This window comes from Lagenorhynchus albirostris, chromosome 4 (assembly GCF_949774975.1).
Source record: "Lagenorhynchus albirostris chromosome 4, mLagAlb1.1, whole genome shotgun sequence".
Taxonomy (NCBI): Eukaryota; Metazoa; Chordata; class Mammalia; order Artiodactyla; family Delphinidae; genus Lagenorhynchus; species Lagenorhynchus albirostris.
The window spans coordinates 147946533-148068880 of record NC_083098.1 but is presented as its reverse complement, the minus strand read 5'-3'; the positions used below and the strand labels follow the sequence as shown (position 1 = coordinate 148068880).

Here is a 122348-nt window from a genome sequence, read left to right as displayed (position 1 = left end):
GGGCTACTCTTTGTTGTGGTGCGCGGGCTTCTCATCGCAGTGGCTTCTCTTGTTGCGGAGCACGGGCTCCAGGCGTGTGGGCTCAGTAGTTGCGGCACGCGGGCTCGGTAGTTGTGGCACACGGGCCCAGATGCTCCGCAGCATGTGGAATCCTGCCGGACCAGGGTTCGAACCCGTGTCCCCTGCATCAGCAGGCAGATTCTTAACGACTGCGCCACCAGGGAAGTCCCACTGTTACTTAAAAGAGTGAGTATTCTTTGAAAAGAGGCCTCAGCCTGGGAAGAGCCGGGTTTAACCCTCCTGCCCACCTGCAGCAGCAGTCGCAACCCAGGTGGGTGGCTCACCTCAGTGAGGGGACAGTGATAGGTCCAGGCGGCCCTCGGCCTCCTCTCCTGCTCTGGGCTGGGGCGGGGCTGGAGAGCAGCCCTAGGGGCAGAGGCCGTAGGGTCCTGGGGCCTCAGGACACAACGCCAGAGCCCCTTCCTCCTCTGAACTGTCAGGAGGTGCAGGCTCACCCTCTGCAGACCAAAGACGTCACTGGAGGTGGAAGGCGGGGCTCCGAGCTTCAAGTCAGAGTGTTCAGCTAACCGCTGCGCTGCCTCCCAGGTGAGGCCTTGCTGTGAGGATGCGCGCCTAGGAGCCCGGCACAGGGAGGGTCCTGACCCTGGTGACCCAACTCGCACGCCCACCTGAGGGGCAGGTGGCGCACTCCTGAATCCCTGACTTGGCAGCACATCTGACTCAGTAACTCATTCTGGCTAAAGAAGAGATCGCACAGAGTTCTCAGAGGCCAGCCCGGTGCTGACTGGGCCGAGGGGCAGCTCTGGCCGGGCCTGGCCAAGCCTGCTGTCACCACGGGGACGAGGGTCGAGGGCCGCCCGTCTCCAGGGCCCGGCCAGCAGCGCCAGGCAGCCAGGAGTAGGACGAGCCCTGGGGATGGTGGACTGACCCACAGGAGGCTGGGAACGTCACTTCCGACCAAAACCTCGAGTCATGTAACTGCTGTCGTTTGTCCTGACGTGTTGTCCCCCAGAGCCTGGGGCGGCTGGGGCTTCTCTAACAGGCTGTGACTCAAGGCCATTGCTTTTGCTTTGAATTCCCGGAACGAGAGAATCCAAAGCCCCCCACACCCTCCCGCTGTGAGGAGGAGGGACCCGGGGGGCCCAGGGGGAGGGCCAGCCTCTGTGCACCTGCAGCAAGACCACCTGCCTCCGCCACACTGCAGGGGCCATAGGGCGTGCCCGGCACCCGACGCGGGCCAGCCCCCAGACCAAAGCCGCAGCTCATCTGACCCCTCCCCACACCTCCCGGCTTGCCTGCCCTCCTGCCACTCCTGACCACCCAGCTTGGGCTGCTGGCCGAGGCCAGGCTGGGGGCCCGCGGGGGCTCAGACCAGCAGTGGAGAGGAGCCAACTTCGCCGGGCGGGGGTCCCTGCGACTCATCTTCACGGTCAGAGCCAAGGTCAACCAGGTGACAGCAGAAGTGCAGGGAGGTGGTGTGCAGCCCCGGAGGAGGGGCGTCAGAAAATAGTTTAATTATGTACAGGCGTCACCAGGCTGATTACGAGGGGAGACGTGAACGTTCAGGACCGGACTCTGGAGGACAGCTGAGCAGCGCCATCTCCCCAGTGGGCGCACCACGGATAAAACAAATCACAGACTGTGACACGCGTGGGAGGAGTGCAAATCGTCACCTTTCCTTCAGGACCAGAAGAGAGAAAGAAAGAACTCGGAGGCTTTGGAATGCTTTCTCCTCCTGTGAAGGGAGTGGCGCTGGCTCTGGATCCGCTGAGCATGGCGGGCGTGACGTGATGCCAGCCGCGGCCGCGCCAGCCCGTGCCGCCCTGGCCCACGTGCAACCCTCCAGGCCAGCCGGCAGCTTCCAGCTCCACGAGCTGCGCGCAGCTGCGACCGTGGGCTCAGAAGAGCGGCCGGGAGCCCTGGCTCTCGAACTCGGCCCAGGCGTCGCTGAGCTCCATGAAGACCATGCGGGCGTGCTGCTCGTAGGGCTGCCCCCGGGCCTGCGGGCAGGCAGGACGGCGGCGGTGAGGGCCCGGCCTGCTCCCAGAGCCCGCACCGCCCCCGGCCCGGAGCCCACACCCCGTGCCCACCTTGTCCGGGTGGACCACCAGCACAGCGCGGCGGTACTGCTTCTTCACCTGCGCAGGCGTCACCAGGTCGGCCATGCCCACGGGCGTCCAGCGGCTCTCGTCGTCCCACAGCACCGTGTGCAGCGTGGACAGCAGGGCGCGGATGTTCCTCTCCTTGCCCTCCGTCCAGTCCAGGAGCTGAAGGAGACGCCGTACTGCTGAGGGCGTGCCAGGCCCCGGCCTCTACCCACCGAGCAGCCGGCGGTCGCCCCACGGAGCAGGGATCTGACTGTGAGATGTGTGGCCCCGACGTGGACCCCCACCCCAGTTTCTGCACTGACCCCACCCAGGCATGGCTAATTCCATTCCCTAGGTCTGGCCGGACAGGACACGGACTAGACGGTGCGTGGAATCCAGGGACCCTTTCCTCAGTGGGGCATTCACAGATGACCCGCCGTCACAGCCTTGCCCTGTCCACCCCGGGGTCCAGGCACACAGACGTCCTTGTCACCCCGGGGTCTCTGCGGCCCACGCCCCCGACCGGGGTCCCGCCTGCTGGTGTGCAGAAGAGCGAGGAGCTTTACGAGCCTGAGGCCACACGTCCCAGCCACGTGGGGACAGTTGATCTTTCACCCCAAAACTTTCAGGAGAGCAAATAAGCGTAGATGGAAGCCACTGCCCCCGCAAGCATGTCGGACAGAGGTCCTCGTGCGTGAGGGTCGGGGCCGCGCGGCTGCGTGCCTCTCCCCACGCTCCTGCCCAGGGCGCCCCTCCCCTGCCCCGGCCCGAGCGCCCCGCACCTTCAGCTTGAGCGGGTCTGAGTCCCGCGCCTGGTCCTGCCTCCTCATCTCGGCGATCGTCCTCGGCCCCTTCCTGTCGGCCCGGGAGGAGAAGCCCTGGTTGGACAACAGGTCTTCGAAATCGTTCTCCGACACCCTTGGCTTTGGACCTGGAGGAGAGCAGAGGCTTCAGGGGCCGCGCTAAGTGCCCGCCCAACAGCCTGCCTGCTGCCTCTGTGCTGCGTGGCCAGCTCGAGAACCCTCGGGGACGGCAGGACGGCCGAGAAGATGGGAAATGTCCAAAAGAGCTGCCCCGAGGCATGAGCGCATGAGTGTGGGCGGGGTCACGGCAGGCGTCGGGACCACCACCCCCATGACAAGCGAGGCAGCCAGGCCTGGGCTGACCACCCAGCTGCCCGGCCAGCAGAGGCCGAGAAGGTTCCCGGACAGTGTGGCCTGGCCCACTGGGGGCAGAGGCTCACCCACAGACATGCATCTGAAATCATTAACTTCCATCCAAAGGGGCTCCCGCTGGGTGGAAACAGACTCTGGGTCTCCTTAAACACCCTTTCCCGGGACTGGGCTCTGAGCTGGACAAGGCAAAACGGGATTTCACTGTAACCACTTTACAGCAAGCTCAGAAACCCACACACGCGGCGAGAGAGGAAGGACTCACCAAAGCTGGGGGCGCGGACGCCCCTCTCCTCCCGGCTGCCAATCACACTGAAGCTGGAGTTGTAGTTTGGCCGTGGCTGTGCACTGGCCGTGGGGGCTGGCTTGGCCTGGGGGGGCCACGGGGCGCCCTGGGCTGGGGGCCGGCTCGTCTGCCAGGAGCCGCTGGCCTTGGGAGGGGGCGCTGCTTTGGGACCGAAGCCCCCAGGAGTAGATGCAGCGGGCGAGCCTGGGGAGACAGTTCACGTGGGGAGTGTCACTGACGGCCTAAGGACCGGGCGCTGCCCCGGCGGGTACTCGGCCCTTGCAGGCAGAGGACACACCCCCGCGAAATGAACGTTTCAGGTCGGCCGCCAGGACGGGCGGCCTCTAGGTAGCCGCACAGCTGGCCCGTCTGCAGGGGCTGGGCCGGGTGGGCTCCCCTCCCCACTCGCTCAAATGCAGGGCTGAGTCCAGGAAGCTCCAAACCAGCACCCAGCGCCCACAGGGCCCCCGAGCAGCACCACGCAGGCTACTGCTCCGTGCACGCAGGCACGTGCCGCGTCACGCGTGCGTGGTTCTGTGCCACTTCACACGCGTACAGTCACGCAAGCACTGGGCTAAGATGCCCCCGTTCTCTGTCCTGTGACCTTTCACCTCGAGAACATTCTAGACGCAGAATCACAGGGCAGGCGGCCCTTGCGATGGGCTCTTCTCACCCAGGACCCACCCACCTACCCACTCGTCGCCAGCAGCCTGGCAGGGGGACGCACCACAGAAGGACTCCGGCGGGTTCCAGTCTGTGGAGATTACCAACAGGGTCGCCCTGAGCACTGCTGCGGAGACTCCCTGCTCAGCCCACGTGCGCCTCTGGGATAGACGGCGGTCGTGGGTTCGGCTCTGTGAGAACCGACGCCCGCCTCGAGTAGCCGTCCTGCACGCCCGCCAGCTCTGCGCCCGGCGCTGCACCCCATCGAGACCCCCCGCGCCTCCAGGGCCGCCAGTGACACTAGACCTCTCCCCAGGCTGCCGTTCTCTTCACCACCCACCCGTTTTCAAGTTGGATGTGTTTTGCTCTGTTTTTACTGTTCTTACATATCCTAGATAGCTGTCAGATACGTGGTTCAAAGCTATTTCTCCCACCCTGTAGCTCTTCAACCTGCTGAGAGCCTTTAGCAGGGCACAAGAGGTCTTTTTGATCAAGTCCAATTTATCCATTGTTTGCTGACAGATCGTGGTCCAGGAGACACTAAAGGCGACGTCCCCACAATTTTCTCTTTTCTTCTGAAAGCTTTACAGATCTATGGCCAATTCTGAGTAAAATGGTCATCTACCTGCTGTTTAAGGTGTGCAGTTCAGGTGACGCCACTTTCTTGCCGCCCCAGCACCGTCATGAATGGTTTTGCACCTCTGGCAAAAGTCCGTTGGTCTTACTGGTGTGGGGCTACTTCCAGGTCGGTGATCTACGTGTCTGTCCTGCCCACAGCACGCAGGCATGGAGGAGGCAGGAGGCCTGGTGGTTTGAGTCTTAACCACCCCATTTCCTGACTCTCCAAATAGTCTACAACAAGCTCGTCTGTGTCTGCAGGAACCCTCACTGGCATTTCTGGTGAGGACTGTACTGACCCCACTGACCACTGCAAGAGAACCTTCCTGATGTGGGTCACCGGGCTGCGAGCTCATCTGTTTACTGAGGTCTTCCCCGTTTGGTTTTGTAGCTTCGCGAGTCCTGTATGTGCTTCGTAAGAGTAATATGTTATATGTTTCTTTGTTTCTTCTTTTGCACGGATTGTAAACGGTGCTGTTCTAAATTTTGGGTTCCTTGTGCATGTTGTTAGTAAACAGAAATACCCTTGTGGTGTCTGTTTGTTGATCCTGTGTCCTGTGACCCTCCTGAACTCACTCTGGGACCTGAAATGCTTTCACAGACCCCCTGAGATTTCCCACACAGACAGCACGTCGTCCGCACATGACAACACTGCCTGTGTCCCTTCTGTCCCTTTCTTGCCTGCCTGCACCACCTGGGCTGACCCTGGGGAGTGTGTGGTCTTCTGAAATCCAGCGCAAGCCTGGCGGCAGGACGCTGCAGGTGCTCCCTATCAAGCCCACGGGCTTCGCATTACTGGTCTGTTGAGTGTTTATCACAAGTAGATGTTGAACTCCGGGGAATGCCTCTTCTGCACCACCGATGTGATCACACGACTTCCCTTCCTAGGCCAGTTAACGCTATGTATACATATACATATGTATATGTACATATATAATTTTTAAAAAAATTATTTATTTTGACTGCGTCGGGTCTTAGTTGCAGCACGAGGAATCTTCTCTAGCTGTGGCGCGTGGGCTCCAGGGCACGTGCGGGCTCAGCAGTTGTGGTGAGTGGGCTTAGTTGCCCCGCGGCACGTGGGATCTTAGCTCCGCGATCAGGGATCGCACCCGCGCCCCCTCTGTCGGAAGGCAAAGTCTTGGCCACTGGGCCGCCAGGGAGGCCCCTGTGCGATGCTTTCATACACTGATGAGCTCTCTGTGCAGCTCTCTGTGCTGATGACTGGCTTTGATCTTTGTGTCTGTGTTCATGAGGGACGCTGCCCTGTGGTCTGTAGTTTCCTTCTGTATCGCCTCCATCTGGTTTTGGTATCAAAGTAATACCAGATTCATAAAATCAACTGGAAAATATTCCCTCCTCTTCCTATTTCTTGGAAAAGACTGTGTGGAATTGGTATGAATTCTTTAAACATTTGGTAAAATTCTCCAGTGAACCCAGATGGGACTGGAGATTTCCTTTATGGGAGGTTTCTAACTATGAATTCATTTTCTTTATGATTACAGACCCACTCAAACGCTCTACCTCACACGGGGCACACCTGAAGAACTTGTCCACCTCACCTCAGTCCCAGAACTGGTGCTGAAGCCGTAAGTCCATTTCCCTGCAGAGCCTCTGGGGTCTGTGGACATCTTGGGTTAACCCCTCTTTCTTAATCCATCTTAGCAGAGATCTGTCAACTTTACCGATCTTCTCAGAGAACTAGCTTTTTGATCAACCCATTTTCTCTACTTTTCATTTTCTATTTCATTGATTTGGGCTCTTTATCATTTCCTTCCATTTGCTTTGAGCTTATTTTGCTTTTCTTTTCAAATGTCTTCAGGTGATAACTCACAATACTGATGAGACGTTTCCTCTTTTCCAAACTACACGCTTAATGCTATGTGTTTCCCTCTTGGCACTGCTTTAGCTGCATAACCCAAGTTTAGATGTGTCGTGTTTTCATTTTCATTCTCTTCGACACGCTGTTTTATTTTCCTTGAGACTTCCTAAATAACCCGTGTTATTTAAAACTGTGTCATTCAGGACTTCCCTGGTGGCGCAGTAGTTAAGAATCTGCCTGCCAATGCAGGGGACATGGGTTCAAGCCCTGGTCCAGGAAGATCCCACATGCCGCGGAGCAACTAAGCCCATGCGCCACAACTACTAAGCCTGAGCTCTACAGCCCGCGAGCCACAACTACTAAGCCCGCATGCCACAACTACTGAAGCCTGTGCACCTAGAGCCCGTGCTCTGCAACAAGAAGCCATCTCAGTGAGAAGCCCACACACCACAACGAAGAGTAGCCCCCGCTCGCCGCAACCAGAGAAAAGCCCATGTGCAGCCATGAAGACCTAATGCAGCCAAAAATAAATTTTTTTAAAAATTAAAAAAAATAAAAAATAAAAGTGTATTAATTTCCAAGAGTTTGAAGATTTTTCAGTTATCTCGCTGTTACCAATTTCTAGTTTGATTCCATTTGGTCACGGTATGATACGGTCTATATGATTTCAGTTCTTTTAAGTTTGTTGATGACTTTTTATGGCCCAATACATGGCCTTTCTTGGTGGTTGCTTGGGTGCAGGAGGAGGTGTGTCCTGCTGCTGTCAGGCACAGTGTCCTGTGAATGTCCCACAGCTTTGCTGACTTTCTGTCTGGTGGCTCTATCTTTGTTGACAGAGGGATGCTGAGGTCTCCAACTAGAATGTGAGTTTGTCTGTTTCTCCTTTCGGCTCCATCAGCTTCATGCAGGACTCTGTTTTCTGAGGGGGTGTGACGGAGGTCTGGGGTCAGTGCAGAGCTGAGGGCTGGGCTCCATCCTGAGAACAGGCGTCCCAGATCCCGAGAATTCCTTTTCACCACAGGCAGCCCCCGAGAGGCTCCAAGTGACCCCGCCCTGTGCTCAGACAGCCCAAGATAGAGGCAGAAAGCCCAGGGCGAACCCAAACTTCCAGGAATGCTCTCAGGGAGACACCAAAACCTGAAATACCAGGAAGCGTCTGGGGAGATGTTATTTTCACCTAAAATTCCACATGCCTCCCGACTGCCAAGGGACGAGAGACACCCCTGGCCTCCAAACAATTAACGTCCCTAAAAGTTTTCTCAGAAAAATTACTGGCAGTGCATTCTGCTCCCTGGGGAGCGGGGCAGGCACTCTCCACGCTCCTGTGCTGAGACCGCTCCTAGATGACCCCCAAGCACCGCTATGCCAGCGGAGGGCCAGACTCCAGCACCAGTTTTGGCAATTCCTGGTGTTATCTTGGTAACAAGCTCCTGGGATGAAGCAGATTGGGCCTTTCCTGGTGTCGCTGTGCCCTGGGCCTTGGTGGACAGGGTGAGGCCCCACCTCAGGTAGGCGGACACAACACCCCAGAGAGAGGCCTGGTGCTTTCCACATGCCCGACACGGCCCTCAGGTTACCTTGGAGGCCGGAACTGAGGTCGCCGAGGTCTGCAAATGGGTCCTGGCTCTGAGACTTGGTCTGGCTGGCTGGGGGGCCAGGAGGTGCCGGCTGGCCTCCAGGAGAGACGAAGGGGCCTGGAGGAGGGCAGGGGCATTAGATCCAGCACACTGGAGTAGATGTGGCTTCTGCCCTCCCATCTCACGCTCCTAAAGGCCTCGCTCGGCGTTGTCACTGCACCTGGGACGTGGCCACACTCGCAGCCCGAGCTGCCCACATGGCTCCGTGTGGGAGGTCACCTGACAGCTCGTATAAACTGTCCTGGGTTTGTCCTACCACCTCCTGAATCCATCTAAAGTGTGAGTGCACTCTACGACATTCGTTCATTCTAAGTACAAGGTACTGAAACGTCTAAGTAAATCACTGTCCTGCTCGTAATTCCCGTGTCAGTCAAGAGTCAACTGTGAGGTCATTACAAATGATGGCAGCTCATACATAAAGAGCTCTTACAAGTTAATACAAAAAAGGTGAATTTCCCGTGCAAAAAAATGATTAGAAAATGTGAAACAGTTCTCAAAAGAAACATAACCAAAAACACACAAAATAATAACCTCACGCATAATGAAGAAAAGCAAATTGAAAGAACTGGTAGCCTATCAAACCGGCAGAGTAGCATGTTTACAATCACAGCCCATAAGTTAATAAACAGGACTTAAGAGAGAAGCATGTCACAGGCGCCACAAACACCACTGCCTTTGAAAACAACTCACTACCGGAAACTTCCCCACGGGACAGAATCCTGACGTACGGAAAGAAGGACAGACATGATGAAAGTGAGACACGAGAAGCACTCTTGCCCCCACAGACAGGGGACAGACCAGGATAGCCTGCAGCCTCTCAAGGGCCCTGCAGGGCACAGGAAGCGCTAAGGAACATTCTGGGTGAAACTTCAGAACAAGCCGAATGAGCGCCCACAGAGCCGCACGGGGGGACTCGGACAGTGGCAGGAGGCCCGGCCAGAGTGCCCCTGGGGCGCTGCTCCCGTCTCCTCCTCTTCTGGGGGCCGGGGTCACAGTTACGCCACGTGCCGTACCTTCTGCAGCTGGTGTGGGGGCCGGGGCCTCAGCCCAGGCGTCCCATCCTCCCAGCAGGTCCGGGTGGCTGGTAGAGGTTGTCATCTTGCTGGGCTCCGCTGGCAGGTCACCTGGGAAGACAGCGGCGCTATCAGGTGTGTCCCCGGTGGGGGCGGGCACATGGCCTTCACATGGCCTCCTGGGGGCCCTAGGGGACAGGCTGGCCACAAGCCCCATCTGCGGCAGTCTCGGGGGCCGCCCTCCGTACCCCCCTCCACGTGTGGGCAGGAGGCAGGAGGCACACCTGACGGCCGCCCGTGCGGGAGGTGGGGGGCCGAGGTGCTGGGCAGCAGCCCCTGCAGCGCTCCTGGCCTAGCGAAGCCCTAGGCAGGGCTGCGCTAACGCACCTCTGGGGCCTCCAACCGGTCTCCCTCCACACGGGCGGAGGACACATCACATGGTCACTGCACTGACCAAGTGGATGCAGGGAGGAAGCAAGAGGAGAAGCCCACAGGGCGATGCTGAGACTAGCGTCCGCGGTCCCTCATCTGAAAGGGTCTTCAGAGAGGCCTCCTCCCGCCATGGCTGGCCACATGCCAGTGCCCCAGAGCCTGCCTTCCCACCTCCCCGGGAACCCAGCAGGGCATACAGAGTGGACACTGGCTGCGCCGCCTTTCTGGGGGAGGGAGGAGGGCACTGCCCATCTCCCCCGGCCCTGTGGCCCCGCCCCCAGTGTGGAGACCGCACTTACCCAGATGCAGGAAGTTGGTGCCGTGGGCCAGGGGTGGGGCGCTGTGGGTGGCAGGGAAGGATGCAGGCAGGGTGGCTGGAGAGTCCGAATTAAGAAATTCGCCAAAGAGGTCGGGCTGGGAGTGGGGCTGGGCGTCCGGGTCAGATGGCAGCAGGAGAGGGTCAAACGGGTCCGCTGTGGCAGGACACCAGGAAGCAGGTGCACGTGAGCGCCGGCACCACAGTGCACACCCTCGGCCCAGAGGATCGGCTCCGGGATGGCCCTCCCACGACCCCGTGGCCCCGAGAGGGAGGGGCAAGGCGCTGACCCCGCTGACCCCCGCCTGTCTCAGGAGATCCTCTGGGGGCTCACGGTCTCCCTGAACGGCAGACTGCCGTGACCTCCGGGCCCACTCCTGTCGGCGGCACCTACCGGCCGGGACCGTGGTCCGTGTGCTCGGGGCAGAGGCCGGGCTGGTGAAGAGCAGCGCCGCGTCCCCGCCGAACAGACCGCCTGCGGCACCCTCTGGAGCAGCTGCCGGGGCCCCCAGGAGGCGGCTGAGCAGGTCCGCGTTGCTGGGGGGGCCCCCGCGGGCCTGCGTGGGGGGCACCGGCCCTGCCTCGGAGTGCAGCCCCAGGAGGTCCACACCGTCCTCCTGCGGCAGGTCTGGGCCTGGCGTGTCCTCGTCGGCCACGTCCCCGCTCTCAGCTGACAGCGTTGGGGCTTCCTCGTCAGACGGCTCGCTCACACGTCCGTCCTCGGCCGCAGCAGACGGACCCTCCTCGGCAAGGTGACCCTCTGGGGCTGTCGTGCAATCCCCGTCCTCTGAAAAGAAGACAACGGTGGGGCGGCTGCGGCTCAGTGCGAAGAGTCAGCACGGGGAGGCCCACAGGGGCAGCGCCAGGCCCGCCTACCCACCCCGCCAGTCCAGCGTGTGCAGAAAGCGGTCGGTGTCCCCGCTGCTGTGCAGTGAGTCCAACTCCGGGGGCTCGGCGTCCGCAGGCCCGGCCTCGGCATCATACTGCGCAGAGGAGCCTGGCTGCCTGGGGAGCTCTGGTTTTCCTGCAGGAAGGGGGATGTCAGGCCACCCGGCCCAGGGCAGCAGCCCGTGTGAGGCTCCGGGGCCCAGGCCCAGAGCCAGGAAGGGCTCACCACCACCAGAAACCCACACAACAACCAACCATCAGTGAATGGATCCCAGCGTTGCCCAGACGCTGCCCCGGGACACGTGTGCACACGCGTACACCGGAAACCATACGTGCATGCACACATGTGCACACACGCTATTCAGGGACACTTAGCTGTCCTCACATAACAGAAAAAAATGCAAACCAAGAACACGAAGAAAATCGTTATGTGGCAAACGAAGTCCCAAGTCCCACCCACCAGCGTGCTTCTGATGCTACTTTCTGTAAATGCTATGAAATAAGCCGACACAGCCCTGCTGAGTTGCGGGGTGTGGAGGGGGTGGGGGCTGGCCAGGAACAAACTCTGCTGCGGGGGCAGCCCCGCCAGCTGGTCCCAATCAAAGCCTCGACTTCTTCCAGGTCATGTTCAAAGTTGACACATGTCCAGAAAACGCACCCCCCCAAAACAGCAAGTGACTCAAACCTGACCCTCCTGGGGGTCCCAGCCCCACCCCATGACCCCGGCAGGGCCTGCAGGCCACGTGGTTTGCGATCCAAAAACAGACACTGGGCCACCTGCAGGCGTGCCCAGAAAACAAGGATCTCACCAAATTTCGCCAGGATGTCTTGCTGCTCCTCGCGGCTGGAAAACAGGATCTTGGGGTTCAGCCCCCGCATGCTCGCAGTCTCCCAGGGTGGGGCCTCGTGACCGGGCCTATCTCTGGGCTCCACCTCCACCTCCAGGTTCACTTGGAATAAATCGGGATATTTCTCCTGAATGTCACAAGCGTCCAGGTCATACCTGCATTGGGGAGGCGAGAAGCAGGTTAGGCACGACCACGGGCACTGCGGGTACCACCCCAATGTTCACTGGGAAACGAGCGCGGGGCAGGGCCGCGGGCTCCACAGGCACCCCAGCCCCTGCACTGCATGCTCGGGACGTTCACGCCGCCACTGAGCCAAGGGTCAGAGGGACCGGCAGGGGTGTGTGTGCAGTGGGGCCCGTCCACACCCGCAGAGCAGGACCCCCGCTCCTCCGTCAGGGGAGCACTCAGCCCTCACTCCTCAGGCTCTGGAGTTCAAATCAGGTCCTCAGAGCTTAAATGCACGTTCCCATAGAACAATGCCATCCACGCTGGTGAAATCCCCAACTATTAACAGATGCCCAGAAACCAACACCTCTGCAATCTGGCGGCAGGGGTGGAGAGGCACCAACCTGTTCCCACTGGGTGGGACGCGGAGCCGGGGGGCCCGGGCACGGGCGGGAGACTGGTAACAGGGCAGCCTGGCAGTGGGGACTGTGGCTGCCACGTCACTGAACTGCCCTCGTTCTGTGGCTCCGCATCTTTCGAGGGAATTCCTAAGCTCACCTCTGGGGACGATATGGATAAACCCTAGTTCCTCAGCTAGACAACAGGCTCCCAGCTGCTCTTATTTTATGCTAACGTGTTTGCATCACTTACTGCTTTGTGCCTATAAGAAGAGTAAAGCAACAAAGAGAGAAACACAAAAAAGAACGCTGGGGCCCTGAAGGGTAAGGAGTCGAGGGAGGGGCCCTGCCGTCCTCTGCAATGTCCAAGAACGGCCTCCGGGCAGAGGACGGGCCGCAGGAGTGGTCAGGGGTGGTGGTGAGGCCACAGCAAATTTTAGGTCTTACTTCCCTGGATTCAGCAAAATGGGACGAGCGAGCACGCGTGACCCCAAATCCTTCCCACTCCTCACAGACGCAGCCGCCCCTGTGCAAGGAGGGGAATGAGGGGTCTCTGCAGGGGCGAGGCCGGGCCCACGTGGGCACAGGGACAGTGGCCGCACTGCCGTGTGGCCCTCTCAGGCTCCCAGCCTAGAGGCCGCCATGGGCTTCCTTCCTGTCCAGGCCAGGTGCCCACAAGACGACGACTGCAAGGGCGACGGCTCAGCCGGGCGGGAACAGCTGGTGCGGGGACGCAGGTGGAAAGCCCGGACAGCGATGTTGGCCAAGGGGATCCGGAGGCCAGGGAGGGCCCCGGGAGGGGCCCATCCACAAGGAGCAGAGGCCAAGAAGCCAAGCAGGGAGAAGGCGCGCGGCCACTACGAGCTCAGCTCCAGGGCAGCAGGGCCTCGGGGGCCACTCCGGGCACCATGCTGGTGGCCACCCATCCCCGCCTCCCTGCCCAGCCCCGCCCCGGGGACAGCCCCACCCAGGCCGGGGTCTGCCCACCCGTCCAGCAGGCCAGTGAGGAAACAATGAGGTCTGTGAGCAGAGGCGCAGCCCTGCTGCCCCAAGGGTCCGGGGTCTCAGAGGGCAGAGGGCCAGGCCCCGCTGGACAGGCCCTGAGGGGGAGCCTGCCACGCTCAGCGGGAAACAAACGCATCGGCTTTCGTCCCGGACTGCTCGGCACCCCTCCACACTCACAGGAGGCCCCCGAGGGATTTCAGATTGCTTCTGTGAAGTGTCCTCTTCCAGCCGCCCGCGGGGCACCCCTTGCCTTTCTGCTATTAAACCGACGAGTCCACTGCTGGAGGCACGACGTGCACAGCGAAGCACAAGCCTACGCACGCGCCTCATAAAGGTTATCCTCGTGGAACAGTCCATTCAGAATAAAACACTGTCTCCTTCCAGACCCCAAGAAGGGCCACGCCCCCAGAGGCAGCCGCTCCTCGGGCCTCCGGATGGGGCCCCACGGGAGGCCTGAGCGGGCGGTAACAGGGTCACGGACGTGACATCACAGCTCACTCTCCAACCGACTGCCGACGCCACGGGGGCCTCTTCTCAGTCTGGAGCCATCGAGCCTGAGGCCCTGGGTACGTGGCTAATGACGCCACGTGCACGTGGGAAGTGCTGAGGCAGGAGATCTTCCTAGTTCTCGTCACAAGAAAACATCTAACTCCGCGTGGCTCCCACGGGGGCTCCCCCCCATTTCCTTGCCCTCGCGGCTCTGACCTGCTTCCCTGGCGATGAGGGGCGTGCAGACTGGCTCAGGTGCTCGCTGGCCGTGTGCATCCGCCAGCCGAGTCCCCTGCCTGCTTTTAATGGGCATCTTTCTCTTTTCATTCTGTGCTTCTCTACGTGTCCACGTCTGACACACACACTGCAAACATCTCGTCTGCCTGAAAACATCTTCGATTGGCTTTCGCTTCTGAAGGATGACTTCACAGGAGGCAGAATTTCAAGCTGGCCAACGTTCTCCTCAGGCACTTGCCGAAGATGCCCCCGGCTCCGGCTCCCACCCCTTGGTTAACAGGCAGCTGCGGTCTCCTTACTTTGAAGGTCCCTCCCCTGGGGGCTCCGAAATGGTCGTCTTTGGTTTTCAGCAATTTGCAACATGCTGAGGAAGGCGTTTCCTTCCTTCTTTTATATAAACTCCTGTTTGCTGTTTTCAGAGTTTTTGATTCTATGGTTTGACGTTTTTCATCAGTGTAAGGAAATTTTTGGCCGGTGATTTTTCCAACATTGTTTCTGGTGTGTCCTCTTCTCCTTGGACTCCGAACAAAGGCACGTCTGACCATTTCCCAGCCCCCAACACCCCTGCGACCCCTCTGTATCCATCTCTCTCTCACCATTGTTCGTTCCTGTGTCTACTCTGCTACCGGGCACACGGCTCAATCCTCAGTCCCAGCTGTGACGTTTCTCAGTCCGAGAGTCACACCTGCCTCCTTTTCGCACGTTCCAGCTCTGCGGTGAAATCCCCCTTGTACTTCCCTGAACACACGAGACAGTCAATGCCGTCTCCCGGCTCCAGCATCAGATTCACCTACGGGCCTCTCGCCCAGCTCTTCTGCTTGGTCTTCAGTCATCGGGTCTCTGAAGAGAAATGTCTGAGGACACAAGGACACCTAAAGCTCTGGGACTACCTTCCTCCAAAGGAGAAAAAACCTGAAACCTTAAAGCGTGGCATTCCTCGTCTTTGTCACGTTGGCACGTTAAAAAAACAATACACGAGGTGCCAATGTGGAAAACATACTAAAAGACAAGAACACGGAAACTCTTAAAGGAGCAACAACAGGCAGAAACACAGACATGCCCACGGCCCACGACGCTGGCGCTGTGAGGGCAGCTGGGCGGCTCTCCCTGAGCCCTTACCACAGGCAGCCCTGGCACGGCACTGCCCTGTGTGAGCCCTCCCGGGACCCGGGGCGTCAGAGCTCATGGCCCTCCCGGGACCCCGGGCGTCAGAGCTCACGGCCCTCCCGGGACCCCGGGCGTCAGAGCTCACGGCCCTCCCGGGACCCCGGGCGTCAGAGCTCACGGCCCTCCCGGGACCCGGGGCGTCAGAGCTCACGGCCCTCCCGGGACCCGGGGCGTCAGAGCTCACGGCCCTCCCGGGACCCGGGGCGTCAGAGCTCACGGCCCTCCCGGGACCCCGGGCGTCAGAGCTCACGGCCCTCCCGGGACCCGGGGCGTCAGAGCTCACGGCCCTCCCGGGACCCGGGGCGTCAGAGCTCAGCACTTCCGGGACCCCTGCCAGTATCAATCGCGCTGCACTTGTCTCCACACCAGCCACGGCTGGGGTCCTCTCGTCCGCCCCCCTCAGTGTGACACCAACATACTTTGCAAATTTCACAGTAGCTGCATTCCGAGGCACAAACCCTGTGTGGAACTGGATCTGGAACATCTTCATGGACGCCATCTGCAGGGAGAAAGCGAACAGAAGGTCCTCAGGCCGGGAGGCAACGCCAGGCCCTTCACGGGTGACCAGCTGAGGTCCCACACGGGGCTCCAGGGCCAGGGACACACAGAGGCTGGGGCAGCGCCCTAGCCAACAGGCGGCTCCTTGGGCCCGTGGGGAGGCCCCAGGGCCACAGCTGGGCAGGCTCAGGCTACAGTCCCTTCTGCCTCTGCCACACAGGTGGGGACACAGAGCTCTCACTGCGCTTAGAGCACCAAGCTCGCCCACGAGCCAGGGGCCGCCCGGCGCCCGCTCACCTTAGCCTGCAGCCTTCCTCCCAGGGTGGACCTCGCGTGATAGATGATGATGAGCACGTCTCCCTGGACCGTTATGCCCAGGGGAATGACCGCTTTGCCGTCCTCGATTTTAAAATCCCTGGAGAACAGAACCAAGAAAAGCAGTGCACTTAGGTATAAGGTGCACCGTTCTGATGAACTGCGACCCACAGCGCCAGTTTCTTCTTGCCTCGCGGGTTTTTCTGCCAAATTACGTCAGGCGTGGGGGGAGGATGGTCCAGGAGAGGACTTCCAAGGAGCCACCCAGCACGAAGACCCCGAGAACTCCCCCACAGGCCCTGCCGGCCCCGCCTCCACGCCCACCGCCCAGCCGCAGCCCCAGAGCACAATTCCCTCCTCGACAGCCCCCAGAAGATGAGGCCGCGGGGCGAGGAAGGGCCTGAGCCCCGAGCCCACCTCATCTTGTCGTACTCCTGGGACGTGGTGGTCACACGCTCATCCCCCACATAGACCTCGCAGAAGGGCCGGCAGCCGTTCCGCTGCTTGCTGAATAGGGGCACAGGCGTCATGACCACGGCCTTCACCAGGATGGGCTTGCTGTGGGGCGTGATGGGCTCCTCTGCCACCATGTCGCACATGTACTCGATGTACCTGGAGGGCAGGAGGCACACCATGTCACATGCGTGTTCTGTGCAGGAAAACGGGCCACGTCACATGCGTGCTCCGTGCTCAGCCCACGCACCGCGTCACACACATGCTGTGTGCAGCCCACACACCACACGTGTGCTCCGTATGTGCCCACATGCCACGGCGCACCCGTGCTCCGTGTCTCTGGAGCCCATCAGGTCGTCAGTCTTTTCTCAATCACACGTAAGCATCTCATGCTATAAATTTCACTGAAAGCAACGTTCCGGTGTCATCTCATGAATCTTATGTTTTAATTTTCATTCAGCTCAAAATATCTTTAAATTTCCCTTGAGATTGCCTCTTTGACTCACCAGCTACTCATAGGTAGATTGTTTCACTTTGAAATATTTAAGGCTTTCCAAAGCCACCTGCTGTCACTGATTTCCAGGTTAATTCCACGATGGCCTGGGAACATATCTGGCATGATTTCTATTCTTCCCAATCTGTCGCGGTTAAAGAGCCCGGAACATGACCCTTCTTCCCAAGGGCTCTGCACGCACGTTGCTGTCGTGGGTACACTCCGTGGCTCTGAACTGGCCTGCCGACCTGTTCCACTGCTCACTGAGAGGGACGCTGCAACCGCCCCCGTCCTGCTCTATGGACCTGGAATCCGCTCCGCCGGCTCCCTTGGTGGTTCCGCAGCTCCTCTTTGTGGCACCGCCGCAGGGCGTCCATCTCCCGCGCTGGTCTAACCCGTCTCCCAGGGAGGGGAAGGAGCCGTGGCTGGCTCCAAACTGACAGCAGGCGACACTCCGTCTCGCCACTGCACTCTGGCCGCTCCCGAGGTCCGCAGTGGAGACGGCCACGTGACAGGAGACCCGGGCGCCTCTCACCGACAGCAAGAAGCCAGGACCACGACCCAGGTCCACAGCCTACAACCTGAGTGACCTTGGGAGCACATTCAAAACTGCAGGAGGAGGAGACTGCCCGAGTCAAGGCTGAACTGGACGCCTGACCCGCAGGAACGGGTGTTTCAGCAGCGGGGCCTGTCGCACGTGCCCTGCACACAACCCTCCTCCGCCCCCGCCGTCACTGCTACGGGGCAGGCCCGCAGGCAGCGTGCGCTCGGCGAGGGGCCCGGCACACAGGTGACGCTGAACCGGCTTCCCAGCCAGCCGGCCGCCCGCCTGCCTCTGCAGCCTCGGCTTCTCCTTCCTGATCTCCTGGGTCACCCGAGCACGTCCCAGGCCGCCACTCGCATCCTCTGCTGACGTAATGACGGCCCTTGAGAAGAACCTTCCCTGCTTGCACCTCCACTCCTGCCGCCCACCTTCCGGAGCGCCTGTGCGTGGCTCTCGGCAGTGTGAACGCCGGAAGCCAAAGTAGGTTTTCCGTGTGTGTGTTTTGTTCTGAATCCCACTTGGTGTCCTCTGAGCTTCTTGGGTTCAACGTCTGCCGTTAATTTGGGGAAATTCTCAGCAACGCCTCCTCCGTGCTCCCCCTTCCTGCTCCGTCTCCCCCGGGGGCCCCAGTGGTGCGTCTGTCCGACCACCTGAGATGGCCTGACGCGTGTTCCGGTGAAGGACATCTACAGACCCCTCCGAGGTCGCGGCCCTCTCCGTTTGGGTCTTCCTTGCTCCCTCCCACCCCCACCCGTCATCAGAGTCTTGGACGCACAGACCAGCGACCAGCAACTCCAGACGTCCCATCACGGTTCCGAGTCTCATGCGAAGGCTGCTTCATCCGTATGTCCCCAGGAGATGACCTCGTGCCCCCTGAGCAGCGGCCTCCCCCTCTGACCTGTCCTGCAGGGCACAGACCACCCCCCGCCGAGCGCCCTGTGGGTGGGCGCCTGTCCCTCCTTGGACTGGGAGTGAGCCGATGGCTCTTCTCCAACAGGTTTGAAAAGTCACGCATCTGAAGTGGGCACCGCTCTTCCATAAGCTGTTGGGCCGGGCGGGGGATGACGCTCTCTACGTCTGCACGTCTCCAAGGAAGCAGCCTGGGGTCCGCTGGGGGCCCTGGGGCCAGGCACAGACCGGCAACACGACACTCTGCTGGCTCTGACCCCCGACCCTGAGCGCTCCCGAGCGGCACCCCAAGCTGCAGGCACAGTTTGGGAACCCCGGTGTGCCCAGATTACGGAAGGTGACATGCTGAAAGGCTCGGCAGCCTGTCACCCATGCTCGGCGGCGCAGCCCTTGCGCTGCCACGCCTTCTGCACGATGGACGGGCCCGCCCCGCCCCGCCCCGCCCCGAGCCACACAGGAGACACGACAGCGTACCAGCTGTCTCGGGGTACACCCTGCCCCTGGGCAGCGAGCCGGTGGGGTGGGCCTCACAAGCAGGAGGGGGTCAGCCACCCCACACCGCCATCGAGGCAGTGCAGCCATCCCGAGCGGGAGGAGTGACCACAACGGCCCCTCACTGGCCTGGACGCCTTCTCCATCTCCCTGCCAGGGCGGGGGGGGAGGCAGCGGGGCCCAGGCGGCCCCGGCTCTCCCCACCCTCGGGCCCTGTGTTGTTCACGCCAAGGCCCTCCCCACAGAGGAAGGAGATACTCCCCCAGTACCCGACGGGAGTGAGCAACTCCTCAGGCCTGAGCGTGAGGCTCCCCCCTCGCTGCAAGGTGGATGGAAGTGGGGAAGGCGGTCTGGGAGCAGGCAGTGGCCCCAGGGGGCAGGGGGTGGGCGGTGGCCAGCTGCAGCCCTGGGAAACCATCCCCTGTAAGTCGTCAGCAGAGACAGCCTAGAAGCTGTGTCTCACGGACCCTGACATGGAGGACACACGGCGGAGGCGGTGCTGCCACACAGCTCCCAGATGCCACCTTCCCTGCCGAATGGAGCCACTGGGCCACGTGTGCAGAGGTGGCACCCAGGGGCTGCCCCATCGCCAGCGAGCAAGTGGCCTCACGCGCTAGGAAGGTTGGCGCCCAGGCCCCGGGCAGAGGCGCAGCCCCGCTGCTCCGGAGCCCCGACAGGGCAGAGGCGCAGCTGCCCCGACTGCGCAGGCGGGCCCGTGCTCCACCCAACACCGAGGTCCACACCCGCGTGAAACCCTGCCATCTCCCAGCACCCACAGCTACGGCCTGGCCACGGTGACGCCGCACCCAGGCCCCACGGTGGACGCCATACCTTTTGTGGGACGGCCAGATGCCCGGCGGGCAGCGCTTCATACTGAACATGTACACGGCGGCCTCTGCGGTGCTGAAGAGGCGGCAGAAGCACAGGAAGGAGCAGACGGCCACGGCAGAGGCGGCCCTCCCGTCCTAGGGCAGATGCACGGGACAGGCTCAGGCGGCACTCACTCCCCCAGGACAGTCAGGGCCTGCGCCTGGGGCCGGGGCTCATCAGGGAACTTAGGAAAACCCACCTGATGAGGTGAGAACTCAGGGAGCGGAGAGAATACAGGCTCCGCAGCAGAAGGCACGAGGCGGCCGGGCACGTGCTGCTCTGTCAGGGTCCCCACCTGACCTTGGTCCCCACCCGACCTCAGCGCTCAGCACGTCCATGCTCACCCTCACGCACCCTCTGCAGCGCCACCCTTGGTGTGATGGTCACCCACACCAGGACGGCAGTACTGACGGTCGAGGGTGGGTTCTGGCAGGTGCCCCACTGGGTGTGATACCCACAAACCCTCAGCCCCAGGGTGGGCTCAGAGACGGGGTCCCAGGAGGCAGGCTGGCCTCCGTACGTGGGTGCTGCCACGAGGGGGCCCGCACCTTCCATAAAAGGGGTGGGGGGGACCCTCAGTGAGGACGGTCTTCTGCCAGAAGCCCCTGTTGCCAGGGACCCGGCCATGACCCACAGAAGGTGCCAGGAGCCGCCTGCCGCAGACCCCGGGGCAGAACTGCTGCTCCCGGGAGTGGCGGGCGTCGGGGTCACCACTCGGGACACCCGGCCGCCCCCGCCTGACCCTCTGCACGTCCCCTCTGTCCCCTGAGTGTCCCAGGGCGGGGCAGCTTGCTCACCACGCAGTGCACCACGCAGACGTTCCCGGGGTCCTGGCGCAGCCAGGCGTGCATGTTCCTGCAGAGGCTGTACAGGCTACGGAGGCTCGGGGCCCGTCGGGCTGCCCAGCCACACTCGGAGACCTGCAGAGAGGGCAGCTCGCCAGCCGGGGCGCAGACACACGGGCCCCACCCAAAGCACCCCACCACCCCCAAACCAAGCGCCGCCCCCCGCCCCCCAGGCGCGCGACAGGACTCGGGAGCCAGGCTCTGGCAGACGTGGCAGAAGGAGCGCAGCACCCGCCCTGTCTGCGCTCAGGGTCAGTATAAATACTGTAAAAAGCGTCCACGCCCCGAGCGTTTATCCGCCAAGGAAACTGCGTGGTCTCGCGTTCCCTCTGGAGGCACCTCAGGCTCAGCGATCCTCAAGACCCCGCCCCTTCTGCGCAGTGTCAGGGGAGGACCAGCGCCACACGAGGCTGAGCGAAGCCAGAGCCCGTGCTCACCCGGTTGTGGAACTTGGAGGCCCGGTACGTCCTCAGGGACAGGTTGTAGACAGCGTAGCGGCCCGGGTGCTTCGCGTCCAGAAACAACCGCACGTCTTCGATGTTGTTCTTGATGGCCGACTCCACACCTTCCGCCGGGAATGACATCACTGCAAGAGAGGAGCCCCCGCAACCTCTACAACCACAGGCCAGATGCTCGGGCACACGCGGGGCCTGCTCCTCGTGGCCGCCGACCCGAAGGTACAGTGAGTCCTGAGAAGGGGCGGAGCAGCGGCCTACAAGCCCCGCCCCACCGCCCGTCAGATCCTCTGGGATCCCCAGATGGTGCCCCGAGACCCTCCTGAGACGCAGCTTCTGCCGCAGAGCCTGAAGCACCACAGGAGCTCCCCAAGCGTCTGGACTGTGGTTTCTGCCTGGAGACCCACATTTTAGTATGTGTGGCCTCGCATTATCTCCCTCATGACCTCAGCGTTTCAGAAGGTTCCAGACCAGGGGAGAAGCTGGGTTGACACTGGCGTTATCCACCGCAGGGCCTAGAGGCACACTGGATGCAGGGGTGGACACCCTAGGCCACATCTCGGGCAAGGGAGTGGCTGCCCAAGAGGCCAGAATCCCACGCACCACCCTCACACAGGAAAGCGCCAGAAGTTCATCCTTAGTTAAAGCTGGCAAACAAACGCACCTGCAATTCTGGACGTGATGTAAGAAAGATCCAAATCTCCCTTCGCATAACTGGAATTAAAAACAGAAGGGCACTTGGTTATTATAGGAAATGTCTACGGTTAACTCACAAGAGCTTAAACGGAAGCAAGTCCCTGAGAGGCCGGGGTGTGTTGGGGGTTGGCCCTCACCGCTCAGGCTGCAGCTCCCGGGGACACCGTATGTGCACGTGTCAGTGTGCACGTGTGTACCTGGGTGACTGCGTGCATGTACATGTGGGCACGTGTGGAGCTGACATCTACCTAAGAGGTGGATGAGAAATTATAAACTGCAAGGGGTGGAGAGGCGGGGGTCCCGATCGGAAGGGTCTTTAATTCTCTTACTACCAGAAGGTGGGACATAAGGAGCTGGTTTGGGAGAGAGATGACAACAAAAATGGAAGACAGAGTTTTCTGACCCAGTATAAAATGTCTGGCTAATGAGAAAAAATTACAAGGCACATGGAATGGCAAAAAGCAGAATCTGAAGAGACAGAACACGTATCAGAACCAGACGTGTCAGGATGTTGGGATTATCAGACAGGGACTGAAAACAACTGTGGTCAACGTGCTGAGGGCTCTAATGGATAAAGTAGACAGCATGCAGGACATAAGGGGACTCTGAGCAGAGAGGTGGAAATCCTAAGGAAGAGCCGAAAAGAAACGCCAGAGATCAGAGCCCTGCAGCAGAAATGAAGGTTGCCTTTGACGGGCTGATTAGAGTGGACACGGCTGAGGAAGGAACCTCTGAGCGAAAGGACATCTCGACAGAGTCCCTGAAAACCCAAAAGCAAAGGGAAAAGCCTGTAAAGAACAGAACAGAACATCTAAGGCCTGTGGGGTGAAGGTGTGACATAATGGGGAATCCAGAAGGAGAAGAGAGAGAAGAACAGAAGAAATACTGAAACATTTTAACTGAGAATTTCCCCAAATCAATGTCAGACACCAAACCACAGATCCAGGAAGCCCAGAGAACACCCAGCAGGACAAATGCTGGAAAGACTACACCTGGGCATGTCGATTTCAACTTAGAGAAAATCAAAGATAAAGAAAAAAAATCCCAAAGGAGCTGGGGGGTGGGAGGGGAGGGGGACACTTTACCTACAGGGGAACTGAGATAAGAATTACATCTGACCTCTCCTTAGAAACCATGCAAGCAAAGAGTGAAGCGAGATATTTACAGTGTTGAGAGAAAAACCAGCAGCCCAGGATTCTGTACCCTGAGAAATTATCCTCCAGAAGTGAGAAGTAAAGACTTTCTCAGAGAGAAATTGGGGGAATTTGTTGCCAGTAGATCTACCTTCTAGAAATGTTAAAAAAAAGTTCCTTAGAAAGAAGGAAAACGATAAAGATCGGAAACTCAGACCTACTAAAGAAAAGAAGAGCATCAAAGAAGAAATAAGTGAAAGTAAAATAAAGATGTTTATTTTTCTTATTTTTAATTTATCTAATAAGTTTGTTCAAAATAATAATGGCAACAATACACCCGATAGGTATGCCTATGTACATATTTCACGTATAGACACACATACTCAAACGTGCCTGTGTACAAGTGAAATGAACAACAATGATACAAGAGCCAGGAGAAAGGAATTAGGATTTCTGTGGCATTATGAAGCACACCCACTGCCTGGGAAGTGATAATATGCTATTTGAAAGTGAACTTGGGTTAGCTGGTAAATGGGCACACTCTAGGGAGACCACTGAAAACAGCAGAAGTAGTATAACTGATAAGGTCGAAAGGAGAGAAAAGGGATCATATAAAATGCTCAATTGAAACCACAGAAGATAGGAAAAGAGTGGAAGACAAAAAAGCACCAAAGAACAACGGCGAAGACTAGAAAACAGTAACAAATAGGGAGGCTATTAATCCAACCCCAGGTGCCGCAGAGACACTGCGGGCTCGGCTGCAGCCCTGTGCAGTGAAGCAAAGGGGCCATGCGGACGGACGTTTTGGTTCCCAGCGCGTCTAAACGCTACGTTTACGCAACACTGTGGCCTATTAATGCAACAGTGTTATGCCCAAAAGACAGTGCCCATCCCTTTAATTAAAAATGCTTTATTGCTAAGAAATGCTACCCATTGTCTGAGCCTTCAGTGAGTCTCAGCAGTAACATCAAAGAGCACTGATTACAGATCCCATAACAAACACAATAATGAGCAAATGTTTGAAGTACTTCAAGAATTACCAAAACGGGACACAGAGACACAAGGTGAGCAGATGCTGTTGGAAAAAGGTGCCGACAGACTCGCTTGACGCAGGGCAGCCACAGACCCTCACTGCGTTCTAAGTGCAGTAAAGCGGGGTCGGCCTGTGTACCAATAAACACTTTAAGCACCAATGGTCTAAATACACCAATCAACACAGGGCTTGTCAGAGTGGATCAAAATATATGACCCAACGATGCTATCTACAAAGTAACATGAAGCTGAGCATCTCCTTGTAGTTTATTCATAGTTTGTCCTCTGTTAATTTCCTTTATGCGTTTTTCCGTTTTCCTATTAATTTTCATAATCCACTGTATATAACGGATACTATTCGTTTTGTGAGTTACATAGTTTGAACCTATTTACTCCCAATCAGTGCCACATCTTTTTGTTAAAGAAACGTGTTTTTTCGAGGAACAGAGAATTTTTAAGTTAGTTAAATTTATTAACCATTTTCTCCATGGCTTATATATATTTTTTCACATTTAAGATATCTTCCTTACTCTGGTGTTATAAAAATGTTCCTCTATATTTTATTAGTTTTTCCTAAGAAATTGCTTTTCACAATTAGATCTTTTAACAAATCAGAACTACTGCATTTGGCTGTTATTAGACGGGACCCAATTTTCTCTTCTTCTACACAGCTCCCCATGGTCTCAGCAACACAGACCCATTGGTCTGTTATTTTCTTTTAGACTGACATTTCGTGTTTCATACTATCCCTACCTAAGTACATGTCAAGCGTGAGTCTAAACGCTTGTAACAACACAACAGATGTTTGAAAAAAATTGGTAAAGAACAGAGTTTGTCTCTTCTTATTTTTAAAAACATCGCCGGCCATTCTGGATAACTTACATGTGAATTTTGAGATTGAAATCTGTGGAAACGACATCAGGACTTTTATTTTTATTGCAAAGAATTCATAGATTAACTGAGGAGCAACACGACCTTCACGATACAACTTCTCCTAAACGTAAAGACGGCGCGCTTCCCCACCTGTCTCATGTTTCGGTCGTCAGTGTCAGCAGGGTGCGGGGGCTGCACGCGGTGCCCTCCACAGGCCAGGCCGGGCCAGGGGTCAGTCGCGCTGCCGCGGGAACACCCCCCGCCCGCCCCGCACAGCCAGCAGAAGAGTCAGCACCATGGAGACCAACTGTCCCCAAACTGCCCATGAAGTAGATAAAGCACTACACCCTCAACGGCCGCACAGGCAACCGGACAGGTTTACTCCAGAATTCCCGTGTGGGAACAGAGGAGTGAGAACGGCCAGTGCTCCTGGGGGGAGGGAGGAAGGCCTGTCGCCCAGACAGCAGAGCGCGGGGCTGCGAGGGGCTCGCAGGACGAGCCGGGACAGCGCCCAGCTTGGTCGGCAGCAGAGGGGCTGCTCCGGTCGGGGGAAGTGAACAAGAATCGAGAACAGTCCCCAGAAGGACGTCCAGGTGGATTAAAAAGCCAAATGTGCGCCAACCAAGCATTAACAGGTGCATTTACGATACATTCAGACATTTAAAATGGGTGTGTGTTTTTTCTGCCACGCTGCGTGGCTTGTGGGATCTTAGTTCCCTGACCAGGGATCGAACCCGGGCCCTCAGCAGTGAAAGCACGGAGTCCTAAGCACTGGACCGCCAGGGAAGTCCCTAAGATGTGTTTTAAATCAGGTCTGATCTATTTACAACTTGGGGCACGAAAGGCTTCCTAAACGAGAAGACAAAAGACGGAAAGGGAACTGTGAAAAACTCGTGTTTTAATTAAAACGAGCAACAGACAAGAAGGCATTTGCTGTGTTTACCCTGTATGAAAAAGCTAGTCTATAGAATGTAACGTAAAATCAGTAAGAAAAACAAACACCCAACAGGAAAAAGAGAGGAGGATAAGAGCAGCAATTCACAGGGACCCGCGGCCAGAGGTTCGCGTCCCCAGGCCCACAGGCCACAGGCTCCACGTGGGATACCTAGTGCTGGGGAAGCTGGCGGGGCCTGGCCACCCACCCCGCTGTCCCTGAGGAGGGGCCGGAGCACCCGTGGCAGTGGGGGTGGGTGGGGCAGGTCAACACTGAGAGTGCAGACACCGCCAGGCTGGGAACCCGGGGAGCCTGGTGGGGGCGTCTGTGAAGACCTGGCACGGGGGCTCTAGGACATGTGGACGTGTAGGGTCTGACCTAAAACTGGTGAGAAACAAATGAGACCACAGACAGGTGAGGGCTCAGGGTCAGGCCCACAAGCCAGCCACGCCTCTTGGAGGCCACGTGGGACAGGCTGCACACGCAGGGACGGTCCTCCTCCGGATAGGCCCTGGGACTCCTGGGCCCACATACCCTGAGATGAAGGTCCTGCCTGCGGCCGAGGGGCTGGCAGTGGCCCTGAAGGGTCTCCATCACCAGGCCCCATCTGGACCTTCCTGCGGCAGGCCTGAAGCCCAGCACACGGGGCTCCGCCTGGAGGACCCCCTCAGGGAGCTCAAGCACCGTGGCCGCTGCGCCTCTGACCCTGCAGGGGGGGCCGCTTCCGTGTGGATCTTCTGCTCGTTTGTGGATGTGGGGAACAAAGAACAGGAAGCGTTCGCTGCACGTGTGCAAGCCTGTCGCTGCTGGGATGCTCCCCCGCTCCAGCCAGCAGCCTTTGAGAGCAGGACCCCGTGTCTGGGTCCTTCCCCGTGACAGGGATGGCAGTGTGGGGTGGCCTCCCTGCCTTCAGGGAAGACCCGGGGTCCCTTCTGTCGGAAGGGCAGTTACAGGTCACAGTCCTGGGCCGGGGCTGTCACCGTTCCTGGGCCTTCTCATGGGGGAGTCCCAAAACGAATGAGCTCACACTGGTATTTCTAAACCAACTTCTCAAACACAGGGCCTCACAGACTTCTTTCACTTCCAGCAGGCGTCCTGGGCGAAAGGCGGTACCCAGGCTGACCCTGGTCCTCAGAGGGGCTGTAGGCAAGGCTAGCCCCGGCAGGCGTCTGGCAAGAGCAGGAGGGCGCTGCCCGTTCTCACGACTGACAGGAGTGGCCATACGCCCCAAATGCCTGGAGAAAACGGGGTCCATGCGGAGACCTGCAGCCTGGGGAGCCGAGGGCTCAAGTGCCCCATGGGCAGCCCCACGGGCCCGTCTCTGGGGCCCGGCCTCGCAGCTCGGCTGGGAATTCAGTGTGTCCATCTGTCTGTCCATGACTCCACGGGGAGCTGAGCTGTGTCCTTTCTCTGAAACAACTCGCAGCTACGAGGACCGCTCGCCAGCGGGTCTCACGTGTCCTCCGGAGATTCGGGACCCTGGGGGTGGTCTTGGGACCCGACGCACGCACCTTTCCTCTTACTCTAGGAAAGCCCCGCCCCTACTCCTACGAGGACCTGCCCTCGGGTGCGTGTGGCCACCGCGTGGCCTGGCTGTACCATCAGCCTGAGGCCCGTCAGGCTCACGAACACGGCTGTGAGTCGAGTCGGGCGTGAAGGCAGCTAAATCCGGGCAGAGCCCCGTCACCCCCACCCTCACAGGCAACTCTCAGGCCCAACCATTCACCCGAAACTCTGCTTTTCTGAACACGAGCAGGTACGTGATGCCCAGCGTGCGCCCCCCCAAACCCCAGGTGCCCGTCATCATGGTTCCCGGGTGCAGAGGCTGGGGCAGCGTCCATTCTCCTCCTGGCAGCCTCCCCCGAGGCCAGGGACGCTGGGCCCATTAGAGACCTGGGGGGGTGGGGAGGGTGGGGGAGATGGCGTCTCAGCCGTGTGGGAACTTGGTTTCTTTCCTTGGGCGAGGCCGAGTGGCTTCTCTCACATCCCGTTCGTTGTTGCCGGGTCTGCCATTCCAGCCCGGGTCAGCCCCGAGACCCCATGATGAACCCCGCTGGGAGGAAGATGGGAGGACACGAGTGGGGCCGTGGGACCCGCTGCCCTGACGTCTCCCCAGTCAGCAGAAAGTATGGGGACAGCCGCGGGCCGGGGTGCGGCCACACGCACACAGAGCTGCCTGCTCAGCGCCGTCACATGAGATCACCCCGCCCTGGGAGCGCGGCTGCAGGAACACCACGGGCAGGTGATAGGTAAGCGCCGAGCAGTCACCTCCGCCCATCCACGCCCCGTCCGGGACCCTCTGGCCTTCGCACCCAGAGCCTCGGCCCACATGACTGCTTCCGTCTCCGTGGACAGGACTCCGGAGAGCCGGGCACCATAAATGCACAGTTGTACATCTGACCCTTCCACCGGCTACGAGGTGCAGCCCGGGATGTTGCAAAGGGCCACAGGCACAGGTGCGAGCAGGCACCCTGCACTGCCGGACCCCTGCGCTCAGTGGGAATTGAGTTTCTTCTCGTCACGTAAGGTCACATCAGAGGCAAAGCACACGGGGGCCCCGGAGCCCACCGACAGCAGAACACACACGTGTGCACGCACACGCTAGCTCTCACACACAACACACGTGTGCTCCCATGCACACACATGCTCACACGTGGGCACACTAGTGCACAAACACGTGGGCTGTTGCCTGTGTCGCCAACAGTTGTGGACACAAAACAATGATCGCGGCACAAAAAAAATGAGGCCAAGGCCCACACGGGGCTCAAAGACACGACGAACACACTGCCCCTGCCGCTGGACGAGGCAGGTGACATGCCAGAGGTAACCCCCAACGCTCCCAGAAACTCCCTGGTCAAAGCCGAGACCACTCGGAGGACAGCACGAACAGGTCGTGTACTGTGGCCGTGGTCTCCGTGGACAGGGCCCCCCTCGGGGAGGGGGATGTGGCCCGGAGCCAGCGCGTCTGCTTTCCCACCGTGCTCCCTCCACTGAGGGGGCAGAAGCGCAGCCAGGGACCGATGGCTGAGCCCACGCAGGGGGGCCAGGCTGGCGCTGAGCACGGGCCGCTCACCCACGGCCCCACCTGGGGTTCGGCCAGGCGTGCAGGCAGGGCCGCACCCAGGGTTCCGAAAGCTCACTGCGGAGAACCCACGAGCCTGTGCGCCCTCGACTCACTTGGCAACGGACTGGATGACCTTGGAGGAGGTGTCCTTGATGTTGGTGAAGAGGCGCTCGGTGCCGCCCCGCAGAATGTCCAGGAACCCGCCATAGGGCTGGTCGTACTCGGCGACCACCAGGCCTGCAAACAGAGACAAGCCTTAGGATGTGGCAGGGCCCGCCAGAGCCACCAGCACCTGCAGCGGTCACGCGTCCCCGACCCAGCCACCAGCGCTCCGCAACCAGGCACCCCGGGCCCGCTCGCGAGGGCAGGACCTGGACACCATCAGCGGGCCGGAGCCTCTGGGCGCACGTGGGCGTCCCCGGCTCCAGGACGTTCACCCCACTCTGAGCGCTCGCTGGACACCATCAGGGACCTCGTCACTGACAGACACGTGCCAGGGCCCAGCCAGGGCCACCGGCCTGTCCCCGAGGTACGGACACGCCGGCACACACAGAGGCCGCAGACGCACGGCGCAGGTGAGAGCGCGGGAGCAGGGCCGTGCAGGTGGCCCCGGCCGGGCACAGAAAGGCCACGGGAGCCGCAGCTCAGTGGGTCTGCGGGGGAGCGGCCTCCTGGCCGCCGCCCTGATGACACCAGAGTGGTGGCCCACGAAGGCCCCGAGACCCCAGGGCCCTGGGGTGCGGGCTGCAGCAGTGGCTGTGGAGGCGCAGACAGCGGGGGCGGTCTGCGGCCTCTCCGCCGCCCAGGCCCTGCCTGAGTGACGCCTTCGCCGGGCGCCCCGCGCGCGTGCGGTGTGGTCTCGTCTTGGCACCCCGAGGTGGCCCCACAGCACTGGTGGGCAAGGGGCCAGGACACGGGCTGGCCAGCTGCCGAGGGACCCCCGGGGCCGAGAGCTGCGGGAGGACCTGGGAGGTGGGCTCTGTGCCCCAACTGTGAGGTGGGCAGTGGCCCCGGGGGCACAGGGCGGAGGCAGGTCCTGGCAGGACTCCTGGAAGCTTCCCGGGCCGGGGTGCTGAGCCCTGGCTGCAGCCCACACCTCCCGGTACACACCGTGTTGCATCAGCACTGGGCGCCCAGACCCGCCCAGCACGCCGGACGATCGGAGCGCGAACCTCTCAGCAAACACGCCCGAGTCGTGAGAAAAGCACACCAGCCCCACTTCTCCTGCTGCCAGAACTGTCTCCCCATCTGAGCCCCTCTTCTCAACCCGCGGACTCGGACCCTCTGGCCCCCGGCCCCAGGCCCCCCGCACGGCTGCTCTATTTCCTCACATACCCGTTCCCGATGTGCCCACCCTCATGGTCGCTGTGGGCTGGCCGTGGAAGGCGCACCCCCATCCACCTGGGCAGGGGCTGTGCTCACCAGTGACTTGTGGGGGCAGCTGGGTCCCTGAGGGGCCAGAGGCCGAGGCGGCCACACAGGCAGTCACCCCACAGCTCTGTGGGCCAGGGGCCGGGGCTCGGAGGACCCGGGCTGCCCTGACAGCACAGGGAGGGGACAGCCAGCCCTCGGTCTCTGTCCTCCTTCCTTGTTCTAAACTGCAGCCCGAGTGGAAGCCCCGCTGAGTTCTCGGGGCGCTAGGGAGCCGTGAACCTGAGACTGGTCCTGGGGACCCCAGACGTGCAGTCTGCCTCTCGCTGCCGGGCCCCAAGCCCGCAAGAGCAAGACCGGGCGCCCAGCGCGCGGCAGACGCGAGGAGTACTCACCTCCACCGCAGCCGCTGCCTGCGGAGCCCCCAGGAGGGGCCGCGTGCCCGTAGCCTCCGTTCTGCTCCAGGAGCTGTAAGGATCCCAGCGCAGGTCAGGCACAGCACGTGGCGCCCGCGTTTGGGGCACATCGCCCCCCCAAGTCCACCCTCCTCCACCTATTTACTACAAAAGCCACGAAGGAACCTCCCAGAGTCTCAACCCCAGGGCTGATCCTCAGGGTCGCCCGGGCGCACGGCTCCATCGCCTTAACAGAGGCGGCAGCCGTGAACGCCCCCAGCCGCCAAGGCCACAGGCTCTGCTGTCGACACAGGAGCCGGGTGGGGCGCCGCCAAGCAGCGGGGCCGCAGGCTGCACAGCGAGGCACCATCTCCCACGGGCCAAGCCCGGGGCCGGCGCCGCCTGCCGCAATGACACCAAACACTTTGCGGAGACTTGTGGCGCCCCTGGTGACGGGCTCGGCCGACCCTGGGACGTCGGTGCTGGGCTGAGCCGCATTCGAGTGCCGGCCCCACACTCGTCCCACTTTAGGCACGTGTAGCTGCACGGCCGCCCTGTTCATAAGTTACATAGAAGGCGCTTTGCGGTTTCCCGTGGGGTTTTAAGAAACGTTCTTTTCATCGGGTTAACGTTTTACCACGTTAGGCTCAGCAACGAGATACACGTGGTGTGGATTCTGTGCCCTGTGGTGCACCGGAGGCGGCCAGTGTTAACGGGAACGCTCCACGGAGCCTTACAAGTAACACACACGCTGGCGTGAAGCAGGTGTGTCTGCTAGACCGACCGTGTCTTTTCCTCACAAACCCCCAGTTCTGTGGTTTCATCAGCTACGTGACAGCACACAGCCTCTCCCAAAGCGACTGCAGGCCGCCACACCTCCTCCAAAGTTCCAGGGAACGCGCCCCGAGGCTCGTCGGAGGACGCGTTGCTGCCTCTGGTTCTGCTGAGTCCTTCCCCACACACCCGTTTGTGGATTCAGCCCAGTCTCCTACGCGGTGCTCTCCTGGTTTCAGAGTCTGTCGGGGCCTGTGTGCCCGTGCTGCCCCGTGGGGGACTGGCTTCTCTCCCCGCGAGGCCCCGGGCAGAAGAACCCTACAGAAGGGGTTTAACGTCTGACCCGCGGGCCCTGGGTTCTAGAAGCGCTAAGAGCACAACGTGCTCACGAGCCCCACTGCCCAGCGGCCTGCGCTGTTCCACGGGCATCTCTGCCCACGCCGCGGAGCAGGGCCAGCGGCACACGCGCAGACTGGCTGCCCCTGGATTACGGCCCTCGCTGCGCCACCCGAGCCTCTGCCACTGCCAGGGGCACACATTTTCTGTAAAGGCCACTGGGCAGCCCAAGCTGACCTCTGACGGCTTCCAGCCTCTATGAACCGCACATACTGGACATCCGGGTCCGCTCCCATCCCCTGCCCGGCCCCCGGCTCTGCTTCGAACTCCGAAGACCCCACATGGCGGCACACTTCTCCTCAGGCGACCCCGCTGCCTGGGGGCTCCCCCCTGCGTGGGGGCCGTGAGCGCCCGGGGAGCCGGGCTCTATGGCGACGTCGAGACGGTGGGACCACGAGCAGCACGCGGAGGCCTACCTCGGTGATGGGCGACTTGGGGTTCACGTTGCGGGCGGCCGCGATCTCCTGGAGCTGGCTCACCAGCTCCGTGATGGACAGCCGCTCCTCAGGGTTGACCCTGAGCGTGGCACCTAGGGCAGAGGCAGCGTGTGCTCGTCCCGCGGGCGCCGAGGCCGGGCTCCTGGGGAGCAAGCACCACCTGCTCTGCAGGGGCTAGGGACCCCGGAGGCCCTGCGTTTTGCTTACGGTACTGATTTTAAAAGCAAGCGAGGGATGACAGCGTGAGGAACAAAATCACCGGAGCAGCCACTCAGGACGTGTGTTCAAAGGGGTGCGGGGGACGTCGGCAGGTGGGACTTACGGATGAGGCCGTGGAACACGGAGTAGCGTGTGTCGTCGGCAGGGATCGCGTACTTGCCGTTGACGATGCGGAGCTTCGCCCCGTCCTCAAACGGGTGCTGCCCGAAGCAGAGCAGGTACAGGATGCAGCCCAGGGCCTGCAGGAGATGGGCAAGGCCTGTCGAGTCTCACCTGCGCCCCCGCCCATCTGGTCGCGGTCCACGCTTGCCAGGCACAGAGACCATCCCAGTCAGAGCGGCCAACAAACTCCAACCCTTCACGCTGTGATCAAAAGGTCCTTCCAAGATGCAAAGTTCCTACAGCCCAGTGTGGGGATCTACCGGCCGGCCGGCTGTGCAGAGGGGCATGTGGCCAGGCGACTGCAAGGAGGGTGCCCCCACCATGCTTCTCTGGGCTGACGTGAGCGCCGGGGATGAATCTGGGGGCTGTCGAGGCTCCACGGGGTCGGCACTGAAGCCAAACGTCAGTGTCCCCGCCATGTTTCCACCACAGCTCCAGCCACGGGAACATGATGGGGAACCAAACCCGACCAGTGTGTTGGGGGAGCAGCTCATTCTGGGCCCAGACCAGGCCAAGCCCCAGCGCCAACTCCCGACCTGCCTTCCAACTCCCGCATGTGTGCGTGCACGTGGTTCTTGGGCTGAGACAGGCTGAGGGCGCCCACCTGGGGTTGACCAGCTCATGTGTGTCAAAGAGTCTCCACCTACCCCTAGGACAGGGACTCACATCCACGGCGGGGCTGAGGCCGGACTCGGGCCTGATGGGCCTAGACCATGAGCCTCGAGACGCGGGGGTTCAGGGCCATCTGTCCGTGCTCTTAGGGACACCGGAGAGGCTGCAGGACACCTGAGACGGGCAGGAGCAGTGCCATGTGCACGGCGCCATGCTCCCCGAGCTCTGTGCCTGACTCTGAACCAAGGCGTCAGCAGATACCTGCTCAGCCAGACCCCACACTCACCGCATGCAGGGACTGCCCTCCATCGATGGGACATGTTCCAGGAGATGTGAAGGGTCACCCCAAGTGTGTGGCCTGACCTCACTTTGAAGCCCCCTGCAAGGCATCGGGCCCGGCCATCGCTCTGGCCACCACCAGGTCAGCATATAGCTGCAAGGCCATCTGGAGGTCCTCTTTCTGGCCATGTGAACTGTGGCTTCGTGAACCCCCGGGCCCGTGAGGGGGCTCTGACCAGGAGAGCTCAGGTCCAAGGGTGCAGGAGCGACCTGTCTCAGGCCCAAAGCCCGCGCAGCACCTGCACCCACTCTGCTACCCACCCCCCAACCCCACACCCCCGTCAGCACATCTCCGCTAACAGCATCACAAGGGCCGCTGAAACAACGGAAGAACAAGCCAAGAGGAAAAGAGAAGGGAGGCTGAGGGGACCAGCCGGCTGGAGCCTGCGCCCCAGGGCCTTGCACCAGCTGCGGCGGGGCTGCCCACGCGCTGCGGGCGAGCGGCCTTACCCAGATGTCCTGCTTCTCGCCGATCGGGAAGTTCGAGTACAAGTCCACGATCTCCGGCGTCCTGTACATGGGAGTCGTGTTCCTGGTGATCTAAATAAAGGACACAAACGTATCAGAGGAAAAGTCACAGGTGAGTGATAGCCGCTACATTGCACAGTGGTCCCTGTGCCGCGGCAGTCGGCGCCCGTCGAGAGCCCTGGCCCAGGGCGGTCCCACGAGCGGCTCTGCGGCTGGGCCCTGCCAGGATGGGGTCAAGGGAACACGGGGGCCAGCACGAAGCATGTCTGGGGCATTTCAGTGCCACAGCAACCATGGACACACAGAACCGTGACCCGTGAAGAGAATGGCGCCCACGAGTCCTCGTCAACAACGAACAGGTGGGGGCTCGGGGCACCAGGTGTGGGAGTGGGGCGGGGGCAGGGCTGCGCAGCTCTGAGGATCCGCCCTGGGAAACGTGACTCAGAGCCCCACCAGGCGGCTCAGCCCGGCCCCAGCCCATGCGGCCAAGGCTTTCCTCCCCCTCAATTCTGCCCACCACCGGGCAGGGAATGCGTCTACAGCCCCGAGACGTGGGCGTGCCACTGGGAGCGCAGGTCCCGAGGGACAGCAGGGTGCCGGCAGCCAGGAACAGACACCTGCCCGGCGGAGACTCCACCCAGCACTCTTCTTCGGAACCCGGCTCCATCTCGGATCGCTCTCTTTGCTTGTGCAGCCTCCGTGGGCTGCTTATGTGCGTGGGCCGACGGTGGCACCCTCCCTCCCCTGGCCACGGCCGCAAACGTGGGTGTCTGCGCCCGCCCAGCGCTGCCCCCTGCTCACACGTGTTCGGAGCATGCCCACCCGTCTCCCCTGCGGCTCCCGTGGGAGCTGCCCAATGTCCTGTGAAGGTAGGTTTTTACATGATTTTTTAAATTGCTGCGTTTGGGATAATGAAAAAGTCCTGGAGAGGACAGAGGTGCCGTGGAGACGTGAAAGCACTGAAGGCCACTGAACCGCGTGCTTAAAAGCGGCTAAGGTGGTACATTTCATGTTACACATTTCGCTGCAACAAGAAAAGGCAAGGAAGAAACAGCAGGTGTGGGGTGCGGTGAGTGAAGGTGTCTCCCGGGCCTCCCGGGCCCCCCGCCCCGGCCCGCACTCACCTCCTCCTCCACCAGGGCCCGGCGCTGGGCGCTCCAGCTGTAGTCCGGGTAGTGCGATATGGTCGTGGCACTGCCGAAGTCGCACAGCTTAATGGTCCCCTGGTTACTGAGCAGCAAATTTTCAACCTGCGAAGTTCCAAAGACGGTCTTTATGAACTCGGGGTGCAGGCTGGACCGTGGGCACGCATGGGGTGTGGCGCCCGGTGGGGAGACGCTCTGAAGGCAGAGCGGCCAGGAGGCCTTCTGGGCCTGGGGACACTTCTTTCTGACCAAAGTCGGTGCATATACCTCAAAATGGGATGCCCAGAAACACAAACGGAAGTTCAAATCCACCACAAATCAAAGATAACTTGACCTAGTAACGTAGGATGTACAATGAAAGCTCTTAAAAACCTTAGAAGATGAAAAAAAATGAACATACCATTTAAAAATAATCAAACACATCAATAACTAAAGAAGAAATCTAACAAAAGATACACAAAAGACCTCTTATTCAGAAACTGTGAATACATGCGATGAATTTTAAAATCCAAAACCAACAGGGACCCAGACTGCACTCCTAACGGGAAGGCACAGACCCAGCCACGGCTCCATAAGCCAGGTCCCACCACCAGCCCACATGCTAAGCGGGGCTGTACTTTTCGAATGGTCAAAACAAGTCAGAAGATCAGGATTCCGTGACCCAGGTGAGGGGCAGCTTTACTGACCCAGCCACACCTGCTCGACCCAGTGGCCAGGACATCTGCAGTCTGCCGGCCCCACTCGGTGTGGGCTCCCGAGATGGACAGCCTCCAAGTCTGGACGCCGAGCAAATGGACTGTGGGACTCCAGTCCCAAACGCCCCAAAGAGCAAAAGGTAAATCATACTGAAGAGGACGCAAGTGCACAACTGCTCCCAGTGACACTCGTGACACTCGTGTCTGGTACATCCCTGTGTCCTTCCTGCCCCTCCACAGAGCACCACGTGAGGACTCCCATCCACGGGGAGCACTTGCAGGGAGTCCCCCAGCGGGGCCGGCTGCCGCGGACCCGGGCACTGAGAAGCCCAACTCAGGCTGAGCTCTCGGACACGGATTCTTTAGTGTCAGCCTTCTAGTTTTTCACTTTCCTGAGACAGAGAAGAAACACAGCTGCCCCGCCCCCACTTGAGGACGGCACTCCTCCAGACCAGCAAGGAAACCAGGAAGGCTGGCTACAGATTGGACATGAGGGAAGTAGTACAGAAGTTTCTGGGAGGGAAATGGCACGTCTGGGGTCTGCTTTACAGTTTTTTTAGCAAGTAGGACTGAGGAGGGGCAGGGAAGGTGGGGAAGGGGGTTGGTGTGCTGCTACCCTGAGCCATGGTCAGAGTCGGGGCACTAGCTTTGTGGATGTTGGATTATTGCTAAAATCAGGCCACGGACCAGGAGAAAATACTTGCAGCACATGTAACTTAAAAAAGACTGTTGTAAGAATGTACAAAAACCAACCAACAGGACTTCCCTCGTGGCACAGTGGTTAAGAATCCAGCTGCCAATGCAGGGGACACGGGTTCGAGCCCTGGTCCAGGAAGATCCCACATGCCGCGGAGCAACTAAGCCCGTGCGCCACAACTACTGAGCCTGCGCTCTAGAGCCCGTGCTCCACAACAAGAGAAGCCACCGCAGTGAGAAGCCCGCGCACCGCAACAAAGAGTAGCCCCACTCGCCGTAACTAGAGAAAGCCCGCGCACAGCAACAACGAAGACCCAACGCAGCCAAACGTAAATAAATAAATAAAACCAACAGACAACAGAAAAACAGCGAGAAAACAGCCACTTAACCGAAGAGTGAGGGGAATAAGAGCACTGATGACTATGAACGTGGCAGAAGCGTTCAGCATCATTAATCAGGAAAAGGCAAAATCACCAAGCCCCCGGCCAGGCGGCAAAATGCCAAAGGGCAGCCCCACGCACACACGGGTCCCGCGCGCTGGGACGGGCGCGCCAGCACCCCTGCGCCCGCACCAGGCAGCAGCGCCCCTGCCCCAAGGCGGGTGAGGGAAGGGCGGCGGCGAGCGCAGCCCAGGGGGGCGGCCACCTCCCCCTGGCGCCACACTGGGCCCCCGGGCCCCCGAGCACACCCACGCGGGCGACGACACCCAGCAGAGCAAGAGGCCTTCATCTGGGCGGAGGGCTCCTGTCCCGCAGCGCGAGCGTGAAGGCGGTACCTTGAGGTCTCTGTGGATGATGGGTGGCTTTTGTCTGTGCATGTGCTGCACCGCCCTGCACGTCTGATAGAATATCTTCAGGACGGTATCGCACGAGAGCGGACCTTTAGATTCAATTTTCTTTAAAAATTCCACCAGCTGCCCTAAAAGAGACAATTAAATTCACATCACCACAGAGCTGTAAAGGCTACGCCCGCCCCAGGCCCACTGCCCTCCTAAGCCCACCGCGGGCCGGGGGCGGGGGGGGGGCTACCCCGCCCTCCGGCGGTCACCAAGCCCCGCAGAGGAGTGTGCGACCTCCACCAGGGCCACAGTGAGTCACAGAGCCCTGCATGGGAGCGCCTGCCCAGCCACCAGCAGAGTCCTCCTACCCTGGGAGCCCATCATGACGCAGCAAGCTACAAGAAAAACAACCACGAGTGCGTATGTCTTTCCGAATGTCTCTAAGGAGATAATCACCGTGTTTCCTTAGGTAACAACGGTCCTCCGCCGTTAAGGAGAAATCTCCACACTGAACACGCAGACAACAAGGAGTGCGGCGTGGGAAGAGCACAGACTTGGAGAGCGAGGCTCTGGGCCCCCATCCCAGGCCCCAGGACGCCCACCTCAAGGCTGTGCCTTCCTGTCTCTGAGGCCCAGGCCCCAGTCCTGCTGTAACTGGCCGCAGTCCAGACCAGTGAAGCCGGCCGGTCCCCTCCGCGGCAGCTCCCTTCACGACTGTGTGCCGCGTGCCGTCTCTGCCGGGCTGGCCTCCACGGCCGCCCCCTCCCTGGTCCGGGCCTCAGGCTGCCTCGGCTGCCACGCTCCACAGCTCAGCTCCGCACGCTAGGGCCTGCGGTCCACTCGATGCAGCTGCAAGGGCGCCACCACATCTACAGGCCCCACAGTCAACCGGCACTCAGCCCCTCGCCCTGCGACCCTGCCTCCTGCCAACCCGCCAGCTCCCAAGCCCCTGCCACACCCTCCTGCAGCTCCCGGCACAGCTGCACAGCCCTTCCCCACCCTGACTCTGGACTGGGGCTGGGCTCTGTCTGTGCTGTGCCCTAACCCTAACCCTCAGCGGGGGCAGGGGGCCCACAGTAGAGATGGAGCCCCAAGGGGCGATGGGGCCCTCAGGAACAGACCGCCAACCCCCAAGACGCAGACAGGGCACAGGCCCCATGAGGTGTTGCGAGGGGTCTAGAGCAGGGATGACAGAGTGACCGCCAGGCTGTCTGGGGCAGCGGGGACGAGCCGGAGCATGCACAAGGTCAGGGTTCGCTGGCCTCTGGCGTCCCATGAGAATCAAGAGCGGTCTTTCTAAAGATAATTTTGTAGGTGGCACAGCGGCTGAGAGGGCACCGCGGAGGACAAAGCTGGGGTCCCAGGAAGGGATGGGGGCTCCTGGGGCATGTATCCAGGGTGGCCACCACCAGACCAACCTTCAGTGGAACTGGTGCCCACGTGCCCCTCCCCCACCACTCCCAAAGACCCTGCGTCGCCGGGAGCTGCCACCGCCATGCCTAGTGCTCAACCTGGGCCTCGCGCGCTGGCCCAGATGGGTAGTCCCGGCAGCACCGCCAAGACTGGTGTACTCGCCGAGGTCGCCGCGTTGGGGCCGCCCCCGCCTCAGGCGCCACCCGCAGGCCCGCACTCGTGAAAGGCGCCCACGGCCTCCAAACCCAAGATCAAAGCAACGCCAAGGCGCAGCGAGCGGCTGAACGACAAGCGGGGAGCGCTGTACATGAACCTCGGCTCTCCGGGGACACCAAGGGCCCAGAGAGGGTCCTGTGGGACCCGCGCGGCCCCCGCCGCCCCCGCGCATTGGGAGCCTTCCAGAGGGCGCGTGTGAACGTGGGGGCACCACGTGGGCGCAGCAGGCTCGCAGGAGAGGACCCTGCTTCACAAGCTCCCACGTGACGCTGTCTTCAGTGAGCACGAGGCCTCTTGCAGGTAGAACCCAGCGACGCCAACCATCCGCTAAGTGGGAGAACCGGGCGCCAGACCTGGGCTGGGCGGGTCGGCACTCACCAGCTGTGGGAACCGAGGAGCCAGCACGTGGCTGCATCTCAACGCCGCTCCTGGCCGGAGCCCGGCACTCCCACGCCACCCCGTCGGAAAGCGCTGTGCGCTCCAGGTTCTGCCTTATCTGCTCAGGATGGGGACCCCCGTCCTCCTCCGCTCGCTCGGGGCGGGGATCCTGTGCACCTTGGCTCCCGGCTGCAGTCCACAGCACCCCCTCCCCAGCAGCCCCGACACCCCGTCTCTGCTCTTCTTTGCAGCATGACTCCTGCACTCACGGCCCCCCACTCCTCCTCCTGGGACACTCCTTGGGGGCAGTGACCCCTGGGGTTGCTTCCCTCCTGGGTAGCCGCCTGCCGCAGTCTCCCTCACTCTCCCCTGGCCTCGTGGCGGCCCCACATGCGCTGCCTGCGACCGATGGACAAGCAGGACGTCTGGCGGCCCCTGCCCCAACTCCGGGCCCCACAGCCAGTCCTCTACGCCTGCCGGACCTCAGGAGTCCTGCCCTGCCCCTTCCATCCACGAGCCCCAGAACGGGCTCTGGCCACCTCGCTCCCGCTCTTTTGCCCACACGGGTCCAGCACGGGGCAGGTGCTCAGTGCGGGGACGAGCCGAGCCCGACCCTCCAGGCGGGGGGCCTGCTTCCGCCACAGACAGAGGCTGAGCCCCTAGAACTCTCTGGAAGGCATGGGCTCTCCGCTGCCTTAAGTGGACACAGGAGTCCTCCTTTCAGAACACAGCAAGTGCAAGTGTGACCACCTCGACGCAGGTGAGGTCGCAGCCTCAGGACGGCGCAGCCGCTCAAGCCCACCTCCCCGGCCTCACCTGACCGCTTCCCGACTGAGGCGGCTTCCTGCTGCCCGAGAGCCCTGACAGCACGCCTCCACCCCTTTCTCAGACCCATCTCTGCCCCCACGCCCAGCGCAGGGATGAGGGGGGATGCAGCCTCTCAAAGAGCTCCCGCCGGACAGCGAGCCATGCTCTCTCCGGGACAGCCACCGTGTCTCCGGGAGAGAAGACCCGGGAGCATCTCTCGACTGCTGGGCGGTCCCGAGCCACTGGAACCTCACCTCGGCAGAGTTCCATGAGCAGCAGGAACTCGGCCTGCCCGGTGTCTGACTCCTCTTTTCCTATCGACGCTGCAGAACAAAACTGGACAATATTTGCGTGGCCTGAAAGTTTTTTCTGCAGGTGTCTTGTTAAAGGAGAATGCGTAAGTCTGCACGTTTAAAACAATATATACATAACATTAAGACACTAAGGTCAGAACAGTGAATGCAATTAGCCTGCAATCTCGCCGCGTCAGAGCCAGAAGAGGACAGCAAGCAGGTGGGGGGCAGCCAGGACTGCAGGAAGACGCAGGCAGGAGGGGGAGCGGGAGGGAAGGTGGGGACAAAGACCCCCACCACGCTGGCCACGCACCTGACCGCAGGCCGGCCAGGACAGCAGGCGGAGGGCGTGGCACGCACAAGGCTGTGAAGGTGAACGAGGCTACCGGGAACCCAGCGAGGGGAGGAACCCTGGGCCCAGGCGGCCGGCAGGCTCACAGTGGACAGAGCTTTGAGACGGAAGAGAACAGATTCTGACAGCAAAGGGAAGACCCCAGTTCCAGGAGAGCACGTGCGCGAGTGGAGAGCAGAGCAGCGCCAGCCCCACAGACCGACGCGCCATGCATGGACGCCCCGGGGGGGCCCGCGAGCTCTGGGCAGGGCGAGAGGGACTCGGGGGGCTGATCAGAAGCGACACAGAGGCCCATGGGAACCAGGCCTGGCGAGGGGCTGGGGGCACAGCTGCTGGCCAGGCACCGTGGGCCACACCAGGTCACGAAGGACAGGCAGAAGGGCAGAGGCAGGGGGCTGCCCACCCCTGGCTGGGAGACCTCTCAGCAGGAATGACGACACTCCCAAGGGTACAGATTTCTTATCATCACCCTGAGAGTGAAGAACAAGGAAGAGAACTCCTTCCTACTAGACACGCGCTGCAGGTAAGTCCAGGGAAGCCAACACGGAGAGGGCGTCACTGAGCAGCCTCTCGGCCGTGCTCAACCACAGCTGGACGCAGGCCTCCACGTGACCAGGAAAAGGATACCATGAAACACACTTCCTGAATGATGGCTCTGTTCTTCTCCTCTTCGTTGGACAGTAATCTCTGTATCAGGAAATAACGTACGAGGGAAGAGTAGAGGCTTTATCTTAGTGCTCTGTACCCAAGAGAACACACACCACGCATCTAAGGGCTCCCCCGCCTGTGCTTTAACATCTGACCCGCAGAGAAATGTGACAGAGGTTACAGACCCTTGGAAATGGGCCTTTATGATCCAAGGACATAAGAAAAACCAAAAGTAGGAGGCTTTTCCCCAAACAGACTAGAGGAAAATGAGAGATGTGGGTCTAGTTCTGGATGCCAGAGTGCAAGTGCACACCGCCAGCTCGGCCGCCCCCGAGACAGGCCCTCTGCGAGCCTCAGGACAAGCTAGCACACGTGCCCAGCACCCCAAGTGGCCCGGACGCCCCCTCCCACCGCACCCCCGTGACCCTTATTTATAGATACACTGTGAACGCTGTTTTACACGAGTGGCCTTCAAGCTCCCGGCATTCGTGGAACCCTTGCTTTGGCAGTTCTGACTCTCCTCCCCTGGCCGCCCGCTGAGTCCCTGCCCCAAAGTCGGAGACCACAGCTTTACAGTGCTCTAAAACTGCTGAGGCTTCACCAGCAGAAGAAACAAGTAAAACAAATAGATACAGACTGCAAAAAAGAAACAAACTAAAGAACAGGGATAAATCTCTGAAAACACTGTCACTTAGAGACCTGTTTCTTTTAAAACACACCGACACCCACAAAAGCGTTTGTCCCCCTTTATTACCTTCAACGCATACTCTCTGCCACTCCCCAGATCTTGAGCTTCATACACAAATGCAAACCCTCCTGAAAATTAGAAAAATAGACATCAGTTCAGTGCTATGATTTTATTTAACATTAAGCTTTAAAAATAACTTTCCCTGTCTCAAATAAAGTTTGAACAGCATGGGAAAAAAATATCTTTACTAAGTAAAACACAAACTGGACTTGTGGCTAGCAGTTTGCTTTCTGCAACAATGATGGCCCCGATTTATATAATACTGCCTTCTAAATACCCTGCTTCACAGGAAGGAAGGGAATGAACATAGGAGCGAGATCAATGCGGGAAAATCAACACAACTGAGGCCAGTCCTGTGAAAACAAATAAAAGACTAGTATCACACATGAATGTGGATGAAAGAAGTCTTAACAAATCATTAATTCTAGATAAAATAAAATATTAACAAATCAAACTCAACAACATATAAAAAAGGATAATACATCACAACTAAGCAGAGTCGGTTTAATCAATGTAATTCAATTATTTTTAGTTTCATTTGCTTACCTTTTTCCAGTTTCCTACAATGGAAAATTTCCTTATGAAATTTAAAACTCTCAGCAAACTAGGAACAGAAGGAAACTTGCTCAACCTGATGAAGGGCATCTCTGAAAGACCCATAGCAAACATCACTCAGCAGTGGAAGACCAGACGCTTCCCTCTAAGATCAGGGATACTGCCATTCAGTATCACACTGGAAGTGCTGGCCAGTGCAATCAGGCAAGAAAAGAAATAAATGGCATCCAGATTGAAAAGAAGTAAAAATGTTTTTCTTTGCAGACAACATGATTGTCTATGTAGACAAGCTTATACCTACACCCCAAAAGCTACTATCAGTAATAAATAAGTATAGAAAGGTTGTGGGATGCAAGAGCAACATACAAAAAAATCAACTTTATTTCTACAAACCCTAAGTTAGGCAAAGATTTCTTAGCTATAAAAAAAAAAAGTGTGATCCATAAGTGAAAAATATGATAAATGCACTTCATTAAAAATGGTTTTACTGATTTCTGAAATACACTGTTGAGAGGGTGAAAGACAAGCCCCTAACTGGACTTTGCAAATCACACACCTGGCAAAGGACCTCTATCCAGAAAATATAAAGAAAATCCAAAGTTCAGTTTAACAACATTTTAATGAGCAAAATATATGAAAAGACACTCAACCAAGATAAATAGCTAGCAAGTAAGCATATGGAAAAATGTTGTGTCATTATCCACCAGGGAAATGCACACGTAAACAAGGATACTACTATACACCTATCAGAACATCTAAAAGTTCTTAAACCGACCTACCAAATAGTGATTAAGGTGTGAAGCAACTGCACGCTTATACACCACTCATGGGAATGCAGAATGGTATCATCATTTTGGAAAACAGTTTGGAGATTTCTTTAAAAGTTAAACATATGCCAACTCTACAGCCCTGTCATTACACTGCTAGTATTTACCCGGGAAAAATAAAAGCACACATCCACACAAGGACTTGTGCACGAATGTTCATAGCAGCCCCATTTGTAACTGCCCAAACTGGAAACAACCCACATGTCCATCAACAGTGAATGGATAAACCAATCATCCCTGCACAGAACACGACTCACCAACAAATAGGATGGAACTATTGCTAACATGCAGCAACAGGATGACTCTCAAAACGATTATGCTGAAGAACAAAAATCAGGAAAAAGGAGTATATGTGTATGTACACACAATTTCATTTATAGGAGAGCCTAGAAAATACAGACTACTCTACAGTAACAAAAAGCAGGTCAGCGGCGGCCTGGAGGTCGAGGATGGGAGGAGAGGACTGTGAGGGAAGGAGGAAAATTGTGGAGGTGATGGGTTTGTTCACCACCTTGATGACAATGACAGCTATGCAGACATATACATACACGCACATATACATATATATATATACACACACGGGACATATTTAAAGTGTTTTGACATATATGCAGAGTTACTGTACGTCACTTTTATCTCAACGTAGCAGTTATAAAATTAAACAGTAAGTCAATATAAAAAAATAGATGAGGGCTTCCCTGGTGGCGCAGTGGTTGAGAGTCCGCCTGCCGATGCAGGGGACACGGGTTCGTGCCCCAGTCCGGGAAGATCCCACATGCCGCGGAGCAGCTGGGCCCGTGAGCCACGGCCGCTAAGCCTGCGCGTCCGGAGCCTGTGCTCCGCAATGGGAGAGGCCACAACAGTGAGAGGCCCGCGTACCACACACACACAAAAAAGTGTTTTCTTTCTAAGATCAAGAACAACACAAGGATGTCTGCTGCTCTCAGAGCGCAATACAACATTTTGCTGGAGAGCCTAATCAGTGAAAGAAAGCTAGAAAAATAAAGAGCAGAAAGGTCAGAAAGGAAGAACTAAAGCTGGTCTTGCTTGCAGATGCTAAGACCGTAAAGCAAACAATCCTAAGGACACTACCAAAACCTCCAGGACCGAAGGGCCACCGCAGCAAGGCCACAGGTCCTCTGGAACATCTCCTGGCCTCTGCCCAGCCCCAGCACTGGTCCTCTTGGCTGCGGCCGCACCCACACTACCATGCTTCCTCCAGCACACCAAGCCCACTGCTACCCAGGGCCGTTCCACTCGCCACAGCCCTGCACAGGCACCCTCGCCCCGGACGCTGGCCCAGCTCCCCCTCTCGCCACTCCGGCTCTGCTCTGCATCACCTTCCTGGCTCAGTCCTGTCCCAGCCACGGCCTATCCCCGACGCCCTTCCTTCTTCCCAGCACTTTCCAATACCTGACGCTCTACTACACATTCATTTGGATACCTGTTTACTGTCTCTCCCACTAGGCTGAAAGCTCAGTAGGCAGAAATGTCATCCAGCTTGTTCGTGTCACCAGCACTTAGGACAGAGTCTGACATATAGTGGGCAATCGGAAATGTATGCCGAGCAAATGAGATCACGACAACAAACTCTTCAGCTATTAAAACACAGTCACGGGCTTCCCTGGTGGCGCAGTGGTTAAGAATCCGCCTGCCAATGCAGGGGACATGGGTTCTAGCCCTGGTCCGGCGAAAATCCCACATGCTGTGGAGCAACTAAGCCCGTGCGCCACAACTACTGAGCCTGTGCTCTAGAGTCCACGAGACACAACTACTGAGCCCGCGTGCCACAACTACTGAAGCCTGCGCACCTAGAGCCCATGCTCCGCAACAAGAGAAGCCACACAATGAGAAGCCCGCGCACGGCAACAGAGTAGCCCCCGCTCACTGCAACTAGAGAAAGCCCACGCACAGCAACGAAGACCCAATGCAGCCAAAAATAAATAAATAAAATAAATAAAATTTTAAAATAAACAACAACACAGTCACTTGTATTGTATTTAACACCCCGAAAAGCAGGACTATGCATTGTCTGTGAACACAGCACATGCAGAGGAAACAAGAGATGAGCAGGAAGCACATGCCGTAAATTCATGGTGGCGGCTGCCTCTGCAGAGAAACAGAGAAATGCAACCAGGGGTAGGGGGTCAACAGAACCCTTAACAACATCTGTGATGCGTCACTGTTTAGAAAAAGTCTGGAACCAAACACGACTTTTTAAAAAGCCACCGTTTATTCATTCTGGAGAGCAGGGACAAAGGTGTCTGTTCTGTTGTTATTCTTTCTACTTTTCTGCATTTTTGAAATTTTTCCTATTTAAAAAAAAACCCAATTTCAAATTTTGTGGTATAGCTACAGTAATCAAGACCGTGTGGCACTGGTGGAGGGCCAGAGCAACAGAACAAAAGAGAAAAACCCCAGAAATAGAACCCCACGAATATGCCCAAATGATTTCTGACAAAGATGCAAAAGCAATTCCATGTTAGAAGCACTGTTTTTTCAATAAATGGTGCTGGAGCAATTGGACAGCTCCAGGCAAAACAAAGAACTTCAATCTAAACTTTACACCTTACACAACAATCAACTCAGAGCATACAAATGCAAAACCATGAGACAGCACAGGAGAGAAATCCTGGAGACGCAGAGCTTGGCAAAGAGTTCTCAGACTTGACAGCAAAAGCAGGATTCAGGAAGGAAAAGTGATAGAATAGATTCCTGCAAGTTAAAGCTTTAGATCCACAACAGACCCTGTTCAGAAGCTGGAAGACAAGCTGCAGCCTGAGAGAAAACACTTGCAAACCACATCTGACAGTGGACTCGTACCTACAACATACAACGAGCTCTCAAAACTCAGCAACGAAAGACGATTCGAAAATAGGCAGAAGGCACAGAGACGTTTCTCCTATGAGGGTGGGAGGTGGAAATAAGCACGGCCTTAGCCTTTAGGGAAACGCAAATTAAAGCCCCAATGAGCTACCACTACACACCTGCTGAATGATCAAATGAAAACACAACACAAAATACTGGCAAAGACTCAGAGAAACTCATCACGCTTTGTAATGGACTCAGCTGTGTCCCCCCAGAAGTCATGTGTTGAAGCTCTAACCGCCCCCAATGCGACTGTATCTGGAGATACATTTAGGGAGAGGCATTTAGGGAGGGCATTTAGGGAGATAGATAAAGTTAAAGCCCTGACCCAACAGGACTAGAGTCCTTAGAAGAAGAGGAGACACCAGAACAGCCGAGGGAAAAGACCTCACCAGAGACCCTGCCAGCACCTTGGTCTCAGACTCCAAGCCTCCAAAATAATGAAAATGAACTTGTTGTTCACACCACCTTGCCTGCAGTTTGTACAGCAGCCCGAGCAGACTAAGACACTCAGCCACTGCTGATGGGAATGTGAAAAGAGCACAGCCGCTCTGGAAAACGGTTGGTAGTTTTCTAAAAACAAAACATGCAACTGCCATGTGACCCAGCACCTGGGCATTTATTCCAGAAAAATGAAAACACAGCCACACAAAAACCTGTACACGAATGTTTATAGCAGCTGTATTTCAAATAACCAAAAAACCTGGAACCACCCAGATGTGCCTCAGTGGGTGAATGGCTGAGCAAACTACGGTACATCCACACCACGGAGTGCTCTGCAGAAATAAAAAGGAACTAGTTACAGACACAACAACCTGGATGGCTCCCCAGACAATCATGCGGAGTGAAAAAAGCCAATTCCAAGAGGCTACACGATGTGTGATTTCGCTTATACAGCATTCTTCAAAGGACAAATTACAGAGGAGGACAGATTAGTGCTTTCCAGGGGTCCAGGAGGGGCATCTGGCTGTGAAAGGCACGAGGGACCCTTGTGGGGATGGACACATGCAATCCTGGTTGTGATGGCAACTCCAGTTTTTCCAGATGCTGCCACAGCGGGAACGGGCAGTGTACGCAGACCTCTCCGTACCTTTTCTTACAACTGCACATAAGTCTATGATGACCTCAAAATTAAAAGTCTACGTAAAAATAGTAACACTAGCGTATAAAACGCATGAAGGAATGCCATGTTGGGCACTGCTAAGACAGTGCCCTACACAGTCATTACCGTGTATGTTCTGTAATCGGGAAACGGCTGACCTCCTCTTCCCCACATATGGGGGGGGGTGCACGTGCGTGCGTGCGCGTGCGTGTGTGCGTGTATTATATAAAAACAGGACTCAGATCCAGAATAATAAGAAACTCCCACAACTCCTGCCCAATAAAAAATGGAAAAAAGATTTTAACAAACATTTCACACACAGAAAAGATACACGATTGGCTAATAAGCGGGTGAAAAGGTGTTGGACAGTATCACGGGGAAAATGCAGATTTGACCACTACACCCTCTCGAGAACGGGTATAACCACAACGATAGGCGCTCACGAGCTGGTGGGGCAGAAGTTGGTGCAGCCACGGTGGAGAGGGTTTGGCCATTTCATCTGAAGCTAACCCTACATCCCACCCAGAAGCCCGCACTCCACTCCTGGGCATTTTACCCAAGAGAAAGGAAAACATACAAAAACTTCATAAAAAATGTCGTTGACAACTTTATTCACAATAGCCCCAAATGGGAACACCCAAAGGTCCATGGCAGGGGAGGGACAGCAAACTGCAGCAGAAAAGGGAACCGAACTTCAAAACCATGAAGCCGCCGGTGAGAGCACCCGGGCGCGACGCCAGAGACACGCTGTCCCAGAAGAGGGGACTCAGAGCCAGCAAGTGCCTGGCCGGGAGGGGGACTGGGGCGCAGAGGCTTTCTGGGGTGGCAACTTTCTGCACAGCCATCTGCTGCACAGGTGCGCGCATCTGTCACAGCACCTGCAGTCTGCATCCCCCCGGGTGAAGGACGCAATTCAAATTATTTTTAATAAAAGAAAATAGGCACAGCATGTGGCCATGCAATTCCTGAAGGGGAGCCAGAACGGCTAACAGGCACTGAAATAAGCTCAATCTCACCCATCAGAGAAGCGCAGACCAACAGAACCAGATACCACTTTTATCCACTACAATGAGGAGGATGTGGGGAGGCTGGAGTCCGGCAGGGCCTCCGAGGAGGCCGGTGACTGTCCCTCCCACAGCGCAGGGTCACAGACAGGGGCAGGCGAGGTGGGGCACTGCTGGCAGGACAGCAAGCACCAGGCCAGGTGGGGCAGCAGCATGGGAAGCAGGCCGGGTGATCTTAACACGTTTTCCCTCAGCATTGCTGGTAAGAAGCAGACACTCCTACAGAGCAGAATTCCAGGAGCTCCACTGCACACACGTGATCACTACCTACCCTACAGAAACGCCTGCTCACGCAGACGGCAGGCGGTGCCTCTGGAGACGAGCAGGCCTGGCAGAGGCAGGAAGGAGAGCACCTCCCCGCAGGGAGATGTCCCCATCCCAGGACCCTCCCTGGAAGACACCCCCGAAGTGTCCGGCCCCAGGGCCACCTCCCCAGTGTCCCGCTCCAGGCACCCATGCGCCAGCAGACAGACACGCACTGGAGAAGTACCGCAGGCCTGGCACCACAGGCGCCCAGCGGGCAGGCAGGGCAAAGCCAGTGGCCGCCTCCGCGCTCGGCTCCCACCTGGCCCCCCAGCGGCACCACTCCAGCAGCTTCTCTTACCTTCATTTCCTCTGGACACTTATCCCTCCGGGACACACCTAAGACGACCCAGGCTTTTCCTGGGACCAGAGCCTCCCCTGAGCTGCCGCCCGACTCCACCATCACCCCCGGGGGCACTGGCAAGCTCCCGACGGCCCCGACCTCAGCACCACCATGATCACACTCCACATGAAGCACCAGGGACTGTGCCCCCAAGTAGCCAGGACCCCATAAGTCCTGCTATGGTGATTATTACCGCTTTATGCTGGGTGCTATCACCACGGTTAAAGGCTGACCTTAAAGCTGCCAACGTGCCAGTGAAGGGTCGGGTGGGCCAGCTGAGAGGGCGATCACTCAGGCACAAGACGTGGGCCACCTCGTCCCGATGGCCACAACCGGCCACCGAGCCTAAGCCCCTGCTGCAAAGATCCTGGCTATCTGTGCTCTGCAGTGTCCGAAGAGGAAACGTCCCCTCGGAACCCTCCCCGGCAGAGAAGAGCCCATCTCACGGGAGTGAGTCCACAGAGCAAAGCAGCCCTACAGAGCTGGGCTGCCCGAGGGACCAAATGCTCCTAAGCAGTAGCGATCCATCCCCGTTATCCTTTCTGGCAGAAGGAAGCATGAGCATGCAGAATCCGAAACAAGAAGACACGCAGGACGTATCCTGAAGCCCACTTGGACTAGGCATCTCTGACGTTGTGGGAACTCCCAGTAATTTGCTTTAAGAAAGTGAAAATTTAGAACAAATTTTGAAAAGGTTAGAAAGCTATCTGGATCACCCGACCCACCATTCTGCCCAATAACCCATTTCAGACAAGTGCAAATTCCAAAAAGCTATGAAAACCAATGTTTTTTCCCTAAATCATTTGATAGCAAAATCTGATCTATTATAAACTCACCTGGGGCAACACCTGACATGAAATGATGTGAGGCTATTTGAAGACTTAATTATCCCACAGTGAGGATGCTTGCTTATTTAATTATAGATAATAGTAACACACTTGATTATGTGACACTTTCCCAACTCCTGCGGCAGCATCCCAGGACATACAGGATACACTATCTTTCTAAAACCTGAAGAATTCTGGAATTGTCAACATAGGTACCCAAGGGTTTTGGGTTCGGGACCTTCCCCATATTTATGCAAGGCAGCCTGATTTCCCACAGCTTATGTTCTAAGGTTGCTATTTTATGTGAGCGACTTCATACAGGTTTCTTACCATTCCAGTTCAGAAAAAGGCTTCACAAGCTTCAGAAGCTGTGAGCTGCCAGTTCAGGTTAAGGGGAGGAAATCTACAGTTGCTAATCGCAGTGGTGACTTTCAGCTCCTGACATGCCCAGAGAGCAAAGGGAACAGGTGCTCTGCACAGCCACAGTGGCTGCTCCCCTATCCTTGTTCTTCATCCTGGGTGTTAAGCCACAGGCAAGAGCTTCCTTCTCTCCGTGACCCACCTCCCATCCCACCCCTCCTCCCCCTGGCCCTGCCACTGCACCCAGCAGGGGTGCATCCTTACCCTCCCACCTCAGCTGTGCCCACTGTCTATCCACCCAGAGGATCCCCTGCACTGCGCTGTCCTTTGGTCATCAAAGCCTGTGTCTTACTTGAACTTCCACAAGGCAGAAACCATGTACCGTCCACTGTGAATTTCTTAAAAGAATCAAAATACTTGCCTGGTATTTTCAGAATAAGTGAATTGATCTGGGGGAACTCTCATTACTAGAGATACTGGCCCCTACCTCTGAAAGAAGAGCCTGATGTTTTCTCACTAAATCACACCCAAAATCTCTTCGTTTCTGACAGTGGAGAAAAAGTGTGTTCTGATGCTAAGGCCAGAACATCACCTCAGGCCTTTAGGAATGAGGGCACCAGAACAGTCAGCCAGTTTCCCACCTCAAATGCAGCACAAGTAGAAGCAGGAGTGCTAACGCAGGGGATACAGTTCTGCTTCAGCACCGGCCCCAAAGCCAACTGTGTTTAGCTGGTGAGCACCAGGGCCAGGGAAATCTGCCATGCCAGACAGAACAGAAAAACCCAGATGAGGAACTAGGACTGCGCCAACATTGGTGATAAATTCTGGGTGAAGAAGGGAGAGGACGTTCAGGAAGCTAGAGAGAGCACGCGGAAACACAGCCGACTAAAGATGGACCAGCCCACCCTGCAAGGTTCTGTTCCGATCACACCTGTTGGCTCAGCTTGCAGTAACTTCCGTGGGATCTCACACAGAGGTCGGGGAGGGGGACGCTCAGGTCGTAAGAGAGGAAGCCCGGCTACCGGACACTGCGTTGCTGTCTGTCCCAACACCCAAGGAGGGTAGGACTGCGGTCACCCACGCCGGAGTTCCTGTCACCCGAGGAGGGCCAGCCCTACGTCCACTGCCCCACTACCGCCCTCCATGCGAGGGAAGGACCACGACTTAGACCCACGCCGCCGCACCGCCCGCCTCCGGACTCCAGCCTTCAGCCGTGCGGGGCCCCCTCGCTCCGCCTCTACTGTGGCCACTCGCTCCAGGCCCCGCCTGCCCACCATTCCTTCCCGCCGCCACAGCCTCCGCTCCGGCCGCGGGTCAGCCCACACCTGCCGCCAAGACTACCTTGCCCCGGCCTGACCCCAAGCCTCCGACAAGGAAGTGCCCAACCCTAGGCCGGCCTCACCCTCAGCAGTGGCCTCCCGGCCGGCCGTGACCCTCCCCGCCGCGGCCATTCTCCCCCGGCCCTGACCCTCCCCCGGCCGGGCCCATGCCACCGGCCCCGGCTTCACCTTCGGCCAGGACCCGCCGCACCCGCAGCCGCAGCTCGCCCATCTCCACTGTCTGCCCCACGAAATCAGTCTGGTCGCGGCCGGCAGCACCACCCAGGGAGCCCGGGCCGGCCAGGAAGTCGAGCGCAGACTGCAGCAGCGACATGGTGGCGGCCCGCGGCGGGCGCCGGACAGAGGGCTCGGCGTCCAGCCGCGTCCGGGTCCACTCGGCAACCGCCGGCCGCGAACCGCACCAGCTTCCGCCCGACGCCGCGACGCAGGGGCGGGAGCGCGTCGCCGCCCGGAAGAGCGCCGGCGCCTCACTTCCGCCGCGCCAGCGGCCGTGCATGCGCAGGGCGGGGTGCCGGCTGGGGGAGGGGCGGTGCGCGTGCGCGGTGCCGCAGGCCTCGGAACGGATTTCGGTTGTGGCGCTAACAGAGGGCTGGCGGCGGCGGCAGTGCCTGTCCCTGGGTGGTCTGGACCCCGGCGCGGCGCTCAGCCGTCCCCACGTGGCCGTTTCCGCGGAGGCTGGTGCTCGGGGGCTCCCGGGGCTGGACCGCACGGCGGGAGGAGCGGGTCGTGTGCTCGGAGCGCCGGGGGGCCCGCAGTGTCCGTCTTTTTAACGAGTTGGTTGTTACTGAAAGACTGAAGAGGTTAATTGTAGAAACCGAGTTTTGTAGCTTCTGTAGAAAAGTCAGATCTGTCAGCATTGGACCCAGAATACCGCGTGTCACCCATCACCTAGAGCTGCTCCCTCAGGTAAGACACCACCACTCGCCTGATCCCTTGGCTCGTTTGTGTGCCCGGCTGCTTCCTGTAGGTCCTGGTGTGGAGTGTTCATCCCCAAACTGAGGACTGGAGCCGAAAGCCCCAGACAGCATCTTAACCCGCCTAGAATTTCAAGCTACTAAAAATATCTTTCCAGACGGGCTAACGTGCGTTATCCTTATACTAAAGCAGCTTCGTTCATGCAGTGCTTTACTGCTTGCAGTATCTTTTTATGTATTCGCCTTAATGAGCCTAGATTATTTTGGAGAACGCACAGTATAGTTAATCCCGCACCCCACACCCCGCCTTTGGGTGCAAAATGTGCTCAGCAGTGTCATTACCTGGCCAGGTGGCCAGGGTCTTGTTGCTACAGCCAGTGGTACAGCTAGAAGTCCACACAAGTTACGTGGCTTTTTCAGCCTGTGTGTTCGTCTGGTAAATGGAATACAAGGATTGGGGGCTCAGGAAAGAGCCCAGGCTGTATTTGGTTGTCCCTAGCATGTAGGTGGTAGTTGACTTGGAAGAGCGCACCAAGGGGACACCGCAGTTAGAAAGAGGGTACAGTCTTCAGAGGGGAGGAGCAGCCAGGGAAGCAGGAATAAAACGTAAGAGAGGGCTTCCCTGGTGGCGCAGTGGTGGAGAGTCCGCCTGACGATGCAGGGGACGCGGGTTCGTGCCCCGGTCCGGGAGGATCCCACATGCCACGGAGCGGCTAGCCCCATGAGCCATGGCCGCTGAGCCTGCGTGCCCAGAGCCTGTGCTCCGCAACGGGAGAGGCCACAGCAGTGAGAGGCCCGCGTACTGCAAAAAAAAACAACAACTAAGAGAGCTTTATGTCACCGGGCCAAAGAAAGATGTTGGGGAGGGTGGTGGTCATTAAAAGTGTCAAATGTCATTTAAAAGTAGGAAAAGTAGGAAAAGATGTGTGTTGGATTTAGCAACAATGAGATCTTTGGTGACCTTGCCAAGAATAAATTGTTTCATTGGAAACTCTCCATTACCCTGAGTGGAAGAGTAAAGAAGTGGAGAGAGAGATGGTAAGTGGAGGTAACTCAGTAAGTTTGGCTATGGAGAAGAAAGTGTGGGAGCTAGAGTTATGATGGATGTTGAGAGGTTATAGGATAGGAGATCGCTGAGCAGCCTCCAGCTGATGGAAGGGGGCCAGTCAGTGTCTGCTGGGAAAGAAGGGACAGGTGCAAAGTGGTCCCCTAGACGGTAGGAGGGAATGCCATCCAGAGCATAGGAAGTGTTCACTTTGGATGTAAGAAAATCGCTTTTCATTGTAAAAGGAAGGGAGGAAGGTGGGTTGTAGTTGCAGGTAACTTTATGTGTTTATTGGACTGAAAGCAAAGGAATTCTCTGTTTTCTTCTGTTTTCACTGTGAATAAGGAGAAGAAAACGTCTCCCGAAAATGGGAAGGGAGGTAAGAAAACTAAGATTTGAGCAGTGTGGGAAAGATCTAAAATAGCTTTTGTGGAAAACCTAGTGAATAACTCACTAGAAAGCATGATGTAGTCCAGGGCTCGTCTGACTTTGGAGGTTGTGGGTTTATTCTGGTATGACCTACATTTGCGTGGAGGTTTTTAATAGTGTAATTACTTTGGAGACGGGAGTCTATTCAGGCTTTGTGTTTCATACTGATGGAGCACTTTTTACACTGACACTGCACTAGGTGCTATAGTAACACCATCTTAATCCAGATCTGTGTCTCCAGATCACACTTCCCTCCTGAACTCTTAGACATTTGTTCTTAGGCGTCTCTCATACACATGCGAGAGCTCATGTATTCGTGTCACGTGTATATATACGTCTAAAACTGAATTTATAGTCTCCATCGCCAAACCTGTCCCTTTGTAGTAAATTTCATAACAAAAGACTATAATCAGAAGTTAAGAAGATTATTTTATAATGATGAAAGGGTGAATTCATGAAAAGACATAGCAATCCTAAACAGTTCTGCCCCTGATAATAAAGCTTTTAAATACATGAAGCAAAAACTAGTAGTAGTGCAGGAGAGAGAGACAAACCCACAACTGTAGTTGGAGATTTCAATACTTCTTTCTCAGATGATGATAGAACAAATACCCAGAAAATGACCAAGCGTATGGTAGAGTTGAATGACACCAGCAACTTGATTTAATGGACATTTGCAGAATACACGTTATCAAATATATAAACAACATTTACCAAGATGGATCATATTCTGGGCAAATAGGTTTTCTGACCACAGTGGAATTAAGCTAGATATCAATAGCATATCTCTGGAAAATCATCCAAATGTTTGAGAACTGACTGACTCACTTTTAAATTACCCATAGGTCAAAGGAGAAATCAAAAGGGAAATTAAAATTTTGAACTAAATGAAAATGCAGCATTTCAAAATTTGTGGCTAAAACACTACTAGAAGATAGGTCTCAAATCATTCATCTTAATAAACTAGAAAAATAAGAGCAAATGAAACTCAAAGTAAGTACAAAAAGGGAAATAATAAATACCAGCAGAAATCAATGAAATAGAAGACAAAAACAATAGAGAAAATCAATGAAACCAAAAGCTGAGTCTTTGAGAAGATAAATAAAAAAGAGAAATTTCTGGCCAGGTTGAACAAAGAAAAAAGGGTTAACAATATCATGAATGAAGGTGATGACATCATTGCCAAAAAGGGTAATCGGAGAACATGAACAACTTTATGCCAATAAATTCAACGACTTGCACTAAAGGAACAAATTCCTTGGAAGACAATACCAAAACTCACTCCAGAAGAAATAGATAACCTAGATAGCTCTATAACTATTAAAGCATTGAATTTGTAGTTAAAAACTTTTCCTAAAAGAAAATTCCATACCTAGATGGCTTTACTGGGAATTCTACCAAACTAAAGAAGAAATAATACCAATTCTATATAGATTCTTAAAATTGAAAGAAGGAAATATGAATGCCAGCTCATTCTATAAGGATAGCATTATTCTAATGCCGAAGTTTGACACAGGCATTACAAGAAAAGAAAACTGCAGACTAATGTTCCTCATGACAAAGATATAAAAATTCTTTTAAAACATTTTTTAGCAAACTGAATCCAATACTATATAAAAAGGATAATACAACATAAACAAGTGAGGTTCATCTTAGGATTGCAAAGTTGGCTTTGTATTAAAAAATGGATCAATGTAATTTACAGTATTACAGTGAAGAAGAAAACCAAATCAGTCATCTCAGTAGACATAGAAAAAGCATTTGACGGGGACGTCCCTGGTGGTCCAGTGGTTGACTCCACACTACCACTCCAGGGAGCACGGGTTTGATCCCTGATGGGGGAACTAAGATTCCACATGCTGACCGGCACAGACGAAAAATAAATTCAAAAAAAAGAAAAAGCATTTGACAAAATCCAGCATCGATTTCCTGATTAAAAAAAAAAAATCTTTCAGCAAACTAGGAATAAAATGAAAACTTCCTCAACATAATAAGGGCATCTATGAAAAGCCTATAGCTGACCTATGGAATGATGAAAGACTGGATTTTTTTTTCCCTCCAAGATTGGGAACAAGTCTATGGTCTCACCATTTCTATTCAACATTGTACTAGAAATTCTAGCCAATGTAATGAGGCAAGAAAAAGAAATTAGGGGCTTCCCTGGTGGCGCAGTGGTTGAGAATCTGCCAGCTAATGCAGGGGACACAGGTTCGAGCCCTGGTCTGGGAGGATCCCACATGCCGTGGAGCAGCTAGGCCCATGAGCCACAGCTACTGAGCCTGCACGTCTGGAGCCTGTGCTCCGCAACGAGAGGCTGCGACAGTGAGAGGCCTGCGCACCGCCATGAAGAGTGGCACCCGCTCGCTGCAACTAGAGAAAGCCCTTGCGCACAAACGAAGACCCAACACAGCCAAAAATAAATAAATAAATGTATTTTTTTAAAAAAGATGAGCTAGTTAATTTCCATCCCACTACCTTCACTCACTGAGTCCTCTGCCTTTAAAAAAAAAAAAGAAAGAAATGAAAAGCTTACGTATTGAAAAGGAATAAGGAAGATTGTTTATTTGAAGATCCCATGATCTTCGGGGAGCTAAGATCCCACATGACTCGCAGCCAAAACACCAAAACACCAAAACATAAAACAGAAGCAATATTGGAACAAATTTAATAAAGACTTTAAAAATGGTCCACATCAAAAAAAATCTTAGGAAAAAAAATGTCTCCAGGCATTGCAAATGTCCCTTGAGGGGCAAAATTGCCCTCAGTTGAGAATCATTGTTCTAGGTTAAAAAATGCATGGAAACTACAGAAAGAGCTACTAGAACTAGTGACTTTAGCAGGGTTGCAGGATACAAGGTTAATATGCAAAATAAATAAAAAGTTATTGCATATTTCTAAATAACTAGCAACAAATATTGGAAGCTGAAATTAGGAAAAAAACCACTATTTACAGGAGCATCAAAAGATACCAAATCTTTGGGATAAATCTGAAATAGATGTGCAAGACTTATAACTGAAAACTAAAAAGGTTTGCTCGGAGACACTAAAGACCTTAATAAGTGGAAAGGTACACAGTATTCATTAATTTAGAAAATTCAGGATCGTTAGGACATCAAAGTAATCTATAGATTCAATGCCATTCCAATTAAAATCCCAGCAGACTTTTTTTAAATTGACACACTGATTTTAAAATTCATTTGGAACTGCGAAAGAGCTAGAATAGCCAAAGCAAGTTTGAACAAGGACAGATTTTTATGACTTATACTATCTAATTTCAGTACTCCAAATAGTGTGGTGTTGGCATAAAGGTGTAAGTAGATCAGTGGAACAGAATAAAAAGTCCAGAAATTGGCCCATGAGTATAAATATGTTCAATTGATTGTGAATAAGGAATAAAGGTAATTGGAGAAAGGATAGTCTTTTCAACAAACGGTGCTGGAAGAATTGGATATCCATATGTTTAAAAAAAGAATGTTAATCCATACATTGCATCATATATGAAAAAACTCATAAAACTTCTAGAAAACAATCTGTGAGAGTTTCTGATATGACACCAAAGTACAATCCATAAAAAATAGATAAACAGGCTTCCCTGGTGGCGCAGTGGTTGAGAATCCGCCTGCCAATGCAGGGGACCTGGGTTCCAGCCCTGGTCCAGGAAGATCCCACATGCCGTGGAGCAGCTAAGACTGTGAGCCACAACTACTGAGCCTGCATGCTGCAACTACGGAAGCCTGCGTGCCCGTGGTCTGCAGCAAGAGAAGCCACTGCAACGAGAAGCCTGCGCACTGCAATGAAGAGTAGCCCCCGCTCGCCGCAACTAGAGAAAGCCTGCGCACAGCAACAAAGACCCAACACAGCCAAAAATAAATAAATAAAATAAATAAATTTTAAAAAATAGATAAACAGGACTTCATCAAACTTAAGAACTTCAAAATACATTGTTGCAGGTGTGCTTCAGTAGGTGAATGGATAAACTGTGGTGCATCTATAAAATGGAGTATTATACAATAATAAATAGAAATGAGCTACAAGCCACAAAAAGACATGGAGGACCTTAGAAGCATGTCACCAAGTGAGAGAAGCCAGTCTGAAAATGACACATACTGTTAGATTCCAACTGCATGACATTCTGGAAAAGGCAAAACTGGAGACAGTGGAAAGGTCCATGGTTGCTAGGCGTTTCGGGGGGAGGGAGGGATGAATAGGGGGAGCACAGGGGATTCTTAGGGCTGTGAAATCGTTCCGTATGGTACTACAGTGGTGAATACAAGTCATGCATTTGTCAGCACCCATAGAACTACAACACGATGTGTCAGTGTGTCGGTGTTGGCTCACTAACTGCCACACTAATGTAAGATGTTAATAGTGGGGAAGAGGGCGAGGGGAATGAACAGGTATATGGGAGTTCTCTGTACTTTCCCTTCGATTATTCTGCAGACCTAAAACTGCTAAAAGAAAAATAGTCTGTTGATTTAAATATATATGTGTGTGTATATATATATATACACATAAATATATAAATATATATATACACACACATAAATATATAAATAAATATACACACATAAACATAAATATATATATACACACATAAATATATAAATATATATACACACATAAATATATATACACACATAAATAGATAAATATATGTACACACATAAATATATACACACATAAATATATAAATATATATACACACATAAATATATAAATATATACACACATAAATATATAAATATATATACACACACATAAATATATAAATATATACACACATAAATATATACACACATAAATATATATATACACACAAATATATAAATATATACACACGTAAATACATAAATATATATACACACACATAAATATATAAATATATACACACATAAATATATATATACACACATATATATACACACACATAAATATATATATACACATAAATATATATATATATATATTTTTTTTTTACATGTTGAGAGAATGAAAAGACAGCCCATACTGGGAGAAAATATCTGCTAATGGACTTGTATACGGAATATAATACATATATATGTTTATATGTATGTATGTAAAGAAAAGTACACAATCGCTGCATAATCTTCCCAATAATTTCCCTGCTCCTGAAGGAGCTTACAAGGCTCTTTGTGATTTAGTCCCGCCTTATACTTCAGGTACACCTCCCAGTTTGAGCCTGTGCTCCAGCCTTATCAAACTCCTTGCACTTCGATGCACACCGAGCTCTCACTATTAGACACACACACGTACACACAGAGTCATTATTTGTCTTTCAATCATCCTCACAGCATTATTTGAGAATTAGAAGAAACAGGAGATATAAAGTACTTGGAACAATGCTTGGTACTTAGTAAATGTTGGACAGATGTCACGTTGTTCTCATTGTCATTTGTCATAAATATCTCCAGACAGCACTCGGGCATTTCCCATTCTGAGCTTTCCCAGACTGAGCCTGCCCAGGACACCTCTGCCCCACCACACCCTGAGGCGTAGCCAGCACCCTGCGTGGCTCTGCAGGGTCACGAGCCTTCAGTTACCTCCTCTCTGTTATAGGAATTTTCAACTCCCTCTTCCTGCCATCGGAATTTAACAATTCTTCAGTCTCTTCCATCTTAAGAAAAATTATTTCTCAACTCCACTCCTCGACCTTCAGTCTTGTGTTCTTTCATTCATCACCATGAGTCTTAAAAACGCGTGTGTGATGAAGATTAGGTGTAGCTGACATGTTTTTGAACACTTATGTGCCAGGTGCTTTTTTTTTAGCCATGTAAAATGCACGTAACAAAATTTACCATCTTAACCCTTTTTGAGAGCACAGTTCAGTGGCATTAAGTACATTCACGTTGCTGTGCAGCCGTCACCATCATCCGTCCACAGAACTCTTCATCTTGCAAAGCTGAAACTCTGGTCCTATTAAGCAGTAACTCCCACCTCTCCCCCCAGCTCCTGCCAACCACCCTTCTACTTTCTTTCCTTATGAACTTGACTCCTAGGGACCTCATATAAGTGGGATCAGACAGTATTTATCCTTTTGTGCCTGGCTTATTTCACTTAGCATAGTGTCCTCAAGATTCAACCATGTCATAACATGTGAGAATGTCTTTCCTTTTTAAGGTTGGATAATATTTCATTGTAGATGGAGATGCCACATTTTCATTAGATGTTCATCTGTAGATGAACACTGGCGTTGCTTCCACCTCTTGGCTATTGCAAACAATGCTGCTGTGATCATTGGTGTACAGATATATCTTCGAGTTTCTGCTTTCCATTCCTTTGAGTATATACCGAGAAGTGGAATTGCTGGATCCTATGTTAATTCTCTGCTTAATTTTTTGAGGACCCTCCATACTGTTTTGCACAGCAGCCGCACCATTTACATTCCCGCCCGGCAGTGCACAGGGGCTCCGTTTTCTCCACGGTCTCACCAAGAGTTGCTGTTGTCCATCATTTACTTGTATTATGGCCACATCCTGGAGGGTGACTGTCTCGTGGTTTTGATTTGCTTTTCCCTAACGCAACCCAGTAATGCTGAACATCTTTTCATGTGCTTATTGGCTACTAGGATATCTTCTGTGGAGAAATGTCTTTTCACATCCTTTGCCCATTTTTTGAATCGGGTTGTCTTTTTACTGTTGTGTTGTAAGAGTTCTGTATATATTTCGGATGCTAGAGTCTTACTAGATACATGACTTGCAAATATTTTCTCCCATTCTATGGATTGTCTTTCACTTTCTTAATAGTGTCCTTTGAAGCACAAAAGGTAAAATTTCGATGAACTCCAATTTATTTTTTGTCGTTGCTTGTGCTTTAGGTGTTGTATTTAAGAACTCTTTGCCAAATATGAGGCCATGAAGATTTTCTCCAATGTTTTAGCTCTTACATTTAGGTCTTTGATCCATTTTTAGTTAATTTTTGTATGTGGCATGAGGTAGTATCTAAATTCATTCTTTTGCGTGTGGATATCCAGTTGTCCCAGCAATATTTGTTGAAAAGACTATTCTTTCCCCATTGAATGGCTTTGACACCCTATTGCAAATCAGTTAAGCATAAATGTAGTGGTTTACTTCTGAACTGTCAGTTCTCTTCCCTTGATCTGTATGTCTGTCTTATGCCGATACTGCACTGACTTGATTACCATAGCTTTTGCACTAAGTTTTGAAATTGAGAAGTGTGAGTCCTCAGGTTTGTTCTTTTTCAAGATTGTTTTGGCTACTCCTTAAATAGCCAGGGGTTCCTTAAATTTCCGTATGAATTTTAGGGTCAGCTTGTAAATTTCTACATGGAAGGCAGCTGGAATTTTGATAGGGATTGCATTGAATCTGTAGATCAATTTGGGAAGTATTGCCATGTTAACAATATTAAATTTTCTAATCCATGAATAGAGGATGTCTTTTCACTCATTGAGGTCTTCTTTAATCTCTTTCAACAATGTTTTGTACTCCTTTTTTTTAAAAGATTATTTACTGTCTATTTATTTAATTAATTTATTTTTGGCTGCATCAGGTCTTAGTTGCGGCACGCGGGATCTTCATTGAGGCATGCAGGATCTTTCCTTGCAGTGCGCGGGCTCTTTGTTGTGGTGCACGGGCTTCTCTCTAGTTGTGGCGTGCAGGTTTTCTCCTCTCTAGTTGTGGCGCGCAGGCTCCAGGGCACGTGGGCTCTGTAGTTGTGGCACGTGGGCTCTGTAGTTGTGGCACGTGGGCTCCAGAGCGTGTGAGCTCTGTAGTTTGTGGCACGCGGGCTCTAGTTGAGGCACGTGAGCTCAGTAGTTGTGGCGCGCAAGCTTAGTTGCCCCGTGGCATGTGGGATCTTAGTTCCCTGACCAGGGACTGAACCCGTGTTCCCTGCATTGTAAGGCGGATTCTTTTTCACTGGACCACCAGGGGAGTCCCTGTACTCCTTTGTTAAATTTGTTCCTAAGTATTTTTGATACTATTGTAAATGTAATCGTTTTGTTAAATTTATTCTCAGATTGGTTATTGCTAGTGAATAGCAATGCACTTATTTTATATATTGATCTCATTTCCTGCAAACTTGCTGAACTCATTTATTAGTTCTAATAGTTTTCTTGTGTGGATTCCTTAGGATTTTCTATATACAGAATCACATCATCTGCAAATAGAGACCGTTTTACTTCTTTCTTTCCAGGCTCTATGCCTTCTGTTTCATTGTCTTGCATAGTTGCCATGGTTAGAACCCCGAGCAGTGTTGCATAGATGTGCTGAGAGCAGACATCCTCGTCTTGTCACTGATCTGAGGCGGGTAGTTTTCAGTCTTTCACCATTGAGTGTGATATTAGCCCTGTATCAGGTTGAGGAAATTTCCTTCCATTCCTATTTTGTTGAATAGTTTTTATCATGAAGAGGTGTTATATTTTGTCAAATGCTTTTTCTGCATTTATTAAGATGATAGTTTTTGTCTTTTTTCTATTGATATGGTGTGTTTCAGTAATTGATTTTTAAATTTTAAACCAACCTTACGTTCCTGGAATAAAACTTAGCATGGTATATAATTCTTTTTATATGTTGCAGAATCTATTTGTCAACACTTTGTTGAGGATTTTTGTGTCTATATTTGATATTTACTGACTTATTAAAACTAAAATTTAATTGAAAGAAACTTAAACATACAAAAAGTATAGAAAGCAATGTGATGGACATCTGCTTCCCCAAATTAACCCGTGCCTAAAGAAACACATTAGCTTTTGTCTTATTTTTGTCCGGATGGTCTTCTTTTCCCTTCACCCCTCTGCCTGCTCTTCTCAGCTCCTCTCTCTCCCTCCCTTCTGTAAAGTAAAGTATTAAGTTTAAGGACTTCCCTTGTGCTCCAGTGGTTAAGAATCTGCCTTCCAGTGCAGGGGATGCGGGTCCGATCCCCAGTCAGGGAACTAAGATCCCACATGCCACGGGGCAATGAAGCTGGTGCACTCTAGAGCCTGTGTGCCACAACTACTGAGCCCATGTGCCACAACTAGAGAGCCTGTGCACTGCAACGAGAGATCCCTCATGCTGCAGCTAAGACCTGATGCAGCCCAATAAATAAATATTTTTTAAAAAATTAAAAGAAAAAAGTATTAAGTTTAGTGCTGGCGAAGATGAGGAAGTCCCCTTCAGGCTGCCTCTCCCGCTGATTACAGGTAAAAACTCTGGACAAAATATTAAAAGAAAAAGTATGCAAAAGGCAATAGGTTGTAAAGGGCAGTTGGAACTTGAATCAGTGACCACAGGTGTGAGTTTTCCATTTTTTCACTCTTCCTTCTCGTGGCTTTGACCCTAGGCCAGTTCCCAGTTGTGGGCCTGGGCAGTGAGGGCTGCTGTACCCCATCTTTCTGCCTGTAGCAACTATGAAAGGGGCCCAACAAGCAGGGGCATGTGAGAGAGAGGCAAAGGAACTAGAATAATCCAAACAGTTTTGGAAAAAAAAAGAGTTGGAGGACTCTAGCAGATATCAAGACTTACTATGAAGCTATAATCAAGGCACTGTGAAACTGGTAAAGGATAAATGCATAGTCAGTGGGACAGAATGGACACTCCCCAGATGGGCCCACACAAATGTGGTCTGTTAGTTTTTGACCAGGGTGTGTGCAAAGGCAATTCAGTGGAGAAGGGACAGTTTTTTCAACAAGAAGTGTTGGAAAAACCAGACGTCCATCTGCAAGAAAGGGAAACTTGACGATACTTTGTATGTTATATAAAAATTAACTCAAAATTGATCGTAGATCAAAAGTAAAACCTCAAACTTTAAAACTTCTAAAAGAAACCAGAAAATCTTTGTGCTCTTGGGTTAAGCAAAGCATTGTTAGATATGACATCAAGGGACTGATCCGTAAATGAAAAGGTGGCGAGTTGGAATTCATCCAGATATAAAGATTGTTGTTGTTTTTTAATGTGGACCATCTGCAAGGTCTCTGCTGAATTTGTCACAATGCTGCCCCTGCTTTACATCTGGTTTCTTGGCCTTGAGTCACATGGGATCCTAGCTCCCCAACCAGGGACTGAACCCGCACCCCGCGCGTTGGAAGGTGAAGTCTCAACCACTGGACTACCAGGGAAGTCCCGTCAGAGTTTAAAACTGCCATTCTTCTGAAGAGGTAAGAGAAGGAACGACAAGCCGCAAAACTGCGAGGAAATGCCTGCGAATTACATATCTAACACCGAACTTCTAACCACGATGTGGAAGGAACTCTCAAAATTCAGTAAGAATACAAATAACTCCTCAAAAAAGTGAACAAAAGATTCTAGCAGACACTTTGCCACAAAAGACGTGCAGTTTAAAAGTAGGCATGTGAGAATACCCAGCTGGTCGATACGAAAGTGCAAATTAAACCACAGTGAGGTAGCACATCTCTTGGCACAGCTATAATTAGAAATTCATTAAATAGGGGCTTCCCTGGTGGCGCAGTGGTTGAGAGTCCGCCTGCCGATACAGGGGACGCGGGTTCGTGCCCCAGTCCGGGAGGATCCCACGTGCCGCGGAGCGGCTGGGCCCATGAGCCATGGCCGCTGAGCCTGCGCGTCCGGAGCCTGTGCTCTGCAACGGGAGAGGCCACAACAGTGAGAGGCCTGCGTACTGCAAAAAAAAAAAAAAAAAAAAATCATTAAATTTTGAAAAGACCCTCCAAGCCAAGTGCTGTCGAGGGTAGGAGCAGATGCGGCTCTCACACACTGCTGGTGGGAACGCAGAGTGCTGCGGCTGCTTTGGTAAATGGTTTGGCAGATAAAGTCGACACGTACTTACTAAATGACCCAGCAGACCCCTTCTGAGGTATTCGCCCAAGAGAACTAAAACAGGTTTACACAAATACCTGTGTGTACATCTTTATAGTGTCTTTATTCTTAACTGCTAAAACCATGAATGACCTGTTTCCCAGCTGGTGGGTGGATAAACAGGTACGTTCATGCAGTACAATTAACTACACAGCAGTAAAAGACATGTTCCTGATACTCCCGAGACATGGGCACATCTCAGATGCACTGTGCTGAGTAGAGGAAGCCAGGCTCCAGAGGTTCTCTGGGTACAAGGCCATTTACAGGATGATCGGGAAAGGGCAAAACGACAGTGACAGAAGACACAAGCGGTGGCCAGGGTTTGGGTCGAGGAAGGCCTGCCCACAAAGGCACTGCTCGGGGACAGAACTGCTTTGTGATGGGGCCATGGTTACACGCCTCGTGCATTTGTCTAGATTTCAGCGCTGGCACCAGAAGGAGTGATTCTTCCTGTGTGTAAACTTTAGAAAGTGGGTCCGGTGAGAGAGAAATTAGAGCTACAGATGAGAGCTAGAGCCGCATCCGCACCCGCCCTCCACCCCTCCCGCCTGGGTCACCGCAGTGCTGTCCCGTGTGTGTTACTGTGCTCTCACTGGTGTGTGTGTACATCGGTGGTGCGACACGACGTGCGTCTTTCTGCGCTCGATCCATCCCTCAGCGTTGTGCCTCTGCGTGTATGCATGTAGGTGGTTTCTTCTGTTGGCATTTGCTGTCTCAGTCTGCTCTGGCTGCCACGACAGAATGCCACGGGCTGGGACCTTAGACAACAGGACTTCATTTCTCACAGTCCTGGAGGCTGGAAGTCCCAGATCAGGGTGGCAGCCAGTTCAGTTTCCCGTGAGGCCATGTCCCGGCCTGCCGACACACAGCAGAGGGAGGGAGCACGCCGGTCCCCTCCTGCCAGGGCACCGATCCCATCCTGGGACCCACCCTCCCGGCCTCCTCTAACCTAGTCACCTCCAGAGGCCCCACCTTCTATCCCATCCCCCGGGGTGGGGCTCGACACGCGACACGTGCATATTCGGGACACAGACAGTCCACAGCCCTTAGTAGCAGCTCCCTTAGTGGTTAATAATGTGCCGCCTGTCAGTCAGAACGTGTGTGGCTTTCAGTGTCGAGGTGAACTGCTCCGCGAGGCCCGCAGTCCCCACCTCGTGTGCACCCTGGGGCTGGCCGCCTAGGGGTGGGCGCCGCAGCCCTGACCAGCTGCTGAGTGGTCTCCCGGTGGCTGAGGTGCCCTGCGCCCCCTGCCAGCTTCTGCATCCCCCACGCCCTTGCCGCCTGTGCAAAGCTGACCTCTCATCGGCGCCCTTTGCACCTCCCGGGCTGCTGCGTATCTTGTACGTGTATCGGCACTTTGTCCTTCCTGTCCGGAAGTCCCCGTGAGCCTCCCTTCTGCACTCTGGGGGCGGGGTTCTGGTTTTGTCTTGTCCTGGGAGGCTCGGCTGTTAGTTTTGACATCCAGCCGCCCCTCGGAGCTCCTCCGCCTCACTCTCCCCCGCCCTCAGGCTCCTGGCGCTTTGCCAGGGTCGGCAGCATCCTCTTCAGGGTGAAGACCAGGGCGCCCTTTCGTTTCCAGTCTTCCCTCTCAGGGGGTTTACCACTCGGGCCACCCGTCCGAGGGAGCCCTGGCGTCCTGCGCTCCGGACCCCCTCCAGCTCCGTCCCGGGCACCTCGGCGCAGTGCTTCCCGCACGCCACCGCGGGGCATCCCGTCCTCTCTGATAGCATTTGCGGGTGACTCCAGCCCCGACCTCTCTCCCGACCTCTCGATGCTGGCCCTCTGCCCAGGCAAGCTCCGTGGCAGAGGACGCGTGCTGCCCTTCAGCAAGGAGCCTGGTGCCTCCCAGCGGCCACGGTCTGCCCCCCTGGGGTTCCCGCTGCGGGGCCCCGACTCCATTCCCAGGAGGCACTGGCATCTCTTCTGCCCGGAGCCCCATCAGCCGGCACCTCGCTTGTCTTCCCAGCCCACCTCTGATACTGAGTTGTCCAGGGAGCTCTGCCGTGGGGGCTTCGCTGGCGGGTGCCCGACCAGTCCCCCAGGCCGCCTGCCAACAGGAGGAGCGAGAGCGCCCTCCAGTGGGGCAGCAGCCGGGGCAGCTGGCTTTCCACGCAGAACCTTGATTCCCCCAAAGGTCGCATCATGGCTGGGATGCAGGGTGCAGTGGGAGCAGGGACACGGTGGTGTCTGGTTGCTCCGGGTGTCACGCCCGGAGCACCCACCATACGTGCCGTGTGCCTCCGCTTGCCTCTCCTGTCCCTAGAGGGGACACGGTCGCAGGGTGTGTCTCCCAGGTCACAGGCCCCTCTTCTAGAAGGCTGGCTGGGAGAGGAGAACAGGGCAGAGGAAGCAGCGGCAGAGCCCCTCTGCCCAGCCCCGCCCAGCCTGTGTCACGGCCCCCAGGAGCACCCCACGGGCTCAGACCTGTGCTTCTTCCCAGGCACCACGATGTCTGGGCCCCAGACCCCAGAGCCGGCCCTAGGTGGGCGGGGAGCCTCCTCCACGGGCTCACAGGACGAGGACACGGCTGACGGGATCCAGAGCTCGCATCGCATGCTCAGCTTCAGCGACGCGCTTCTGTCCATCATTGCCACCGTAATGGTCCGTGCGGGCCCCACGGCCACTGGGGGTGTGGGGAGGAGCCGCCCAGCACTGGCCTGCGCCCCCGGCACGTGGCGTCCAGGGAGCAGTCGGTGCCCAGCCCAAGAAGTGTTCCCGGGTTCGTGTTGTGTCTGTTCTCCTAGATCCTGCCTGTGACCCACACGGAGATCTCCCCGGAACAGGTACTTGGGAACAGTCTGCAGTGTCTGGTGTGTGGGCAAGGGTCCAGGAGGCTCAGGCCCTGAGCTCGAGGCCGGGCTCCACTCGGGCGTACCCGGCTGGGAGGGCCAGGCCATCCGCCACGTCCCCCAGTGATGCCATCCAGCCCCGGTGCCCTCGCGCTGAGCCCTGAGCAATGCAGGAGCGCCTGGAGGCTGGCGCGGACTGTGCCGGCAGGCGTCGCGGGGAAGCTCCCTGGGCTCTCTGTCGCGCTGGCGTGCCTCTCAGAGCAGGTGCTTGGGGGCAGAGGGCGGCCGGCCTGCTGGGCGTGGGCCTGCGCCACGAGCAGGGAGGTGAGTGGGAAACGAGGTTTCTGTAAAGCAGAGTTTCCATGGCTAGTCAATTTGGAATATTTCCATTTTATAAGTAAAATGGCCACACGTCGCAGCACCTCAGAAACCGGACGTGATTCCAGGAGACGTTCGGAGTTCGCGGGCGTGTGTGCGCGCGAGCACGGCTCTCTGGGCCCCTCACGTCGAGTGGGTGTCACCTCTGGGCTCCAGGATGCGCAGTGCTGGCCCAGGACGTGTGGCCGTGGTCTGGCTGCAGCCCAACCAGCACACTTAGCCTGGACACTGCCGGGAGTCATCTGCGGGAGGTGATATCGCTACTTCTCGTAGCGTTTGGATGAGAATTAAACAGAAATGATGGTCGAGCCTGACCTTGGCAACTGGCACCTGGCACGGTGAGCAAAGGGCCCCGTGCGGCTTCCTCTGCTCCGGGGCACCCCCGCCCAAAGGGGGCCTGGGGGCTGCGCTCCGGCCAAGCTCAGGAAAGCCGTGTGCCCACCGGGGGCCTCGACGCTCTCCTGGCTGTGCCTGCCCCAGAGCCTTCTGGGGACCTCGGTGCCACCAGTCTCAGAACAGGGTGGTGGGTGTGCACGTGAGATGCGGGAGGGGATGGGATGCGCGGGCCTGGAGCTCCTTGCCTCCCTGCGGTCGGGGTCGTGACCTCTGTTGACCCACGAGAGGGCTCTGAGCCAGAAGGTTCCGCGGAGGCGGGGAGACCCCTTCAGGGAAGGCGCTGAGGATGGTCCTGACATGAAGGAGAAGGTTCATCAAGGCCAGAGGGACCCAGGGACCTGGAAGCGGTGCTGCCCATGTGGTCTCAGAGGAGCAGCAGACACGGGCCAGGTTGCATTTGGAGATTTTGCTGACGAAGCGTAAACCCTCTCCCGGCCTGGGGCCAGCTTCCTGCGCAGCCCGCACCTGGCGTCCAGACACCGCGGCCCTCTCGCCAGGCCTCACAGTTGCTTCGGGATCGCTTACCCGGCGACGCCGTGACTTCGTGCGGCCGCACGGCCTGTGGCCACCCTGCCAGGATCCCAGGAGAGGCTCGACGGAGACCTCTCTGCCTCCAGAGCTGGCATTTCTGGGGGCCTGCCATGTTGGGAAGATGGGGGGCCTCCGCAGGGGCCTCAGGGACAGCCCGGGACTGAGGCTGAGCCTTGGTGGGGGGAGGCGAGGGCTCCCAGGTACTTCTCCGGCCCCCCAGGGCCTGGCGCCCGGGGGCGGGGCCGCCGGCTGCCGTGGGTGAATCTGCGTCTGATGGTGACGCTCTTCTGTTCCAGGAGTTTGACAAGAGTGTCCAGAAACTTCTAGCGACGAGGATCGCTGTGTACCTGATGACCTTCCTCATCGTGACCGTGGCCTGGGCGGCACACACGAGGTACGGGCAGGCTGGGGCCTGTTTCTGGGCTGGCAGCCACATCTTTGTGGCTGGCTGGGTGTGTGCCCAGCAGGTGTGGCCTCGCCCTGGCCGAGGGTCAGGGTGGCAGTGGGGGTGCACTCGGCGCTGATGAGCTGTCCTCGGGGTAGATGGCGGCCCCGCCCTCTGGGGCTGAGTCACGAGGGGTCACGTTAGTGGGCTGCCCCTCCCCTCCCCTCCCCCGGCCCCCCCTGCTGGGTCAAGCCTCTGCTTTCTCCTCTGCACACGGCAGCAACAGGGCTTACACCCCAGGCCCGGGACGATGAACGGGGTGCCGGGTGCAGCGCTGCTCGGGCCGCCGTGAGCCCGGGCAGGGCAAGGGCAGGGCTGTGGGCTGCCCACCTCTGCTGCACTGTGACACACGTGCTGTGCACGGCCCCTCCGTCCTGATCCCTGGACTCTGGTGAGGAGGCTGGGGCCTCGGGACACACGCTCCAGGGCCCGAGCTCTCTGTTAAGGAGGAAAAGGTTCCTTAGGACCCAAGGGGGACAGGGCCCCAGAGCTGTGGGCGTCACCTGAGCCCCCGACGGGGCGCAAGGACCAGGAGGACCCCCGGAGGTGGGTGGGGATGGGCTGGGTGCTGGCGTCTCGGTTACAGAACGCCCCCCAGCAGTGCAGACCTCCCCAGTTGGGGGAGAAGGCCACATCCTCGTGGGTCAGAACCCTGGGGGGGACCGTGTGGGGGCCGGGGAGGGGCCGGGGCCTCGGGAGCTCTGCCTGCTTCCGGCCTCCGTTTTCAGGCTTCTGTCCACGTCTTTCCGTCTTGGTGTGAGACCGTCTCTGTCGTATGAGTGTCTGTGTTTGATGCCGTTAGAACCATGTTTACTGACAGCATGACTTTTCCTGTTTTCCTTAAATTGTTGAGATTGTTCCAGGTTGTTGGGAAGATAGACGATACGCTTGCCCTGCTTAACCTGGTGAGTTTGTCCTTTGGTTTCTGCCTTGCTCAGCTCCCCGGGGGGTGCCCCGGGTGTGCGGGCTGGGCCGCGCCCACTCCCAGGGCCCCGCACGCCGCCCTCAGCACCCCTCCCCCCTCTCTCCCTCCCCCCAGGCCTGCATGATGAGCATCACCTTCCTGCCGTTCACGGTGAGTCCCAGGGACTTCCGCCCCCTCCTCCACCTGGGGGTCCAGCCTGCCCTCCTGCACAGGAGGGCTCTGCCCCTAAGGTGCTCCCTTCTCAGAAGCTCTCAGGCCACTGGGAGGCCCGGGGCCTGGACCACGGGGTTGCAGAGAGGAGAGAATTTTCCTGGGGAAGGGCCGACCCTGGGTTTCCAGGCTGGACGGAGTGGGGAGGCTTCCAGGGCCCCAGGCGGGGCTGTCGGGGGCAGAGACCAGCCTGGCCTCCAGGGGCGCAGTGAGGGGCGCCCTCTCCGTGCTCCCTGAGGCTCTCGGCTCCCGCCTGAACCCCGGAGCCCACGGCCTCCTGGCCGACCTGGGCTCGTCCCCAGCACGTGACCCCTCCGTCTCCTCACCCCGCAGCTCCCTCTGGTTCTGACAGAGAGCGGGGCTCTGGGTACGTAGCCCATCGCGGAGAACTGGGGTCTGGGGAGTCTATGAATCTGATAAGCGCACAGCTTTAAAGGCTTCCAGCACTGGGCGGGATGGCTCTGTGAGAGAGACGCCTCCAGGGCTCGGGCCGTCCCACCCAAGACGGCTCTGCTGCTGAGCGGCGGAGCCCAGCTGATGCATGGGGCTCACGGGCCCTGGGGCCCCGCGGTCCTGATTCTGGGGTTTTTTCTGGCTGCAGTTTTCCTTGATGGTGGCCTTCCCCGAGGTGCCTTTGGGCATCCTCCTGTTTTGTGTGTGTGTGATGGCCGTCGGGGCCGTGCAGGTAGGACACCGGCGCCCTGCCCCCACACCCCGTCCTCGTGGAGCAGAAGATGTAGCGCGTGTGGGGCCGCCCGTGGCGGGAGCCGTGCAGACGCCACCTGCCACGCAGCACCTGCCACGGGGCACCCGCGTGGGCCGCGGCAGGGCAAAGCCAGAGACGCTCGGGGCCTGGGCTTCCTGTGCTGACGGGGAGAGAGAGTGAAATGGGGCCGCCGGCACCCTCAGGCGGGGCTCTGTGAGACCCGCACCCGACCCCCAGAGCAGAGCGAGGGCTCCCGTCCACTCTGCGCCCCCAGAACATCCTGCAGCGAGCCCCACCCGAGACCCCGCTCGCACCCTGCAGCCTGCCTCTCCCGCAGGCGCTGATCGTGGTCTACGCCTTCCACTGCCCCCACCTGCTGAGCCCCCAGATCGAGCGCTCGGCCCACCGGGCCCTTTACCGGCAGCACATCCTGGGCATCGTTCTCCGGGGCCCGGCGCTGTGCTTGGCTGCGGCCGGCTTCTCCCTCTTCTTCTACCCAGTGGTGAGTCGGGGTGGGGGCGCCGGGGGGTTGTGCGGGGGGCCCACCGGGGGGCTGCTCTGCGGGGAGGAGCCCGCGTGGGCAAACACGGCGCACGCCCTGTAGGCCCGGGAGACCGCGTGCCTTCTAAAGACGTGCGTGCATAGGAACGTGAGCCGCCAGAAGAGAGAGAAAGTGGAGAAGGAAACTCCAGAGCAGGAGAGACTGGAGTGGAGAAGAGGGAGGTGCAGGCGAGGGTGGAGCTGGGCGAGGGCCGGGCGGACGCACCCCCAGCGTCCAGGGAGAGACGGCGGCCGCGCGGGCAGAGCCGTGCGGGACTCCGTCCACGGCGCCCTCGAGCCTGCAGGTCGTGCTTTTCTTTTTTAAATTTACTTATTTATTTACTTCTTTTTAGTGGAGCGTAGTTGCCTTACACTGTTGTGTTAGTTTCTGCTGTACAGCAAAGTGAATCAGCTCTACGTACACATACATCCCCTCTGTTTTGGATTTTCTTCCCATTTAGGTCACGGCAGAGCATTGAGTAGGGTTCCCTGTAGGTTCTCGTTGGTTCCGTTTCATACGTGGTAGCAACAGTGTATACGGAGGGTCCGCCCTGGCCAAGCTGCCGGCGCTGAGCCCACAGCTGAGTCGACAGGTATATTGTTCTGGTGCAGGTTCCCTCATCCAGGAAGGGGAAGGGAAACCCTAGCGAGCCGCCGTCCCAGAGCTGCTTGTAGAAGCTGGATGCACAGCTCCTGCCTTTAATTAACTGAGCTCTAGTGAGGTAAAGTGAATCTCTACACCCAGAGCATCGTAAGACGTGTGAAAAAATGAACGGTTAAGGTTACTTTAAACATCTAGTAAGTGTTTTAAGAGAATTCAAGTTTAAAACAAACAGGATGGCAAGGCCTGCAGAGCCGCACCCTGGAGGATGGAGCTGGGGGCTGGGGTCCAGTGTCCAGGGCGCCCCAGGTCAGGCCACAGGTGGGTAAAGGGGAGGGTGGACGTTGGCGTGTGAGGTGGGGCCGGGCCTCGGGCTTCTACTCGGTCCCCTCGCCGTACAGTGTCTGCGCCTCTTGGGTGGGCCCCGCTCCTCTCGGGCGGGAGGGATGCTGCGGGGGCCCTTGGGGTCAGGCGGGGTGTCCCAGGATGGGGCTGGCGATGGGGAGGCACAGAGAGACAGCAGGGCAGGACTGAGGGGCCCACTGCGTCCGGGCTTCCGGTGGGACAGCCCCTCCTGGCTCTGGGGACAAGGTCAGGGGCTGAGGGGCGGTGAGGGGCAGTGAGGGTCGTCGCGTGGAGGACGGAGGGCACAGCTGGGATGTGGTACGTGTGGCCTGGGTCAGGAGAAGCAGGCAGAGCTGAGGCCCACGGGGGCCGTGCCCACTGGTCGGGCCTGGACACTGGCCCCGGGAAGCCCTGGGGCAGGCAGACAGGGCCCCGCGCACTGCCGGGGACCGCGATGAGCCTGCGCAGTGGCCACACCCTCACGGGACGACAGTGGTGGGAGGCAGGCGCTGGGCCGCCACACTGGGGAGAGGAGAGTCCTCGGTGGGGCTGGGGGGTCTGCGGCCTCGGAGGGAGCGGTCGGTCGTTTCTCTGTGCTGCGTTTTTTGCCCCTTCCTCTCCATCCCTCCCACTCCTTCCCCACAGTGGGGGTCTGACCCCTCGTCCCCTGTGAGACGAGGCATGTCAGAGCCTCCTGGCCCCCAGGCCCACCCCCTGCAGCCTCCCCACGAGCCCACGGCCATCCTTCCAGGCGTCCTCACCAGCCCCTTCCCTCACGTGGGACGCTGTGCGGGGTCCACCCTCCAGGGCCAGCCACTGCTCACTGCCCTGGCCCAGGTCGTCCTGACCTCCCTCTGGACCACCTCCTCCACTGGTGACACTCGGGGCCCAGGGCCTCCCATGCCAGCTTCCTGTGCCGGCTGCTCCCAGGACTCGCGCTCCTCCAGACCTGGGCAGGTCCCCGTGGCCATTTAGATCTCCCCCCGCCCCGGAACTCAGGCTCCCCCTCGGGCTGTTCTGTTCCCTCCTGCCCCGCAGCGCACGTGCACACACACAACACACGCCGATCCTGCGTGGCCACCGTCGCCCCCCGGGGCCTCTGCACTCACCTGCCAGGCACCTGGGACACTCCACCCCCTCGGTGTGTGTGTGTTGAGTGACGTGTATGGTGTGGTCTTCTGACGTGTGGAGACTGGAGGTCGTAAGCAGAGCTGTGATGCCGGCCGCCCCCCGTCTGTCCCCGAGGTGCCCGTCGTCTCCTGAGTCCCCTCACCAGGCCAGGTGCCAGGTGACCTTGAAGCATGACTGTGAAGGACGGGGTGGAAGCCCTTCGCTGAGAGGGGCCACCGGCCAAGGCGACAGGGCTGGGCGAGGAGCTTTCTGCGGCCACCTGGGGCCCGGGAGCACGCCTGCCCCGTCAGCCTCCCTGTTTAAAATAACTGGGTGTCCGCGTAGCAAAAAATTGACCACTGTGACCATTTTATCTGCGGCGTGCAGCTCGGCGGCATTGACCACCGACGTCGCCGTGCCTCACCTCCCTCTGGTTCTGGGACTTTTCATTCCCCCAAGACAGAAACCCTGAGCCCGTGAGCAGCCACTCCCTGTCTCCCCACCCTCAGTCCCGGGAAACTCGAGTCTGCTTTCTGTGTGTAGGGGTTTGCTTATCCTGGTTCCTTCATATAAGTGGAATTATGAAACAGGGGGCTTCTACGTCTGGCTTCTTTCACTCGGCATGTTTTCAAGTGCATCCACGTCGCCGGTGTCAGGATTCCCTTCCTCTTCATTAGCCGGTGGTACCCCACTGTGTGGATGGGCCCCGTCACCCACCCACGGACACTCGGTGGCTGCTGTGAGCATGGGTGTGCCCGGAAGTGGACTTGCCGGGTCCTGTGGCGATTCCCTGTTTAGTTTCTGAGGAACCTCCCGACAGTTCTCCAGCAGCTGCGCCATTTCCGTTCCCACCGACGGCGCACAGGGCTCCGGCCCCACCCCACCCCAGCACGGCTGCTCCCTGCTCCCGCTGGGAGCGTCCCGAGGTGTGCGCTGCTCTCCTCGTGGTTGTGACTGGCGTTTCCCCGAGTGTTAGTGGTACTGAGCGCCTCCCCACACGTGTCGGGGCCGCGTCTCTTCTTCGGAGAAATGTCAGTTCAAGTCCGTGGCCCATTTCTCAGTTGGGTTATTTGTCTCCGTCGTGGAGCTGTCGGGGTTCCTTATGAAGCCTGGATAGTAACCCTTACCAGGCGTGTGGTCTGCAAACATCTCCTGTTCTGTGCGATGTCTCTTCACCCCCCGGTAATGCTCTTCTACGCCCAGAAGCTTGCTGTCTTGATGGCGGCTGACTCACCTGTTTTGCCTCCTGTTGCTCGGGCTGCAGTCCCTTCCGGGCGGGCAGCTTTGGGCTGGGATTCCTGGCTGGGCCCCCCAGTGGGGGCGCCGCGCGCCCTGACGTGCCCTGTGCCCTGACGTGCCCTGTGCCCTGTCTCGTGCAGTCGTACCTGCTGATGGCGACAGTCATCTTCCTGCCCTACGTCAGCAAGGTCGCCGGCTGGTGCAGAGCCAGGCTTGTGGGTAGGTGCCAGGCGGGGCTGGAGTGTGGGGTGCTGGGGCTGCCGCCGGGGCGCGCAGAACACGGGCCGGGCAGGCGGCGTCCCTGCGGGGCCTCCTAGCTGGCCCGAGGCCCTGAGGGCTTGGCTGCCCCTCCCACAGGCCCCAGGGAGCCCCCGGCTCACAGCCTGGAGATCTTCACCTTTGACCTGCATGAGCCGCTCAGCAAGGAAAGGGTGGAGGCCTTCAGCGACGGGGTCTACGCCATTGTGGCCACGCTGCTCATCCTGGACATCTGGTGAGGACCCGCCGGGCCAAGACTCCTCTGCCAGCCCCACAAAGGCGCCGAGGTCTCCCGGCCCACCCTCCCCAAGGGGCTCCCACCTGAGAAGGGCCCGGTCCTCGTCCTTCCCAGAGCTGCGCACGCAGGGCGGGCGGCCCCGGCTCCCCGCGTCCCTCTCCTGCTCCGAGCCCGCCTCTTCCCTTCGCTCCTCCGCTTCTGCTCGGCCAGGCAGCCTCTGCGGTCTGTCACAGTTCCAACCTTAGCTGTTGTCATTTTATTTCTGTTTTATCTGCTGCTTTTTCAAGTCTTCCGTCTTTTCTTTAAAGCCTTTTATTCCTTGGTCGTACTTCAGCACGTTCTTATTTTGTTAACGTTAAAATGCTCTGATTTTATGTTCTGTAACAGATCACCGAAGGTCTTTTTTTCCTTAATATAAATTTATTTATTTATTTTTGGCTGCGTTGGGTCTTCGTTGCTTCGCGCGGGCTTTCTCTAGTTGCAGCGAGTGGGGGCTACTCTTCGTTGTGCTGCACAGGCTTCTCATTGCAGTGGCTTCTCTTGTTGCGGAGCACGGGCTCCAGGCGCGCAGGCTTCAGTAGTTGTGGCTCGCGGGCTCTAGAGCACAGGTTCAGTAGTGTGGCACACGGGCTTAGTTGCTCTGTGGCATGTGGGATCTTCCCAGACCAGGGCTCAAACCCGTGTCCCCTGCATTGGCAGGCGGATTCTTAACCACTGCGCCACCAGGGAAGTCCCTCACCTAAGGTCTTCATGCTCCTAAATTTCTCTTAGTAGCTTTTCCCTACTGTAATTTGTGAATTTTTAAAAATTGGGAGCAAATGTCCATTGGTACCAATCTCTGAGACCTAGACCTAAGGTTCTGGGGTGATCTGGCTTTGCTTCTGCCCTGCAGCCAGGCCATGCTGGCTTGGGTCCCCTGCTGGGTGGTAGCAAGGAGCCAGCTGTGGCTGGGAACCCCGGGGGGTGGGGGCGGTCAGGGTTCTTTCCTCCACCCAGAGCCACAGCCCCGAGGACCCAGGTGGGGATCCCCGGGAAGCCCCCAGGCTCTGTCTCCCGCCCCCAGCCCCACCAGCACACGTGGAGCCGCCATCGTGGGCACAGAGGTGTGTCTGGGCTGCGTGGCTGCAGGGCGGCAGCGCCATGACCTCAGTGGGGAGAAGCCTGGGCCAGATGTGCCTTAGAATCGCTCCTTAAAATAAAGTTCTGCCCAGGAACCTGAGGACCTCGGAGGCAAAGCCCTTCAGGTCTGTGGGACCGCTCCCGAAGTGGACGGGCCGCTGCAGGACGGTGGGCAGGCCTCAGGAGCACCCACCCGTGGGCGCCAGAGGGGCTGCGGGCTCAGGGCCCCGTGCCACTCACCAGCCCAGGGTCCGGTGGGCAGGGCTGCGGTCAGCCAAGGAAACACAGGCTGCAGTTGAACTTGAACTTCAGGTGAACGGCGCTGCGTGTGTGAACACAGGTGCGCGCAGTCTTAGTGTATGCCGTCCGTTCATCTGAAGTTCAAGTGTGCGGGGGGCCGGCAGCCCGCGCAGGGGCTGGGACGGGGTGGGGGCAGGCAGCCCGGAACGGACGCCCGAGGTGGGGCCGCTGCAGATGCTGTGTATCTCACCCCTCAGTGAGGACAACGTCCCGGACTCCAAGGACGTGAAGGCGAAGTTCCACGGCAGCCTAGTGGCGGCACTGGGCGCGTCTGGGCCGCACTTCCTGGCCTACTTCGGCTCCTTCGCCACGGTGGGCCTGCTCTGGTTCGCCCACCACTCGCTCTTCCTGCACATCCGCAAGGCCACGCAGCCCATGGGCCTGCTCAACACGCTCTCGCTGGCCTTCGTGGGCGGGCTGCCCCTGGCCTATCAGCAGACGTCGGCCTTCGCGAGGCGACCCCACGACGAGCTGGAGAGCGTACGAGTCAGCTGCGCCATCATCTTCTTCGCCAGCATCTTCCAGTTCGCCATCTGGACCACGGCGCTGCTGCAGGGGGGGGAGACGCTGCAGCCCCCGGTGCGGTTCGGGGGCCGGGAGCACGCGTTCATGTTCGCCAAGCTCGCGCTCTACCCCTGTACCAGCCTGCTGGCCTTCGCCTGCACCTGCGTGCTCAGCAGCTTCAGCACGGCCATCTTCCACGCCATGCAGATCGCCGTGCCCTTCACCTTCCTCCTGTTGCGGCTTCTGGTGCGCTTGGCACTGGCCGGCCTGCGGGGCCTGCGGGGCCTGCGGGGTCTGGCCCGGCCCACACACACCCGGCCGGTGCCTGGGGCCACGGACGATGCGCAGTCCCCGCTCCTCCCTGCTCCCTGCTAGTGCGGCCCCGGTCCCCTGCCTGAGGTCCAAGTGTCCGGCTGGTGGCCCGGCCTCGGGTTTTGTTTTCCTTGTGAAGTTTCATGCTCTACCTCAGCCCCTCAGATTGTCTTCCACTGTTGCAGACAAGAGTCTCGCAGGAGTGTCACTGTGTCCCACGTGCCTGTTGTCTGCCTCGACCGAGTGGAGATGAGCCGCGGGGGGGCCGCAGGCAGCGGGTGGTTCCGGGGCAGCTGGGGCCGCAGCCCCGTGGTGGGTGTGGGTGTGCGATGTGGCCTGGTCCTCAACAGGCAGCACGTCCCGCGGGCAGAGGGCCCTGGCAGCTGCTCGGCTCTCCAACCGGCCCCCACATCCCAGGCCTCCTCCCCCAGCACGCTGGCCTCAGGCACACACGCTCCCCCAGCACGCTGGCCTCAGGCACAGACAAAGGACACGGCAGCAGGCTATCCAACCGGCCCCCACATCCCAGGCCGCCTCCCCCGACACACTGGCCTCAGGCACAGACGCAGGACACGGCAGCAGGACAGGACGCCCAGACTGTATTTGTCCCACATATAAATTACGGTCTCCTTTAGGTGATAAGTTACAAATGGGGGGGGGCGGTGCAGAGCCCACGCAGCCCCTCCGGGCACACAGAGTCACTCACGCACGCACAGAGGACACGTTCACCTGAACCAAAATTTACAAGACGGTCCACATTGACCAACGGGGCCCGCAAAGCAGAAGCTGATGCCATCCCCGGGGACGCAGACCTGGGGACACACAGCGGCTACCAGAGGCACGTGGCGAGGACGGGCCGCCACCCACGGCTGTTCCGATGCACGTGTCTGGACAGTTTTGGCACGAGCTTGGCGGGTACGGGGCTGGGCAGGCCATGTCCGAAGTTGGGGCCAAATGTCAGGGTGAGGCCACCACCCAGGGTGCGAGGGCCCAGCGGCAAGACAGCGCCAAAGGCAAAGAGACCAGGCGATCAGGAGAGGGGCTCGTGGACCCTTCTCTGGGGCTTTGGGGGCTCCCAGGCAGCTGGGGTCGGGCTCTTCTGGGGACCAGGTCGAGACTCTGGGCCGGCTAAACTCGGGGGCTCTGTGGTAGGGGCTCTGCGAGTGGCCCGCTAGACAGCCACGTTTGCATCCTGTTTCGCCAGGTCTCCGCGTGGAGACGCACGGAGATCATACGAGTCCCGTCTGCCCAGCAGCGGGCACGGCACCCGTGTGCTGACTGTCGGCAAATGGGAGGCCGAGCGCCACGATGGTCATGTGCCGCGTCGGCCTTGCTGATTGAAGCCGCCCCCGCTCTTCCGCACGCTCTCCGCACTTCCTCTGGGCCCCCAGCCAGGCTCCTGCTACCTCCTGGGCACCACCTGGCCTCCTCGGGGCCCTCCCATCCCAGCCCTGTCACTCTGGGGCCACCAGCCAGCTTCCGACTGGGCCGGCCAGACACCACCCGGGCCTGGAGAGGCACGTCCCCCAGGACAGCCCTCGGTGGAGAGGTGAGGCCAAAGAGCTAGTGGCCAGGGTGTCCCGTGTCTGTGCTGGGCAACCCCAGGGTCCAGAGAGCCAGTTGCCCTGTAGGAGCATCCAGGGGGCCAGCCCAAGGGGCATGAGGTGAGGTGCAGCACTGCCTGGCTGAAGGGGTCAGAGGTGGCAGAGGGACCTGGGGAGGAGTGTGTGCCCTCCAGGACAGTGGCCCGGGCCCCAGAGAGCCCCGTGCCCGCCCATCACTGGGACGAAGGCCACCCAGCACTTGTGTGTGGCACGGGGACGGGACAAGAGGGAAACACCCAAGGGCAGGGCTGTGGGCGAGTACATCCACCAGCGAGCGCTGCTCCAGGAGCCGCCTCTACTTGGAGTCCCCCTCAGGGGCAGGCGCCCCATCTGCTCGCACATCCTTGGGGGTCCCCGCCTTCCTGGGCTTCTGCTTGGCCTTCCTGAGCATGTGGACCTGTCCCGAGACAGGCAAGGTCTGAGGGCTGTGCAATACTGCAGGCCACCTGGTGCCGGGTCCTAGGACGGCCGCTGCCATCTCAGCCCATCTTACAGAAGGGGAAAGAGCGGAGCGTGGTGTGACCGCGGCTTGTGGGGAGGGGCTCCCTGGGGGCTGGCCGGCCTCATCCAGCCTCACGACCTCCCCGCGTCAGGGAAGAACCAGCCGCAGCAGGACCGCCAGGCGCCCAGGCCATGCCGGCCACTCCGCGCAGCCGAGGCCTGCGGGCAGCGATCCCCCTGCCCAGCCCGCGCCGGGCGTACCTTCGGGCCTGCGGCCGAGATGATCATGTGCCCGGGAGCCTGGACCCAGGGCTCACCGTCCACCTGCACAGGTGCGGCCTTGAGGAGGGTGACACGGAAGTAGGACCCCTGGGCGATGCGGATGCCGGAGCGCAGCCCACCCTGGACCTGACCCTGGTGGGGGAGAGGGGGAGCCATGCTCAGAGGGCCGCAGCGCCGCAGCCCGGCCCCCCGGTCCCCCGCCCCCGCGCTCACCATGTGCACGACGCCCGTCACCCCCACCACCTCCAGCAGCCCGTCGTCCATGCGTGGCTTCTCGAATCTTGAGTCACTCTCGGAGCCCCACAGGTCGGCCCCCGAGCCCCAGCTGCACCAAGAAGGAGGGGCACACAGGTCAGAGGGAGGCCGGAGGGAGGCCGGGGGTGGCCGGAGCCCGGGCGCCCCGCGTGCGGTCACCTGGGGATGTTGATGAAGATGAGCCCCTCGATGCTAGGCAGCTGCACCTCCTGCCGCCCCGCCTGCAGCCGCAGGGCCCTGTGCAGGCCGCGGGAGCGGTTCATCTTCTGCAGCCCAGCCCGCACGTACACGCCCTTGTTGTGGAACCTGGCGGGGGACCTACAGTCACGGGGCGAGCCCCCAGGAAGTACATGGTCGCCAGGGCAGCCCCGCACCCACCCCTGCCCTGCGGCACCTGCTCGTGAACTTGCCGGGCTCTTCCTCTCGTGCCTGGTGGAAGTCCAGGCTTAGCTCTGCGTCGATGCCAATCCCACAGTAGTTACTCATGTGCACGATCTGAGAACAAGACGCGTTGTCCCTTGGCCCCGGTCGGCCCCCACCATGTGCTCCCCGCTGCCCCTGCGGTGGGTCCGGCCTCCTGTCACAGAGCTGCTCTGTGCGGTGACTGCCCCACACTCAGGTTCTGAGCCGGCCGTCCCCAGGCCCGGCACCCGCGTCCACGAGGGGACAGCGCTGGCGCCAACGCCAAGGCGTGGCTGGGACAAGGACGAACACCTGGACAGACGTGGTAGAGAGACGCCAGCCGGGTGCCACACCCCCGCCCGGGCACGCCGGTACCTTGGGGGGCTCCGCGTCTGCCACGCTGTTCTCCCCACTGCCGGCCTCATGAGCGTCCAGCAGGATGGTCCAGCGGTCCACGAGCACGGCGTCCGCCTCGTCCACCGACACCAGCACGGAGAACGGGTCCTCTCCGCTGTAGCCCGCCCCCCAGCGGAGGACCCGGCCAAGGTCATTCCCTGGACAGCGGCAGGACACACGCTGACTCTCCACACCCACCCCTCGCCCCGCCAAGCCCGGGGCCCCATCCCCCGACATGCCAGCTGGCCCCACCTGTGCCCAGGGGCAGGATGGCCACGGCAGGCTCTGGGCAAGCCAGGCGGTGCCGCATCTCCTCCAGGGCTTCAAGCACCCAGCCCACGGTGCCGTCCCCGCCACACACCAGCACCCGGAAGCAGGGCACCTGGGAGAACACGTGGAACCTGGCGGCAGGGAGACAGGACGTGTCCCGGCACTGGCCACGGCCGCGAACAAGCAGGGACAGGTCACCCCCGGGGCGGAAGCAGCCACAGCTCGTCCCCACCCAGGGTGCCCTCAAGGGTCCCGACCCACCGAACCCCAACTGTTCCTGCTGGCCGGGGGGCGGGCATGGGCAGCCACCCCTTCTGGCAGGCTCACCCGGGCAGCGGCCCCCCGTTGGTCAGCTCAAAGACCTGGTGGGGGTTGAGCAGCTTCCGGAAACTGCAGAGCAGGTCACGGCCCTTGAGGCCTCCGCTTCTGGGGTTCACAAACACCAGCAGGGGGCGGCAGTGTGGGGGCAGCTTCAGGTGCTGACGGATGGGACTGCGTTAGGGCGGGCTGGCCGGACCCCCAGAGACAGAGCCGGGCCTCCCCCAGCACGCGGCCTGGCAGTGGCGGCCCCTGCCCCTCAGCCCACCTGCCTGAGCCAGTCTGGGGCCGGCCCCTCCAGAGGAAGGCCACGCGGCCACCCCACCTCACCACTGCCTGCTCGGGCTGCATCCCACAACAGAAGGGGCGCCCACAGACCCCTGGCCAGTGGGGCGGGAAGGCACTGGCCAGCCTGGAGCTCTGAGCACATCGGCCATGCCACAGCCGCCACGCCACGTGTCCTCAGACCATGCCCGCCACCAGACCCACATGGCCCAGAAGCCTAGGCTGGAAGCCCACGCAGGACCCCGCCTGCCCCTCTCAGAGCCAGCCCACTGCCAGGGCCCCGCCCACCCACACGGCAGTCAGGAGGGGCAGCCTGGCTCGCAGGGCGGCCCCAGGCCTCCCCTGGGCCACGGGACAAAGCCCGCCCCCAAACACAACGGCAGAAACAGCGCCCGCGAGAGTGGGCAGGGAGCAGGGGTCCCCACGTGGTGAGGACGGGGGCTGGGGTCCCTGCGACGGGGGTTGCTGGGTGACAGGAGACAAACGGGCGCAGACACAGCGGGCAGCGGCCGCACACGGGCTCGGCCGTGGCTCAAGGCCGAGGACACACTGGGGTGACGTGTGAGCCACCGGGCCGAGCTGCCTGCGGTCACCACTTACCTGCTCAGCCCAGGGCAGGCAGCTGCCGGGAGAGAGAAAGTGCGTGTCGGCATCACCCACCCGTCTCTGCCCGTGGAGCCGGCGGAGGGGGGCCCTGACCTGCAGTGGCCGCCTCCTTGTCTGGATGGTAGGACAGGGCAGCAGAAACCTGCAGACGTGGCTCACCCAGTCACAGACCCTGAACTCGTTCTGCTCTAATCCTGCTCGGCCTGAACTGGGGTCCGGTCACCACGGGGGGGTCCTTGGGGGCCAGCAGGGCCAAGGACCAGAAGCTACTACTAGGGCACACAGTGCAGGGCGGGGTCTGGGGCACTGCTGGGGCTTTGGGACAGCCTCCAGGGTCAGGGAGCATCACCTACTGGCCAGAGGAGGCCCAGGGTGCGAGCAGGGCTGCAGAGGCCTCCAGGGCAGGAAAAGCGGGGCCAGGGCCCACGACCCTGCGAGGGCCGCACACACAGTCACAAACACAGGCCAGCCCTGAAGAGGTGTCCGCTGCAGGGCCAGTCACGTGGCGTGCCGGCCTCTCTCCATCGGACCTCGGGCCCCTCCCTCGGAGTGAATCAGCCGTGCACACAGACCCGGACTTTGCTCCAACTGACCGGGTATTAGACAAACTGGCCGTGGAAGCTATGGCCCCAGGCCCCGCCCCGGCGCCACTCACCAGCACGTCCGGGAGCACCAGAGCGGTCAGCGGCCGGCCGTGCACAGCCGTGTCCCTGACCAGCATGTACAGCCGCTCGGCCTCCGCAAAGCAGGCCACGTCCAGCACCACGGCACCTGTGGCAGGTGGGCCGTGAGCTCGGTTATTTGTCCTGCCACCACCCACACGGTGTCTGGGCTGGGGCCTCACCTCCTCCCGCGGCCGAATGGCCCCAGTTCTGGCCACGGCCCACCTCAGGCCAGCCCGTCCCAAGGCGTCCCCGCAGTGCGTGACTCCCTCCCCTGGGGGAAGCCTCCAAGGACAGCCGGGCCCAGAGACAGGAGATGCTGGGTGGCCAGAGAAGGCCACCTGGAGGCAGGGTGGAGCAGACCCGCACCCCCCCCAGGACCCGCGAGAGGCATGGAGGACGTTGGTAACTGCCATGGACCCACAGAGGGGAGACGGGCCTCACGGTACTGTCCTCCCACTGCGGAGATCTGAAGTTTCCCGCCATAAAAGATGGAACCCATGAGCACAAGAGGTTGTGGAGAAAACATTCTCTGCACCTCAGTCACGTTTTAGCAAAAGCATCGCGGCCGTGAGCCAGGAAATGAAACAGCACCGTCTCCCCGGCCCACGGGCCCCAAACAAGGTGAAGCCAGAGGGCAAGGCTGCTCCAGCTACTCCAGGGAGTGACCTCGGACCCAACCTGACCACAACCCGTGGGGGCTCACCTTGTGCGGAGTAGACGTGGCTCACGGACACCAGGCCAGCTGCAAAGATGGGGGGGGGCGGCACGCTGCCGTCAGATGCCAGGGACCTGCCCCCCAGGCCCCCGACCCAGGGCCGCCACCCCAGGCAGCCCCACCCGGCCCCCCAGGCCAGGAATAAGTTCACACCACCCAACAGCGCAGCTCTCCCAGGAAGCGCCCCCCCACTCCAGGCACAGGGCACCCCCCCAGGGCCCAGAGCAGGAAACCTCCTCAGAGGAGGTGATGGGGTCTGGGCCCCAGAGGTGAGGACGGAGACCCTCTGGGCCAGGAACCAGCTCGGGAAAGGCTCAGCCAGTGCTTGGGGGGAGCGGGGCAGCAGGGGGACGCAGCCTCGGCCCGGCAGCCCGCACACCTGCTCTCAGGACTCCCGCCCTGCCCCCACCTGGCCAAGCGCCCCGGACCAGCCCAGGCAGTCGCACCTTTGCTGGCCACAGCCTCGTCCAGCAGACTGCTATACTCCTGGGGGGACCGGCCAGGGGGCAGGCCACCCACGAACAGAGAGACGCGCGGGGCCACCACTCTGCTCTCAGCCACATAGAACCGCGTCTGGCTCATCTGCCGCAGGGATGTCTGCGGGGAGGGGGGAACGCCGAGCAGAGCACTAGGGGACGGGCCTCCCCACCCCCCGTCCACCAAGGGGGCCGAAGGGAAGACGCCCCAGGCTGAAGGCCGCCAAGATGGGAAAGGAGAGGAGAGAAAGGACACACGGGGAACTTGCGAAGGGGAGGCACTGCTGGCCGGGATGCTTAGCTGCCCGCCAGCGTGGCCTTGTGTCCTAAGGGCAGACAGACTCCCTCTCTACAAGGTAGAAGCCATGGCCAAAGGCCAGCCATTCCCCAGGGGCCAGTGTCCACACCCACTGACCTGCCGGATCTCACGAAGCCGGTCGAGCAAAGGCTCCTCGTCCGCCAGCACCGTGCGCTGGACTGCAGAGTTGAGAGACACCACTATTAGCCCCAGGCCCCGCGGCCACCTCCAAAAGCACTTGCCCTGGGCCGCCGGCGCCTGGGGGCAGGACTGGTCAGGGCTTTGACGACAGGCTGCCCACTCACCTTGCTTGCTGCCCATGAGTACCTCCACCAGCTGGAAGCTCTTCAACCCCTCGGCCTGTTGGGGTGGAGTTCAGGGCATCAGGCCTGGACCAGCCCTAACGCCCACCCCCCACCCCCACCCCCACCCCCGCCTCCCGAAGACCCACACGGGGCCACCACGCCAGGCAGGGCGGGCCCAGCACACATACCTGGCGTCCGAGCAGCGGGAGGACCTCCAGCACCACAGTCCGGGCAGTGCTCTGCGGGGTCACACGCAGGGACACGTAGGCCACACCCACCCTGCAGGGGACAAGCTCAGGAGCTGGGGTCACACATCCCCCACACCTCCCTCCCTCCGCGGACCCTACCGGGGACCTGGGTCTCACTTGAGCCAGGCAGGGTAGATCTTCAGGACCTCCTGGGTGCGGGGCAGAGCGCGAATGATCCAGGCCTCGGGAACACGAGTGATGCTGGGAGCGTCTCGGGCCCCTGGGCCTCTACTGCTCTCCTCCTCGGCCTTTCCTGAGGCCCCGGTGTTGCCAGCCAGAGCAGGTGCAGGGAGCGCCTGCAGCTGGAAGCCCTGAGGGTCCTCCGTGATGTAGTAGGCCCGCAGCGCCACCTCCTTGGAGGGGGGTGGGGGTGGGCGTGAGCGGAGCCAGGCCACGCTGGGTCCCCGCAGCCCCCCAGGGACGGGCCTGCAAGGCGGCTGCGGGGTCCCTCTTACCAGCACCTCCTGACTCTTGGCCAGGCGGGGGACGGTGATGGCACGAAAGTGGTTTCGCTGCACTGCGTCGTTGCCGTCAAAGATCTTCAGAGTCTGCTTGCCTGGGCCACAGGGAAGTGGGTGCAAATCCGTGGAACGAGGCACGGGATGGGGGAATGGGGCATGGGATGCGGGGCTGGACACTGCTAAGGGGCACTTACTGGACTCTAGTGTCATCACCTCTCTCCCTGGGCCGGCGGGGGAGCTTCCGTCCACGCTGTCTTCTCCCTCCCCTGCGGGACGGTCACAGTTGGCCTCAGTCGAGGGCCGGCCCCCACCCCAGACGCCCGCTCCCCGCCGCCCTGCTCACCGGGCTCAGGGGCCGTGCTCTCGGAAATCCGAAAGCAGTGCATTTTGCTGAAGTTGCGGGACAGCAGGCGCACGCACGCCGGCGGCAGGACCATGGTGCGCAGGCGCCCGAAAGTGCACTCGGGGGCGAGAGCCGCGGAGCAGACCGAGTGGGCCTGGGGGAGAGGGCACGGGCTCGAGCCTGGGGTCCTGGTACAGGAGAGGGCCTGGGTCCAGGCCGGCCCTCAGTGATTTCCCGGGGGGCCACATTGAGCTCCCACGCAACCCCCAACCTCAGTCTCCCCTGCACAACCGAACCCCCACCCCAAAAGCCGGAAAACACCCCGATCCAAACGAGCTGTCCCCAGGACCCCCGCCCCCCAACCTGCTTTGCCACTGGACGATGCAGCCCGCCCCACAGGTCTTGGCCGCGACATCCATCCCGCCCCGCCCCCAGGACCCCCGCCCCCGCCTCAAGCGCACCCGCGCCTCTCCCGCCCCGCCCCCAGGGCCTCCGCCCCGCCCCACCTGGACGCCGCACCACTCGCAGCGCACGCCGGCCAGCACGTCGGACGAGCAGCAAGTCTTTCGGCAGACCTCGCAGCGCGCGCCCGAGGGCAGATTTCCCTCGCGCCAGTGGTGGAGGTGCGTGTCCTGCGGAGAGGCCTGTCAGCAGGCTCCGCGGAGCCTCCCCCACCTCCCCGGCCCTCCGGCCCCCGGCCCAGCGCACTCACGTGGTCCCGGTGCCCGTCCTGGTGGCACTGGCGGCAGTCGCTGCAGGCGAAGGGCACACAGTCGGGGTGAACGTGCAGCTCACACACTGGGGGGCGGGCAGGGTTAGGGCCTCTCGCCGCTGCCCACCGACCCTGCCAGACCCCTTCTCGCCGGCCTCTCTGCTCCTGTCTGGGGCCGCCCCTCCCCTGACCGCACATTCTTTAACCTTTTGAGGTCCGACGTGCGAGACAGGAGCAGTCCCCCCTCCCTCGGCGGGATGGGGACCAGCTTCTCCGCTCCTCTCCCCTCCGGGCCCACCTCAACACGCAGCCTGCGCCCCTGCGGTCCCCTGCACCCGCCTCCCCGCCTCCCGGCGCGGGCAGCTCCAGAATCCCCGAACCCCACGCTAGAGCTGCCGCCTGACCGCAGGGAGGGCTGGGCGCCCCTGGGCAGCAGAGGCCAGGCCCCTGGTGAGGAGGGAGTTAGACCCCAGAGGAGCCAGGCAGGCTCCTGGCGGTACCTTCGCAGCGAACCCCGGGCGCCTCCAGGCTCTTTCGGCACACGGCGCAGAACCTGCGCTTGTAGAGCCCCCGGGGGCCGAAGCAGTGGGCCACGGGGACCTGGAAGGAGCAGAGCTCGGCCTCAGCCTGGGCCCTAAGGCCTGGCAACCGGGTCCCTAAGCCCCACTTCCTCTCTGTCCCAGGGAGCTCCCATCACCAGCCCATGCCACCTGCCTGACCGCCACACACCCCTCGGTCCTCCCGAGCACGATTAACAGGATGCTGTGTGTGCCTCTCAGCCCCTCGATGCTCCCAGGGGTCCTGCCGGGGACTGCCCTGCATGCTGACCTCCCCATTCCCTGTGCACGACCAACTCAGGGCTGCCTGGGCCGTGATCTCAGACAACCCCCACTGTAGCTCAGGCCCCGGCTGGTCCTGCCCAGGCCTGATCCAGCTGCACAGGTGCTGGCCACTCCCCCAGGCCTATTCCCCTCCGCGATACACTTCAGGCCACCCGGATAAAGTACAGGTGGAGGAGGCCCACCAACAGGCAGGAGGGGCAGTGCTGGGTATCAGGGACCCTGGAGAAGACAGGGTCAGAACCATCGGGAGGTGACGCCCAGCTGCTGCCCTGGGAGGGGCTCACAGGCAGGGATGCAGTCTGCAGCTCAGGGACCCAGACCAGCACAAGGGAACACTCCCACCCCAGCCCCCCAGTGCTCGGGCCACTGCCCACCCCATCCGACATGCTGGCCTGACTCCCCACCACAAAAGCTGGCCTCCCTGCCCCTCTGCGCACTGCCCCCGCAGGTGCAGTAGCCCATGCTCCATACGCACGCGGACCAGGCTGGGTGCCACGCTCGCGCACGGGGTCTTCACGTGCTTCAGGCACTTCTCGTGGGACGTGAAGTTGCAGACTATGGGAATGAGAGCCCCGTGAGTCGCCCCCGTCCTGCCCGGGAATCAAAAGACCCCGGGTCTTGGCACGCGGGAGGACGCCGCAGCCAGGGGGACCGCCAAGGGCTGTGTGGCAGGGTGTCAGCATTCTGTGACGGGGCAGATGGCCTATCACGGTGGGCCCACCCTCCCAAAACTTCCTGACCCCAACCCTAGTCATAGGGGTAGGGGGAGGGCATGGAGACAACCTGATCCTCTGTCCCACCCCAGAGAGCCCACAGCGGGGAGCAGGGCCCTGGTGGCTCTGACCGTCCTGGATGACGGTGTGTTCTGGGGTCCCGAGAGTCCCCCGTCCAGCGCCCTATACGCGCACGCACACATAGGCCCAGTTCTTTCAAGTCTCTGCTGGGGGTGGGTGGGCAGGCGGGCACTTGGCCAGCTCCTGCACCTCTACCTACCCCCTATACCAGCTTCACCAGGGACACCCTTCCCTCACTCCCCACAACTGCATACACCCCTAATTACCCCTCCCACACACGATGTGCCTGCCCAGACCACAGCCAGTCTGTGATAGACCAGGATCCCCCCAGCCCCCCGAGGCAGGCAGGGTGGCTGGCCCAATGAGGGCTGCACCTGCCCCGGCCCAGGGAGTACAGCCCAGAGGCTCCAACAGTGGTGAGCTATGCTCTCAAGGCCCACGGGGGCAGCAAGAGGGCACCCTACACATCCTGGGGGGGCACCCAGCCTGGCTCGGCTGCGGGCAGGCGGCCCCCAGCTTCCTCCTCTGGCCCATGCACCTAGTCTCTGCTCCCCCCACATGCTGGGTGCTCCCTGGCAGAAGGGGCTCTTCCTCCCATGCCCTTGTCAGGCCCCTCTGCTTGCTGAGGTCACCGGCTCCTTCTCCAGAGCTGGGGAGAAGGTCCGCACAGCTGCCCAGTGAAGGCCTCCACATCACCCCCATTTCCCTTCCATGGGCTTCTTCGCCCCTCAGACCTAGTGCCCACCTTCAGGAGGCCATACCCGCGAGGGGGACCTGCCACTTGCCCTGGCATTAGGCGTCCTGTGTGAGGCGCCCAGTCTCCTCTGCAGGCTCTAGCCTGAATGCTCCCTCTGTCCCCAGAGCCAAAGGCCCGTCTCCCTGAGCAGGGCAGAGGTTCCCCGCCCCGTCCCCTGCGGAAGCGAGCAGGATTAGAAGAGCGGACCCTGGCAGCACACGTGTCAGCTGCCCAGGAGCCAGAGGAGGGAGGGCCTCCTCACCCCGCCAGGCCGGCTTGGCGGCGGCGTGTGAGCCCTGTTGGGGCATGTCACACTCGGGGTGGCAGGCCTGGCCCAGCTCTCTGGGAGTCTGAGCCTGGGCAGCGCCAGCACTCAGGCCCTGTGGGCAGCAGTGTGCACCCAGGAGAGAATGGGCCAGCACCAGCCCAGGGGAGCCAGTGGCCCAGGCCAGCCCTGCCTGGCCGCACTGCTGCCCCTTGCACCTGCTCAGGGTTCGCTGGCCTCATCCGCACTCACTGCACCTGCCCTGCGCTGCCGCGACGTTCTTTCCCCACTGGATCCCAAGCCAGGTGAGGGCGCCTAGGGAGCAGATCTTTCCACCGGCCTGGGGGAGGGGCCGCGGCCACTGGACGCCCCCAGACGCCCGCAGGAGCTGGCCCTCATCACCTCCACGGAGAGGTCTGGGCCTGGCACACTCCTGCCCCGAGGGGCAAGGGACTCTATCCTGGGGAGGCCATTGCTGGAAGTGCAGAGGTCAGAGGTGAGGTGCCCGTTCTGGCCCAGGTACTGGGATCTGCGATGGGGTCGCGGGCGCTCACCGTCACACAGGATGCCGGCCAGCCCCCAGATGAAATCGGAGCAGAGGTGGCAGAAGGTGGGCTTGGTGAGCGTCACCTTCCTGAAGCTGTGACCCGGCGCGGCGGGGCCCAGGGGCCTAGCGCCCGCCCGCTCCGGCCCCGACCCTGGCCCGGACCCCGGCCCCGACCCCGGCCCGGACCCCGGCCCCGACCGCGAGCGGCTTCCGGCGCCCAGCTCCGGGCTGGAGGTCGGGCTGCCCTGGCGCGGGGAGCCGCCGCCAAGCCAGGCGCGGGCCCCGGGCTCGGCCGCCGCCGCCATCCCCGGCCAGGGCGGCCCGAGCCCCAGTGGAGGACGACTGCGGGGTCAGCACTGCGGGAAAGAGGGGCAGCCGTCCCCAGCTGTGCCCCGCGGTCCTCGCCGTGCTTCCGACTGCGCCTGCCGTCACTGCGCAGGCGCGCACCCGCGGGGCGGGGTCTGGGGCGGGGTCCCGGCCCTTGGGCGGGGGCGGGGTGGGGCCTGCGGGATGGGGGCGGGGCACGAGCGGGGCGGGCCTGCGGAGCAGTGGGTGGGCCGAGGTCCGAGCTCCGCGGCCTTTCGGGCAGGTGGGTGGATCAGGTGGCCCGACGAGGTCCGGTGGCCGGACGAGACAGGCACACGACCTGCAGACACCGACGCGAGACGTGTTTGCACCTGCGGCGCCCGGGCACGCGCCTGCGCAGACGGACGCCTCCCACGCGGCACCGGGATCCCGCTCGCGGCTGCTCAGGGCGACCCGGCAAACGTGCGGCACTGCCCCAGGTCCCCAGAGTGGGGTCTGGAGGCCAGGCCCTGCCCTAGGGGGCCCCCGTCTGGAGTCAGAGGGCCGGGGAAGGGTTTGCGGTCTCGGGGTGGGTGGGGTCCCAGGGTGAGGTCCGGGGAGGAGCTAGGCCCTCTGGGCCCCAGTCTGGGCGTCCATGGTGGAGGAGGAAGGCGATGGAGATGGCTCTGGAGCTGGGACGGCCTGTCTGCCCTGTGTGCTCCCACCAGCCGTGCATGGGCGGCTCAGTCTGCGGGGTCTTCGGACGCGTGGACCCTGCCCCGCCGCGAGCAACCCCCGGCGCCCGGCCCCTGTCCTCATCACAGACGGGGTGGTTCCTTTCAGGAGGTGCTCCCTCCCATCATCTCTCACTTGGGAAGCCCGAGGGGCTGGCATCCTTCCCTCTGGACCCCGACCTCGTGGGCGACCTAAAGCGACCCCACCCCGGGCCTCCCGGACCCTTCCCCGCTGTGAAAGGCCCGCCCCCACCGCACTCCCAGGGAAGGCAGTGAATCCAGCCCTTGCCCTGCCCCCCAGCGTTGTCTCGAGGACGTGTGGGGGTCGCGTCCACGCGGGGCATCCTGCCCCATCGCCTGACAGCGCTCCGGGGTCCCCGCCCCTGTGGGCCTGACCGCGGATTGTAATGCGCGTCGCCGAGCCGGGCGTCGTGGGCCACGGCGCTTCCGGGGGACCTGCCTGATCCCTGCTGCGTCGTTGTGGGCTGCCCTCCCTCGGGACAGGCCCCGGCACGGCAGGGTGAGCAGGGGCTGCAGGGCCCCAGAGGAGGAGGAGAACGGGGCAGGGGACACAACCAGGGGAGGATAATGTCCGGGGGAGGGCGTAGTAGGGAGGAAATGCCTGGAAGTGTGTTAGGCCTGCTGGGAGGGGCTGCGGAGGCGGGAGAGAGGGAGGGCGGGGCCAGGGACGGGCCCAAAGACCGGAGCCAACCCCTGAGAGTGGGGGGGGACTGGGCTCCCAATCCTGTTGGAGCACCGGCTGTGCACCAGGGCGCTGGGCTGGCACCCCTGCCCACCCTGGGGCTGAGTTCTGGGGCAGACAGACAAGAGCAAACTGAAAAATAAGGCGGGAAACGCCACTTGGTATCTCAGTGCCTGGCCGTGGACGGACGGAAGGAGCCAGGACTGAGCTACCAGGAGGACAAACATACAAACAGGGGAAATGGGTTGCAAAGCCCCGGGGCCGTGATGTTGAAAAGGCAAGGACATCCCTTCGCCTGGGGCTCCCCAGACGGGCCCCTGCGCCCTGGAGCATTTAGCTCACTGCCAGCCCCCTCCCTCCTCCCCACGCCCTGAGGCCACAGGGCCCTGACTGCCCACACTCCTCTCCTCAGCAACCCCCAAGCAGCCCCAGGCCAACCTGCTTCTTGGCCCCAGGAGGGTTGTGACCCAGCCATGGTGCCTGTTAAGAAGCAGGGGTTTCTATTGAAGCCCACTCCCCATAATTGAAACCAGCTGACTTCTAAGGACGCAGGATTTCAGGACATATCTTTCTCCATTTGCGAGAAAGCGGAGTACAGGAAAAACATCTTGAGAAGAAAAGTCCACGTCTGACCATTTCCGCAGACTTTAACTGCTTTCTGACCCAGCATAGTAACTAAAATGGCAAACATACTTCCACCAAACTGTCCCCTGACCTGCTTGGAATACCTTCCAAAGTAATTAGCAGCTTCTAGATGAAGCTTAAATCTAAACCTCTGCTTGGGACACATAATAAAATTCTGGACAGGCAACTTAAACAACAGCCATTTATTTATCTTGGTTCTGGAGGCTGGAAGTTGGCGATCAGGGCGCTAGTGTGGTTGGTTCTGGTGAGGCCCGCTTCCTGGCCTGCAGACACCACCTTGGCTGTGCCGGCACCTGGGGGTGGGGACACTAATCCCATCATGGGGCCCCACCCTCATGACCTCATCCAACCCTAATTATCCTCAAAGGCCCACCTCCAAATGCCATTCCATGGGGGCTAGAGTTTCAGCATATTAATCAGTGGGAGAATCAATGTTGTTTAAGTCACCCAGCTTGTGGTGCTTTGTGTGGGAACCGAGGCAAACTAATGTACGCACAGACCTGCCAGCCTGCCTGGAAGGCCCAGAAACAGCCAGTCCTGCATTGTTTGGTGACTGGCCTGTGTCACCCAACGTTTTGTCTTGAGTTCCACTGAGGGTCTTTTTGTTGCTGCTCACGTCGCGGGCATGTGAGAGTCTGGCCCGCCGTTGGGGTCCTGCCTCTCAGTCCTTCTGCACCAGCGGGCTTGGGTGTTGGTGCCAGACTTTGGCTGTTACGGAAAATGCTTCTGGGAACATCCTCGTCCATGTGTTTGGTTACCACACATACATGTCCTTGTGTCTGCTGAAGTAGGACGTGCTATGTTCACTTGTAGAAAACAATGTCAAACAGCTTTCCAAGACTCCACACAAAAATCAAAGTTCATACTTCCACCAGCCACGTGGGAGACCTTGGCCAGCGCTGGACACTAACAGTGTCACAACTTCAGCCTTTCTGGTCAGGGTGCAGAGGTGTGTGCGGCTTTGGCCCTTGTCCGGTGGCGCTGGTGAGAGAGGCTGCAGCTCGTCCTGGATCTGTCTGTCGTCTGCACCTCCTCCTGCGAGGCTTGCTTAGATGCCTTGGTCACCTTTCCATTGAGCGTCTTTTTCTTATTGATTTGTAGGAGTTCTTTATATATTCTGGAGGTGATTCTTTTATTGGTTACAGTCAATTGTCAGTATTCTCAAAGTCATGCTCTATGTGGTCTCTGCAAACTCTCACCCCCGGCTCCTGGGGAAACACCGGGCTGCTTCCTGCCAGCCTCTCGGCACGGCGTTTTCCCCGATGGGTCAACACAAAAGACCACTTAGTGAACAGACACCGTCGTTGGCTCGTTAAGCACTGACCCGGCCGGCAGCGCTGTCCCTCGGCCCGGAAGGAGCTTCCCCGGCACACGGGTTCCTCCGCGGGGCACGTCCCGGCCTCCCGCGCTCAGGACTCTGGATGTGAAGAGCCCTCGGCGCTCAGGACTCTGGATGTGAAGAGCCCTCGGCCGGGGGCCGTGGAAGCCGCAGAATCACCACCGAAATCACAGGAGCGGAAACGCGGCCCCGGAGGGGCAGGAAGAGGGCTCGCTCACGGGTGAGCAGAAGCGAGAAGGCAGGGCCCGTCCATCCGCGCACGTCCATCCGCGGACAGCCTCGAAGGCGCCACGAGCGTTGCCGACGGTGGGACGAGCGGGTCTTCGCCAGCAGGCGGACTCGCAAAGACAGGCTCCGCGAATATTGAGAGGGACCGTGTCTGCATCCCCCCCACACCTGGCTGGCCCTGCCACCCGCTCAGTGGTGGCTCTCAGTGAAGGCCTTCTTTGTTTCCTCTCGGCCAGCTGGGCAGCCTTTTCCCTTCTGGGGAGGGCCTTTGAGTCCTGCGCCACGAGCACCTGCCCGCCCTGAGATGGCGAAGATGCCCGAGTCTCAGGAAGAGGGCGGCGTGTTGTGCAGCCTCGGGTGCGTCTCTACTTGGCCGATGTACCACCAGGTGAATGTGGGGCTGGGCCTGCCCAGGTGTGGGGCAGCCTGAAGTCAATGGGACTCTCTTTAAGAAAAAATGCAGAATTATTTTGATAAAATTAGAAACACACTTAGTCAGAATGAGAGAAAAAAATCACAACAAATTAAACATGAAAAATATTGATAAATGGCACAAACATCACAGAATCTAGAAAAAGCCCACACCTTTTATTCCTAACTGCCTGCTGCTCCACTGTGATTCTTTCTTCATCCACGTTCTTAAAAAATTGTCCCTGCTGCGTGGCTTGTGGGATCTTAGCTCCACAACCAAGACTTGCACCCGGGCCCTCGACAGTGAAAGCCCAGAGTCCTAACCACTGGGCCGCCAGGGAACTCCCTCGTGTACATTTTTAATTGTCTCTTTTCATAACAATTTTGCAATATCATTGTCCAGGGAGAAAAGAAAAAGATAATTTAGTCCCTCCAGCGTAACTGATTGAAAACAATTGTCACTGCTAATTTACAGGACTTTCCGCATGACAACTCGTTACCGGTTGTATCGTATACATTGTTAGGACCACTGTCACAGCCGGAGAGAACTTCGTCAAGTTTCTTCCATAGTTGGGAAGCCTCAGGGTCGTGTGCTTTTCCTGGGCCATGACTAATCTAAAATGTCCCTGCTGACCTGACGAAACTTCTTACATCATGTCCTTGTCACATTGGCTGTTAGGGTCCACGTTATCTTGTCAATGTCAGTGTTTCCGGTTAAATCAGCGCATGTTTAATCCTTTTCCAAAAGTTAGGGTGATTCACTCCTTCCTCCTGGTTAGTTGCCACGGGTGTTCCTGGAAGCTGTTTTCTACGCCAGGATGTCTGGCAGTAACTTCCTAACCAAGTGGCTGGGGAGGACGTGTGTTCTCCACTGACCCCCAACCCATGTTCCCACAACTCAACTTCCCCTGGGCCAGATCCCGAGAGTGCCACCCCCAGAGCCACTCCAGCCAGAGGGGAAGTGTGACGAGGGACCTGAGAGAGTGTGGGAACTGCCGTGGTCACGTTGTCCTCATTTAGCAAATGTTACAAAACCTTCTGGGCATATGAAGGCCCTGTGGGAACCCAGGCAACTGCATGGACCCACGGCCTCCCTGTGGTGCCTGTGTCCATCTGTGCCCAGGACCCCACTGTCCCCACCACTCTGGCGTCATGGCCCCTGTCTCCATAGCAGAAGCCCCTGCGCCTGTTCAAGGTGTGGGCGGGACCACGTTCCCTCCACTCGGGCTGCTGGCCTCCAGCTGCTGGAGCTGCGTTCCTGGCATTCCTGAGCAGGGCTGCACCTTTGCTCTAAAATCTGTGCCCGGGGGGCTTCCCTGGTGGCGCAGGGGTTAAGAATCTGCCTGCCAATGCAGGGGACACGGGTTCGAGCCCTGGTCCGGGAAGATCCCACGTGCTGTGGAGCAACTAAGCCCGTGCGCCACAACTACTGAGACTGTGCTGTAGAGCCCACAAGCCACAACTACTGAACCCGCGTGCCACAACTACTGAAGCCCGTGCGCCTAGAGCCCGTGCTCCGCAACAAGAGAAGCCACCTCGATGAGAAGCCCGCGCACCGCAACAAAGGGTAGCCGCCGCTCGCCGCAACGATAGAAAGCCCGCGCACAGCAACGAAGACCCAACGCAGCCGAAACTAAATAAATAGAATAAAATAAAATAAAATTTGTGCCCAGGATTTGTTTTAATCACCTATGGTAAGGTGACAGAAATGGAGACAACTGCCTTTGAAGGAAGAACTTTTTTTTTTCAGTTTTTATTTATTTATTTTTACATCTTTATTGGAGTATAATTGCTCTACAATGGCGTGTTAGTTTCTGCTTTATAACAAAGTGAATCAGCTATACGTATACATATATCCCCATATCTCCTCCCTCTTGCGTCTCCCTCCCACCCTCCCCATCCCACCCCTCTAGGTGGTCGCAGAGCACCGAGCTGATCTCCCTGTGCTATGCGGCTGCTTCCCACTAGCTAGCTATTTTACATTTGGTCGTGTGTATAAGTCCATGCCACTCATTTCTTCCCAGCTTCCCCTCCCCCCCACCCCGTGTCCTCAAGTCCATTCTCTACGTCTACCTTGAAGGAAGAATTTATTATTCACATTTCTCAAGAGAAGGGGCCACCCCCTTCCATCAGGAGCATAGGTTTGGGTCAGGAGGCAGAAGCAGAAGTGAAGAGAACGTGGCCCAGAGCCTTAACTGGGGTTTTCACAGGAAGGAATGGGTGAGGCAGCACAGGTACACGTGGCAGATTTAGGATTGGACAGTTTGAATAATGCTGGCAGGGCTGAGCGCTAGGGGCAGTGCTGCTTGCCCAGTGCCCCGCCCTGAGGGGGCCTCGGGCAGAGGGCACGTGGGCGCGGTGGCTGAGAGTGGCTCACTGTGGGGGGGCTCAGCACTGGGAGGGCTGCGTCTCCAGGACCAAGGCCCCAAATGCCACAGCACCAAGAATACAGAAAAGAAGCCAATGTCGCCAATACAGTCAGAGACACTAAGCGAATGTAGCCAATACAGTCAGAGACAGATATGGGGTTGGGCGGAGGGAAGGAAACCGCTCTGCCCTGCTTAGAGATACAGGCCAGGTTTTTTATTTTATTTTATTTTATTTTATTTTTGCGGTACGCAGGCCTCTCACTGCTGTGGCCTCTCCCGTTGCGGAGCACAGGCTCCGGACGCGCAGGCTCAGCGGCCATGGCTCACGGGCCCAGCCGCTCCGCGGCATGTGGGATCCTCCCGGACCGGGGCACGAACCTGTGTCCCCTGCATCGGTAGGCGGACTCTCAACCACTGCGCCATCAGGGAAGCCCTAGGCCAGGTTTTATTTGAGAAAATACAGGCTTTTGTTTAAGAGAAGGAAGAGGGAGAAAGATTGACGGTGCTGCCAGCAGGCCCCCTGGTCCTCTTACCAATCGGAGACAGGGACGAAAAGCCTAACAGGAAAATAAATGAAGAGGGAGAAAAGGATGAAAGAAAAAACCAATATAAGGGCACAGAGGGGAGAAAATAAGGCCTAGTTCTGCCCATTCTTTTCCCTGTAAAATTTAGGGGTCGCTCACGGTGGAAGAAACACGCCGTGCAGCTGTGGTCCCACTGTTAGGGCTCCGCACCAGAAATCCAACACTGCCAACACCACGGTCTCCGCCGACCAGCGACCAGACACTGTGCTCAGCGGGTGCCTCTCCCCACCGTTGGCTCCACCCTGAAGGGACAGCCACGCCTCTCCAGGCCACCCTGGCACCTGGCTGCCTTCCAGCACGCACCGTCCTGGCAGGCGAGCCCTTGGCCAACCTTGACCAACGGCAGATGCCTTTCTCCAGGAGCACAGGTGTGGCCTCACCGTGATGACGTCCTCCTCCAAGGACAGCCACTGGACACACAGGTCCAACATCTTCTAGTCCTTGCTGAGTTCTGGTGGCCACATATTCTTCCCCCAGACCCCCTGGCTACCTGGGGAGCCCCTCGGGATGACCTGAGTGGCAGCAGCGGGAGTCTGTGGACTGTGTGAACAGCACTGCCAGCTACCCCATGTGCCGGGGCTCCTCTCGTGCCTCAGCCCTGCAGATGGACGGACCCAGAGCTCAGCACACCGGCTGGACTTCACGCAGCTGTCTTAGCCGCGGGTGCCCTGAACAAGTGGCCCATCTGCACATTGATCATACACTGTCCAACCATCATCTAAAGATCGCCCGTTTCAGAGGTGAGAACTCCAGGAATCTCTTGTCTCACAGACTCCCAAATATATATCAAAATCACACGTTTCCACGTGCACTAAGGCCACGACGTGAGGTGTGGCCAGGACATGCTACACGTGTCACTTCTCAAAGTATAGTCCCTGACGGCTCCCAGAGGGCCTGTGTGACTGAGACAAAGACTGGTCTCCTCAAACACCCCTTTTCAAATTCCAGTCCAGCAAGTGGAACCCTAGATGGGCCTCTGTCTTGTCCCAGCCCTTAATCTCTCTTAATTCAAGGACCGTGGTTAACTCACACCTCACGCCAAGTTTCAAAGCATTTCCACTGCCCTCTCCTCTGTTAAAGGGGACCTGTCCTGCCTTTGGGCACTAAAGACTCTTTGCACTGAGGATACTTTAATAATGCCCATCCCCTCCCTCCGCCTCCTCATGTGGTCCTGCCTCCTATTTCTAGGGATCTGTGTCTGTCTGTCTAAGCACACATGATTAACATGATTAAAGCAAGTCCTGAGTGCAAATTTTAGGACGATCTTCAGATGGCTTTCTTTCTTCTGAAGTCACCACGCAGCCTCCTTCGTGTCAAATCTCCCTCTGCCTCCCCCTTCCAAGGACACTCAGAACCTGCTCGGATAATCCAGGGTCATCTCCCTATCTCAAGTCCCTTAACTTAGTCCCACCTGCAAAGTCCCTTCACGGTAGACGCTCCCACTCAGAGGACGTGGGGGGCCAGCCGCTCACACACCGTGTGCCCCTCATAATCCCTGGGCTACTACTGCTGTCGTGTTTCAGTCTCTGGATATACTTCGAGCCCCACGAGATGTTATTATTGCCGTGTTATGTGTCACTCTTCCCTAGACTTATAGACAATAGACCTTTCTGCTGCCTTTCCTTCCTTCCTGCCCCTCTGGGCTGCAAGGATCACGTTCTTCTGGAAGAACACCAGTTACCGTTTCCGTGAAGGAGGGTCAGCGGTGACAAGCGTTCTCAGAGTTGGATTCTCCAAAGCGTCTTTATTTGACCTCCATTTCAGAGCACGCTTTTTGCTGGATCGAGACGTCCTGGCTAACTGGTTTAGTTTGAAGTTTTCCTTCCCTTGGCTACTGGTTCTGGCCGCTTCTGTTGGAAAGTCAGTGTTCTTTCTTGCTGTTTTGCACTTTGAGGGTAGCGGGTCCTTTCCCCCTCGAGCTGCTTTGGAGGCTTTCCTTTCAGCTTTGGTTTCAGCATTTCACTAGGACCCGCCTGGGTTCTGCTGCCTTTGTACTTTTCCTCGGGCTACGCAGCACGTCTTCATTCTGTGACTGGATGTCGTCCATCACTTTTAGAGCTCCTCTCTCTGCAGCCCAAGGGACTGGTGACACTGGTTGACTCTGGGGCGGGGTTCTGCTGTCCGAGGGAGGGCAGTGCAAGGCCAGAGGCTCTTCCCCGAGTCCTGAGACGTTTGATTGGTGGAGGATGTGATGCTGTGCGACCTACAGTATATGTACGTATACACACACGTAGTGCATGTGCAGTTTGAAGCTTAAACATTCACCGCTGACCCACCTCCCCCAACACCCAGGCCGCGCTGCCCATCTGCCCATAGAAATGTCCACTTGGCTTCTCAAAGGCAGCTTAGCCCCCTGACCACCCCCGTTGCTTTACAACAGCCCTCCTCTCAGAAAACGTCACATCCGCACGCTGCTCCAGCCAAATTCCTAAGAGCCACCAGTCCACCTTCCAAATGTGTCCCACTTCTGACCACCTTCCACCGAGCAGCCGCCTGGCCCGCGCGTTAGGATACTTGCCGGCCCGCGAGCCGACCTTCCGAAGCATTAACAGACGACGGTTTTCACTCGAGCGGCGGAAGGCCGAGCGCTTTCCGAGTGCCGCCCAGTCCCCGCAGTCTGCTCGGCGCGGGAGGGAACGGAGGGGAGCAAACTGCCGGGAAGGGGCTCTAGATTGGGGCGGGGGGTGGCAGCCTGAGGGCAGCTGGGCAGAGCCTACTGCCTTGAGAAGCGCTCCAGATTCCGGGGCTGCGGGAGCTCCCCGCCCCGCCACCCAGCCCCACGCCCACCGCCCCGGGCCCGCCTCCACGGCCGCCTCCCGACAGACCCCGCCCACGCCTCCTGCTTTCCCCTCCCGGCCGCGCCCCTCCCACAGCCCCGCTCCACGCCCACCGCTCCGGCCCCGCCCACCGCCCGCGGCCCGCCAGACCCCCGCCCGGCCCGCTTCTGCCGAGGCCCCGCCCCGTGCCGGCGGTCACGTGGCGCGCGACCCGGAGGCGGAACCGGCGGGCGGGGCGCGGGGCGCGGGGCGCGGGGAGCGGACCGCGGCTCCCGGAGCGTGGAGGGCCGGGTGGGTCTCCTGGGATTGGGGTGCTCCCGTGCCCGGAGCTTGCGTCCCCTGCGCCCCCGCCATGCGCCCACCTCGCCCCCGTGCCGCGCTACTCGCGCTCCTGGCCGCGTCCCTCGCGGCCGCCGAGGTTCCGCACCTGGTGCGCGTGGACGCGGCCCGCGCGCTGCGTCCCCTGCAGCCCTTCTGGAGGAGCACCGGTTTCTGGTGAGCGCTCCGCGGGGGACACTGAGGTCGGAGCGGCCCAGCACGCCCCTGCTCGCTGCGCGCTCTTCCCAAACCGCGGCCGCGCACCCCGGCCCGGGCCTCCGGGACCCCCGTGTCGCACCTGGAGAGACCTGCAGTAGGCGCTCCGAAGTGAGGAGGGCCGCGGCTCGCTCCTTCCTTTCGGGTCCAGCCTCAGAGTGGGGACCTCCTCTCTGTTCGCTGGCTCTATGCGATGTTTCCGGTGCTGCGGAGGTTTTCTAGCTGAGCGGCTGTCCCGTGTGGTGGGGGCCTGGGGTCAGGTCCTGAGTGTGCCTGGTCACCCCCCAGAGGCTGAAGAGCCTGGTGGCCAACCGCGGCAGCCCAGGCTGCAGGAGGGGCTGTGGCCCAGGACACTACTCTGGCGCAGACCGGGACCCCCTCGAGGGGGCAACCCCAGAACGTTCGACGTCCCTGCAGTGGGACCTGTCCCCGTCCCTGGTGTCCCCGATTGCCTCTGTCAGACTTGGAGCTGATATCTCCCGGCCGGTGGGGCAGGGAGCAGGGTGGGAATGTGATCTCTCTGGGAGCCCCCGACCCCCATAAACCTGAGACTTCGTCACAGTCCTGGCACTAGGGGGCAGTTTATTACATCAGGGACAGTAAAACTCACCAGCAGACACGCCCCGGTCCTTGCCCTGAGTTTGTAGGTGTGGGGCCTGTGCTGAGGCCCCTCCGCTAGCCCCACTCAAGGGAACTAATGCCTCTGCTTCCCCTTGTTTTGTGCCCAGTCCCCCACTGCCGCACAGCCAGGCTGACCGGTATGACCTCAGCTGGGACCAGCAGCTCAACCTGGCCTACGTGGGTGCCGTCCCTCATGGTGGCATGGAACAGGTTCGGACCCACTGGCTGCTGGACCTCATCACGGCCAGGTGGGTGATGGAGGGGATGGGCAGCCTGGGGGCAGCTGGGCAGAGCCCAGCGTATGGAGGTGCAGACGGAGACTGAGAGAAAGTGGCGTCTGGGTGTGGAGGACAGTGAAGTACCGGGCCATGGCGGGGTGACGGGGTGGGGGACGCCTGCTCCAAGAAGCCATTGCCCCTGTGCTTCTCGGCCAAGCATCCTGGGGGCAGGGGAGGATGGAGGGCACCCTTCTGGCGGCACAGGCGCTGTGGCTGCTGGGGCAGCCCCTGGATCGGGCGAGTGGGCACCCTCGCTCTGTGCTCAGACTGTGGGGATGCCACGCCAGGGGCCGGGCTGAGGTCGTGTTGGTCACGTCTGCCTTTGGCCCTGCCAGCCCCTGTGGGGGCTGAGGCACAGGGTGTAAGAGACACTTGGGTGTGTGCATTGCGGGGTTTCCTAGACACAGAGACTCTCACCCCTGGCCAGAGCTGCCAGCTCTCACTTGGTGGGGGGGTGCTAGCGGGCCAAGGGACCAACGTCCTTTTGGCACCTTGGAGGCCACGTGACTGCCTCCGGGTCCTTGTTCAAGTAAGACGGGACACCAACTGTCAGGCCGGCTCCACGGACCACAGATGCACAGCACTGGGCCCAGGCTGGCACCGAGGCAGCGTTTGTCTCCAAGGTGCAGTTGAGTGTTCTCAAGTGTCTGGGTCCTTGTGTGTGTTCACTGCCACTCTCCATCCCATTTGGGGTTCCCTGGGTCCTCTAGATTGGAGGCACCAGGCGACAGCAAGATTGCAGTGATGGGTGGTGGGAGTGGAGGCTGGCGGCACGTACCGGCTCTGTTAGAGGGTGTAGTTGGCGGCAACCGGCTCCTGGCAGCGGGCTCGGGCCGCCTGCACGGCGCAGTGCACGCTGGGGAACAGCTGCCCCTCCTCGGCCGCGTCCCCCGGGTCCTCCCCGAGGAAGCCGCCTCTCCTCAGGGTGTCCCTTACCGAGGGGCCGCAGCAGGCCAGGAGCAGGGTGATGCCCAAGGCCCCGTAGTCTCGGCGCAGGTCCTGCAGCGTGGCCAGGCCGGCAGCATCGAGGAACAGCAGCGGGGCACAGTCAATGACCACTGCGTGGAAGCGGGTCGCCGAGGGCACCAGTGCAGCCGTGCTGCTCCCGGGACCCAGGTCCCTGCCTTCGACAGGCTCTGCCTCGCCAGCCCCCACCTGCGGGCCCCGCTCCTTCCTCCTGGCTGCATAGCCCGCGTTCAGCCCGGTGAGGCTGTAGAGCGACCGCAGGAAGAAGTCCTTATTGGCGTAGTAGAGGGGCCCCGTGAAGCGGAACACCTGCACACCAGGCTCGGGGACCAGGCCCTCAAATTCTGCTGGGTCCCCGTAGAAGCTGGAATCCCCGGCGCGGGCGAGCAGGGCAGCGTGTGGGTGCCGTGTGCGGCCGGCCAGGCTGAGCAGTGAGAGGAGAATGCCGGCCAGGAGCCCGGCCTCGGTGCTGACCAGCACGCAGGTGGCCGCCGTGGCCACCCAGACCAGAGCATCGGCAGGGCTGAGCCGCCACAGCCGCGGCACGTCCCGCACCTTGCGCAGGGCCCCACGCAGGCTGACGATGATGATGCAGGCCAGCACGCTCCGCTGCAGGTCCCGGAACAGGGGCGCCAGCGCCAGCACCACCAGCAGCACCACAGCGGCGCTCACCGCGCTGGACAGCTGCGTGCGGCACCCGGTGGCTGTCTTCACCAGGCTCTTGGCCAGGGTGGCGCTGGTGGCAAAACAGTGGAAGAAGGCCGGCAGCACGTTGCAGCAGCCCACAGCCAGCAGCTCCTGGTTGGCGCGCACAGAGTAGCCATGGCTGCGGGCGAACATCTCCGCCAGCGAGATGGAGAAGGCGGAGCCCACGAGGGCCAGGGACGCGGCGTCCAGCGCCACGCGCCACACCAGCGCCGGGTCTGGGACATGCGGGGCCATGAAGCCAGTGGGGATGTCGCCAGCCACGCTGGAGCCGAAGCGCTCGTGGAACTGCCCGAAGTGGGACACGAGCGTGGCCGCCCCGATGACCAGCAGTTCTGCGGGCAGCGGCACCTTCAAGTGGCGCCGGTAGCGGTCCGAGAGCTCCTTGGCCGCCAGCAGCACGGCCAGGCATGCGGCACTGGTGAGCACGTCGCACAGGTTGGCCTGCCCGGCACTGCGTAGCAGGCTCAGCCACGTGCTGACCACCAGGCCCGGCCCCTGGTGCCGCGGGACCCGCACGCCCAGCAGGTGTCGGAGCTGGGAGGTCAGGATGGTCACTGAGGCCCCCATGGCGAAGCCGTCCAGCAGCGGCTGCGAGAGGTAGGCGGACACAAAGCCCAGCCCGAGGATGCCCATGAGGACCTGCAGACAGAGCGTGGTCAGGGCCGCAGGGCACGGGCATAGCACAGAGCCGGACCTCCCTTCCTCGCATTGCTTATTTCCCACGTGGACCCCACCCGCGGCCGCCTGCACACACGTGTGCGCGCACAGGCACGGCAGGCGCCGGAGTGCACGCTGCGGCCACGACGCTCACCGTGGTCTCACACACGCGGGCTCTGGGCATCGGCAGGCAGCTCCTTCCTCGGCCCTGTCCACAGCACCGCCCCCCTCCCGGGGGACCTGGAGCTGAGAGGAAGAACCTGAGGTGGCTCTTGGGAGGGGGCGACGTTGGGGTGGACAGCCCTGGTCCAGTGAGGGCTGGGTGCGGGGAGGCCCTGGGAAGGCAGGCGGGAAGGCAGTTCCCAGGATCCCACTTGGGACAGGAAGTTGGGGAGGATGTGCAGGCCAAGTGGGGGCACATTTGGGCCCGAGGCCACACTCTGCAGCTGGCCAGGCAGGCCCCCGACCCCGGGCACCCTCAGCCCCTCTGGTGCCCCGACCTGGGGTGCTGTCACGCACCCACTTCTGCCTATGCCCTGTTCTCTCCTCGCCTTGCGGGTTAAGCCACTGCCCTGACCTCCTGTCTCCCGCGGGCTTGGCCCTTGCAGGGGGGCGACCAGTACCTGGAGGGCTGCTCTGAGTGGCTGAGCCAGCCTGTCTAGGCCCAGGCCCGGCTCCTCACCTGGTAAACCCCGGCCAGCAGCGTGAGGGCGGTGGCCACACGGATGGCGTAGCAGTCCCGGCTGCAGTCCTGCAGCCCAAGCGCCGGCATGGTGGCCGAGGCGTTGAGGGCGCTGCGGTTGGCCCTGGGCCCCGGGCCGTCCTGGGCGGGGTCGAAGCCGGCCTGCAGGAGCTCGCGGTCTACCACCTGGCCCACCATGAGGCAGAGCAGGCTGAAGATACCCACGGAGACGTGGCGTGAGGTGCCCATGAGGAAGTAGATGAGGTTCGCAAAGAAGGACGTGTAGAGGCTGTAGATGGGCTGCAGCCCGGCCAGCAGTGAGTAGGCGATGGCCTGGGGCACCAAGATGATGCCGATGACCAGCCCGGATATGACGTCACCCGCCAGGTCCTCCCGCGGCTGGTACTGGCGGAGCCAGCGCGTGGCGGGGAGCAGGTTCTGCAGCAGCGCCCAGGCCCCCTGCACGCTGCACGAACAGCTCCGCCACAGCCGGGCCTTCAGAGCCTCTCGCAGGCCTGGGGGTGCGGGGGGCCGCCGGCGAACCAGCGCCAGCCCCCTGCCCTGCTGTGTGCACTCAGGGGACGCTGCCATCGTGGGGCACCGGCCCGCCCCCTGAGAAAACCTGCAGGGTGGGCAGAAGTGGGTGTCATTGCTGGGGTGGCGAGACGTGTCAGAGTCAGGGCGTCACGGAGACCCAGACTCGCGTGGCCAGAACAAGCTCCACTGCTCTCCGTCTGCGCCCGAGGCCCCTCCGCTCCCCCGGAGCCGCCCGGACCACCACAGCCCCCTCTGGCCGTCCCTCCATCACCTCTGCACTGCGGCCCTGCTGGCGGGAAGAGCCTTGCAGGTGCCAGGACCCCAAATCTGTGCTGCAGCAGCGCCTGCCACTGCCCGGTCCTTGTGGCAGAATTCCTGGAACGTGCTTTGAGGGGCCGGCTGGGAGGGGAGCGGGGGTGACTGGTGTCCGTCGCCTGCAGGGTGTTCTGGGACAGCAGGCCCCTTTCCCGGTGAGGGTTAACGCTTCTGGGTTTTGGCTAGTGGCTCAGGCCGCACAGGCGCACCGCGGAACACACGTGCCAACCGTCCCTGCTCTCCAGAGGGCAGCCTGCCACCCGGCCCAGGCTGACCTTGCCTCTGTGCTCAGCGAGCACCAGGGCGTCCCGTTCACAGCTGTGCTGAGGTCCGCCAGGACTTCGGCTCTTGCTGTCCCCCTCTTGGTGACATGAAGCAGATGGTCTCTGCTTCCTCAGAGCCTGGTCACCCTGGCGCAGTGTGTGCACTGGCTGGGGATGCGGGGCCTGGGGTGTCCCCGGGTGTGGAGGATGGGCGCTCGTCCCGGCCTGGTGTGAGGTGTGGGCAGGCGGACGCCGCCCCCAGGGCTCGAGTGGCAGGCCTGCCCTTTGGGGGATGCTAGGGGAGCTGTTTCTTTTCTTTGAAGACCTCACCACACGGGGGTCCCTGGACACCTTGAGCTCAGCCAGCCCCCGAGGTCCAGGTGTGTCGACTGAGTGACTGTTTAAACAACGGGGAGCCCACAAAGGAAACAGTGGAATCGGGCCTCTCCACTCACAGCGTCCTGCCCCTCTGCTCCATCCAGGGGGCTGGCCTCTGCTGTGGCCGAGCTGTCTAGAGCTGTCGCTGTCCTGCCGCAGGGTCCCAGGGGGCCTCTTACCTGAGGGGGCCCCTCGCGGGCTCGGCAGAGAGTGCGGACCTAGCTTGTCTGTCCCCGGGGCCTTGGGCTCAGTTAGCGGGTTGGGCGTGCGGGTGGTGGGCTCAGGCACGGAGCTGGCCTGGCACTGACCGGCGGGCAGTGCCCTGTGCCTAGCATCTGACTGCTCGGCTGTGCTGGGCGTGCGGTTAAATCATTTACTCCGAAGATTGCTGAGTCATAGGTTCCCCCAGATGAGCATTACCTGAGCGGCTAATTCGGGGAGTTGTACTGTAATCAGAGGCTAACAGATAGTTACAATTGTGTGGGGCTCTTACAAGCTTCCAGCCTCCCAGGAGCAGGGCTCCGGGTGCGGGACAGGTGGGCTGGGGCATTGAGTGGCTGGAGCGGGAAGCTTGGACTCTGGGCCCCTGCGGGAGGCAGAAGCTCAGGAGCCTGGCCAGTTGTGTTGGGGGAGGGGCGGGGGAACAGGCAGCGTGCGACCCCTCGGCTCTGGGGCCCAGTGCCATGGCTCCCAGGACCCTGGAGTGTGGGCAAGGATGGGGGTCCGAGGGAGGGGCTGGTCTCCGAGTCCCATCCCGGGACATCCTGTCTGCCAGGAGATGGGTCTGGTCCCCGCGGGAGCCAGCTGGGCGCAGAGTAGCCCCATGTTGTGTGGAAAGCAGGCGCAAGGCCGCTGGGGGCGGGGCAGGGGTGTGTGTGGCCGAGGACTGGAGGGCTGCCAGGCATCAGGACACAATTAGCAGCCAGGTGTGCCCTTCCTGCTGCAGGGACGGGGGTCCTGGTTCTGTCCCCTGGAGCCCCACCACCTGGATCCCGGCCAGGTGCTGGCCCGGTGCGGTGGGTGGCCGCCTGGCCTCGCCACGCCTCCATCCACACTCCAGGGCCAGCGGGACCTGCCTCATGGGGCCGGTGTGAAGGTAAACGTTCCCTTTAGATGACTACCCTCGTGTCCCACGTACAGTTAACTAAGAGTGCGCTGCTGTTTTTAAAATTACTCAGAACCTCAGTTCTCACATCTTCAAAATGAACAAGTGGGTGCCTGAGGGGCAACGTGGGGAAAGAACACCGCAGCCCTGAGTGTTCTCCGTCCCGGAGGGGAGGCCTGAGAGGCTGCGAGGGGTCCCTCTGACGGGGCTGCAAGGCTGAGCTGGCCTGGGCCTGCTGTCTCCCAAAGCCCGGGGCAGGGGGTGGGGGGAGCTCCATCCAGGCACCTCCCACGTTCAGTCTCACTTTGGGACTGCCCTCCAGAGCCTCCCTGAAAGTTCTGCCACATCCGTGGCCCGGATGGGAAAGACCAGAGGCCCCATTTGGGGGCAGAGGTGGGAGTGGAACCCCAGGGTGGCTGGGGGGATAGCCAGAGAGTGGGAGGGTCTGCACACCTGCATCAAGGGGGAGGAGTGGTCGGGGCCGAGGCCCCACTGCGATGCCGCGTCCGTCCGATTACTTGTTCTTCAAGAGTCTGTGTTGGGCCCCGAGGTCTCGCCCCGCCCTCCGGAGTCTGAACCCAGCCACCCAGGGCAGAGCCCGGGGCCTCCTGCGTGGTACCCACTCAGTCCTGGGGGTGCTGTTTGTCCAAGGATGTGGTTTACAGGAGGCACCGCCCAGAGGGCTGGCGGGACAAGTCACAGCAGTTCAGGGGCAGATAAGAGTCCTCTCAGGGCTGGAGTGGAGGGGCCACCGAGGGGTCATAACACGCTTATCTCCCAACCCAGCTACTGGCGGGCGGCATCGTGGGAACTCCCTGCGTGACACGTGTGGGCAGAGGTGGCGGCTGGGCCCACTGCCGGGGAGGGGAGGGGTGAATGGGGGCGGCGGCCCCTCCCCCTCTCAGGAGGTGGGGACAGGGCTTTCAGGGGCTGCCTAGGTTTGGAGCACCTGTGGTGGGATTTTAGGCAGGTGGAGATATTTATGTTTCAGGGAGGGGCTGTTCTCAGCGCTGCAGCACCCGTGTCCCCCATCCAGCTGCACCGCAAGGGGCCTGACCTTGGCTGCCTTGGTGGCAGGGACTGGGCCTCTACTCCCCCAGCCCCTCTAAGCAGGTGAAGAGATACAGCTGAGAGAGAACAGCAGGACCCCGGGGCCTAAGCGCCCCCCCACCCTGCCTGTCCCTCTGTGCTTTGAGGACTGTGGTTTTCATGCTGCCGTCTGACCAGGCACACAGGCGAGCGTCTTGGGTCCTGGGGCCTTGCTGGCCGAGGCCCACTGTCCCCCTTCACCTCCGCAGGCCCACTGCAGACTCCTCCACTGGGGCAGGGGGGCCACAGGACCCTGGCACGGGTTAACCAGCACGGGGCGTGGGGTCTCCAGCACCTCCGCCTGCTGGAACCGCCCTCATCTTGCCTCCTGCCCAGTCCTGTGCCACATGGTTATTTTAATATTGGTCTTTAAATCACCATTTTAAGCCACTGAGTACACTTATTTGGAAAGGAGCCATGTATCCCCGCAAGTGAAAAGAGGCTGGGCTCCAGGGCCCCGAGAACCAGACCCCAGGGCTCCCAGTTCCAGAAGAGCGACTCTCCTGCCTCCCCGGCCGGCGTCTTCGCAGCCCCGGACCCTGACTGTGGCTGCTGGTTTCCCGCAGCGGCGGGTCTGTGTCTCCCCCTCTGAGCACTCTCGCCCTGCACCATGTATTTCCCCACCCTGGCCCCGCGCCCCGCCATCCCTGCCGACCACGCGCGCCCCGGGTTCCCACCCCGTGCATTTCCACACGTACCCCCGCTCTGCGCCTCCTCCTACGAGTGCACCCCCCAAGCCAAGCACGCGCGGCCCGGGCCCCACCCAGCACATTTCCAAACACCTTGCGCCCCCTCCCACGAGTGCGTCCCTCCCTTTGCCAGACGAGCAAGCGCGGCCCCATCTGCACCCGGCCCGATCCCCACCCTGTGTTCCCCAGATTCCACGCCCGAGCACGCGAGGCCTGGGGCCCCGCCCCGCGCACCCGAGCACTCACCAGTCCTGGGTGCTGCTGGGTCCTCGCGGCGCACGCGCTCAGGCCCAGGGATGGGGGGTGGGGGGCGTTCCTGGTGCAGGCGTTCCTGACGGCCGCCGGCGTGCAGTGAATAAAGTCGTTGTGCAGCCTCGGCTGCCCCGGCCCAAGTGCCGGGCCAGGAGCGGGAGGCGACGCCGCCTGTGCCTCGCGCCCAGGTTCGGCCCCCTGCGTGGCTGCAGGATGGAGAGGCTCTCGGGCTGGACTGCGTCTGTGACCCGGGCCTCTGCAGGGGGAGTGCAGGGGTGGGCTGCGCGCTACACCTTCTGGCTCAGCCCCCTCACTAGCTTTGATCTCTCAAATTCCCCTCCCAACGGAGGCTGAGACGGATGGAGACCTAGGCACCGACAGTGGGGCCTGAGGACTGCTCCCCGGGGTTTCTGGGCCTGGGATCACCCCAAGGTTGGGTCTTCTGGTCCCCGGGGGGCAGGTTACTGACTCCTAGGGCATTTCTGGGTGCCGACGCTGGGTCAGCGGACACTCAAGTCTACTCAGAGTGACAGGCTGAGATCGGCTCTGCAGCTGGGGCTCCCCTGGTGACACCCCGCTGGCCCAGGACACTGAGCGCCAAACAGCATTTACCCGAGGCCTGATGTGCTCCCGCCCCCGCCCCAAGTTGGCCCAGCGCTGCCAGGATCTGCAGAGAAAGCCTGGCACCCGTGCCCGGGCCTCCACTGTACATGCGTCGCCCATCTCCCACGCCTGCTTCCCCACCCCCATCTGTGGGACTTTGGAACCCGTCCGCTGCCAGGCATTTAATTTTTACCCGAGCGCTTAAGTTTTTTCCTTTGCTACTGGTTGTGACCTTTGGAAGGGGGAAGGGTGGACCCCCGCTGCGCACGTGCTGTGGGTCTGGGCTCCGGAGGTGGGAAGACGTGGCCTGGCCTGGTGAGAGCCAGAGGCACCCTGTCTGCGTGGTGGCTCGGCCTTGACCTTGTGCAGTGACGAGTGGGGCAGAGGAGGCCCGGAAGGGACGTGCTGACTTGTCCAGACCCTCGCTGTCCCTCAGGGGGACAGCGCTGGGCTGGCCAGACTGGCGTGGGACTGACTGGGAGACTTAGACCCAGAGCGGTTCAGGGCCAAATTCCACCTTGATCCCTCGTCGCCCCTCCCTCGCCGCCGCGCAGGCGGGACGCACCTGGATGCCACTAGAGGGCGCAGCTGCACGCCCTCTAGAACGTGTCCGCCCTCCCCCTCAGAACTGTGGATGGACCAGGCGTGCCCTAAGGGGAAGCCCTCAGACCCTCTGCCGGCCCACCCATCTGGGCCACCCCAGGCTGCCGCATCAGCCCCAGGCTCGGTGCTCTACTCAGCCTGCCTCGCCCTCCTTGCCTTGGCCTGACGGCTGAGCACCAGTTTCCTCACCCAGCCCCCGACCCCAGGTGCACCACTTCCACGCCAGCGCATTCGAGACCCATCTTACTCCCCCGCCTGCCTCTGCCAACGGCACGCACCCGCAGGCGCTCAAGCGAAATCCACGGTTGTGCAGAACCCCCCCTTCCCAGCTCCCCTCCAGTCCGGCAGAGGACGCTGGCCCCTCGGCCTCCTAAATCCGTCCGCTCCAGCTCCCCCTTGCTGCTGCCACCAACACCACCCAGTCTGGGCACCATACCTCCCTCGGGGAACCGTCTTCCAGCTCCCACTCTGGCTCCAATAGGCCGATGAAGGGATCCTTTCAAAACATGGCAAAGGCAAAACTATGGAGACAGTAAACACGTCAGGGGTTTGGGGTGGGGGAGGATGAAGAGGTGCGGCACAGAGGAATTTTAGGGCAGTAAAAATACTTTGTGTGATACTACAGTGGTAGATACACGCCAGTATACATTTTTCCAAGCCCACAGAATGTACATCACCAGGTGAGCCCTAATGTGGACTGTGGATTTGGGGTGACTGTGATGTTAGTGTAGGTCCATCAGTTGTAACAAAAGTCCCACTCTGGGATGTTGAGCATGGGGGAGGCTGTGCACGTGGGGAGAGAGCGTGGCTGGGGGTAAATGGGAAATCTCAGCACCTCCGTCTCAATTTTGCTGTGAATCCAGAACTGTTCAAAAAATTGTTCTACAAACACATAAAAGAAGTCACGGTGCTGCTCTGCTTCGCCCCCTGAGAGGACTCCCCATGCCACCCTGGGTCCCATCCCGAGTCAGGGTCCCATCCTCACCGTTGTCACGAGGCCCCGTGTGACTGCGTCTCTCACAACCCACACCCCTCTTCTGCCCCAGGCCCGCTAGCTGCTTTCCTGCTGCTTATCACGAATTCATTTCCACCGCAGGGATGAGTGCAGGGTGGGGAGGCTGCCCTTCTCCCTCTCCTGCCTGTCCACATTGCCTCTCAGAGTGTGGAGCCGAGTCTGGGGCCCTGGCCTCCAGGAGGTGCAGGGAAGCAGGATGTGGCACCATGGGGTCCTGCCAGGCTCATCCCACGGCCTCCCGCTTCACTGTCAGCTGTCTTTAGGATGCCTGTTCTCCCCCCTCCATCCTGTTGTACGTTTCCCAAAAGACCCGCCTGCCCCCTCCCACAGGCTGTTCTGAGCCCCTGAAGGCTCGAGGGTGGGATTCCAGCACAGACACCCTAGTTCATACTAGGCTGTGAGTGACTGATAGGCGTACATAGTTATGCTTTCTGAGGAGAGGGGCCAGCTGAGTCTGGAGCCTAGTCCTGCCCGGCACCTTGCAGGTTTCTTAGCTGCTTGAATGTGGCCACGGTTCCAGTCCCGGGCCCACCTTCCCCCATCCTGACACTGAGTGTCCTTCTACAGGGGGTCAGCCAGGCAGGGCCTGAGCTACAACTTCACCCACCTGGACCGGTACCTGGACCTTCTCAGGGAGAACCAGCTCGTCCCAGGTAAGCTGCCAGCCTCGCCCCTGTACTGCTGGCCCCACCCCCTCCCCTTGGCCTGGCCCTTCTGTCCTCCTGGTTGCCCACTCAGGGCCTCCCTCAGTGCCGGCCTGGTGGAGACAGGCAGGTGAGCACAGCCACCCTCACGTGCTGCAGGCTTTGAGCTGATGGGCAGCCCCTCCGGACGCTTCACTGACTTCGAGGACGAGCAGCAGGTGTTCGAGTGGAAGAACCTGGTTTCCCTCCTGGCCAGGAGATACATCGGTGGGTGGGGCGCGTGCCCTGCGGGGACAGGGTGGGCACTCCTGGGCAGGCTCTCCTCCCACGCCCACCCGGGCCACCTCCTGCTCTTCTCATCATGAACCCACTGAACCAGGGCCTCCTGATGGGGGAGGGGGGTCAAGTCGGTGGGCGGCGAGCTCGTAGGGAATCAGACACTCCGGTCACATCCAAACCCCCCACCATGGTTGCCCTCCCTGGGGATCCCCATGAGCTCATGACCCTGCCCCAGGGGAGGGGCCCTCTCGCCACAGTAGGGACCCTCTGCAGGTAGGTACGGCCTCAAGCACGTTTCCAAGTGGAATTTCGAGACGTGGAACGAGCCGGACCACCACGACTTTGACAACGTGTCCATGACCTTGCAAGGTGGGCAGGCCGGCCTCCTGGGGTCCTGCGGATCTGAGGGGGGTGGCAGCCGCCCCTCCGGCGCGGGGGTGTGGACTCGGTGTTCCCCCCGCCCAGGCTTCTTGAACTACTACGACGCCTGCTCCGAGGGTCTGCGAGCCGCCAGCTCGGTTCTGCGCCTGGGCGGCCCCGGAGACTCCTTCCACCCGCTGCCGCGCTCCCCGCTCTGCTGGGGCCTCCTGGAGCACTGCCACAACGGCACCAACTTCTTCACCGGGGAGGTGGGCGTGAGGCTGGACTACATCGCCCTCCACAAGAAGGTCAAGCCCGGGATCCCCGCCCTTCCGTCCGTCCCCGCCCCCAACCCAGCACCTACGCGGGGGTCCCCCGCACGCGGCAACCCCAGAATGCCCGCCTGCTGCCTGCAGCCCCGCCGCCCCTCCGCGGCGGTCTCGGGGGTTGCTCAGGCGGGGCCTCTGCGCAGGGCGCGGGCAGCTCCATCTACATCCTGGAGCAGGAGGCGGCGGTCGTGCGGCAGATACAGCGGCTCTTCCCCAAGTTCGCGGACACCCCCGTTTACAACGACGAGGCCGATCCGCTGGTGGGCTGGTCCCTGCCGCAGCCCTGGAGGGCCGACGTGACCTACGCTGCCATGGTCGTGAAGGTGGGCCCGCCGCCAGGCCCGCCCCCGGGGGAGGCCTTTCTCCCGGGTGGGAGGGGCAGGCAGGCGGCCCCCGCGGTCGCGTTCCCAGCCACCCCGATTCCCGCAGGTCATCGCACAGCACCAGAACCTGCTGGTGGCCAACACCAGCTCCTCCGTCCGCTACGCGCTCCTAAGCAACGACAACGCCTTCCTGAGTTACCACCCGCACCCCTTCTCTCAACGCACGCTCACTGCGCGCTTCCAGGTCAACAACACGCGCCCGCCGCACGTGCAGCTGCTGCGCAAGCCGGTGCTCACGGCGATGGCCCTGCTGGCCCTGCTGGGTGAGCCACGTGCCGGGTTTCGCGTCACTTCCTGCGAGGGCGGGGCCAGGACGAAGCCTCAGTTGGACGGGGATGTCGTTCTAGGCCAGGAGTAGCTTGTGCAAAGGCCCACGGAAGGATGTGCCTTGCTGGGGAGCCGGGAGCATGTTTCTTGTCCCTCCCCACCCTTCCCCAGCTCAGTGGGTCACAGAGATTGTGGTGTGGCCGGGGACCTCCAGTGGAGGAGGGCAAATGGTAGGAAGCGGGCCCTGGGAGGGTCGAGGGGCGACGACTCTGCGTGGTGACCCCTCTAACCCCCGTAGACGGCGAGCAGCTCTGGGCTGAGGTGTCGCGGGACGGGACGGTGCTGGACAGCAACCACACGGTGGGCGTCCTGGCCAGCACCCACCACCCCATGGGCCCCGCCGATGCCTGGCGCGCCACGGTGCTGGTCTACGCGAGCGACGACACCCGCGCCCATGCCAACCGCAGCGTACCCTTGACTCTGAGCCTGTACGGGGTGCCCCCGGGTCCGGGTAAGCAGGGTTCCCAGAGAGGGGGCTCCAGCTCCTTGGGTGGGGGTAGCTCTGGCGGGGCGGGGCCTGGAGGAGGCGAGCCCGGCCCCAGCATCCCGCTCCGCAGAGGTCGTCTTTGTCCAGCTGTACATGGACAACTGGCTCTGCAGTCCCTACGGCGAGTGGCGGCGCCTGGGCAGGCCCGTCTACCCCTCTGCTGAGCAGTTCCGGCGCATGCGCGCGGCCGAGGTCCGCGGGGAGCGTGGGGTAAGGGGCGGGGCGGCTCCCGAGGTCCGAGGGCTCTGAGCCCCTGACTCTGTCCCCAGGATCCGGCGGCCGTGATGCCGCTCCCTTTTCCCAGCAGCGGCCGCCTGACGCTGCGCCCAGAGCTTCCTCTGCCCTCGCTCTGGCTGGTGCACGTGTGCGCGCGCCCGGAGGAGCCGCCGGGGCAGGCAAGTGGCAGTCCCCTTCCCGCCGCCGCCCCGGTCGCCCCGCCCCCAACCAGTCCCGGTGCCTCACTCCCGCAGGTGACCCGGCTCCGCGCTCTCCCCTTGACCCGCGGGCAGCTGCTTTTGGTCTGGTCCGATGAGCGTGTGGGCTCCAAGTACGTGAGTGCGGCCACCACCCCTACCCCTGCCCCCCCAACGCGCCCATGTGGCCACTCTCTGTGGCCCTTTGGTCACCCCACGCGGACTGTGCTCTCTGCCGCCCATACAGCTGCCCCCACTGTTGGCACAAATGGCTCATGACTTTGTGCTTCTGTGATGTAGGGTGGGGGCGCCTACACAGGCCAGTTGCCCCGGCACGTGTTCCAGACCCCTCCTCTCAGCCAGTGTGGCCCTTTGTCATTGCAGGAAGAGTGTCCTGGGCCCCGGGGAGGGGCCAGGAAGGGGGCTGGAGGGGAGTAGGGCTCTGGGCGCCCCCTGCCTGCCAGCCCCCTGGACCCCAGCCCTGGTCCTGCCTGACCTTCCCCAGGTGCCTGTGGACCTACGAGATCCAGTTCTCCCCGGAGGGTGTGGTGTACCTGTCCATCAACAGGAAGCCTTCGACCTTTAACCTCTTCGTGTTCAGCCCAGGTGTGGCTGCTGCCTCAGCACAGTCCCTGTGGGGCGGGTCCAGGGCCCCTTGCGGGGCGGGTCCAGCGCCCCCTGTGGGGCGGGTCCAGGGCCCCCTGTGGGGCGGGTCCAGGGCCCCCTGTGGGGCGGGTCCAGGGCCCCCTGTGGGGCGGGTCCAGCGCCCCCTGTGGGGCGGGTCCAGCGCCCCCTGTGGGGCGGGTCCAGCGCCCCCTGTGGGGCGGGTCCAGGGCCCCCTGTGGGGCGGGTCCAGGGCCCCCTGTGGGGCGGGTCCAGGGCCCCCTGTGGGGCGGGTCCAGGGCCCCCTGTGGGGCGGGGTCCAGGGCCCCCTGTGGGGCGGGTCCAGGGCCCCCTGTGGGGCGGGTCCAGGGCCCCCTGTGGGGCGGGTCCAGGGCCCCCTGTGGGGCGGGTCCAGCGCCCCCTGTGGGGCGGGTCCAGGGCCCCCTGTGGGGCGGGTCCAGGGCCCCCTGCGGGGCGGGGTCCAGGGCCCCCTGTGGGGCGGGTCCAGCGCCCCCTGTGGGGCGGGTCCAGGGCCCCCTGTGGGGCGGGGTCCAGGGCCCCCTGTGGGGCGGGTCCAGGGCCCCCTGTGGGGCGGGTCCAGCGCCCCCTGTGGGGCGGGTCCAGGGCCCCCTGTGGGGCGGGGTCCAGGGCCCCCTGTGGGGCGGGTCCAGGGCCCCCTGTGGGGCGGGGTCCAGGGCCCCCTGTGGGGCGGGTCCAGCGCCCCCTGTGGGGCGGGTCCAGCGCCCCCTGTGGGGCGGGTCCAGCGCCCCCTGTGGGGCGGGGTCCAGGGCCCCCTGTGGGGCGGGTCCAGCGCCCCCTGTGGGGCGGGTCCAGGGCCCCCTGTGGGGCGGGTCCAGGGCCCCCTGTGGGGCGGGTCCAGGGCCCCCTGTGGGGCGGGGTCCAGGGCCCCCTGTGGGGCGGGTCCAGGGCCCCCTGTGGGGCGGGTCCAGGGCCCCCTGTGGGGCGGGGTCCAGGGCCCCCTGTGGGGCGGGTCCAGGGCCCCCTGTGGGGCGGGTCCAGCGCCCCCTGTGGGGCGGGTCCAGGGCCCCCTGTGGGGCGGGGTCCAGGGCCCCCTGTGGGGCGGGTCCAGGGCCCCCTGTGGGGCGGGTCCAGGGCCCCCTGTGGGGCGGGGTCCAGGGCCCCCTGTGGGGCGGGTCCAGGGCCCCCTGTGGGGCGGGGTCCAGGGCCCCCTGTGGGGCGGGGTCCAGGGCCTCCGGCACCTGGAGTTTGGGGGGTCAGAGAGGTTCAGGTTCAAGGGCAGGCACGTACCTTTGTATCCTCAGACACGGCTGTTGTCTCCGGCTCCTACCGGGTTCGTGCTGTGGACTACTGGGCCCGACCAGGCCCCTTCTCGAGCCCCGTGTGGTACCGGGGGGTCCCCACCCCGTGAGGGCCACTGCTGCCCCGCGACTGGACCTGTGCTGACCGTAAGCCTGGGTGGCCAGAAGCCATGCTGGGCCAGAGTGCCGTCAGCCGGTCATCCCCTCTGTTTGTCCCCTCCTGCCCCTCATTCACCCCCTTAAAGTGCCTTTCCACGCACAGTAATGGGGACGGCCTTCGTGGTGGGCACTGGGCAGACACGAGGCCTGGCTGGAGTGAGGCCATCCCCGCCTCGCCCCACCCCTGCCTGTGGGAGCCGGGATGGGACTCGGGTCGAGCGCAGACAGGTGTGAGTTGCCCAGCCCTGCGCGCCTGGGGTCTCTGGCGTCACGGCTGGGTGCAGCAGGCCCCATTCCCAGCCCCTGCGCCAGGAGGGCCCAGAGGGTTCCCACTTCCTGAGGCCCAGCCCGGCTGCCCCCTGCACCCTGCCTGGCCCAGACTGTCCCCAGTTGCAGGGGAGGCCGACAGTGTCCACTCCTGCAGTCATCTGGGCTCCTTACCTGGGTCCAGGAGGAAGCAGCACGCCCAGAAGAGGGCGACTTGGGGACTGTGGATGGACATGTGGACGGGGGCGGGGAAGCCACGAGGGGTGGTGTGGAGCCCTGGGGTTCCTCCCCAACCCCCACGCCCAGCCCAGGCCACCTGGTGAGGCCACGTGGCGAGGAGCGGGGGTGCAGCCAGTCTGGAGCGATGCAAGCGGGAGTGGGGGCTCCGACCCACCCTCCTCTCTCTGCTGCCCTCCGAGCCGCCTGGGCTCAGGGATGGGTGAGGCAGGCCTGGCAGGGCACACGCAAGGCAAGGCCCAGTCACCCCCGGCTCCTGTCCGCATGGAAAGGGCGGGGCACCGGGGCCCACCAGCGGCCTCATCCTGGGCTGGGGATGTCAGCGTGAGCGTTCTGCACCTGAACCCCAAAGCCAGCACCTGTCCCCATTGCCCTTGGCCGCTGGGGAGGCTTCAGGGCTTGGTGCCTGGGGCCCGGCTGTTACATACAAGGGGTGCTGGGGTGCCCAGTGGGCCCCCGGTCTCTGGGCGTTGTCTTCCTGCCTCGTCAGGAAGCTCTAGCTGCATGCGGCTACGTGACCAAGCACCACGGTGGGCAGGCGGCCCGTACAGCAGAGGCTCATTCTCTCGCATCCTGGAGGCCGCAGCCTGAGGGCAGGGGTTCCTCCTGAGGGCGCTCTCCTTGCCTTGCGGACGGCCGCCTCCTCCCCGTGTCCTCACAGGGTCGTCCCTTTGTGTGTGTCTGTGTCCTGATCTCCTCTTCTTATAAGAACACCAGCCGTGTGGGATTCAGGCCCACCCACAGGACCTCATTTGAATCACCTCTTTAAAGCTCTCTCTCCAAATAAGGCCACAGTCTGAGGTACTGGGGGTGAGAACGGCAGTGTATGAACCGGAGGGATCCAGTCCGGTCGGTAGCGGTGGGAGGAATGCATCACTCCGGCGTTAAAGCAGCCTTTTCTTGGGATACAGGCTGCTGTATATAAAATATAAGCAATAGGCCCTACTGTGTAGCACAGGGAACTGTATTCAACATCTTGTAATAGAAAAGAATGTGAAAAGGAATATATAGATTGGGTTGGCCAAAAAGTTCATTTGGATTTTTCCGTCAGATCTTATGGAAAAACCCGAACGAACTTTCTGGCCGACCCTATATATACATGTATATAACTGAATCACTTTGCGGTACACCAGAAACTAATGGAACGTTGTAAATCACCTATACTTCAATTAAAAATTTTTTTTAAAGCAGACTTTTCTCTACCTGCTGGTTCGGTAGCCTGAGGACCCCTGATGGTCAGGGGGCATCTCAGCTCGCAGCTTACTGGGAAGGGTACTGGGTTCCCCGGTTCCTTCCTTGGACACTGCACACTCCACCGCACGCCCCACTGAGCAGAGATCTCAGATGGGCCCCTCCTGTGGAGACAGGTGTGGCCCCGGGGCAGTCAGTGGGGGTTTAGCAGTGGCGCCTGCGTCTTGGCCAGGACAGCAAAGCCACAGCCGTCTCCAGGGGTAAGTCACCGTCTCCACTTTCATTGCGGCTTGTGTGTTGTCAAGCGGCCACCGGGTTGCTGGCGTGTCCCCATCCTCTGACCGCGTTCTGGTCTTTGCTGGCTTGGGCTTGGGCTGGGAGCTGTGGTGGGAGTTCGGGAAGTACACGTAATTGGCCCGTGCACGTCCTCCGTCCCTGCTGTCATGGCCACTTTGCACCTGGGCCCACGGAGTGGTCACAGATGGCAGAAAGAGGCTGACATCGACATGCCCTGTTGATGAGCCCCTGCTGTCGGGGACGCTGCCTGGAGCGGTGTAGCTCTCCTGCAGGACACGGAACCCTCTCTGTCTCTGTCCCTGTCCCCAGACCTTTGTCCCCAAGTGTCCTGTCTTCGTGGCTCTGGGTCTGGCCACCGGCTGACCTGTCGGACGCTGCTTGCTTGAGCCGGGCGTGCACCTTGGTTCTGCGTGTCGGGGACGCTGGTGCGCGTGCACACGCGGCTGCGGGAAGCTCTTCGTGCAGCCCTGGCCGTGGGTTGAGGGAGAGGCAGCAGGCAGCTCAGGAGCTGGCGGCTCCGGTCACGTGACTCGCTTTTGGACGCGCCTGGGCCCAGCTCTGATGTTTAAATTCGGGACCGAATGCTGTGTGCACCGTCTTCTCACTGGGCCCTTGGGTCACGTGGCCCTTGGTAAATGAGTTGGACCTGCCCCAGAGCTCAGTGGCAGACCCAGAGCTGCTTTTCAAGTGGAGAATTGTGTTTGACGCAGGAGGAGATGGACTTGCTCCAGGATGCCAGGGCTCTGGGCTGGAGGCGTTTGCCACGGGTGTCTGCCACAGATGCTCCAGGCTGCGTGGGGTCTGATGGGCTACCCACCCAAGGGGCGAGTGTCCTGGGGCCCAGGAGATGGGTGAGAACAGCAGGTGCAGATGTGGCGTGGGCCGCTCCCCCACCCAGAGCCGCACTGAGCGCTGTGCCTCCTAGAAGTGGTCCTGCACACGCCCGCGTTGCCAGACCGTCGTACCCCCAAACTTCCCTGGACTTTCAGCAGGTTTACCTCTCACGCTGCGGGACGCATGGGCTTTACCGAGGCCTCTAGGGCGCTTGTCATCTCTTGGCCGCCCTGTCTAATCGGCATAATGTCATCAAGGGAACCAAGATCCCTGGACCGTGTTCAGGTGGTGGGAGCGTTGGTACCATCAGGCAGACTCCGAAGGTGGGCTGCCGTGCCTGCCATGTGCGGGAGCCCGCTGGTCTCCTTCCTCGAGGGGGACAGGAAAGCCAGCTGCGCTGCATACTGGCGCCACGGACTGTGGAATTTTGTCCAGTAAAGGTACACGTCCAGACCTCAGCCGGTCGGTGTCGCCCTGGGTTATGCTGTGATCATCTGTCACTCGGCACCCATCTGGCGGGTGATATGGAGAACAGAGAAGGAATCCCCACCCTCACGTCTCCCCAGTTCCTGATGCTGGACCCAACCCCAGAAACATGGTGCTATTTTGGTTTGGCGTGGAGGGCAGGCCTGGGGGCTTCCACCATAGCCCCCATGCGGCAGCCGGGGCCAGTGTGGGGCTGTGGCTGCTCGCTGAGTATGAACGGCGCACTCTCCGTTCTGCGGAGGTGGAAACACCTACAGGAAGGGTCTGCAAAGCCGTGGGCTCCCAGCCTCAGGCCCACGCCCCGTGTGACCAGCGACAGTGGCTTTCCGGTGTGTGCGGATCGGCCTCACTTCAGAGCCATCATCTAGGAATCCCCCTCCCTAGGGCCGTCACTGAGGCTGCCGCAGGTGCCCCTTACGTAACTGGGGCCACAGGCTAGTGACTGTACGGGCAGTTCTTTGTCAGGGGGGCCAGCCTCCCCTCCATCAGGGGCTCTGGGCCCTGCACACAAGGCCCTAGCCTCGCTATGACGAGGGGCTTCAGAGACCTGCCAGCGGGCCCACGATTTTCTGCCTGTGCGCCTCAAGCAGCCCTTCAGAAGCTGCCCGCCTGTGTCATTTCTTGAGACCCTGCGTGCAATCGGCTATCTCGTGTTCGCCAAGTCCCCTGAGGGCCCATGGCTGCAGACACTTGCATGTGTGAGTCGCCTGGGGTCTTGTTAAGATGTGGGTCTGGGGCTTCCCTGGTGGCGCAGTGGTTGAGAGTCCGCCTGCCGATGCAGGGGACGCGGGTTCGCGCCCCGGTCCGGGAAGATCCCGCGTGCCGCGGAGCGGCTGGGCCCGTGAGCCATGGCCGCTGAGCCTGAGCGTCCGGAGCCTGTGCTCCGCAACGGGAGAGGCCACAACAGTGAGAGGCCCGCGTACAGAAAAAAAAAAAAAAGACGTGGGTCTGACTCTAGTCTGTCTGGGATGGGGCCTGAGACTGCATTTCCAAGCACCCATGTGCTGCTGGTCCCAGGGGCCAGCGCCAGCCCCGTGGCCCAGTGCCTGCTAGGTGCTTACCAGGCTCCTGCTGGCCGATCCTCGAGGCTGGGGCTCCCTCTTCCCAGAATGTGTCCGACAGGCTGTGCGGGCAGAAGAACAGCCCGCGTGCGCACGTGGACAGGCTGTACACGGGGCGGTGTGGCTGTCCTGCCCATCTGTCCCCATTTCCCTTCCTCGCAAATTGCTGCTCCTGAGCAGACAAGGGCGCCGGCGGGTTCTTGGGGTGGGGTGAGTGCGGGTGGTTTGGTCCGGCAGCAACACGTAGAACCGGCCCTGTGGCCACAGGAGCCAAGCCGGGAGGCCCCTGTCCCCGCGTGCCCCTGGCTCTCAGTTCTGCCTCTTCCCTTTCAAGGGAGAAGGAGGGACGCCCAGTCTTTAGAAGCAGGGCTGTTGCCATAGCAACCAGCCTCTTCCTCTGCCGCACTTGCCCAGCTCGAGGCCACCCATCCCTATGGTGTCTGTGACCGAGAGTCGCCGGCAGCACCCCCAGTGTCCCTCGGGGAGGAGGGGTCCCTCCCTCAGTGGTCCCAGCACAGGTGCAGGAGTGGCCAGCCCCATGCGTGGGGGGGCTCCAGTGAGGCCCCAGGAGAGAAGGCGAAACCAAAAAGGGGTCTCGTGCATTTTAAAGTGAGGTCACCCCCGTTCACACTTCGTGTGTTCACTCAGCAGCCAAGGCCGAGCCCATCACCTCAGCAGCCTCCCCAGTCCCTCCACACAGGCCTCTTGTCTGTCTGTCTGTCTGTCTGTCTAGCAGATCAACCTGATTTGTTTGTTGTTTTAAATAACAACTTTATTGAGACATAATTGACACTACTTAGAGCATATGATTTGATACATTTTGACCTGTTTCTGTCCATGAAACTCTGACACAATCTAGACAGTGGCTGTTCCCATCACCCCCAGAGGTCGTCTCACGCCCCCTCCCAGCCCCGACCCAGGCAGCCCCACGTGTGCCTCGGTCACTGTAGACTCACTGGCTCTTTCTAGAATGTGGTACAGACGGCGTCACACAGTTCGCACGCCTTTTCCCCCAGCACAGTCACCTTCGGACTCGCCTGCATCGTTGCCAAGTGTCGACGGATGGTTCACGGCTTTTTATGGCTGATCACGTCCATCGTGTGGACCTAGAACGGTTTGCCCCGTCACTTGTTGACGGACGTTTGGGTAGTTC

The 122348-nt window shown here is 59.6% G+C and overlaps 5 protein-coding genes across 34 annotated transcripts; 2 read left to right on the top strand and 3 right to left on the bottom strand.

The window, feature by feature from the left end:
* Positions 1–1494: 1494 nt before the first annotated feature.
* GAK (cyclin G associated kinase) lies at positions 1495–52210 on the bottom strand. Of its 6 annotated transcripts, none has more exons than XM_060148973.1 (28): positions 51967–52210; positions 42216–42277; positions 41441–41500; positions 40423–40537; positions 37352–37494; positions 35165–35290; positions 34023–34112; positions 32563–32698; positions 32220–32332; positions 30634–30706; positions 28981–29104; positions 21800–21849; positions 21118–21266; positions 20633–20755; positions 19797–19930; positions 16492–16686; positions 16057–16174; positions 15681–15760; positions 11762–11955; positions 10945–11088; positions 10459–10851; positions 10048–10221; positions 9317–9427; positions 8244–8360; positions 3546–3770; positions 2891–3039; positions 2112–2288; positions 1495–2021 (listed from the first exon to the last, which is right to left on the bottom strand). In XM_060148973.1, the coding sequence occupies exons 1-28, from the start codon at positions 52109–52111 to the stop codon at positions 1920–1922; spliced, it is 3822 nt and encodes a 1273-aa protein (XP_060004956.1). In that variant the 5' UTR covers positions 52112–52210; the 3' UTR covers positions 1495–1919. The 6 variants fall into 6 exon arrangements, with proteins under 6 accessions (XP_060004956.1, XP_060004957.1, XP_060004958.1 ...); XM_060148974.1 differs by having other exon boundaries at positions 32620–32698; XM_060148975.1 differs by lacking the exon at positions 8244–8360.
* Positions 52211–52311: 101 nt separating this feature from the next.
* TMEM175 (transmembrane protein 175) lies at positions 52312–78130 on the top strand. Of its 6 annotated transcripts, XM_060148966.1 has the most exons (12): positions 52313–52704; positions 67417–67577; positions 67721–67759; positions 69367–69464; positions 70369–70420; positions 70555–70590; positions 71252–71335; positions 71694–71858; positions 75332–75410; positions 75549–75684; positions 76899–76931; positions 77304–78130. In XM_060148966.1, exons 2-12 carry the CDS (start codon positions 67425–67427, stop codon positions 77983–77985), a joined length of 1557 nt encoding a protein of 518 aa, XP_060004949.1. In that variant the 5' UTR covers positions 52313–52704; positions 67417–67424; the 3' UTR covers positions 77986–78130. The 6 variants fall into 6 exon arrangements, with proteins under 6 accessions (XP_060004952.1, XP_060004949.1, XP_060004951.1 ...); XM_060148969.1 differs by lacking the exon at positions 70555–70590 and having other exon boundaries at positions 52312–52704; XM_060148968.1 differs by lacking the exon at positions 76899–76931 and having other exon boundaries at positions 52315–52704.
* A 372-nt stretch (positions 78131–78502) lies between these two features.
* DGKQ (diacylglycerol kinase theta) lies at positions 78503–90590 on the bottom strand. Of its 7 annotated transcripts, none has more exons than XM_060148963.1 (23): positions 90196–90590; positions 88322–88401; positions 87505–87604; positions 87005–87090; positions 86799–86924; positions 86293–86446; positions 86144–86215; positions 85944–86044; positions 85606–85841; positions 85429–85519; positions 85241–85295; positions 85053–85114; positions 84608–84758; positions 84150–84188; positions 83437–83552; positions 81900–82051; positions 81555–81703; positions 81282–81460; positions 80899–81062; positions 80664–80810; positions 80463–80574; positions 80229–80381; positions 78503–80014 (listed from the first exon to the last, which is right to left on the bottom strand). In XM_060148963.1, exons 1-23 carry the CDS (start codon positions 90491–90493, stop codon positions 80006–80008), a joined length of 2832 nt encoding a protein of 943 aa, XP_060004946.1. In that variant the 5' UTR covers positions 90494–90590; the 3' UTR covers positions 78503–80005. The 7 variants fall into 7 exon arrangements, with proteins under 7 accessions (XP_060004946.1, XP_060004942.1, XP_060004944.1 ...); XM_060148959.1 differs by having other exon boundaries at positions 78503–79923; XM_060148961.1 differs by having other exon boundaries at positions 78503–79923; positions 80899–80999.
* Positions 90591–100528: 9938 nt separating this feature from the next.
* IDUA (alpha-L-iduronidase) lies at positions 100529–118516 on the top strand. 14 transcript variants are annotated; one of them, XM_060148949.1, is made up of 14 exons: positions 100530–100758; positions 101526–101666; positions 112126–112211; positions 112362–112469; positions 112755–112850; positions 112947–113149; positions 113314–113493; positions 113600–113816; positions 114119–114331; positions 114438–114559; positions 114637–114762; positions 114838–114914; positions 115286–115424; positions 116586–118516. In XM_060148949.1, the coding sequence occupies exons 1-14, from the start codon at positions 100616–100618 to the stop codon at positions 116904–116906; spliced, it is 2172 nt and encodes a 723-aa protein (XP_060004932.1). In that variant the 5' UTR covers positions 100530–100615; the 3' UTR covers positions 116907–118516. The 14 variants fall into 14 exon arrangements, 10 of the variants coding, with proteins under 10 accessions (XP_060004931.1, XP_060004930.1, XP_060004937.1 ...); XM_060148953.1 differs by having other exon boundaries at positions 100532–100758; positions 115286–115386; positions 116667–116909; XR_009540469.1 differs by having other exon boundaries at positions 100529–100758; positions 112755–113149; positions 114838–114918; positions 116586–116709.
* On the bottom strand, positions 102256–105300 carry SLC26A1 (solute carrier family 26 member 1). Its single transcript, XM_060148958.1, has 2 exons — positions 104710–105300; positions 102256–104009 (listed from the first exon to the last, which is right to left on the bottom strand). The coding sequence occupies exons 1-2, from the start codon at positions 105298–105300 to the stop codon at positions 102483–102485; spliced, it is 2118 nt and encodes a 705-aa protein (XP_060004941.1). The 3' UTR covers positions 102256–102482.
* Positions 118517–122348: the final 3832 nt, after the last annotated feature.

Excerpts from the sequence above, each read along its gene's own strand:
- GAK (XM_060148973.1), bottom strand. The coding sequence starts at position 52,111 with ATGTCGCTGCTGCAGTCTGCGCTCGACTTCCTGGCCGGCCCGGGCTCC. Across the intron at positions 30,707-32,219 it reads CCAAGTCGCCCATCACCGAG|CTCCTGGAGCAGAACGGAGG; the intron begins GTAGGCCTCCGC and ends GGATCCTTACAG. Across the intron at positions 16,175-16,491 it reads CAGGAGTACGACAAGATGAG|GGATTTTAAAATCGAGGACG; the intron begins GTGGGCTCGGGG and ends TCTGTTCTCCAG.
- TMEM175 (XM_060148966.1), top strand. The coding sequence starts at position 67,425 with ATGTCTGGGCCCCAGACCCCAGAGCCGGCCCTAGGTGGGCGGGGAGCC. Across the intron at positions 70,591-71,251 it reads TCACCTTCCTGCCGTTCACG|TTTTCCTTGATGGTGGCCTT; the intron begins GTGAGTCCCAGG and ends TTCTGGCTGCAG. Across the intron at positions 75,685-76,898 it reads CTGCTCATCCTGGACATCTG|GAACCTGAGGACCTCGGAGG; the intron begins GTGAGGACCCGC and ends AGTTCTGCCCAG.
- DGKQ (XM_060148959.1), bottom strand. The coding sequence starts at position 90,493 with ATGGCGGCGGCGGCCGAGCCCGGGGCCCGCGCCTGGCTTGGCGGCGGC. Across the intron at positions 87,091-87,504 it reads GCCCGGGGTTCGCTGCGAAG|TGTGTGAGCTGCACGTTCAC; the intron begins GTACCGCCAGGA and ends CCCGCCCCCCAG. Across the intron at positions 81,461-81,554 it reads CATCCTGCCCCTGGGCACAG|GGAATGACCTTGGCCGGGTC; the intron begins GTGGGGCCAGCT and ends GCCGCTGTCCAG.
- IDUA (XM_060148947.1), top strand. The coding sequence starts at position 100,616 with ATGCGCCCACCTCGCCCCCGTGCCGCGCTACTCGCGCTCCTGGCCGCG. Across the intron at positions 113,150-113,313 it reads ACATCGCCCTCCACAAGAAG|GGCGCGGGCAGCTCCATCTA; the intron begins GTCAAGCCCGGG and ends GCCTCTGCGCAG. Across the intron at positions 114,763-114,837 it reads CGGAGGAGCCGCCGGGGCAG|GTGACCCGGCTCCGCGCTCT; the intron begins GCAAGTGGCAGT and ends TCACTCCCGCAG.
- SLC26A1 (XM_060148958.1), bottom strand. The coding sequence starts at position 105,300 with ATGGCAGCGTCCCCTGAGTGCACACAGCAGGGCAGGGGGCTGGCGCTG. Across the intron at positions 104,010-104,709 it reads TGCTGGCCGGGGTTTACCAG|GTCCTCATGGGCATCCTCGG; the intron begins GTGAGGAGCCGG and ends CTCTGTCTGCAG.